Source organism: Telopea speciosissima, chromosome 3, assembly GCF_018873765.1.
Source record: "Telopea speciosissima isolate NSW1024214 ecotype Mountain lineage chromosome 3, Tspe_v1, whole genome shotgun sequence".
Classification (NCBI taxonomy): Eukaryota; Viridiplantae; Streptophyta; class Magnoliopsida; order Proteales; family Proteaceae; genus Telopea; species Telopea speciosissima.
Window position 1 is genome coordinate 29,630,893 of NC_057918.1, and position 116,656 is coordinate 29,747,548.

Sequence of the window (116,656 nt, forward strand, 5' to 3'; positions counted from 1 at the left end):
ATAGGTCCTTAATCAATCAGTTAACCATTTTTTATCTATATTGCGACGCAGGATAGGTAAATTGGTTATCTCAATCGTTCAGGTATCAAGTAGGTTTGTACATTAATCTTAATCGGTCGGTCTTCTCAGTTAACTGGGTTGGACCAGATTTATTAATCATGTTATATATCCTCAGACCAAAACCGACCCACTTATTAAATGACCGGTCTGTATCGGTCTTTAATTGATTGGTCCCAGTCAAGTTAACTGGTTCTGTGTAAGAGGTGGCACCCCTAACTGCGGGCCAACAGACCTTAAACAACAGAAGCTTTTACAGAATGGAAAGAAATAGTTTGGTTCAATTGTAGACCAGAGCACCCCAAGAAACAAATTTGACTCATACACAAGAAGTAATAGTTAGCGAACCAAAGGTAAACATTATACTAGAAACAATTGTATAATGCTAAATGGTAACAAGGTTTCAGAAAAGTCTGCAATCAAATTCATTTAGACTCGTACACAAGAAGTAATAGTTAGCAAAGGAAACACGAGTCTTCAAACAAGCCATTTTACCAGAAAAAAAGGTTATCACCTGGAATTGTGCAAAATCATGAAGGACAAACAGAAAGATTTGTACAACAAAAGGTTCAGGAAGTATTTTCTGTAAGCCAACCTTATTCCAGTTCCAACAACAGCTGCAAAGGCACTTTAACATTCCATGATAGTTTCAAGCATCTCAGATTACAAATGCCTCAAAACAAAGTTACATGCAGAGAAAAATCTCGTTCCAGGTTGCTAAGTAAGGTAACAAAGAAAAGTGAGCTAAAACAACCAATGAGGATTCAATAAACAAATACCAAAAATAATTTGGCTAGTCCAAATCGTAAAATAAAGGCTCATTTGACTCCAAACTACAAGAGGACTAGCCCAAGCTCTAATGGTTTTAATGCATTTCTTATCCGATAGTTGTACAGATAGTAGTGGAGCTGCCCATCACCTGGCCCAAATTTCAGTTCCTTGAGGAAAGACTCATTGTGCATGATATCTAATGCATTGAAGACATCGTAATCCTTGTGTTTTGCCACAATAAGTGCATCATTCATCAGTTGAAGCAATGGAGTGTGCGTGGACACATTGTAGTACGAATAAGCAGCCTTCAGAGTCGAGTAATTCTGGTTGCCAAGTATTGATGAAGGAAGTGCATAGAAGCTGCAGAAGTCAGTAATCTCGTGAGTAGGACTCTCAACCAAGTAGCTATCCACAACATTTTCTTTATGAAGAAGCCAGTGTTCGACATCATCCTCGTCAAAATCCGGTGCAACAATAAACTGACTCAAGTAGTTCCTAAGCAGTCGGGTAACAGCAGGTACATCACGTAGCTCCATTTTTCTGAACCCCGGAGTAACTGTTGACTCAGGCAACTTATAAAGCTTTATCGTCCGGCTCATTGTCATCCTTGCACCAAGTCTAGAGAAACCAACATCAATAAGTTTTTTTGGGTTCAACGACCTATGCCAATATTGGCAAGTTGAGATTGGTGTTGGAAGAACAACTCCAGCAGTATATGCTGCTTGCCAAATATTTTCCAGGTGCACCCTCCTCGTAACCTCCTTAATCATAACAGGTGCAAGCCTCTTTGATCTAAGCTTCTTATGAACACACAAGAAATTAATTTCGGCCATGATAACAACATCATCTCAGACCCTGATCCTTGCAGGGATACCTGTAATGAAAGCAACCAGCTTCTTTGAAACCTTAACACGGACGCCAATGTGCCAACTCTTGAAATAACCAGGAGGGCGAAGAGCCCATCGAAGAAATTCCTTCGAATAATTGAATCTAAACATGTTCTCATCATCTTCAACATAATTGTTTGTAAGGAGGTTGTAAATCTCCATGCTGGTCTCTTCATTGTCAATGTCACAAGTGGTCCATTCATATGGAATTGGAAGATTATAAGGTTCTTGTTTAACTTCAGATAAGGGCGTTGGCTGTTCAATTGGACCTTCAGGTAAACTAGTATCTCCAAGATCTTTGAATTGACCAACTGGTTGGGTTTCCCAGAACTTATGTTTCTTCCCCAGAGAAAGTGAATCTTGAACTCTCCGGGTTATGGCATCAATTGAGCTATCATTCTCGGGAGGTGGATTCACATCAGAGTTAGGCTGTGGACTCTCACCAGGAGAACCAGGTGGCGAATTGCTACCAACCATCTCAATAATCAATCCTGAAAAAGTGTTCTGTAGAAAAATGAGAATTTTATGTTCCAACAATAAGTTAGCTCAAATCCGATCAAAGACTACTGGAAAACTCAACAAATAATTTAAAAAAAAAAGAAGTGCCTTTTCAACACACTATACAAAATCAACCAGTATATTAAGTACTCTTTATGTCAACAAAGAAGATTGACTAGCAGGAATACAAACAAAAGTCCTTTTAAACTTTTCTTTGAGTCTCCAGATCCCAACCGATAATGCCACCTATTTGAACGGAGGATGAACATGCTTTCAGCTGTAAGGCAAGGAATCACCTGCTGGTGGAGCCTACCATATGAAATATCTTTATACTAGGCTTTCACTAGCATTATAGAAGCCTATGATAGTCCTCCACTACTACTTAGAACGTGTTCAATAATACACATGGATGCTTAAAAGAAAAGATCAACTCAAAGACACATGAGTGCATGTGTTACAGCCAAGTTATACTAGCAATTGGCAAGCATAATTATTTCAATTTTTTTTTCATATCTTCCAAAGAAAAAAGAATGGGATGACACATGAGACAGTGGACACCCGAATACAACCCTCATAAAACAAGTCAAAAATAAAATAAAAACACCTAACAGTTCCAACTATGCTCTACAGTTATGTCAAAGCATTAAATGAAAGCCACTAGGGCACCCGTTCTAAAATTCCATCTTTTGTTATTGTTAAATTATCTACCCAAAAAAATTTAATGTTACAGTAAAGTATGAACTGAAAATGTAAAGGATAAACATGAAAGAATCTTGACATTTGACAAACACCATGTCTAGAGGTTCATGCAATTAAAAAAACAATGGGAAAGAGAATGCTACCTGGGCACGTGCAGTGCGCTGCCTGGCACACAAAATGACAGCCGTGCCCCTGGGAAATTCCGTCTTTCCATGGGGGCGTGGTGGTCATTTCGCATACCCCTGTGTCTGGGCACAAGAGCACCGCACCGCACCGCACGCACCCAGTTAGCGTTTTTTCTCCCAATAAACAACATACTTAGATTACAGAGAGACAATTTTAACATAACAGACAAGGCGCTTGGACACCCTAAACATTTCAATTTTTAAGACAGTTATTAAACAGGTGCATTAAGAAAAATAGAATTGAAGCTTTTCCTCCATCTGTAACAGAATATTGGCTAGCCCCTTCACCTAGAACAGATCCAAGTGCATATAGCTAGATGGTACCCAAACATCAAGTCAAGTCAAACAGTAAATGGGCAAAATAACATCTGTAATAGGGGGTGCAACAGGCCGGACTGGGCTGGGTTTTTCAAAACCCTAACCCAACCCTAGGTCCCATTAACTAGGCCAAGGCCAGGCCCAAGCACAGCCAAGTCCTGGTTGCCCCTGATTGGACTGGCTTGCCCTGATTGACCCTAACAGCCCCTATTATTGCCATTTCAGGGCTAGGCAGGGTTGGGCTGGCTGCCCCCAGGTTTTTTTTTTATATATATACACTTAAAAAAGAACAAAATTGAAACATCACGAACATCAACATTCTAACAAGTATTGTTGACTTGTAACAATAAATCAAGAAATCATAGACATAAATATACCAATAACATGTAAATATAGACATGATTTGATGGATGGATAGATCAATGAGAAAGAAATACTTTCTTTTGAGCATAAAGGAACAGCATATGTTGAACAATGTATCACTCAAGATCAATTGGATGCCTATAGCCACTCCCCAAGAGTTGAATGAGGTTACACTACCTTAGCATATGTTGAACAAGTAATGTAGTCCTAGATAGGTAGGAGACCTACTAGGAGCCAGCTCAACCAGGATCTGATTGGTTTGAAGAACTCAAAGGCAGCAGCTTGAAAATTGAAGAAACCTCTCGATCTTCTCGATGCAAGGAGTCGCAGGAGTCCACTCACCCTATCCACCTTGAGATCCACAAGGATATAGACTCACAAAGAGCAACAGCAATGGTAGTAAGCATAAAGCTAATTTTTATTAATCAAATTCGTATTCAATGCTGGCCTCCCTCACAAACTTATATAGAAGACTAAAAAATAGACTTAGACACTAAAAAGGAAAGGTCTAACCCTATCCCTAACCTATTAGGTAACTTAAACTGACTAGGAAACTGAAATAGCCTCAAAATAGAGTCCTAATCTAGCCCAACTTAAATACTTAAAAGAAAACTACTAAAATCACTTAAATTGAACCATTGGTTGAATTGGTTCAATTTAAAACATCAAATAAAAAACTAAGTATGGGAGCTAATCCCGTATGCAACCTATTTACCCATATTTTAGGCCCATAAAAGTGGTCTATTACATTAGAAACCAATGGGATCAAAGGCCCAACATGTATGTAACCCAACCCTAGACTTATTCCTAATAAAACAAACCTATTTTGCTGATGAATCTACATCAACAAGACTAGGAAACAGAGGCCACCATCTCACTACTCTTCAAGGACGAGTTTAAGGTTAACAGACAAAACATGCCAAACCCACGCTAAAGTAGAATACATAACATACTAAAGCCAGCATAACCTTAATTCGCATCCAGATGCAACAAGCTCTCTAGTCCTTAGAAAGCCTGTACTGAAAAACCCTCACCCACATTTTCTTGATTATCATAAACAATCTAGTCTACCTTAGTAGCTCCACCAGCTCTTACATCATCCATGGTTTTTGGTTCCTAGTCCTATTTTATTAGCAGCCATGACTGGGGATTTGGGGCTATAGTACTTACAATGCATAGGATTACACAAGTGAAAAGACAGGATTTATTCCGATGAAATGCTATTGATTCTAGGATAACTATAATGAGGATGTCAGGCCCACGATATGCTCTCTTTTTTCCACCAAGTGGACCAAGCAAGAAAATGGATGCACATTAGCGCCCATGCAAGAAAGCAATGGACAAAGCACGCTAGTTGATTGTAGACCCACCCCGCCGTAGACATAGAAGAAACTCCCTCAGCAAACAAGCAAATTCTAAACCCCTATTTGAGTATACTTCTAGTATGTCCCCCCTTATTCCTGACATGATATGGTGCCCCAGTGTGGGCAGGAGCGGATCGAGTCCATATCGTCGCGGAGCAACAGCAGTGTCTGGATCTGATCTATCTACTCGGCGATTCATCTGGTGACTTCACGGTTGCCAAAGAAGCCCCAATCGCATTTTGAAAAATTAACAGTGTTTCCTCAGTAAAATTTAAATAATAAATTTCACACTACAACTTGTTGCTAGTAGAAAAGGGAAGAGGTTTTATCATTCTAATTGATGCTTATGCCTCATGAAATCACATTCCTTGGTCATCTAAAGACAATAATGAAATTCAACCAGCATTCCCATCGACAAAAGACTTAGCGAACAATACTATACTTGATGCAAATTTCCACATAAAAGTAGCACCACGAGTGCCCAGTACAAAACCTCTTCAATACTTGTTTGATTGTTTGATAGCAATTACAGAACTTCTTTCCACCAGAATGACCATCGATTGCGCACAAATTACAAAACTATAAAGTCAACCATTTGCTGTTCACAGTCTGAACTCGGAAACGTAACTTAGTGAGTTTATTAATTTATTCCCACTGAATCAAGCAAGAATCTATATCAATTCAATAGAAACTTCAATGGCCACAGTAACTCCTCTTCACAGAATAAGTAACCAAAAAATAAGATCAAACCCCCATGGAACCCGAACTTAAAAAGAACCCTCTTTCTTTGAGAAATCCAATAGCGATCAAAACAACCACCACAAAAGCAGCGAAAAAGATAGCAGAATCCAGAAATTCCAATCCGGATCTCACAAAATTCACCCAACTTAAACTTGAAACCAACCAAATTGAACAATAAAACTCAGATCCGTCGACCCAAATGACACACATATTAAATTCAATTGGACGAAAAACCAAGATGAATTAAAAAGAAGGGTTTACCTTGGTGAAAAATCGGAGCTTCGCCTTCAAAGAGAGGTGAAATAAGAGCCTCCGGTGGCAGTAATGGCGTTGGTCGAAGGGCAAACAGGAAGTTTAAGTACATCTTCATCTTAAACCTGAACAGACACAGCGCAAAAACGCTGGTAGAACAAATTAAGATAAGGATGATATCTCTGGATATGAAACCCTGGAAGAACAAAATACCATAAAGAAGAGAAGCAACTGCTCACCCCTGCCACCAAGAAGAGCTTCTTCAAGCTCATCCTCGTCCACGTCAAGATCCCTGGCCTCCCTGTCCACCGCTTTGCCGGCCCCGGCGGATGTGACGCCCTTCCCCTCGTTGAGGCCGATCTCAAGAATACGGCCAAAAAGTTTTGCAAGGAGAGATCGGTATGGAAATGAAACCCGAGCCCGCTTTGTGGGCTGAAAAGCCCAGCCCAGGGCTTGCTCGAAAAATTAACTTTTTTTCTGTGCGTGTGTTTTATCCGTCTACATCACCTCTCTTGTGAAATGACATATCTGCCTCATATTTATGGGAGGAAAAATAGACACAAAGAGATACACAGCCTAACCGTTCCTTCCGGATTGAGTATCATGTCCGGTTACATAGCGTATGCTAGTGCTTCCTTTGTCTGTCTCCATCATCTCAGAAAATTATTCTCTCCAATTCCTTAAAGTGTGGTAGTGCAGCAGTGCTAGGTGGAGATGTCAACACCTGATAGCTGCCGCATCCAACCAGCCATATCAATGAGCTCGAACCATTGGATGCGGCAACTGCCAAGTGTCAACATCTCCACCTAACATTGCCCCACTACCACACTTTAGGAATTGGAGAGGATAATAGTCCCATCATCTCTCTTGTGAAATGATATATTTGTCCCATATTATAGGAGGAAAGATAGACACAGAGGAAGGCACTAGCGTTCCCTATACAGTCTAACCGTTCTTTCTCCTCAAAACAAGGGGGGCAGAGGTGTTTTTTCAAATGGGGAGGAGAGAGGAAGACTCATGGGAGTGCGGGTATAGGCCACTCCCGGACAGAGAACTTTCTCCCTCTAATTAAATATGGGGCTCATGTTCTCTATGTCGCAGCGCAGGTTACACCCAGACACATAGGCCTGCCACTCAAGGGGGCAAGGTGATCATTGCGCCCACCCCCATGTGTCTGGATGCATCCTGCGCCCCCGACACAGAGAACATTCTCCCTTAAATATGTGTGTAGTGTTTTTTTTTTTTTATGTATTTCTTTTTGTTTCTTTTTTATATATCCCTTTTTCTTCTGTTTTTTTTTGGAAAATTTTAGTCTCATTAGTTTGTATATGATGTCTTATAAACAACAACAACAAACATAGTCTTATCCCAACTTAATGGGGTCGACTACATGGATCCAAACAAAATAATTGCTAAATTATTGACCTATAGACTTCGACCATTTTTGCATAGATTTGTATCCCCTTAATTTCGAGGCTGCTTTTAATAGAGAGAAGCGGATTACCCATAGTATGGTTATTACACATGAAATTTTTCATTTTTTGAAAAAACATAGAGGGAAACTAGGATTGGCTGCTTTTAAGCTTGACATGTAGAAAGCCTATTATAGGATTGACTGGGGGTAGTTGAGGGCAATTTTTTATTTTCTAGGATTTAACTTGGGTTTGTGTGAAATGAGTAGTTGTTTATTGTCATCTGCAATACTCATGGTTTGAGGTATCAGATCGGATTGGTTAAAAATCGCCAAATCAGATCGGTATCAGTCCAGACCGATCCCGATTATTGACTGATCCGACAAGGTATTAGTGGATCGCCCCCTAGATCGATCTATTCGGTTAGATCGATCGGTCCGATTTGATACTTTTTTTTTTACTGATTTTTTTAATTCTCTAATATTTTTTGCCGATCCTTACTAATTTTTTATATTTTATACATTTTTTTTTTACCGATACCAAAATCGATCCATCAAAACATGGATTTTGATCATTTTTGGCCGATCCAGGACGATTTTGCCCAATCTTGATACCGATCCTTGGATTACGAATGAGGGACTTACTCAATACAAATGGAGGGAACTCATGGGGCATTTGTCAAGGGTGTCCACTAAGTCCCAACCTTTTTATTATAGATAGCCATGGAAGATTTGTCACGAATTTTAAAGGTATGTAGAAATATAAATTTATTAAAAGAGATTAAAATACGTTGAAATTCTCTTAAAATCTCTCATTTTCTCTTTGTATGCACGATATTTTTATATTTTGTAGAGCAAATCAAAAGAATATTCATCTTTGCATGCAATTTTAAATCTGGTTCAAGACTTATCTAGGCAACAAATCAACTTTAAGAAAAGTGGTTTTATGTATAACCGCTAGATGGGAGAGAGGATTAAGAACATGGTGACGTGTAATTTAGGGATAAATACTCAACTTTAAGAGAAGTGGTGTTAAGATTCTTATGTGTCAAAGTCTTGTACATAGAATAGAAAAGAAGTTAAGATGTTGGAAAATCCCTTACTATCTTTTTTTTTTTTGGTAAAGAAAATCCCTTACTATCACAGGCAGGGAGTAGATCAGTCTTAATAAATTCTAGGGCTCATGTTCTCTATGCCGCAGCGCAGGCTGTGCCGAGACACATGGGCCTCATTGTGTACACCCCATGTGTCTAGGCGCAGCCTGCCCCCTCCCCCCCCCCCCCTCGGCACAGAGAACATTCTCCTTAAATTCTATTCTAGGTTCCATACCTACCTATTGGATGGCCTTTTTTGATATTTCCTAAGAAAATCTGTTTTAAATGGACTCTATAACTCCAACATTTTGAAGGGGGTGAATCAAAGCGCCAGTGATGTCCAGTAGGGTGGAAGGCTTTATGTAAATCAAAATCACTAGGAGGGTTGGGTTATAGAGTTCTGGCGGTCCATAATAATAGGCTTTGATGTTTAAGTTAGCATGGCGAATTCACATATTTTCACACTTTGAAATGAATAGCATTTGTGTTGAAATTTTGAAAGGAAGTTATTTCCCGGATCCAAATCCTCTACTGCCGAGTTGCCCGGCAGGACCGTGCTGCCGAGACACATCAAGGCGGGGAATGACCGCCTTAACCCTGCTTGGGGTCCTGCCAGGCAGCTCGGCAGTAGAGGATCCAAATTGGTATTTTCCTCGCAATGGCTTGCTTCATCAATCCAATTTATCAAAAAGGATCTGTGATCTAGAATAGTGTTTGCCAAAATTCTTCCTCTCTTTCAAAAATTGGTGTGTGACAAAGTAGGTAGAGGTAATCCATTTGGCAAGATCCAAGGATTTCATCTATTAACAGTTTTAAAATTCCGTTTGTACTCTTGGTTAATCCAGGTTTTAGGGTAATGCTATTGTACAAATTCCCTTAAGTTCAACCTCATCGGAGGATTTTTTTTTTATTTTCGTTTTGCCCTTTTAGTAACACTGAGACCTTTAATACAACAAGTGTTGTTAGAATGTTAGATGGTTACTTCAAAACTGGTGTAATTATTGTATGAGGATTTATAATAGCTATGGGTTTCAGTCTCACTTTGTTGTAGTCTAATAAATAATGGTTTTCAGGCTAATGAAGAGACAAACTGTTTTTTTTTTTAAGTGAAAATATAGAAACTGAAATAGTTTGTTACACCATCGTCGAGCATCAAAACATGATATGCCTCAACAGAAACAGGCAACAATCTCTTAAAACCAAACATTAAGCCTAGCTTCATGTAAACCCAATAAATTACTGTAAATCTTCTTCACAACACCAGAAAATTACAACAAAAACTAAAACACTAAGGGGCTCACTAATACTTGAATTAGCAGGTTCAGAATCAACATGTCCTACGGCAAATGGCTTCAATCCAGCTGCTATAAATTTCTAATGGTCTCCAACCACCAAACACCGACCTCTTCCAAATCAACACCAAAACAAGACAATTAATTTATGGCTCAGTGAACTGACAACTGGTGCAAAAACTAGTTTCATTCTCTGTTTCTACATCAATGTGATCCCCAACATTCGAGGCCACTGACTCAACAAATTATACTTAGCAACCAAGTTTCACCTAAATAAACCATAGAACAATACACAAAAGAGTCTAAATAAGGGTAGCCTTATCATCATCCAAAATCAAAGAAAGGTAAAATGTAAGCAAAGACACCACCATAGAAGACCAAGTCAAGAAGAGTAGAGTTTCCAACATAATTTAAAACCACTTGATTCTACATAGTATCACCATAGTATATATGTAAAAAATAAAGCCAACAAAAAGAAAAGTGAACCAATATCCAAGCGAAAGGTGACTTCCAAGCTAATTCCTTTAGGTGACTCGTAAGATGCGAAACCCTGCCTGCAACAAAATTTGGAACAAACGCCACCCAAACACACGAGATGGGCAATGATGGATTCCACCATTGCAAATATGCAACAAACGCCACCCAAACCCTCAAGATGGGCAATGATGGATTCCACCATTGCAAATATGCAAGAACCATATCACTCGGACATATTAAATAGTTCTCATTAAATAGAAGGCAGCTTACCCTGCAAAAAAGGAAACAAAGAAAAAGTTATTTTAGAGAAGATCTGCAACATTTGAAGGCAGTTCCTCAATGACCACATTGTAAAACTTCTGGATGTCGAACAGCATCCTCTCATCATCCCGTGTCACAAAGTTGATAGCAACACCTTTCCTACCAAACCGTCCACTACGTCCAATACGGTGGAGGTAGTTCTCAGGCTGTGTGGGAAGGTCATAGTTTATGACAAGAGAGACCTGCTGGACATCAATACCTCGCGCCAGGAGATCTGTGGTAATGAGCACCCGGGAGGAACCAGATCGGAATTCACGCATGATGATGTCTCTGGTGTTCTGGTCCATATCTCCATGAGTGGCAGATACTGTATGGTCGCGACTCCGCATCTTGTCTGTCAACCAGTCAACCTTACGCCGAGTGTTGACAAAGATGACACTCTGCGTGATAGCCAAGGTCTCATAAAGATCACACAGAGTCTCAAGCTTCCAATCCTCCTTTTCTACATTGACATGGAACTGCTTGATACCCTCGAGGGTAAGCTCATCACGCTTAACCAAGATCCGCACAGGCTTGTTCATGAACTTTCTCGTGATCTCAAGGGCTTCAGGTGGCATTGTGGCAGAAAATACTCCTACTTGAACCTTCGATGGCAATAGCTGGAAGATATCATATATCTGACAATGTGAAAAAGCGATGATTAGAAAAACATTTGTGGCCAGAAAGTACCAGTATAAAAAGAAAAAAGAGTGTCCCGCTGCACGAGGCTCCCGCTACTGCAGGGTCTGGGAGGGAAAAAGGTAAGCAGCCTTAAACTCCGTTTTGCAGAGAGACTTGTTCAATGTTTTGAACCTGCAACCTAATGGTTGCAATAGCACAACTTAACCATTGCGCCAAGGCTCACCCGCTCCAAAAAGTGCCATTATAAAATAGACAAATATGAATACTTTAAACACATTAGTAGTCATAAATATGACAGATAACCAATAACTGAATAACTGTCTTGCAATAAAAAAAATAAAAGAGCATCACCAACAAAATAATACTGAAAAGCAGTGATCAAATATTTTCACTAACGTTGAATGTGTACGAGGGGGGGAAGATAAAGGTGAAGATGAAAACCACACAGAGATGACCAATAACAACAACCACTTTGTTACCGATTGTATAAGAATAAGACAAAACATTAGAACTCAAATATCACAATCATTCCACAGTTCATGTCATAATTGCTCAGAAAGAGTTCATACTTTCTCAACAGTCCTTTCAGATCATACTGAGGAATTAAGCAGCACGGGCCAGCCGGACAGATTATCTCATTGGTAAACACCACTTCCAAAGAGTTCGGTTCCTCTGCATGTACCAACAGGTGAACGTACATGTGAGAGCCAATCAGATTTTAATTTTGTTTCCATAAAAACCCCTCCTCCCCTTGTAAATGGCAAAAATAGGACAGGTGGTTGGCTCTGACATGTACGTTCACCTGTTGGTACATGCAGATGATCCATTCTCACTTTGAAACCAGGGAACCATCCATCATATCATGTTGATTGACTTTTAGATGAAGTGCAAAGGAAGAAATAAAAATTGGTAAAAAAACATACAAAATTCCGTTGCCATCTTCTCTGATCTCCTCACAATCAAAATCCAAATCTTCCTGACAACCCAAACCAATCAAAACCAACACTTCTAGGGTAGCCCAGATCTCCACTAACAGCCCGATAAATAAGATCTTTTAATGCCTTCAAATGATCATCATGGCCTCTCCCCAGTCGCAGAAGATGTAGGAAAGGGCTGAACCAGACCCTCCTCTTCTCCCTCTTCCTCTACACCTTTTAGCTGAATGAAACAAGTATTGACCTGAGAACCCATCAGTTACACTTCAAACTGTGAAGAATCATCTTTCCAGTTGATGATCAATTAGTTCCAACAACTACCGCCGCAACTGCCATTCACGATTTCTAATTCCAAAACAGAATTCAGACATTAAATCAAACTCAACTCCAACAATAGTGTTGTTCAATTTTTTATTTACTAAGCCTCACCATAATAATAATCTTCACCAATAGAAAACTACCCTGGCCCATATAACCATTTTGGCACTCAAATTAATCCTAACTTAAACCAAACTTGAACCATAGGTTCAGTTGGGCCCAATCTTCTCTTCTTGCTGGAATTTTGCATCAACTCTTCCCGACTTTAAAAAAAAAGGCCATCCCCAAACAGAACTCTAGTTGAGGAGTAAAGTCCTCAACCTTAGCAAATTTCTCATCGAAGAATTGAGGTGGTAACATGAACTCTACTTGATGCTATCCAGGGATAAAAAAAAATTCTGTCTTAGGATCACTATGGGGCCATGGGCTCACTTAAATGGTTGAATGGTAATTCTGTAATTATATGAACAGCATATGACCCTTTCGAGAAGAGAAATCAGAGACAGGCCACAAAGGGAATTAAGGAGGATGAAAGGGAATGTATCTGGGATCCAAACAGTATTAAGGGGATTTTAACAATTCCTGAAAGACAGGGACTTTCTTGTAAATAACAAAAGTAGGTTTCTTCTTCCTTTCGAAGAGCAGAAACAAACGGTACACCTGGTTTTAATTCAAGTGAAGCATCTCAGTCGGTATATCACCAATCAACTCAAAAATTCAGGTTAAGGTTGTTAGCCTGAGGGACTCATGAATCCAACCCACAAACATCTGGTTCAATAAGCTAAAATAAATTGAAATCACAGGAGGCGGTACTGTAGCAACCAGGTTTGATTTCGAGTCAAGATTTCGCAGCAACTTATGGGGAACAAGACTCGAGGGTTTAGGTTGTTCATGGAAGAGCTTCCTTTCCCCCAAAATCTTATGGTAAACTGATTGCTCACCAAGGTGCTCGATCTTCTTATGTTGGGACTGTTAGATCGCCCAGAAACAGGGAACAACCAGTAAATATAGGAGTAAGTCACACGATAAAAAGAAGAAACACAAGAGGAAGAAGAATTATGGGGGAATAAGAGAACATAAAAGAAACAAAAAGAAAGATGAACCTGGAGATCTGGATTGAACAGGGAAGAAGAAAGAAGACTCAACCGCATAGCCACAGCAAGATCCAAATAAATTTCATTCATTCCAATCCAACTGATAATCGTTGGCATACATGCTGTTATATAGAATCAAACAAAGAATTCCTAATCCTATCCTAAGACTGAAAACAAAGTTAAATCAAATCCCAACTCCTACAGTAACTAAAGTACCTAATTGCACTTACAAATAACCAATCCATAGTTGTCATTGTGACTAGGCAACCCAAGGCATCGCCTACAGCACCCTAGGTGTGCAGCATATGACTATGTAATATAGCAATAATAATTTTATATAATTATGCTTTACATGTGACATGGAAGCAATATCAATGCAATATGATATAGTTATGCTAGTAATGACCTAATATGATTACATGACAAAAACAACACATAATAAACAAAGCAAAGGACATAATATAAGCAAATCCATCAAAAAACAAAACAATAAACATAAATCAATGTAAACTAGTGAAGTGTCAACAAGGCGTGTTTCGGCTTGGACCCAAGAAAGAGACTGGACGCCTAGAAGGCGGCTTGACAAGTATGAACTGATCTATCTTGTGCCTGATTTACATCTTTATGTGGGACATCACTCAGATGATGGTGACTCTGAACATATGCTGAGGCTGCCCCAACTCAAACCACCCACTGAAGACATTATTGAAGAAGTTTTGGGATGACATGCACAAGACCACTCGACGTGGCAGCGGTTACCATGCTTTCCTTGTCAAGTGGAAAGGTCTCCCACGCCAGAACAGCACATGGATTCATGTGGACGACTTCAAAAAAACTCGATCCTAAGCTATATGACTGTTACATGTCCTTCATCCATTCGTCAGAGACGAATGCTTTCAAGCCGGGGAGAGCTGAAGCACTACATTCGCAAGAAGATGAGGAACAAGAGGTTGCTGTCCAAGAAGTAGTAGTAGTAGGGATGCCTATGTATAGTAGACTCCCATACTTAGTTTCTTTTCCATACTTCGTTTTTATTTTATATTTTAAATTCAATCTGTTGAACCATTGGTCCAATTTCAGTGATTTTGGAATATTCTTTTAGAATAGGATCTTTTCTTTATTTAAGTTGCCATGTGATTAATTAATAAGTCACATGACCTTCTGCCCATGTAATAGAGCACGGCTAGGGGGGGATCTATTCCTTCTCCTAGGCTGGTTAGGAGTAAGGCCATTGGCCACCTATAAATACAAATGAAATCGTGGGAGGTGCACATTACATCCGAAATTTTAAAAACTCTGCTCGTGCAAGCTGTTGCAACTTCTCTTCTCTTTAAAGATTGTCTTGTGTCTGATCGAGGCTGGTGGTATTGGTGTTTGATCCAATCGACACCTTGCGGTGTGAAGCCCGGTGGTTCTCTTCAAGTTCTACTTTCTAGTTTCAGTCAAAGATTAAATTTCTTTTCAAGTTCCTCCATCAATGCTGCTGCCAATAACCTTCTGCCATTACAAGTAAGTCTGAAACATTCCCCATCCTCCAATTCTACTTCTAATCCTCTACAACCCCAAACCCTAGCATTCCCCCTTTATTTTTTTAGTTTTCCCAAAACCCTAAACCTGCACAGATCAATCCACCCATCAAAAACCTACCAAACCAGAGCCAAATTACCCTCTCTGCCCCCCTCTTGCACTCGATCCTAACCCCAGTCTCATCCACCCACTCAAAACCCTAGATTCCCCTATTTTACCCTTTTCCAAAACCCAAAACCCTAACCCTATATTGCATTTAATCTAGTCCAATCATTGGATCTCCCTGGGATTTAGGGGTTGTGTTCCACAGGTTACAACTTACAAGCACCTTGTGCCCAGATTTGATCATCGAAGCTAATGATTCTCAATTATTTGAAATATGCATATTCTGGTCTTTGTCTACTTCACTGTGATTCTGTCCTGTGGGTTTGGATTTATAAATCTGATTGCCAGATTTTAGAAACGCATCACAGGGGATGCTGCACCTGATCCTGTGTTGCACCTCTCCAGTGCCCTAGTATCATTAGAATTAACAAATCAAGAGAATTAATTTACAATCATCTTAAATCAAGTCCTGTCTCTCAACACAATCTGAAATGGTAAGTTACAAGGTATTAACAAGTTGACTTCCTAATCCAAAACTCGACAGGCCTATTGTTCTTCCATTTGTCCCATTTACAATGTTTTATCCATTTCTCCTAAATGCCATTGCAAGTAATTTCTCACCTTCAGCACAATTAAACTTCTCTATCTACTATTATTACCCTCACTTCATTATATTGATCTGTGTCAGTAACAAACCCTAGACTAACATTAGGTACAAAAAGGAGGAGCTAAATCAAGCAGATAGCTCTAAGCATTACAAGACAATGTAAAATCAGGGGAGCATACCAACTTTGAAGATGTCAAGGATGACAATTTACTAAGCAAATAGGACTTCAGCAATAAGCGCTTAGAGTTCTTCTCAAACATTGTAATGTTGAAACCAACTTCCATCATTAAGTTAATTCATATGAATTAAAATTGATGTGACAACGATGGATATTTCACATATAAGCCATAACAACAGCATCACTAACAACAGATTGAGCGAATTGGTGACCATTGGAAAATAAAATAAGCACAACAAACTGTCAAATTGAGATAAAAAAATAAAAGAACTAACCTGATCCTTGAAACCTCGTGAAAGCATTTCATCAGCCTCATCCAGAACAAACATCTTAATATAATCAGGGCGAAGAGACTGCCTCCGCAACATGTCAAACACCCGACCTGGAGTGCCAACCACCACATGCACTCCGCTCGATAGAATGCGCTGATCCTCACGGACACTGGTTCCACCCACACAAGCGTGAACCTTCACGCCAAGATAGTCCCCAAGTGCACGCATGACCTTCTCAATTTGTTGGGCAAGTTCCCTGGTGGGTGCAAGGACCAAAGCCTGGCATTCCACTAAACCATAATCAAGCTGCTGCAGAATTCCAGAGCAGAAAGTTGCTGTTTTTCCTGTTCCGGACTGTGCTTGCTGAATAACGTCAAGACCTTTGCAGAATGGCACAATCCCCCTTTGCTGAATAGCAGATGGCTTCTCAAACCCTAGAAAAATAATCAAGAACCAAATCAGCATTTTGTCTATCACTGCAATTGGGGTTCATGGGTCCATGAAATTACAGCAAAAAATACACGAAAAGGAAGGGTAAGAGCAAGCCAAGTTAGAATATTTATCACCAAAAAAAAGGGAGGTAAAAAAAGACCAACTCGAATAGATGCACCAAACAAACCCACCCAACCACCCTCCCCCCCCCCCCCCCAAAGAGAACAAAATAAATAATAGACTAATCAGGCATGCCCACGAGAGATTAAAAACTGTAAATAGTATGTGTCAGCATCTGACATGGATGCCTGCTGTGTAAATTATGGATTCCAATGGAATTGTTGCAGAGTCTGAAACGGTGAAGGCCCCCCAAAAAAATCAGTGAGAGGTCCAATAGTACCCAGAATAGTACATAACAAAATGATAGTATTGACTAAAAAATAAATCAAAAGGTTACAAGTAATGTGCAATTAATTATATATGAATAGAATCATAAAAACAATGAGAGCAATGTTCGATCTACCATATGCATAGATGCCCCTCAGAAGATTCTCTTGCAAGCCCATTGCATCAAAACTGTCATACACCTCATCATATGAAGTAAAGAAATCCTGCCCATCAGATCCAAGCCTGTCCCCACATTAACAAACAAACACCAATAAGCCACTAATACAAAGTCAGCATATGGTAAAAAATATATGCAATATCACACACTTCAATAAGCAAATAGAACAACATACATGACAATCAGCGCAAACTAAAAACAACCTAGACAACATGAACTAAAATGGTGGAACTTACAATTCATTCATTTTAGTATCATATTGACGAGTATCAAATTGTGATCCTTCCGGTGCCACTCCCGCCATGACTGTAAAATAAGATTAAAAAATTTAGTGTATAGACAAAAATATAAGGAAGGGATGTCTGATTACAATTCATTGACAAGACCTCTAAGGTTTTAAATAAGGATCTTACCTCCAGACAATTTTGAAAAGGCACAAGGAAAGGAAATTTAAATAAAATTAAAAATAATACAAAATTTTAATGACATGGATAGCATGGTACATACAGGGACTGGGTTCATTAACCTATCTTGGACAGCATGGTAGAGAAAGAGATAAGGAGAAATTGTAAGTGATAATTGACTTAACGGAGGAAGTCTTGCTTCTATTCTCACAATATAAATTATAGGAAATTCCAAGATAGATCTCTTCATTCCTCCACACGAATTAATTGGCCTGCTCAAGGAGGCAGCCATTACAAAACTACAATATCTCTTGGCTGTAACTACTAACACTACTCCTTCAATGCATCGTATAACTAACCCACGATGACTCACAATTACTCCGTCCACTACTCTCTTACTAACCCACAATGACAATAACTTAATCTTACTCTTAAATAAACTAACCAAATGACACCACATATAACCACGATAATATCCACGTAGCTGACCATGCATGGTGATTTGTGTTAACTCACACATAACATCCTTCCCCCCCTCCCCGCCCTTTAAGACTGGACTTGTCCTCAAGGCCCAAATCCGAGAATTGCTTCATGATAACTTCGGAATTATCAACATCCTCTTCATCTTTGTAATCACCTTCAATCAAAAAGAACTTCTTACAACAGTGACCTGGCACAAACTGTTCATTGCAATTGTAACACAACCCACTCATAAGCCTCTCTTGCAATTCCATTGACGTGAGTCGACAAACAGGAAGAGTTGAACCTTGAATAATTGGTGGAATGCTCATTCCCTCAAGTGAGTGGTTGCGACCTTCATATAGACGTGCTAAATCAATTGCCACTGAGAGGGATGATGATCGGCCTGTAATCACATCCACCGTCAGATTATCTTTCAACCAACCAGCTAACAAAGCAACCAATTTGTCGTTCAGATGAAATAGCCCACTCTGGCTAGGAGTTTTACGAATTGCAACTGATAATCTCGGAAACCACACATTTGGCAAGTTCGCCAAAGAAATATTGAAATTGATTAGGCCCAAATCTAGCATGCACTCCTTCACAGAACAATGGCAAATTCAAATCTACTCTTCCTAACTTGAACAGTTGGAACTATAGTTGGGCATCTCCTTTGAAATGGAAAGAAGCAAGAGCGACTAGTTCCTATTTTGAAGTTTGGTGGAATTGAAAGAACTGTTCCACTCTGCAAATCCAACTAGTTGTGTCTTCATCCCCATTAAAGCGTGGGAAATCCACCTTGACAAATCTTGAGGTGAAGGTATTTGGAGCACCAGTCGGACGGCTGCCGGTGGTCTGACCCGATCGTTCTTCATGGACCTGAGGTGGAACCATGGAAGTCTTTCCTTTAAGATCAGAGTAGGCGGCACATGAACCAAGCCTCTCAAGCACATCATTCAGCTTGTTCATGATCAGTTGCTGCCCTTTAGAGAGAGATTCCACCTTGCGTTCTAGCTTCTCCACTCTCCATGCCTTGGCTCTGATACCAAGCTAGTATGTACAGGGACTGGGTAGTGGGTTCATTTACCTATCTTGGATAGCACAGTAGAGCAAGAGATGAGGAGAAATTGTAGGGGATAATTGGCTTAATGGAGGAAGCCTTGCCTCTATTCTCACAAGAGAAATTATAGGAAATTCCAAGATAGGTCTCTTCATTCCTTCACATGAATTAATAGGGCCACTCAAGGAGGCAGCCGTTACACAACAACATTATCTCTTAGTTATAACTCCTAAAGCTACTCCTTCCACACATCCCATAACTAACCCACAATGGCAAAAACTTGCTCTTAAATAAACTAACCCAATGACACTACATATAACCATGATAATAGCCACGTAGCTGACCATGCATGGTGATTTGTGTTAACTAACACATAACAGTGCACAATGAGGAGATTGCAATGGTAAACAATGAAGATCGACTAGCAAGAACCGACACACAAATAAACGTCCCTCTTTTAATTTGCATATCTTTTCTGCAAGTCTACAGATCCTTCTCTAACCAATGGGTGGATCCTGCTATACGAAATATCTTTATGCTAGGCTTTTACTGGCATTATAAAATCCTATGTTAATCCTGCTGAATGCATTAAGAATAAACATGGATACTTCAAAGAAAAGAGCAACTTAAAGAAATGTGAGCGCATGTGCTACAGCCATGTTATACTAGCAATTGGCAGAGCACAATTTTCTTTTCTTTTTTCCCTAAATCATACAAAGAAAGAAAAAAAATAGTGACACCTGAGATGTGAAAAATTGAGATACTGGACCCGAGCACACAATCCTCATAAACCAACTCAAAAATGCAAGAAAAACACCTAAAAGTTCAAACTATTCTCTACAGTTATGCCAAAGCATTAACTGAAAGTCACCAGGGTAACATGTACAATCCTAATAGTTTCATCTTTTGTTACTGTTACATCAAAGAATGAATTGAAAATCTCAAGGACAAACATGCAACCGTCTTGAAAAACACCAAGGTTCATGCAATTAAAAAATGTTATACTCAGATTACAGAGAGACAATTCCGACATAACAAACAAGGTGCCTGAACATCCTAATCCATTCAATTATTAAGACAACTATGAAACAGGTACATAAGCAAAATGAAATTGAAGCTTCCTCCATCTATACCAGTAAATTTTGTAGCCTCTATCTATACCATTTGGAAAAAGGCCTTATCCTCCATCTGGCCGTGTAGCAGAAGGATCAGAAGCTTTGATCGCGAATGGCAATGGTTGCTCAATTCCTTTTCTAGGAACTCCATTTGTGACACCATCGGGAAGCTAGTCTTTAGCGCCGCTATTCATCATATCTAGATGGAAAGGAACCTCAGGAGATGGACTTCCAACTCTAGATCGTTTGATGTGATTTGGAAAGCCATCTCCTTCGATGTGTCCACCAAGCTCAGTAGTATCCGCCAGAGGCCCTGCTCGAACAGCCATAGAAATAGGCACATTTTGACTTTTTGGGGCCTTGATTCTGCCCTTTTGCAGTCCTCCTCCTCTGCGTAGGCTGGTCGACCGCCCCCCCCCCCCCAATTTGTTTCTCTCCTTTTTCCTCTCTCCCCCCCCCCCTTTTTCCTTTTCCTTCTTCTCCTTCTTGTATATTGATTCTTTGGTTCTCTCTTCCCTGTCCCCTCTTGGGGTTCGGTAATATATTTATTTACCAAAAAAAAAATTTTTGTAGCCTCTTCACCTAGAACAAATCCAAATGCATATAGCTAGATGGTTCCAAAACATCAAGTCCAATCAAACAATAAATGGGCAAAAATAGCATATGTAATAGGGGTGCAACAGGGCCAGCATGGGCCGGATTTTTCAAAAACCTAGCTAGGTCACAATAACTAGGTCAGGCTGAGATTTTTAGCCCAGGCTCAGCCCAGCAGAGCACAGCCCTGATTGACCGTGATTGGCAAACTGGCCCAGATAGACCCTGACAGACCTATTTTTGCCATTTGGCTAAGCAGGGTCAAGCTGGCCCTGGCTGACACTGTTATTTTTACCCATTTTTTGTCCCTACATACATTGAAAAAAAGGGGGGGAAATTTAGACATCACCAACACTAATCATTCTAAAAATATTCTTAACCTGTTAAAATAAATCAAGAGAACATAGACCCATAATATATTAATATTCTTAACCTGTTACAATAAATCAAGAAAATATACACCCATAATTTATCAACAACAACAATCTCAGCCTTATCCCAACTTACTGGGGTCGGCTACTTGGATCCAAAAAAAAACCAAGAAGGGGGAACTGAGGTCTACACAAATAAAGGATAAAGAAGAGATGGAGAAAAGAAGGATCGAAAATACGATGAGAAATGAAAAATGATAAATGACAGACAAAAGTAAGAGGAAAGAGGCACAGCCCAGCAAGTCAGGAGAATCTCAGCTAAATAGGGTCTTCTACATGGATCCTTGCCCTCCAATAGGCTCTATCCGAGGTCATACCTGGGTTGATGGATGGATAACATGTAAATATAGGTATGGGTTGATGGTTGGATGCATGAGAAAGAATTCCTTGGGGTACAAAGGAAAAGCATATGTTGAACAACGTATCACTTAGGATCAATTGGATGACTTGTAGCCACAAGCCATGGATTGAACAAGGTTACACTACTTTAGCATACTTTGGATAAAACCATGAAACTGAAGTTACCATATCACTGCTCTTCAAGGACAAACTCAGTTTGTAGCTGCGTATAAGGTTAATGGACAAAACAAGTCAGAACCAGGCTAAATTGGAACACAAGATACTAAAGCCAGCCTAACCTTAATTAGCATCCAGACGCAACAAGCTCCTCTCCAGTTCTTAGAAAGCCTGTACTGAAAAACTCTCACCCGCATTTTCTTGATTATAATATACAATCTAGTCCAACTTAGTAGCTCCACAAGCTTTTACAACATCCATGCCTTATGCATTTTGAAAAACCATGTAGTAAACCTAGGACCTGTAACCAGTAACTCTAGAGAGAAGAAAAGAGAGAAGAGAAGATGGAAATTGTAAATACTTGAATTAATTAATTGATAGGTAAGCCCCTCTATTTATAATAGAGGGGAAATTACAAATAGACTAAACTAGGCGATGTGGGACTAAAACCCACATAGCCGACTGTACCTAATAATATAATAAATAAACAAACCCCAAAAGGACCAGAATACCCCCACGGTATTCTGGATTACGTATTCCAACACTCCCCCTCAAGCTGGATTATACAAATAAGAGAAGAAGAAAAATCCAGCTTGAACTAAAACAAATAAAAAAAGAACTCCATAATAATGCTAACACTCTCCCTCAAGTTGGCGCATACAAGGTACTAATGCCCAACTTGAACAAAATCGGAAAAAACTAAGGTGCAACAGAATCCAGCTTGACATATGAATGCAGCTCCCAAATAAACCTTCAAGAACTTGAAAAAATAGATCTTCAAAACTTGGACAGCCTTGATCAGCAAACCGGGACTGAAATGTCTTCCAAAAAAGGCAGCTTTAAACGATCTTCAATAGCTATCCAATGATGAATCTCAGATTGTCATAGTGACATAGAATCTGGAAGTGAAATAATTAAAGCATAGAGCAGCAAGCAGCGAAAACAAACTGAATCAGGCAGTGAAAAAAAACTGTACCAACCCAATCGAAAGTCTTCAAATAGGCAACAACCAAAAATCTTCAATACTTCAATACTTCAATCTCCCCCTTACGGCAAACTCAACCCAATAACAAAGTAGATACCCATTGGCAATGGTGAAAACTCTGATCTTCTATGCTTTGCACCAAGTGTTCCTGTAAGTTCTGCTTCTACAATGTCTGCAGGTGTACTGTACATAATCCCCCCCTCACGTGTAGTACACGTGGACATAACAGAGATAATGTAAAAGATAGGGCAAAAACATAATATTCCAGAATTTTCTAAAAGTGCTATGGGTAATTAAAAAGGAAGGAATGGTAAAATTGTAATTTACCAGAAGTTTCCAAAGGTGTTATGGGTAAATACCAAAGGTATGGGATATGAAGGGAATTAGAATTATTGAAAACGAACGGTGTTGGTAAAAAGGATGGCATGGCTGTAATTTGGTGGAAATCCACTTTTAAATACAATCCAAGCCAAAGGGCAAACTGGTAATAAATCAGAATTTTCAAGGGTCAATTGGGCAGTCAAATAGGGGAATGTATGAAAAAGTAATGGCAGTTTGGTAAATAACCAGAATTTTGCAAGGGACCCTTGGTAAAAAAGAAAGTAATGGGTCATGTAGGGAATTAGATTTATAGATGAGGGACATACTTGGAAGGAGCAAACTTTTAATGGCAAGATGTAAATAATCATAAGAAGGATGGGTACTAATAAAGGTAGGGTAGTAGGCTAGTAGCATTAAATACCTAATAAGTTAAAACTTAAAAGGAAAAGGAAACGGAAACGTGAGGAAGGGGGAGTCAACAAGAGGTAACGTGATATGGGTAGTGACATAAGATGAGGGTAATATGGGAAAATTAGGTTAAAATAAAATAAAAGGAATCATAAAGAAGGATGTTAATTTCTTCCTTACAACTCAACAGAACCAGCAAATCCAGCAGAAACCCAACATGATTCAGTTAATAGATCTCTCTCTTGCAAGCTTGGTTCAACCTAAAATTTAAGATGTTGTAACGTAATACCAGGGCCTATTGATTCCCACAATATTGAGTCCAGAGAGTAACGATAGAGTTGAAGTGGTGATTCTGAAATCAGCCGTGGCGGTAGTTGTAGCTCATATCGAAACCAGGGAGAAACCATAAACCAACAAGTGATCGATGCAGCCAGTCAAAGAAGAACCAGAAAAAAATAGTTCGATATTTGGAGAAATCGATTCAAGAGAGTAAAAACCTTTGATAGATGTTGTCCATGTAATGTAGCCTAGGTGAAATAAATCTCACTTAGGACCAGGTTCTGTTTTAGGGTTGGCCGAATGGGCAGTTTAGGGTAACTAGGGCAAAATTAGGGTTAGGAATGGGAGATTGAGTTAGGGTTTTATTGGGTAATGGTCTGCAGAATTTTAGGAGTCTATTAGAATAGGTTTTAATGAGATTTGAATAAGAAATAGAAATTCAGAAATATTAGGGTTAGGGTTTTGGGTTTTCAGATTTAGGATCTAAGCTGAAACTAGGGTTTAGGAGCAGATTTAGGGGCTGGGCTTTAGGTCGAGTTTTCCTAGCAGGGAGGGGGTGGTTCGGCTGGACTTTGGTGGGGTTTTGATGGCTGGTTAGGTCTAGGCAGATCTTAGGGTTTCTGGGTTTTTATGTTGAGGGAGGGATTTAAGGTTTGTAGTGGATAGGTGAGGCTGCAACTGAGACCGAGTGGGAGGGTTACTGTGATGGACCTGTGGTTAGGTTTTGAGTGTAATCTGATGAGGGAATAGGGCTGTGATGAATGTAGATGAAGCTAGGGTTTGGGGAAGTCGATTAGGTTAGATGGAAGTAAGAAGAAGAGATGATAAAGTTGCAGGAAATTGCAACTCTTACTGGAATTGCAGAATTTCAGCAAAGCAACCTTGAAGAACTTGAAGGAAGAAGAAGACGAACCTCCCGATCCGCAAGATGCAAGGAGTCGCCGGATTACTCCAGCCCTAGCCCTTGATATTACTCACAAGGGTCTTGATATGACACACAAGACAGAGAAGAAGCAGAGAATCATGGCAGAAGCAAGAAGAAACAAAATTTCAAACATAATAGGTGGGGAGCCTCCCACGATTCTACTATTTATAATAATAAAGGGGCCTAAAGGCCTTACAAATAATCAATCTAAAGCAATCCTAATCAGATTAGGAGTTGGGATTCCTAATCTGAATCCTAATTATAAAACACAGAATAGACTTATACTCTAAATAGGAGTATAAGTGTAAACAACTAAAACAAATAAAATAAAATACTAATCCCTCTAAAATCGTGGAGGGAAACTAAGAAGATAAACCATGAAAAAGACTGTTTTAACCCTAGGCTAAAAGAACAAACAAATAAAAAGGCTCCAACGAAAAATCAAAGAACAGCCAAATTAATCATGGTTTCGGCTTCTGCATCACCATGGCTGCTGGAATGAATCTCCAATAAGAACAACCAATCTCCAAGGCAAAAAAAGAGACTTGGTCTTCAAGGGAATAGAGACTCCAAAAAACGCAGGTGAAGAGGGGCAGCAGCTACCGCAGAAAAAAGAACTTCTTCAAACCATTAATTGATGAAGTTGAGTGTCTCTCTTGATGGTAGAAACTCCTCCAAAAAATTACTGCAGCAGCAAGCAAAGCAGAAAATCGATTCTCGGAGGTAGGCCAGCAACATCAGCATCGATAGGAGCATTACAAGTGCAAATAGATTCAGCAAATCAATACCCAGATAAGCAAACAAAGCAGCAATCGACTCCAGGAGACAGCATATACTCCATCGACCAAACCTTCAAACCAACAAATATCAGAAACCATAACAGGGACCGCAATAATCGAAGAACCAATGAACCCCTCAACATCAAACAGAAGGGGTTTCAAGAATATCAAAACGCCATCAACAATCAACTACCATATTCAGCGATTTCAGAACCCCAAAATCGATAGCAGAAACCAGACAATCCATGTGGCAGAATAAACACCACGACCAGCAAACCTTCGAATCAAATATGTATGATTCATCATACGAAACCCTAGTTCTTCTTCTTTTATGAACTAGGGTTTCCTTCTTCAAACCAAAAACTTAAAACGACTCTCAAAACAGCTATTATGGAGAAAATTAGTACTAGTTACAATAGCTCTGATACCATGTAGTAAACCTAGGACCTGTAACCAGTAACTCTAGAGAGAAGAAAAGAGAGAAGAGAAGATGGAAATTGTAAATACTTGAATTAATTAATTGATAGGTAAGCCCCTCTATTTATAATAGAGGGGAAATTACAAATAAACTAAACTAGGCGATGTGGGACTAAAACCCACATAGCCGACTGTACCTAATAACATAATAAATAAACTAACCCCAAAAGGACCAGAATACCCCCAAGGTATTCTAGATTACATATTCCAACAAATCACAAGGTGTTTCCTTAGTAAAAAGTATTACTTAATTTTAACACTTCTTGTTGCTAGTAGGAAAAGGAAGAAAAATGATCATTCTAATTGATGCTTTTGCCTCATGAAAGCCCATTCCTTAATCGTCTAAAGACAAAAAATGAAATTCAACCAGCATTTTCATCTTCAAAACCCTCAGCAAACACAAATATATTTGATGTAAATTTCCATATAAAAAGAGCACCACAAAGAAAAATAGCAGGTACAGAAATAACCACCGGTTGTGCACAAATTACAAAACTGCAAAATCAACCATTCGAAGCTCAGTCTTTAGGCCCAGAAACATAAACTTAATTTTAGTTCATTATATTTATGGGAGTGTCTGAATGATACCTCTATAGGTGTGTTTAGAACTTGACACCATCATTTAAATGCCCCCTTGTTTTAATCACATAAGTTGTTTAAGATAGGGGTATAAAAGAATTTTTTTTTAAAATAATTTGAAAGTGACATATCACTATGTCATTGCCATGGATATTTTTCTAAGTGGAATGACACTATTGTACAGGTAAAAAAAGTGAGTTTACAAATTATTTGACTCCTTGAGGGGCGTCAATAAGAAAATCCCTCCTATTGAATCAAGAATCAAGCATCAAGCAAGATTCTATATCAATTCAATAGAAATTTCAATGGCAACAGTAACTGTTCACAGCATAAGTAACCCAAAAATAATATCAAACCGACAAATGACTACCCAAAAAAAAAAAAAATTTTAAAAAAATCTTTGACAAATCCAATAGTAATCAAGACAACCACCACAAAGTAGCTAACTTGCAAGCAGAATCCAAAAATTTCAGTCCAAATCCCAATAAATCCACCCAACTTAAACTCGCAACCAACCAAATTGAACAAGACACTCAGATCCATCGACCCAAATGACCAACATATTAAACCCAGATGAAATAAAAAGAAGAATTGTTTACCTTGGTGGAAAATCGGGGCTTATCCTTCGAAGAAAGGTGAAATAAGACCCTCGAGTGGCAGCAATGCCGTTGATCAAATGGCAAACAGGAAAATGATGTCCATCTTCATCTTAAACCTGAACAGACAAAGCGCAAAAAAACTTATCAGATTGCAGATCAGGAAAAACCACCGCTAACGATTTAAGGTAAACTTAATATTTTAAAAAAGGGAACAAATAACTTAATTAAGGACGATATCTATGGATATGAAACCTTTCAAGAACAAATCTAATCACACAATTATGTAAAAGTATTTATTCCTTTAAAAAAAAAAGGGGAAATTTCAAGGACACCCCTTAAAAGTATCCAATATCTCATAAACTTATCAAACTTGATCAAAATGTCACAGACACCACCTATTTGTATGAATTTATTTCAACTTAGTCCACTCCGTTAGTCTCTGCAGTTAAGTGTCTGTTAACTCTTTTTAAATGGTGAAATTACCCTTACCTGTGAAATCTCCATAATAATACCCTTAACGGTAAAATCCCAAATACAAACCATTCTCTTCATGGGACCCACCATTTCTTGACCCACCATTTCTTCTTCTTCTTCGTTTCTTTCTGTTCCACCGCTGCAACCTTCGACCACCACCGATTCAAGAACATCTGCATTACTGCGGATCATGGTGGGCAGTGGACACCAAGTTTTTCCATCCATCCCACTTGCATGGTGTGAGGGCCATGGTGTACTCCTCTAATTAGATGGGTAAGAGTGTAAGATGAAGCAATGGCTATCTGAATTCCAAAACCATAGGCAAAAACGCCCACGGGTTAAACTCAGTTTCAGTGATCCTGTCCTATTTATAGTTTCTGTGGCTACTTACCCTTTCAATTTCATTTTAATCTGCTTTCTCACAGGTTCATAATCCATCTCTTCTACTTGATTCTTGAGATTCAAAGAGAAGCAATAACAGTAGCGAGTGGCGAAGAACAGAAAATGAGTTCGACAAGCAGAGCTTGGATCGTGGCTGCTAGCGTTGGGGCTGTAGAAGCAATGAAGGATCAAGGGTTCTGTAGATGGAATTACACCTTCAGATCCCTCCATCAACACGCTAGGAACAATTGCGGATCTCTTTCCCAGGCCAACAGATTTCTCTCTTCTTCCTCTTCTACAATAACGATGTCTAAGAAGATGGTTCCGAGCGATGAAAAAATGAAGCAATCGGAAGAATCTCTCAGAAAAGTTTCATCTAAGACTCAGAGCTTGCGTTTCATACAAGGTTGAAGGAGCAGGGTGGGGTGGAGTTGCAGGAAAGAGACTGCAAGAGGAGAAAGAAGAAGAAGAAGAAGTCCCATGGCCCCCCTTCCCTGTTCTTGCTTCTTCCGCTATCAATCAAAGAGAAAATGAAAAGGGTTTCAGATGTTGGATTTGGATTTGGTTGAGTGGGAGATATAAAGAAATAAAAGAGGTTTAAATGGGGTGTTAGAGAAGAAAATGGGACCGATGATGGTATTTTGGATTTCAGGAAACAGAAAAACAAATAGAAAAAATGGAAGAGAAAGTGGGTCAGTGGGTTCAGTGGTGTGAAGAAGAAATAAAAGGGGTAAGAAAAGATGAAGAAGATGCAGCGACAGCGGCAATGACAGCGGCAGTGGTCAGCGGTCAGCGGCAACAGCAAGAGAATGATTTGTATATGAGGTTTTAACCTTAAGGGTATTATAGGAAGTTCACTATGTGGTAAGAGTAAATAACTAAGAGGGTAAAATTGACATTTTATCTTGGGGGTAACCTTGCTTAACGTCAGGGGTGTCTATGACATTTTGATCAAGTTTGATAAATTTATGAGATATTGGATACTTTTAGGGGGTGTCTGTGAAACTTTCCCTTAAAAAAATTGTTTATTCCTATTCTCTCTCACCTCTTAGAAGAATCTTCTACATTTTTATAACATAATTTATTCCTATTCTCCCTGTCTCTCTCTCTCTCATGTATCTCCATCTCTCTCTGTACCTCCAGTTTCCCTCATATTAATTCCTTATTTTAAATGAGGGAGAATATTCTCTTTGCGAGGGCAAGCAAACGCATGGGAGTGGGCGCAATGACCACCCTGCCTCCCTAGGTGGCAGGTCCATGTGTATGGACGCAACCAACATTGTGGCACAGAGAACTTGAGCCCTTTAAATAAATTGGAATCCGTGCTATTAACTGGAATCTATCATTCTCTCTGTTTTTACCAAAAATAGGAAGAAAAAAAAAAACTGAATCTCTCTGTTTATCATCATTCATAATATACTAATACTTTTTACCAAAAAAAATAATATACTTCTACTTTATTGAAGAATTTTTTTTTATTTTTTGGGTATAACTTTTCCTCCTCTCATACTCCACTTTCTCACGATTTTCTCCATAATCTAATCCCCTATAGTATTTTTGTTTGTTATGAAAAATCACCTATGGCCCCAAGGATGCCGATTCAATATCGGAACCGTTTACTAAGGGTGTCAATCGGTTCGGTTTCGGGTATTTGGTTCGGTTCCATGCCTTGTGGGTGTGACCCGAAACCAAATCGAAACCCGAGTCGGTTCTGGGCCTAACAACAGAATCCGAAACACCTCGGTTCGGTTCGATTCGGTTCTAATTCGATTTAAAAAAACGATGCTAATTCGGTTTTTAACACATTATAATATGGTTCCATTTTGTATAGGCTGCTAATTCAACCATTGTTAATGCTTTGCTGTGTTCTCAAGGAACTCCATTTGTATAAATAAATGCTCACAAAACCTTAAAGGATCACATCAAAATTATAATTCAAAAAAAAAACACATCAATAAAATCATAGAGAAACAAATCAAAACTAACTGTTCCAAAAGATATTTTCATTTTGATTTTGGTGCATACCGTTTTGATTACTTTACTTACTTTATTAATTATTATTTATCCAAAAGATATTAAAAGATATAGGGTTTGGGAATAAATGGGTATTCGGTTCGATTTCGGTTTAAATCGACGGGTCTAGACATGAAACCGACAATCGAACCGAATTGAATTAAATTATCATACATCCAAACCGAATTACTTCGTTTCGGCTCAGTTCGTTTAATTCGGCTCGATTTCAGGTTCGGTTTTCGGTTTTCGGTTTGGTTTTGACACCCTTACCGTTTACCGAACTTGTACCATATCGAATTACATGTACCGTGCGGTACCATACCGAATTACACGTATCGTACCGTACCATACCGAATTACACTTATCGTACCCAATACGATAATGATATAGGAAAATGGTATCGTACTCAGTACTCAGTATGGTACAATATCAGTGTGGAGGTTGATACCGATGATATATACAAATACCATATCGAATTATCGAATACTGGTACCGTACCGTATTATCATAATATATATTTATATATGTACTAATTTATATCTAATAATATATATATATATATATAGTATATGTGTATTAAATTATATAATTATTTTTTAACCAAAAAAATTATAGAATACTTTATATATATAAGAATATAACATACTAAATATAATATATTGGGTAAATTACACGGCACCCCCTGATTTTCAAATGAAACTCAGATCACCCCCTGGTTTAAAAAAAAAACTCAAATCACCCCCTGGTTTAGACCCCAATATAACAAATTAGTCCCTACCATTAGTTTTATGTTGTTAAGTGATGATGTCAACCAGTTAAATAAATTTAAATCCCTAAACTACCCTTGACCAATGTTGAAGATGAAGGAAGGGTAGTATTATAAATTTAATTCTAATGTTTTAGTACAAGGGTAAAATAGTCATTTCACACCAATAACTAATAGCAGACTAACACAGTTACTATAGAGGGGCTGATTTGAGTTTTTTTAAAAAACCAGGGGATGATTTGAGTTTTCGTTTGAAAACCAAGGGGTGATGTGTAATTTATCCTAATATATTTCATTCTCTCTCTCTCTCTCTCTCTCTCTCTCTCTCTCTCTATATATATATATATATATATATATATATATATATATATATATATATGAAATCGTATAACAAATACCACATATCATACCATATATAGTATCGAATACGTATGGTACGATATCGGTGTGCAAAAATGGTACCATACTCAGTACGATACGATACGGTATCGGTATGGGGTGTTTGGCTTTGGTACCATACCAATTGACCCCCCTTAGTTTTACTTCTGTATTTTACTGAAATAGAAATCCCCACTACTTAACTTAGGCCTTATTTGGTATGATTTTTATTTCAATTTCAGGGCTATTTTATTAATTGTTTGGTTTGATTTTTGCACCTTATTTCAGTGAAATAGAAATAAAGTGGAATAGAAATTATGAAATAGCTAAGGTGCAGTTTCTGAATTTTTTTTTCATTTGATTTCATTCTTGCTCTTTAATGAAAACATGGTTAATTTGATAGGCAAAATAGTAATTTCATGTTACAAATACAACACCACCCTTTTTCTTCTCCTAAATGGTCTCACACCACTCCATCACCACCCTTTCCAAAGAAACATAGAAAATCTATTATCAGAAATTGAACTATCAAATGGATTTTTTTTATTCTTAAAATATTTATATTAATACAATTAAAACAATTTAAATTTTTTGACCAAAAATCTATTTGTTGATTATTTCATGAAATCAATCCAAAATTGAAATAGAAAGCATACCAAATCAAGTATCATCAGCCGGGCTGAATTGGTTTCGATCTATTACTAAAACCAAAATGTTAAGAAAGTTTTGGTTTTAGTCGGTTAAGTCTGATTTGGTCCACTCACTTATTGGTTTTTATTAGCGTCTTGTAATCGGATTACTATCGGGTCGGTCTAGTCCAGTTTCGTCTTTACATGTGTACAGTGTACACGTAAGGAAACGAATGGAAAATTTCTTTTTTGTATTTTTCTCTCTTTTGGGCTTTCGCTTTCCTATCGAGTTACTCTAGTTACCATTGGTCCAGTACTCTGATATTGGATTTTTAGTGGATTCGATTCTATTTGATTGGTCTAATTTGGTTTCGATTTCTATCGGTTTCATAAAACCCCAACAAAACCAAACTGATAATTATTCAAATTGGTTCAATATTGGCTGAACCGGTGGAATCGATTTGATATTAACTTCGACACCCTTAAATTTTTTTTTTTTGGTGAGAGACACCCTTAAATGGAATCCAAAAGGAGGAGATGCCTTGGGTCCTTTTGGAAAGTGGCTGTAGTCTGACGGTGGCCGTGGGGTGGTGGTAAGACCATTAGGAGAGGGGTGATATTTTATCTTTTAACAAGAAATCATTACTTTATCATAACAAAACAAAACAGTGTTTCAGAATTTCAATTTCATTTGATTTTTATAACACTAAAATACGGTGCAAAAATCAAACCAAACAATTTCCCAAATAAAATTCATACTAATCAAGCCTTTAGACTTGTGTTAATGAATTTAAATCACGACATCGGGATTGGTATCGATCTTGATTCTGATATCAATACAGAAGGTTGGTTTCGGACCTGTACTGAATTACTGATATCGATACAGAAGGTTGATGCGGGACGAATTGGCGCACAGACGAAGGTGGTGGAAAATCTGTAATTAATATTTCGGGCTAACTCCACAGACTGAAACTTAGTCCTATTTTTAATGAAAATAAAGAACTAAAATAGTTATTTTAATTCCAACTTTAGCACAAACACATGTCACAGGTACTCCTGTAATCTACTGGTCTGGCTGCGTTGTTTGGGTGTCCACTTTTGTCTTTTGTCCTTATTTTTTCCCTGTTTTATTGGGTAGTACTCATCCCACCTGGTCCTCTCCTTTTATCTCTCTTTTTCTTTCTACTTCTATCTTCGGGTTATCCACTCCTTGTCATACTCAATTTGGACAGACAGTTTCTTTACTTTTGTTCGATGACATCAAAGGGGAAAAAGTCTGTTGGTGGGGCAACCCCACCTCCTCGCTCTTCACCTCCATACCGTTCGAGGTCGAAGTCATCTCGAGTAGAGAAGAAGTCGAAGACAAAACCCAGAGTCCGGAATCCTCTACGTCGTTCAAGAATTCGTCCAAGCTACTATTTCAGTCCTCTGAGCCTAACCAGAGAAAACCTCCATCTGACCTTCGTGCTCCCATCTATGGCTGTGTGTTAGGGAACTTTACCCTTGTGGAAGACAATCTGGGAAATTTCCTTGTGTCCAAATGGGGAAAATTAGACGCCAAGGCTGTTTGGACTGAAGAGCTAGGGCATTTCACTGTAGAGTTTTGCTCTACAAAAGAGAGGGATATTGTGTTGAAGGCATCTCCTTGGTGGTTTGAAGGATTTATTCTACATCTTCTATCGGTCAAGCCAAAATCGCCTCTCTTTTCTTTACAGTTCGAGCACTTTCAGATTTGAGTTTATTCAACATTCCTTCTGCTTGTTTTGTCAAGGAATTAATTTTCGATGCCATTAAATCGGTAGGGACACCTCTGGATATTGACCTAAATTGGGAAACAAATCTTCTCCCTCCCCACACTGCGAGAGTCAAACTCTCCTTTCCCAAGCGCCACCCTGTTGTTTCGAAGATAACATTGTTTGATTCAGATGGTTCCAATTTTCAAGTGAATCTTAGCTTTGAAGTTAATTTTCTTTGTTCATGGTGTGGCGATTAACCCATAAGGATAATGATTGTTATGGTTGGAAGGCCTCCAAAAATGCCCCCCAAACTAAGGAAGACAAACGGATTCTGGACCTTTTTCCATCCAATGATGCCACCTCTATCTGCAATATCATCTCAAAGCCTCTCCGGTCAAATTTGGTGTCTTCAACTATACCCCGAGGATTCTGGACCTTTTTCCATCCAATGATGCCACCTCTATGTGCAATATCATCTCAAAACCTCTCCGGTCAAATTTGGTGTCTTCAACTATACCCCGATGTAAACGGATCGAAGTGGGTAGGATAGTGGTATTATCATATTCGTATCCGATTATATTCAGACTGATTCGGATAATATCTTTTCGATTTTCGGACGAATTCGGATAATTTTCGGATAGTGATTTTTTGAATACAGGTTCTCCTAAATGGATATGAATACGGATCGAATATGATTTTTCGACTATCCGTTGATATATTTACCCTTTTTATGATGAGGATTAGGGTTGAGACTGAGAGTTCAGAACTACCATTTCTTCTACTCTTCTTAGTCTTTTATTCTCTTATGATTTTTACTTTTGATTTTTTAATAGATATGTAATTCCATGTATCACATTGCATAAAATAATATATATAAACCAATAGCAAATCTAGAAAAAGAATCACATTATCTTAACTTATAAATTAAAAAAAATAAGGTAACAAAATCCAATAAGGTAACTTAAAAGGATAGATAAACATAGAGTTATATTTCAGATATTTTATTAATGTCAGACTGCTAAACGAATCGGATAATAATCGGTCAGATAGGGGGATTATCATATTCGTATCCAATTAGTTTCGGACGGATTTGGATACTCCTAAACAGATATGAATGCGGATCGAATACGGATTTACGAATATCCATTTACATCCCTACCTGTGAAGGTAACACCTTCTGATGTTGGACCTTCTACCTCTACTGGTGATAGATCTCAGGTATTGTCTTCTCCTATCTCTGCTGATGCTGGCCCTATATTTTCGTGTCCTCCTTCTACTGCTACTTCCGCTGCACCAACTCAAACCCCCGATATTTTCTTGGACCTTCCCACCATTGCCTGCGCACTTCCTTCCATCTCATCCAGTCTAACACACCCTTTGTGCGTGGCCTCCACAGATCCTATTTGGCAATCCGTTTCTGGCCAGCTAGATTGGTCAGAACCATCCCCGTTGCAGCCGGATTTTACTCTTCTCCATTTCTCAATCTATTATTTCTTGTAATGTCCTCCTTGAAAATGTGACACGTGGCATAATCAAATGTAACAGTCTGTATTTATAGTCCAACTTTTAAATCTAACTAACCCTGGTTACACCAACTCCTAGACTAACCCGAGTTGGTGTAACCAAACCTATTCCTAACCCATGGTTATCGTTTAGATTCAAACTCACAACCCTACCTCGTTTGCCCCCATCTCTCTCTCCTATTTGCTCAAAACCTCTCAACCCTCTAGGTCGCCCCCATCTCGTCGGAGACATCGAGGGTAAGCGGAACTCGGTCAGCCCATCTTGTTATAGAAGCTGCTACTCCCTTTCTCTGTGGAGCACTTTTATGCCAGCGCAAGAGCACGCGACGGAGCACCCTCACGCAGCCTCTGGATTTTCAGGCGACGGCTCTTTGCCTCTGCAACTTCAGGCAACATCTTCCTCACTCCGCTGGAGCAACCTCAACTACTGCGAAGAAGCCGGAGAAAAATCCTTAGGTAGTGAGTGCAAATCTGAATCCTTTCCCCTGTTTTTTTTCTCCTTTTCTTTTTTTGCTTGTCATCTTTGACGTCGACTTGGATTTTTATCCTCTCCTTTACTTTACTGTAGACATATACCCATTGTATTCAAGGGTTTTCAGTCTTCCTTATTAATCCCATCCCATCTTTTTGATCAAAAGTTTTGATCGTAATTCTTTCTCTCAAATTCCTTTATCCCTTTGTCATTCCTTCATCCTGGAGCCATGGCACCGAAAGCTAAGAAAAGACTACCTAAAGCTGCATCCTCTTCCAGGAGAGGAGTAAAATCCCATTGTACTTATGCTATATATGGAGCTTTTCGTTTTTTCGTTTCTGGGTATCTGAATTTCAGTTTTAAAAATAGTATTTTTTATGTCACAATTTAGGGCTTGAAGATGCTTTGATGGGCTATATTTCTGGCAAGAAAGAGGCAACTGAGGTTGCTCACTCGTGGGTACTTTAACTTAAATCACCGACTTCTTGAATTACCTATATGCAGAATGCAGTAAACATGTGGAATGTTCTCCCTCCAACCCACCCCCACCCCTACCCCTACCCCTACCCCTACCCCTACCCCTTTCTCATGAAGTGGATATGATGAATGGTAAAGTTAGAGAAGAGTTTCTGTGTGATTTGATTTACTTCATTAATCTTCATTCAATACGTGATTCAATTGTTTTTACTTTTTCTTGCCTCGAATTGCATGAATCTTCTGCTTTGGATGAGACTGGAAATGAAAAGCATTAATGTCTATAGTTGGAGGTTTGATTTGTATAGCATTTGACTCTCATTTGAAGCGTCTACTGAAACTATAAGGAAAATAGAAAGCAAATAAATAGAAACAAGGATGGAATCCTTCTAGAGGATCCATTACTATTACATGCAAAATGGAAAGTAATAAAAATTAGAAACTTCTACTTCATATCTATCTTAACCACTAAGTAACTCATTACATGGAATTAGGGCTGTCATAATGGACTTTGAGAGATTTTTTAGGTAGAGGATAACATGATCGCCATATGTCATGGGGTCCAAAGCCAAACTACCACTTTGGGTTTTTATTTTCTTTCCCGTTTGATGATTTAAACATATGCAAACATGCTTAAATATGCACTTCGTGAAGTTTCAGAACAAAATTCCAAGTTTTGGCCATCGAAATGGACCAAATTTTGATACCGAAATTACTGAAATGCTGAAATACTTTGGTTTTGGTAGGGGTCAAAATCCCACCTTAATCCTAAAATTTTAATCTTGGATCTGATTATCCAAAAGAATTCAATGGATGCTTGACTATGGTTATCTCATTGAGTTAGTTTTTAGCAAATTCTTCAAGTGGGCTCTGTTAGAAGTTAAATTCTCCCCCTGCCATCTTCCTCCTCTTGTCAGGTTGAAGTGTAACATGGACATTATGATATTGGCAAATTGCCTCTGTTGTTACTAGTGTGGCACTGATAAGCTGCATCCGAAAGTAGCAACATTCTTTCATCATCCTTACATTGTAATCATAAGATTATATCCCTTCAAAGGGAAAAGAAAAGCGAGTTTAACCTTTCTATGGTGTAAAGTGCAAACAGCTCTATTCTTTTTCAAATATGCCGCTCAACCATTTATATATATTTCCAATTTTTCTTGCTCAAGATGTGGAGATATCCAATTGTTCCCATCTAATACTCTTTGCTTTTGCTATTTTAAAAGCTTTTGTTTGTTTACTTGTTTATTTTCTGTTTCTTTTGGTTCATTAGGATGTGGAGACATATTGTCCGAAAAGGGGACACAGTAGTTGATGCTACTTGTGGCAATGGTCATGATACCTTGGCAATGGTCAAATTGGTAGTTGATGAGTCAGGCAGGGGCTGTGTTTATGGAATGGATATCCAGAACATAGCTCTAGAAAATAAAAACAAATGGGTATGGCTTCTACTTTGAAGTTTCCAGGTCCCTGAAATAATACAATGGTTAGTCTAGATGGTTGATTATATTCTTTGACTTCTAATACAATGGTTAGTCTAGATGGTTGATTGTATTCTTTGACTTCTAATACCCACTTGGTGAATGATCTTTATTTGATAGAAAAACTGAATATTCATTTCCGTACCAATGCTTACACCATGGAACACAAAATTGCACAAACCACACAATATCCTTCTCCTTCACCTAAATGAAGGTATGTGAGTCTTTAGCTCAAAACGGAAGAGCAACTGGGGTTATACCTAGTAGATGGTGGTTCGACTCCCCCAAGACTCTTAATTTCTTTACGAGGGGATACAATATGTCCTTTCTTCATGTCAAATACTCTACATATCCTTGCTGATTAATTCATGTAATGTTTGGTTTGAGAGTCGATCAAGGAAGTCAATCCTGTTGGCGGCTTTGAAGTTGACAAAAATCAAATCAAAGGAGATATTGGCCAGAACAGCATTACTGCCAGCTCTGGAACCATTTCTTTTTTTTCTCTCTGATCTAGTAGAAGTTGGAGATGAAATCAGGGCCATTTGTTGCAAGAACTTCTGCCCATAGCTGGCACTACTTCTATGTTCTTTGCAGCTCCAAACTCTGTAAGCTTCTGCCAGCAGACCTGAAGATAGACTACTGTTTTCATGAGTAGGTTACCCTGGTTAGTAGATGATTCTATTGATTGAGCTATGATATTTGAACATTGAAGGTTGTAGTAGCTTTGTGTTTCTACCTGGAAATGGTTGTCTAGTTCGAAAGTCTGTATGTTTATGGTATTTTCTTTGTTAACTGAAAGTAAGTATTCTGTTGTTGGGAACAAAATTGGGCAGAGTGCAAACTCCCCACCTGGTTAGGGTATCTGACCAGCTTCCCTTGCGTACCTGTGGACAATGACTGAGGTCAATGGACCAATGGATTCTTCAACTAGTGGTACAAGTAATGTTAACCCAGCATGTCTGCTCTTGAGAGCACAAACAAACATATTTCAATTGTTAAGTGGGATGACACCAACTATCTAGACTAGGCTCATTCTGTGAAGTTATCTTTGAGAAGTCGTGGGAAATTAGGATACATAACTGGAGAATGCCCCCCCCCCCCCTTCCCCATTATTTATAATAATCAACTAACAACTGCAAAAATTATAACCCTACCATGCATGGGGGTTACTTTGTTGCCAGGCTACTTAGGATCTTCTTCTATGCTATCTCAAAGAAATAGAAACTTAATAAAATAAAAGGGACTCTTAGTTACTATTACTATAACTAAGAGTCTACTACAAAAATTAGAAACTGAATCACAATAGAAATAAAATAGTAATTAGGATAGCTGGCACAATCGTGTTAAATGTATGAATCCTGATGGATTCGAACCATCATAACCTGGGTAATTCCCAGGTGCTCTCCCATTTTGAGCTAAGGATTCACCTTAAAAAAAAACGTCAGAACAAACAAAAGGATTTTGATTTGGTTTGAAGATGGAAAAGAACAAGAGATTCTTTCATTTGAGCTAGATGTGTGGGCTCTTTTTCCCCCTATTTTTAAATCAGATTCTTTCATTTAAATTAACCAAAAAAAAATTTAAAGGGAAAGAAGTACACGCCACCGATCCAAGATTCCAACACAACTCTGTGGATTAATCCGACACCCTACAAGGAAATGTGCGCTTAAGCTTCAGAATTCAGAACTCAGAAGGGTATGGGATATCTCCAAGACTCAAGGGGTTCTCAAGCTTCAAAGAAATCAGCCTGTTTTGCCTTTAATTTTGATTAAAAAAAATTAATTTTAACAAGTATGCCAATACCAATACATCCAATTGACCAGCAAAATGACCATTCCACTACAAATCTTGTTTTAGGGAAAATTACAAGTCTCAGATTCTCATTTTGCATCCCCTAATCTACTCATCAGCCAATCCTCATAAAATATATGAACTATTTCACCATTACGTCCAGTTCTGAAAGAACAGATCCAAATTAATCCATAGAAAATAAAAAAGATAAAGTCTAACCTACCATCTTGTACACAGTAAAGATCATTAGTCAAACAAAGGAACCAAAATCAAAGTCTAAGCTACCATCTTGGGAGCAAACAATTGACATAACCATCAAATAAAGTGCATTCTTTCAACACTTGATGGAAAAATTGCATTTTCAAAAATGGAACACTTGCAGTTTCAAAAATATATTTTATAGTCTTTATTTAACTTACCATTGATAGAGTCCCAAACCAACCCTAACAAATCAACCAATCCTCCAAGATATTAACAGAAGCAAAATCCCATTCAACAAACAGGTGATCAAATAAAGTATTGTGCCTATTTAACACCATAAAATTAGAGAAGCCCTCATGCATCTGGTATAGTGACTAGTTTCAAGAAATCGGTGATTTAAGTTAAAGTACCCACAAGTGAGCAACCTAGTTGCCTTTTTCTTGCCAGAAATATAGCCCATCAAAGCATCTTCAAGCCCTAAATTGTGACATCAAAAATACTATTTTTAAAACTGAAATTCAGATACCCAGAAATGAAAAAACAAAAAGCTCCATATATAGCATAACTACAATGGGATTTTACTCCTCTCCAGGAAGAGATGCAGTTTTAGGTAGTCTTTTCTTAGCTTTCGGTGCCATGGCTCCAGGATGAAAGAATGACAAAGGGATAAAGGAATTTAAGAGAAAGAATGACGATCAAAACTTTTGATCAAAAAGATGAGATGGGATTAATAAGGAAGACTGGAAACCCTAGAATACAATGGGTATGTCTACAGTAAAGTAAAGGAGAGGAGAAAAATCCAAGTCGACGCCGAGATGACAAGCAAAAAAAGAAAAGGAGAAAAAAAACAGGGGAAAGGATTCAGATTTGCACTCACCACCTAAGGATTTTTCTCCGGCTTCTTCGTAGTAGTTGAGGTTGCTCCGGCGGAGTAAGGAAGATGTTGCTTGAAGTTGCAGAGGCAAAGAGCCGTCGCCTGAAAATCCAGAGGCTGCGTGAGGGTGCTCCGTCGCGTGCTCTTGCGCTGGCGTAAAAGTGCTCCACAGAGAAAGGGAGCAGCACCTTCTATAACGACATGGGCTGACTGAGTTCCGCTTACCCTCGACATCTCCAGCGAGATGGGGGCGACCTAGAGGGTTGAAAGGTTTTGAGCAAATAGGTGAGAGAGAGAAGGGGCAAACGAGGTAAGATTGTGAGTTTGAATCTAACTCGGGTTAGACTAGGAGTTGGTGTAATCAAGGTTAGTTAGTATTTAAAAGTTGGACTTTAAATACAGACCGTTAGATTTGATTATGCCACATGTCACATTTTCAGGGGGGAAATTACAAGAAATAATAGATTGAGAAATGGAGAGGAGTAAAATCCGTTGGAGCCTGAATTGGATACTTTTGTAACCACACCCATTTCCTCAATTTTAGCTGACCTATCACCACCATCCATATCTGATCTATTTATATCAAGCCCAGGCCTGTCCCCAACTTGTGAACCTATTCCCAATCCTGATCCCAGCCCCTCCCCGGTCGATCCTACTCCTTCATCTTGGTCTTATCCTTTCCTCTACCCAAACACCTCCATTGTAAATCCCATTGCCCCACACAACCCTACTCTCCACTCTAACCCTTTTTCTTTCACTGATCTACTCTTTCACACCCATGACCATCTTCGCACATTACAAAACGCCCCCTTGACCTCATCTTCACCTGCTTCCTGCTACATACCATCACCTTCTAACACTCACCCTTTTGCATCTCAAATACCAACCCCATCTCACCCCAGGCCGATTGTGGTAAAAATCTTTAAGTGCTGCACCAACTGTTGCAAACGGTACAGGTCCCCGAAGATTAAAATTCCTAAGATATCTGTTGCTATACCTGCTTCGTCTCCACTGGGAGAGGGAATCCCTCACGCTAGGGGTGATACTAATAAGGGCTACAGGCAGTCTACATCAGGACCTTCTACCTCATCCTCTATGCCAGGATCAAGCTCTTCTACTTCCTCTGGTTCTGTTTCCAGCCGTAGGAGGAAATCAAAGGCAAAAGGAAAGCAACATGTCAGCTTTAGCAGTGCCCGTAGTAAAAGGAAGCGGCAGGATTCGGGTTTTGATTACATTGGATCTGAGGACCAAGCTGAACTAGATATTATAAAAAAAATTTCATCTGATATTATTAAGATGGTGGATTCGCCTGAAGCTCTATCCAAGAAATTGAAAGGGTGGCTTTGTGAGCTCAAGTCGGACTAGGACTTTCATGCTTCAGCACAATAAAAGCGATCAATTCTTATCTCTGAAGCTCCTAATGTTGGACACCAGACAATGCATCGCCAGGCTCGTGAGCAATCTGATATCCCCTCTACATCGGTAATCACTTACAACCCTTACAAAGTTCTTTCTTCTGTTATTACAGTGTTTACTACTATCTTGCTGTCTTGTTGTGTTTGCTAATTTTCTCTAAGTTCTAAAGCTGTCCACCATGAAGATTTGTAGCTGGAATGTTAGGGGTTTGAAATCCAAATCTAAATCTATATTTCTTAAACACTTTTTTCTTAAAAACAAACCAGAGATTTTGTTCTTGTGTGAAACTAAACTACTGCATCCTGATTTTTCTGTTCTACCCGGATGCTTACACCACCTTACCACTCTGGGCTTTCAAAGTGGCTCGGGTACCCGAGGTTTAGGGGGGTTGTGGGTACTCGGCAGGTCTGATATTATTGTCTCTGGAACCCAGTCTTTTGATCTTTTTTTGGCTCTGTTTTTATCAGACTCAACCTTTGGCTGCTCCTGGTGCTTAATTTGCCTTTATGCTCCACCCCAACCAAACTATCGACTTAATTTCTGGGGTTCTTTACGATGTTTTCTTAACACTCTGTCCTGCCCTTGTTTTATTTTGGGGGATTTTAATGAAATTCTTACCCAAGATGACAAATTTGGGGGATCTGTTTTCATCACTCCTTCACCATCTTCTGAAGCCCTCTCAAACCTTATCACTGAATTCTGCCTGGATGAGATAAAGCCTTTATCCAACTGGTTCACGTGGCGAAATAGACGAAAACCTCCAAATTGCATTATGGAACACCTAGATAGATGCCTTGCAAATAAGCTTTGGCTATCTGTTAGGCCCCTTGCTTCGCTCCAGCTCTTGCCTGCTTTGGGATCTGACCATAACCCTTTATTTTGGGATACAAATCCACACTTTTGGTCTTTCAAAAAACTATTTCAATTCCACGCTGCGTGGCTGGTTCACCCTAATTTTTCATCTTTTGCCTCTTTAGCCTTGGCTAAAGCTCCATCCACCGATATTATGGTAAAAATTAATGGTTTAAAAAATGGAATTTAGAGGTGTTTGGTAGAATTGATTCCATAAAGTCTGAGGTTTTACAGACTATCTCTTCCCTTGAGACTGGTCCTCCATCTGAGGAACAGACCAAATTGCTTGGTGATGCATATGCCCAATTAACTAGGATTCCCAATGCTGAAGAAGTTTTTTGGTTTCAAAAATCTAGAGAAAAATTCATTTCACAGGGTGACCGGAATACCAAGTTTTTTCATGCCATGGCTAATTATAATTCCAGATCCAATCGGGTTATTGCTCTAAGAGACCCCACAGGCAAGGTCATCTCTAACCCCCCAGAAATGGCACAGCTCTTTGCTTCTCATTTTCAATCCATTATGACCTCCTCTAATCCACTTGATCCCTCTTTTGTGGAATGTCTTTTCACGCCCCTACCTCAAACCACTACACTCACCTCTCTGGGCATGGTTCCAACTATTGAGGAAATTAAGTCTGTAGTGTTTAATATTGGAGCTTTTAAGGCTCCAGGGTTTGATGGCTTGTTGGTTGGTTTCTACCATCACTGCTGGGATTTTATTGGATCAGACATTTACTGTTTTGTTCAGGATTTCTTTTCCCATTACCACCTACCAGTGGGGGTTAACCATACCCTTCTTGCTTTGATACCCAAGACCAACTCATCTCTGAAGGTTGAAGACTATCGACCAATTAGTCTATGTAATGTCTCATATAAAATTCTCACTAAGCTCCTTGCCACCCGCCTAAGGCCTATCCTCCCCTTGTTTATTTCCCCCAACCAATCTGCTTTTGTTAAGGGCCGACAGATCACTGACAATATTATTATTGCCCACGAGATCTTTCATTTTATGCGAAACAAAAGAAAGGGTCCTGGCTTTCTGGCACTCAAACTTGACATGTCTAAGGCTTATGATAGAGTTGAATGGAGTTTTCTACTTCAACTGTTTCAATTCTTGGGATTTGACACTCATTGGACCCGTATTCTTTCCACCTTACTCCAATGTTCTTTTTCCATCAAACTTAATGGCAGTTCCTTTGACTATTTGCAACCGACAAGGGGTATTAGACAGGAATGCCCACTTAGTCCTTACCCTTTTCTTCTTACTATGGAATGCCTATCTCGGCTGTTGCACACTTATAGACAACTAAACTTGTTTAAAGGTATAAAAATCTCAAGACATGGACCCGAAATTACCCATCTCTTTTTTGCTGATGATACCCTTCTTTTTTGTCGGGCCAGCCTAGAGGATGTCCACACTCTTAAAGCCATCATTAATCTTTTTGAATCTCTGTCAGGCCAACAACTTAACTTGCAAAAAAGTAGCATTTTTTTCAGCAAAAATACTTCCCCACAGGTCCGAAAGGAGATCTGCAAGGCATTGGACATGAAAGTGATGGGGGAGGAATCCAAATGCCTGGGCACTACCTTATTCCCTACAAGGTCCAAAACTAAATGTTTGGCATCCATTTTAAACCAGATACAATCAAAATTGGCTGACTGGAAAACCAAGTTTCTGTCCCAAGCTGGTCGCCTCACTCTCATCAAATCAGTTCTCCATTCCATACCCACTTTCCATGTCTTACCTTTTTTTTCCAAAAACTGTTTGCTCAAAGCTTGATTCTGTAAGTTCTACCTTTTGGAAGGGTAAATCAGTACCAGGCAGAGGTCTATCACTTATATCTTGGGACTCTACTTGCCACCATAAAAGTAAAGGTGGGCTGGGGCTTCACTCTCATTGGGACCATAATCGTGCTCTTCTTTTAAAGTTATCTTGGCTGCTACTGAATGAACCTCACTCCCTTTGGGCCCAAATTCTTAAAGGTAAATATTTCCCCAATCATTCTCTTCTCAATCCTAGGACACCTTCTCGACCAGGACTTGGACTTGGAACAGTATACTTACTGTTCTCCCAACCCTCAGGAAAATGGTCCGATGGCAAATTGGTACTAGATCCTCAATCAATATCTGGGATGACCCATGGATCCCTTCACCCTCTTTTACTACCTTAAACCAAGTTGTTCCAAGGACTCCTCTCTTTAGTACTGTTAATGAACTTTTGAACAATAGATCATGGAATGTACCTTTGCTAAATTTGATTTTCCCTTCATCCATTGTGCAAATTATTACATCCATCCCAATCTCTGTTCACCCCTTCATTGATCACATTTTTTCACCCATTACTAAAACAGGGAAGCTTACAACTAAACACATTGCCTCTGCTCTCAAGTATACTTTCTCACCTACTGTGGTTCCACCCACCTGTTGCCTGTGGACTCAGATTTGGAAATTGAAAATACCTCCCAGGTTCCCACTCAATGAGGGGGTACCCACCAAATCCAAATTGTTTTTGAAAAATGATGGGGATAAGCTATGCCCACTGTGCCGAATTGCACCAGAGACCCCCTAGCATCTGTTTTTCTCCTGTGAGGTTTCTAAGAGAATTTGGTCTGCCATTCCACTTGGCCTTAGGACCGAAAATCTTATGGGCAATAATTTTATTGAGGCTTTGACTAAACTTGTACAGGCAGGGGGTACTTCCAACCCCCATATTACTCTCATTCTAAGTATGGTGGCCATCACTTTATATTTCATTTGGACCCATCGAAACCAGGTGCTTTTTCAGGGGAACCAAGTCAATCCGTCGTTGGTCTTATAGAATATTTTGAGATGGTTTCGTGATCTAAACCTTTGTAATTATGGGGTTTTGACACATCCTAACCCTGCCTCTAATGACCACACTATTGATTATTCCTCGCCACTTACTCAATCTTCGTATTTGAGTTTGGCTAAACCTGAGGCATGTCTTATCGTTTCGGATGGAAGCTATTGCCTGTTGACTAAGCATGGCCATGGGGGTGCCTCATTTTGAATAACCAAAACTTTGTTGCTTGCTCTATGAACTATGGTTATGTAGGATCAGCACAAGAAGCAGAATTGCGAGGAATCCAAGATGGGCTCCAAAAGGCACTTCCATTGGCAGGACAAGAAGTGATTGTGTGGACGGATTCGAAGGAGATTGCAGAATGGCTTACATGTCCAGAGCAGCATCCTTGGCCTTATCAGTTTTATACTTGGTTATTTGACATTTCTCAGCTCATTACAAAACTTGGGTCTGTAATAATTCTTAAACAACCTAGATATTATCTTGAACCTGTAGATAGGCTTGCCAAATATGCTAGGCTTAATTCGGTTTCATCAGATTGATTGGAGGACAATGTAATTATTATGTTTAATCAAATAGTAAGTCTGTTTTTTTTCACCAAAAAAAAAAAAAGAACTGAAATAGTTTTACTTGACCAAAAAAATTAAATAGTTTGTTACACCATCCTCGAGCAATGAACCATGATATGGCTCCAATGCAACAATCTCTTAAAACCAACTGTAAACCACCTTCACATTACCAACAAATTAACCCAAAAACTAAAAACACTTTGGCTCATCAAGACCTGAATCAGCCAGTACTGAATCCTACGCAAATGCCTTCAATCCAACTGTTTTAAAGGTCGTCTCTTCCACAAAGAAGAAAAAAATGTCTAATAGTCTCAGACGACCAAACCCCGATCTCTTACAAAATCACCCCACCAAAACAAAGATAATTATTAATCAATGGTCATGTAAAACTGACAATTTAAGACCAAACTGGTGCAAAAAAACTAGTTTCGTTCTCCATTCTACACCAAAGTGATACCAAACATTCGAGGCCACTGACTCAACGAAATATAATCAGCAACCTGAGCTTCACCCAAATTATTACTCAACACCCCAAATAACTAACTGGGGCGCTGTTCTCTGTGCCGCAGCGCAGCCTGCGCCCAGGCACATGGGGGTGGGTGCAATGACCACCCTGCCCCCCTGCACAGGTTGCCCATGTGCCTGGGCGCAGGCTGCGCTGCGGCACAGAGAACATTCTCCCTAACTATATATAGAACAACAATACACAGATTCCATCAGTCTCAGACAAACCTCATCATCATCATCAACCAAGATCAAAGACTGGAAAGAAGAAAGAATGAGCAAAAGATACAACCATTGAATACCCATTCGAGTCGAGTTTCCAACTTAATTGAAAAACACTTGATTCTACATAGTATATTCATATGTAAATTATAAAGCCAAGCAAAAGAAAAGTGAATCAATCCAAGCTAATCTTCTTTAGGTGATGCAACAAATGCCACCTAAAAACCCAAGATGGGCAACGATGGATTCCACAAGTGCAAATATGCAGGATCCATATCACTCGGTCAGACAAGGATTGATGAAACTAAAATAATGCACTAGACCCTACTACAAACATATTAAATTGTTTCTCATAATAAAATAGCAGCTTACCATGCAAAAAAGAAACAAAGAAAAAGTAAATTCACAGCAGATCTGCAACATTTGAAGGCAGTTCCTCAACCACCACATTGTAGAACCTCTGGATGTCGACCAGCATCCTCTCATCTTCCCGCGTCACAAAGTTTATAGCAACACCTTTCCTACCAAACCGTCCACTACGTCCAATACGGTGGAGGTAGTTCTCTGGCTGCGTGGGAAGGTCATAGTTTATGACAAGAGAGACCTGCTGGACATCAATACCACGGGCTAGGAGATCTGTGGTAATGAGCACCCGAGAGGAACCAGATCGGAATTCACGCATGATGATGTCTCTGGTGTTCTGGTCCATATCTCCATGAGTGGCAGATACTGTATGGTCACGACTCCGCATCTTGTCTGTCAACCAGTCAACCTTACGCCGAGTGTTGACAAAGATGACACTTTGCGTGATAGCCAGGGTCTCATAAAGATCACACAGAGTCTCAAGCTTCCAATCCTCCTTTTCTACGTTGACATGGAACTGCTTGATACCCTCAAGGGTAAGCTCATCACGCTTAACCAAGATCCGCACAGGCTTGTTCATGAACTTCCTCGTGATCTCAAGGGCTTCAGGTGGCATTGTGGCAGAAAACACTCCTACCTGAACCTCCGATGGCAATAGCTGGAAGATATCATATATCTGAAAATGTGAAAAGGCGACGATTAGAAAAAACATTTGTGGCCCAGAAAGTACCAGTATAAAGTAAACAAATATGAATACTTCAAAAACATTAGTTGTCATAAATATGATAGATAACCAACAATAGAATAACTGTCTTACAATAAATAATAAATAAAAAAAACATTAATAAAAGATCATCATCAACAAACATAAACAACTAAATAATACAGAAAAGCAGTGATCAAATATTTTCACTAATGCTGATTGAGTACAAGGAGGGGGAGGAAGATAAAGGGAAAATGAAAACCACATGGAGATGACCAATAACAAAATATTGTAACTTAAATATCACAATCATTCCACAGTCCATGTCATAATTGCTCAGAAAGAGTTCATACTTTCTCAACAGACCTTACAGATCATACTGAGGTATCAAGCAATAAGGCCATACTATCTCATTGGTAAACACCACTCCCTGACCGGGGAACCATCCATACAAAAGAGGCAGTTCCACCCCCTTTTACAAAATCCTGAGGAATTGAGAATCAAACCATTTGGGGGGTGGGGGTGAAGCTGCGATAATTGTCGCAGGAGGAAAAAAAAGGTGGGGGGGAGAGCAATCCAGAATTTGTACAAGAATTGCTTTCCCACATCAAACATGAAACTATAAAAAACAGAAAGACAAGACATTTAGAAATACAGGAGGAAAAAACAAAGTGGATATTAAATTGTGAAGAAGCTAAGAAGAGCAAACCCATTACTAGGAAAACAAGAAGAATGGGGAAGGTCGAGGAAGAGGGAAGCATCATACCATACTTCCGTTTCCATCTTCTCTGATCTCCTCACAAGCAAAATCCTAATCTTCCTGACAACCCAAACCAATCAAAACCAACACTAGTAGGGTAGCCCAGATCTCCACTAACAGCCCGAGAAATCAGATCTTTTAATGCTCTCAAAGGATCACCATGTGGCCTCTCCCCAGTGGCAGAGAATGTAGGAAAGGACCAAATCAGACATCTACACCCTCCTCTTCACCCTCTGTTGGTTGAATGAAACAGGGCTTGATACAAAACCCATCTCAATACATATAAAAGATAAGGTTTTATACACGCACAAGGGAAATGTTAGGTGTATCATGCAAACAGACATGACCTGGAGATCCATCAGTTACACTACAAACACCTTTCCAGTTGATGATCAATTAGTACCAACAACTACTGCCACAACTTCAATTCACTACAACTAACTCCAAGACAGAATTCAGTCATTAAATCAAAGTCAACTCCAACATTAGACTTGTTCAATTATTGATTCACTAAGCCTTACCATAATACTTCACCAAGTTTGGACATAGTCAGAAGACCAGTGATAACCAAACTCTCTCAAATGGGAACATGTCCAACAAGAATTTTTATCCTCTCAAGTGCACCACACTTGAACATCCGACGGTGGCCATGAGACTGGGAGGATGAACTTTAAAGATGCATTGCCAAGCGCGCCGTTGGATGCACGAGTGAGGTGCACTGGGCAGTACTAGACTACCTAATCCAAAACTCAATAGGCCTACTGTTCTTCCATTTGTCCAAATACAACGTTTTCCCTTTCTCCTAAATATCATTGCAAGTTATTTCTCACCTTCAGAATAATTAAACTTCTCCATCTAGTATTACTACCCTCACTTCATTTATATTGATCTGTGTCAGCAACCAACCTTAGACTAACACTGGGTGCAAAGAGAAGGAGCTAATTCAAGCAGATAATTTCTTAGCATTCCAAGACAATGTTAAATCAGGGAAGCATACCAACATTGACGCTGTCAAGGAAGACAAATTTAATAAGAAAATCAGATTTTAGCACTTAGAATTTTTCTAAAACAATGTAATGAACAATGATGAATTATTACGTATTAAAATTGATGTGACAACTATGGATATTACACATATAAGCCATAACAACAGCAACGCTAACAACAGTTTGAACAAATTGGTGACCATTGGAAAATAAAATAAGCACAACAAACTATCAAATTGAGATCACAAATAAAAAAACTAACCTGATCCTTGAAACCTCGTGAAAGCATTTCATCAGCCTCATCCAGAACAAACATCTTAATATAATCAGGGCGAAGAGACTGCCTCCGCAACATGTCAAACACCCGACCTGGAGTGCCTACCACCACATGCACTCCGCTCGATAGAATACGCTGATCCTCACGGACACTGGTTCCACCCACACAAGCGTGAACCTTCACACCAAGATAGTCCCCAAGTGCACGCATGACCTTCTCAATTTGTTGGGCAAGTTCCCTGGTGGGTGCAAGGACCAAAGCCTGGCATTCCACTAAACCATAATCAAGCTGCTGCAGAACTCCAGAGCAGAAAGTTGCTGTTTTTCCTGTGCCGGACTGTGCTTGCTGAATAACGTCAAGACCTTTGCAGAATGGTACAATCCCTCTTTGCTGAATAGCAGATGGCTTCTCAAACCCTAGAAAAATAATCAAGAAGCAAATCAGCATTTCGCCTATTACTGCAATTGGGGTTCAAGGGACCATGAAATTACAGCCACAAATCCATGAAAAGGAAGTGAGAGCAAGCCAAGTTAGAATATTTACCAGCACCAAAAGGGGGAGGGAGAGAGGAAAAAAAAGACCAACTCAAATAGAAAACACTAAAACCCCAGAAAAACAAATAAATAAATAAGAGGCTGATCAGGCACATATGAGAGAGAGTCCATCCCATGGATGGACTGGATTTAGTAAAAATGGACAATAGTATGTGTCAGCATCTGACATTGACACCTGCTGTGTAAAATATGGATGCTGATGGAATTGTTTAAGTGTCAGAAACGTGAAGCCTCCCAAAAAATTCAGTGAGAGGTCCAATACTACCCAGAGTAGCAAATAACAAAATGATCACATTGATTCTAAAGAAATCACAAGGTTACATGTAATGTGCAATTAATAATATATGAACTGAAGCATAAAAAACAATGAAAGCATTGTTTAATCTACCGTATGCATAGATGCCCCTCAGAAGATTCTCTTGCAAGCCCATAGCATCAAAACTGTCATATACCTCATCATATGAAGTAAAGAAATCCTGCCCATCAGATTCAAGCCTGGCCCCACATTAGCAAACCAAACATCAATAAGACACCTATCAGTCCAATGTCAGCATATGGTAAAAAAATATAAACAATATCACACTTCAATAAGCACAGAGAGCATACATGACAATCAGCACAAATTAAAAACAGGCTAGACAACACGAACAAAAATGGTGGAACTTACAATTCATTCATTCTGTTATCATATTGACGTGTATCAAACTGTGATCCTTCTGGTGCCTCTCCTGCCATGACTGTAAACTAAGGTTCAAAATTTTAGTCTATAGACAAACATATTTGAAATATGTCTGGATTAGAATTCATTGACAAGACCTTCGGAGTTTTTAAGTAAGAAGGATCTAACCTCCATATTAAAATGAACAAAAAAGAAAACACTAAATATAGTATTAGAACACCAGGGCCAATTTTGAAAAGGGACAAAGAACAGAAATTTAAATAAAAACTTCATCCATATCTTTAATACAAATAATACAAAATTTTAATGGCATGGATAGCACAATGAAGAGCTTGCAATGGTAAACAAAGAAGATTGACTAGCATGAACCAATACACAAACAAACGTCCTCCATTTAGTTTGCAAATCTTTTTATGAGTCTCTAGATCCTAACCGATAATGCCACCCATTAAAAGGTAGGATGACTGGATGAGAATGCTTTCTGCTTTATGTCAAGGAATTACCTGTGGGTGGATTGTACTATATGAAATATCTTTATGCTAGGCTTTCACTAACATTATCTAACCTTATGTTAATCCTCCACTACTACTAAGAATATATCAATAATACACATGGATACTTTAAAAAAAGAGCAACTCAAAGACACGTGAGTGCATGTGCTACAGCTATGTTATACTAGCAATTGCAAGCGCAATTATTTCATTTCTTTCTTCAATCGTCCAAAGAAAGAAGAATAGAATGACACATGAGAATTGAGATAGTGACCCGAGCACACAATCCTCATAAACCAAGTCAAAAATGCAAGAAAAACACCTAAGAGTTCCAAGCATGCTCTACAGTTATGTCAAAACATTGACTGAAAGCCACAAGGGCAAACATGTACTGTCCTAAGAATTCCATCTTTTACTGTTACATCAAAGCATGAACTGAAAACCTCAAGGACAAACATGTAACAGCCCTGACAAACACTAGGTCTAGGAGGTTCATTCAATTAAAAAATGATATACTTAGATTACAGAGACCATAGTTGTTGAGGCGTCACATAGGCGACCACCTTGCCGTCCAGGCGCATTGACAACTACAGTCGCCTTGGTCATCAAGGTGGGAGCCTTGGTCGCCTAGATGCCTTGACAACTATGACAGAATTCCAGCATAACAGACAAGGCACCTGGACATCCTAATCAATTCAGTTACTACGACAACTATGAAACAGGTACACAAATAGAATTGAAGCTTCCTCCATCTATGCTAGTAAATTGGGTAGACCCTTCACCTTAGAGGCTTAGAACAGGCCCAAATGCATATAGCTACATGGTGCCCAAACATCAAGTCAAGTCAAACAGTAAATGGGCAAAGAGATTGAGAAAGAATAAAAGAAGGGGTGAAAACTTAGAGCCCAAGGATACATGAAATCCTATAGACATAGTAGATAAAAATTTGATTCTTCTATTATGTAAAGTAAAATATAAAAAGAGAAAAAGAGTGGTATCTTACGAATATCAAACTATTCCTATTTCTTTTTTAATCCCAAATTACACGTTTGAGGTCATCACCTGTGCAATGGCAGGCCCATCTCTCTAGTGGCTAAGGTGTTTGCAATGTTGCTCACAAGCCCAAAAAAGCCAAAGTATTATTTGAAGTTTTGAACATCTAGATAATCTATAATGAGAAGTGTTACACCTAGTGAGGTCCCAGCAATCCGAGTTTCTTAGTGTTGCTTTAGTTTCGTTCTAGCTGTAGTTCATCTGTTGCTAACCCAATCAATTATGTTAACGCTTGGTTGTTAAAGCATGGTGTTCAGCATGAGAACTTGTAAAATCAGGGTACAGAGACACAACCATCAACAACAACATCATAAATACATAAATACAAAAACAATTAAAACCCAATCAGCACAGAACTTCACGAGGAGGAAAGAATAATAAATACAAATTTTCTGCTTTGTAATTCTGTGTTGCTATCATTGAAATCATCTCCAAAGCCTGGAGATCATCTATGGGTCAAGTTAAGGCTCAAAAAATCCTAAAAACAAAACGAAAAAAGACCTCACTATCAGGGTATTAAGCATCAGTCGCGCACAGTGGAAACCTAAAACCAGTATAAGAAACTACGAAGAAATAAACAAGCAGTTGAAACCTGGAAAGATACTTCGGGATTAGCAAGTAGACAGTGTCGAATACTCGGATCTAAGAGTTCGAATCAGAGAAGCTGAGAAGCAGCAGCAAACCTTCACTGTCAGGAAATTAAGCATCAGTCAGTCACGCACAGTGGAAACCTAAAACCAGTATAAGAAACTACGAAGAAATAAACAAGCAGCTGATACCTAGAAAGATGCTTCAGGATTAGCAAGTCGACGATGTCGAATCCTAAGAATTCGAATCAGAGAAGCAACAGCTACCAACCACTACGCTTGTTACAGTTTCAAGGGTTGGGACTTGAAACTTATAGAGTTATAGAGAGTGGACAACAGCAGACGTGCGAGTTTCTTTCGGATGAGTAAATTCACTATTGAGTCTATATCAAAATTAGAAACTATGAAAGTCCGGAACCTCTCCAATTGCCTTCTTCATGGAGAGTTCACTCCGTTTCCTTTTTTGTTTTTGTTTTTCTTATTTTCCTGTTTCCTCTGGCTCTCCTTCTTTTATAGAAATCCATTAAACGTGATTGAATTCAAATAGGTAATTAGGATAGGAATCTTTAAATCATATCCCAATGAGGTATTATCCCATCCTCTATATCGGGCGAGACGTATTGATATCGCCACGGTTTGAGGTATCGGTATCCTATATAACAATTTTGGTTGTGGGCGATCCTGATATTGTGTTGATATCGTATCAGTGACACGGTATAGAGAAGGGGTAAAACAGTCAAAAATCCTTTTGTAAAGGGAAATCGATGGTAATTTTGTCCGATACGGCCAATCCTTGTCGATATTGTAGCGGTATCATATCGATTTTGCAAGTGAGCGATATCTTATCCAATACCATGCACTAAAACCATGGGTATATCGCAGGTCACCGATCCCGATCGGGGTTTAGTAATCAATATCAATCTCCGATCCGACTTGGTAGGTTTACCCATGTTTCCTTTTAAAAAAAAATTAGCTTTTTTTTAAAAAAATTTACCCTTGTTTGTACTCTGTACTGGTCCACTGAGTCGGGATCAGCTAGGAATCGATACTGGTCTCCACCGATATTGATATGAATCATCCGATTTGATACCGATCTTCAAACCATGATTCTAATATTGTGTTGATACCGTATTGGTGAAATGGTACAGATGAAGGGTAAAATAATAAAATAAAATAAAAACAATTTTTTTAAATAAAATCATGGGTAAACTTGTCCAATATGACTAATCAGTGTTGATGTCATATTGATGTCGTATGGGTTTTGCAGGTGATCGATACCCGATCCGATTCAAGTGACCAATACCCAATCCGATACCATGCACTGACTCTCAGCATTAGTAAGCATTTCGACAATAATTTCCTCACCATCATTCTACAATACCAAATCGGTGGACTCCCTTCTTTAAGTTTCTGGGATTTGGTTCACAATGGTGTAACTTTGTTTTGCATCTATTATCCACTACTAGTTTTTCTATCAAGCTCAATGGGAGCCCTTTTGGACATTTCTCTGGGTCCCGTGGGATCCGTCAGGGGTGTCCTCTTAGCCCCTATCTCTTTATAACAGGTATGAAGGTTCTCTCCCGACTTCTTTCAACTTATAAGGACCTAAACTTGTTTAAAGGTGTCAAAATTGCTCGTGCGGCCCCTGAATTAACATATCTTCTGTTTGCAGATGATATTTTCATATTCTATAGAGCTACTTATGATGATTTGCATACTATTAAGGCTATTCTTGACCTTTTTTTCTGACCTTTCTGGGCAAGAGATAAATTTTGCCAAGAGTGGCCTCTTTTTCAATGCTAATGTGCCTGCTACTGAAAGGAGGCGTTTCCTCCATTGGTATTTCGGAAATGAAATCTGACTCTCTTTATCTTGGTACTATGTTATTTCATTTTAAATCCAAGGCTAGGCAATTGGCTCCTTTAATTTCTAGAGTGTCAAATAGGCTTTCTTCTTGGAAGGCTAACCTTCTTTCTTTTGCAGGACGCAGTGTTCTCATTAAATCTGTTCTATGCTCCATACCTTCTTATTTTATGAGCTGTTTTATGTTTCCTTTAACTCTCTGTAAGCAATTGGATTCCATTTGTTATAATTTCTGGTGTGGTGGTACTAACCTGATTAAGAAACATTCTTCTATCTCTTGGAACCGGCTTTGTCTCCCTTTTAAGGCTGGTGGGTTAGGTTTCCGACAATCCTCTACCCATAATAGGGCTTTGCTCCTCAAACTTAGTTGGCGCTTTCTCTCTGAACCAATTTCCCTCTGGGCTCGGGTTCTTAAGGCTAAATATTTCCCTCACTCCTCCCTTCTCGACCCTAAGATCTCCTCTAAACGGGGATCTTAGGTCTGGAATAGTATTGGCAAATCCCTTCCTTCCCTAAGGAGCTTTAGCTTTAGGAAAATTGGGAATGGGTTGGATACTTTTTTTTGGACGGACCCTTGGATCCCATCTCTACCCTCTTTCTCCCTCAGACCTGGTGCTCCCTCTAGTAGTTTTCTTGAGCAGGTTAACTTGTTCATTTCAAACCACAATTGGAATCTGGACCTTCTTCGTGTCTCTGCACCCAGGTTTATGGAACACATTTGCTCTGTTCCCTGCTCTGTGAACCCTGATTCCTGGTGGTGCACCCTTTCAAGGGATGGCCGTTTTACTTTACCACTAAAAGAGCTTTTTTGTTTCTTTCTAACTTTGCAAACCCTAACTTGTCTTTTTCCTCTTGGTGGAAGTATTTTTGGCATCTTAATATACATCCGAAATTTAAATTTTTTTTTCTGGCATGTATTAAATGCAGGGATACCAGTTAAGGATTCTATTTCGAATTGGACTCAACTCGTCCCAACTTGTGCTTTCTGTGGCTCTGGTATTGAGACCCTCTGGCACTTATTGCTATCTTGTGATTGGGTCAAGCATATCTGGGCAGCAGGTCCTTTGGGTCTTAGGACTGAATTCATCTCCTCCCCTTCTCTGAGACATTTCTGCATTATCACATTTCTCCACCGCAAGCTTGATAAGCGATCTCTTATTTGGTTTTTTTCTGCTTTTATTATTACTTGTTATTTTATTTGGCACTCTAGGAACAATCTTATTTTTCGTGATGAGAAACCTAACCCCCTCTCTGTTATTAAGAGAATTGAACTCTGGTTGGGTGATCTCTCAATTTCCCCCCCCCCTTATTACCCCCTCTATTGTATTATTAAATAATAACCAAGACTTGTTGCTACAATCCTCACCTACTTGACCTTCTCTGGATTTTTCTATTTTGGTTTGCGCAGGGCTTGATCCAAAGGACATAGGCTGTTCTGGATGGACCCTTGGAATCTTGTTTAAAGGAAATTTCATTTTGTTAAACGCTTGCAGAACTAAGAGTCACCATGAGTTGGAACCAGAATTGCAAGCCATTCTCACTAGTTTTGATTTAGCTAATACTAGGGGTTTGAAGCTGAAAGAAGTTTGGTGCCTTAGCCAGAAGCTACCTAGACTTCTTCCAACTCCATCCCTCTCTCCCTGGCCCTTAGAAGTCTTGGAGTATTTTTTGAAGATCTTGGATCTTTCTTCTGATCTAGTTATTAAGGCTTGCCCGTACCCTTCAATCCCTGTTTGGCTTAAATCTTTAGCTCACAAAACTCTCACTACTAAAGCTGTATGGTTAGAAGAATTTTGTACATCTCTTTAACTTGCAATATAAGTTTTTCTCTTTCATAAAAAAATAAAATAAAATCAGTGGACTCCCAGTTTTTTCATTTAAACCAATGGGTTGAAGTTTTGCCCACACCTGGAGCTCTCATCATCAACATTGAGGATCTTCTGCAAGCAAGTCAAGCCTTTAATTTCTTCCTCTTTTTCTTCGTAAACTTCTTGACTTCTTGAATTGTCAAATTATAAACTTGGTTTGATGCCATCTATAATTGAATGGTATCTGTATAATTCACAACTGATATTGATCTGTGTCGATGCCAGACCGGTATCGTTCGGTGGTGAATTGTAAAATGTACATCCCAAAGGCAAGGCTTGATATTTTAAGGGGTTTACTTTCCAACTCCAAACTAGCTGTGATATTTGAGAAAGAGAGATTCAAATGGCCCGGATTCATTGTTGAGTATAAAATATAAAGATTGTTTATAAGCTATCTAATGTTCTTCATCATGCATGGAGACTGATTCTTACATAATATACTCCAGGGAGTAATTAAAACCAATCATATAGAAAAAATGATGTCATCCATATTTAATTCTCTTGGATCATCACCTATAGTTTTCAGACCATCAAAGAAAATGTGGGAGCTTAAACAAGAACAGTTAATCCATTAGTTGATGACAAATCAAATTAAAAGAAAAGCTCTGAGTCATACATAATACTTATCCCATGGAAGGAAAAAAGGTGCAATCTAAGGAAACACTTACATGGCAACCTTGAAAATTTGTTCTATTACCTAATGATAGCAATTGTAAATCACTCGGAAGAAGATTTGATGGTTCCTACCAAAAAATATTCAAAATTAGATATTACCTTAATAGTATTAAATGACAAACTAGAAAATGTGATTTATCCATAATAAAGAAATAGTGGATACGTAGTAACTCTTAAGGTGAGGAGTTAATGGCAACAATAATTCCTTATTCATTACTTATATAGTATAAATCAATAAACTATATCTGGTTTTACCTCAACAGGTTCAAAATAAGTGTTATGAGGGAACCAAAAGGTGAGAAGGAACGCCCAAATTGTATTAATCCACTAAAAGACAATTGGCTTGACATCAAATTTGATTGACTTGTTACTTTATTATGAATAAATGTCTTGCTATCTTCTAGATTTTGGCTATTTTTTCCAGTGACCAAATAGTAATAAGACTAAAAAAATAAAAACATAATCTTTAAAATAACTGAAATGGAATTTTTAAAATTCTAAATATCTATATCTACCTTGCTTAGCTTTTTTAGCTTGAGTGTTATGCAACCTCTAGGTCTTCATTTTCCTTTTCTTCTCCACAATACGCACCATTTTGCCACCTGGTCCACCATCATTTTTTGATGATTCCACTTACTCGTTGAAACATTGGATTACCATGAACTAAGAAGCTTGTTTTAGGTTTTAGACTTGCTTCTTCTTTTAAAATTTCTTCAACCTTTTCATGTAAATCTTTCAAAGTTTTTGTCACGACTAAGGTAACCTTCTCACTATTGGTGGCCTTGCTGTAAGTCTAACACTTTGGTGGCACATATTACTATAACAAGAACCTGTGAGTGTCTTACCATTATTATGAATAACACTTCCATCATTATGATTTTCAATCTCAAACTTAGCGTTCTTTGTTCATCTCTTCAATATGTATTGAGGTGGAAGTATACAAAATTTTCTTTTATTAAGTACTTTTATCACATGTCTCCATTGAATACCCGTGAACTCAATTTTTGAGCAACTACATACAACTGTATAATTGACGGAGTCAAATGAGACCAATCTTTCACCCTTTTTTTTTTTTTTTTTTTTTTTTTTTTTTCATTTATTCACTAACTTTATATGCACAAGTTAATCCCACTGATAGAAAAATTCATGCGGAACATTCATGGAGATCAATGAACATACAATAAATCCAAGGATGTGATTGGTGTACCTGGATCCATGTTGTGGAAGTTGAACTCCTGACAATCACTATCGCACACGAACTGCGTTGGTCTGGTCTACCCTCTTCCACTCAACTTTAGGTTTTCTCAGAGAGGTCACTTAATGGGCCAATGACAACTACTTATAGTGGTGAGGGTAGGGACCAACCCTGCATAGAAACTAGGGTTTCCTTCCCATTAAGGAAACAATACTTTAGGTCCACACATAGTAACTTGACTCATACCATTAAGGTAGCTCCCATCAACAGAACTAAATCGATTTTATTAAAATAAAGTGGGACTATGCCAGCCCACTTTATGAAAATCTTATAATCTCCCACTTGGGTTGCATATGTCACAAGTTTTGATTTTGAAAATATTTTAAAATGACTCTTCAGTTTAGACAAACTGACTGTGGCCACAAAAGATAGTGTTGAATGGAGTAAACCTTAAACCTGATGTCTTGGTCCGAATGAAACTACAAACACCCAATAGTGCAGATCATCACATCTAAAGAGACATGGGACCTAACACGTCAAAGTGCTTATGGCCTCACCGACTTGGGTTGTACAGTATGAAAATGTGGTATGAAAAATGCATGATACAATGATCAACATGCCAATTTCCAAATTGATCCAGGCTAAAAAATCGAACGAGCCGCATGAGACAAATACTGGATGTCTCATTTACCATAAGCGTCGCCCAAATGTAAATACTTCACATAAAGAAGCTAGTTGGGATTGGATCCGAATGTCCCAACATACTAGTACACGTCCTCAAAATCAAATGAGGCTCTTCTAGTGAAAAAATGTGTGTGTATTTACTGAAGACCTCAGATACCATAGGAGACAAATACACCACATAGCCTCAAATATCTGAAGGAGGCAAAAATCAAGTGTACATAATAGAATCTGCATGCATTTACTTAATAACTGGATGTGCGTGCATTGACTAGAACCTCGTATACTGAATGAGGTAAATACACCACATATGACTTCAATTGATTCTCTATGAGGCAGTTAATCAAGTGTATATACATAAACAAATGGTCATAATAAAGATGCACGTATATTCTCAAGAATAAAATATCACAAAAAAAAAAAAAGAAAGTGAAATCATTTGCAACTATACACATAAGCAAAACTCCCGCTAATAAAATGTATCAAAAGAACTAACAAGTTCCATATTACTGACATACTCCTGAAAATTTTTGGAGTCAAGTTCTTAGTGAGAGGATCAACATTCATACTATCTGTAGTAATGTACCCTACTGAGTTTGGTGACTCACATACTTTCTCTCTAACAAGGAAGCATAAATATCAAATGCCCTAAAAAAAAAATCCTCAACCATAAAGTCTAAACAGTGACATCATAATAAGCCATGAATCCCTACTAGTATGTGAAAAAGCAGCCACTGTCCATTAGACATTTTTCTAACATATAGCACCATCTGTCATCACAAACAGATATCCACATATGGTCTCTTAGGTCATGTTGGCAGTTACCTAATGTGTTATTCCAAGATTATTCAAATATAAAATAAATAATATCAATCCATATGTATTCTTGTAATTACATTAAACTACCAACATTAGATGCACAAAGAGTATTATTCACCTGAGTTCACTGAGCGTTGGTAAATCTGTTTTCTTTCATAAGAGGTCTCTTAAGACAAACCAAGAATATATAAAGTTCCATTACGGTGAATCTTAATGCCTAAACATAAGAGGCTTCACCAAGATTTTCTTATCAAAATAGTTACTACTGTTTTGTTTCAAGTAAAAGGGTAACATTATTAATTGTAGTAAGAATATCATCACTATAAAATTCAAGAAAGATTATCTAACTCCCATTGATCTTCAGATAAATATTGTCAAACTAAGACAATAATAACTGAATAATATCCCATACAAGAAAACGTATCAAGTATTTTATCTCCATTTAACTCAACTTGTATGACATAATTAGTAATTTATAATATATATTCACAAACACACTCACACTATTATAAGAATTGGGTGTAAACAACACAAAATCCATGTAAGTGTTCTTTAAAGCTCATCATGAACAATGAATTTTCTGTTTATGGGTGTAATGAGTTTCTGTTCCTTAGCACTCTTAATCAAAATGATACTTTTTTTATGGTCATGTCCATAATGTATATTATGACTATCAGACATAACCGATTTGACTCCTCCCACTTTTTATAAAGATCTTTATCTTCAATGGAGCTGTCAGCCAGTGGCTTGGAAGGTTTGTCAACCCTAAAATGGCAAAATCTATTCTCATTATAGCCATAGAAAACATTAAAGAATTCGTTTCATTCCCTAAATTGGAACCATTCAAGATTTTGATGGAAGATATTGGGAAGTTAAAGTTGGTAAACATGATCACACAAAAATTTATCAAAATATACAATATGCAATAACTGAAGACATATCAATATCCCAATAATATGACTAAAGCTGATTAATTTGGGCTTATTAATCAGATTTATCCCAATTTTATTTTCAGTAACTGTATGAAAATAACAACTGGGGAAATATCCGACGTCATCGGGATCACACCTGTGGTGGCAATATCGTCTAACATGCAATGGACTATTTCACATGCAAGGCAAAATGCCTGAAACAACACCACTCTGAAGATTCCGTCACTTGTGGTGGCAAGATAAGAACCTCCAAAGTTATGAAGCCAAAAACATCACCCTCACACCATCAAGCGAAATCGACCAAATGATGACTCACCTGTGGTGGCAATAGCACATCGTTCACCATATAGTTTCCATGATTGCAATCCATCCAAATAGTTAATGATGATCTCACAATCCAAGTAACTAGCCCACTGAGTGGAAGCATAATCACTTAAATCATAAATCCCATAGACTTAGATTGCTACTGAAAGCCTATTTTATTTCAATAATCTCCATTAAGATTGCTTTTATCATAAAACACATATAGTCAATATATTTACAGAAATGTCACCTAAATTAATCTTTTCGTGACATTCAGAATAATTATCACAGGATGCCAACATCATGAATAGGCTACATGCAATTCCATGTGACGAAATCGAATGTCACAAATTGTATAACACCGATGAGCAAGTCAAAATGCATCAAATTAGCTAAAGATTAATGAAGAGGTAAGTGTTTTGCATATAAAACCAATGTGTAATACATTCATCACCCATAATAGGATAGAATTATATCTTCCCATGGTGACACCATAAGAAAACTTCATATAAGATCTAAAATTTGTTCACTTTTGAACTAAACAACCTTATTCAAATCTGTCATAAACCAAAAGACCAAAATTGGTCAAAATCAAAAGGCCATACTGGCAACGGATCTACTAGCCCAAAAAATAAGTCAACGGGCCGAATTATTGAGTCGACTCAACCTAGTGGAATACGATGATAGAAAAACCAGTGCACAATAGTAGGATTAACAAGTCAATAGATTCAGAATTACGACATCGTAGAGGTTCCAAAATAATAACTATAAGCATAGAAAGTAATCTATAAATGTTTATTGATAAATAATTTTCAAGACCTGAAATGATATATAGAACCAATCTGTAGGAGCGATTTCTATAAATGAAGCCAAACATAATAATCATAAGGTCATATCTAGAATTCAGAGATTATTTCTATAAATCAAACTTAAACCGTATGATTTCTGATTCACTTCCATAAACAATTTATGGTCAATCAATTTATAAGACTTTTCAAGTAGGTTTTATTAAAACTATGATGGAAGTATTTAATCCGTAACTTTATAAGCCCAAGCTTACTACTTTAATTATCCAAAACCTCAATTATACATGGACATCATCATGTTTATCTTGTACAGAAGTTAAAATAAAATTTCATTACCTTCACATATTTATAAGATTGCCTAAAATAACTTTATGGGATATAAAATGATGGAATATGTGGTAACAATATCCCCTTAATGGCAAACTTGTAAATACCAGACATGAAAGATTGTGTTTTCCTAAATGTCACAAATAACCAAAAGCGTACATCACTGATTATAATACCTCATGATAATACAAAATGTCACAAATTTTTTATAGTATTATAATGTATATGTGATCTTATTTACCGCCTTGTGACATAGTTAGATGTCACAACCTTAATGGCACTGAATCCACACTTAGAATAATCTAAAATATGATGTTGCATATTGTACATGTATGTGACATAGCATGAGGAAAAACAAGTATAATAATTATATTAAATGATTAAACAATTAAACAACTAATATGCACCAAAATTTATTTTGTGAATCCAAACAACACCTTAAAAGGCCAAAATGATACATAATGCAGACAAGTAGACCCTTATGTGGGAGTTTAATTTAATGTCTCTCAAATTGAGAGTATACTTTAACACGTTCCTGACACTGTATGGAACATTAAATTATCCTTGACTTAAATTTTATACTCCCACCGGTCCAAGGTATTCTTTAAATTCAGGATCAAAACGATTCAAAAAATTGGCTTTTAAATAGCCTTCAATTAATTTAGAAATCAATTTTACTAAAACTATTTCTACAATAGAAATAATTAAAACAATGAAAACTTTTCTGAAATGTTTTCATGAATTATATCGACGAAAAAAATACTTTTGTAAATAGAATGAATCAAAAACAATTTCTACGAATATTCCATAACTTGAATTGAACCAAAACAGATAAAATTGAGCCAAAATTTGAACAAGATTTATAAGTACATTATCCCACTGGTCGAACCATATAACTAACTCAGAGTACATAATTCCATCCTCCCACCGGTTCGACCAATCAAAATAATAATATGATAAACATGACATGCAACGATGATAAGTCTTTAACAAAAAAAATTAATACAGGCTTATATCCATATTACATATTTTCAAATTTAATGGACTTTATAATAATCATAAGCTACCAAAAACCGAATGAGCTTATTTTATTTCTATATAAAGTCTTCTTTAAGCATGTAACAAAATTTTTAAGTGTTACCATACATAAGAGTTTCCTATCGTGTCGACCCGACCCGGGCACACGTTAGCAAACCCCAATGGCGCATGATAGCGTAACCATAAAATATCTTTATGCCTTTTGACTTTTTGACTATTTTTTTTATTTTAAATTCTAAGTGGGGGGAATCAGATAGGGAATATTCCCTATCTTGTTCCCCAAATCGCAAACAGAGAACGCAACAGGCTTTTAGGGTGTTGAAAACCACTCTCCACCGCCCTTAGCGGCAGCCAAACTAGGGAGCCGACGGTCATGACAATACCGACGAAGGACCACCGTCCTCCAGCGACCACAACTCCAGCCTCAAATGGCCAGAAAAACCAACAGCGGGAGAGATTGATCAAAAATAAAATAAAATCAGGGTTTTAATGGAAGAAAAAAAAATCTCTTTCGCCTCTTGCGGTGGGCTGATCATGGGTCGACGGCTAGCGAAAACATCGGCGAATGTTCGCCAACCATCAGCGACCAAAACCCCAGCTTCATTGGCCGGTAAAACCCAACGCCGAAAACTTTTCGGTAAAAACCCAACTCCCAAAATCTTTTTAGGGTTTCAAAACATTATCACCTCTTTTGATAGCCAAACCAGAGGCCGACAACCCTGAAAAACATGGCGAAGATTTGCCAGCCTTCGGCGATTACTATTCTGATATTGGATGGCGGTGAAGTTCAATGGCCACCATGAAAACAAGCTTAAACCCATTTAGGGTTTCGAAACACTACCACCTCAACCCCCCCTTTTTTTTGTTTCTGGTTGCCAAAAATGATTGGAAAAATAGAAATAGAGTCGGCCATGGTTCAGCAATGGTCTTGGCCATGGCCGATGCCAAATTTATTTATTTATTGTTTATTAATTCATCGGCTGGATCGATTTACACATAATAACAAACCAATTAAAATTGCAGCACCATTGATCAACCATGATCAAGTTCTGATACCATTGATAGAAAAATTTATGTAGAACATTCATGGTGATCAATGAACATACAATAAATTCAGGGATGTGATTGGTATACCTGGATCCATGGTTGTGGAAGCCAAACTTTTTATAATCCCTGTCCCACACGAACTGCGTTGGTCTGATCTACCCTTTTCCACTCAACTCTAGGTTTTCTCAAAGATGTCACTTAATGGGCCAGTGACAACTACTTATAGTGATGAGGGTAGGGACCAACCCTGCATAGAAACTAGGGTTTCATTCCTATTAAGGAAATAATACTTTAGGTCCACACATAGTAACTGGACTCATACCATTAAGGCAGTTCCCATCAACACAACTAAATCGATTTTGTTAAAATAAAGTGGGACTATGCCAGCCCACTTTATGAAAATCTTACACCCACCTCCTAAAAAATATTACAATTATAAGCAAACCACCTTTTATATTCGTCTTCAAATATAGCATATATGATCTTCGTGTATTATTTGGCTGCGTCCTTTAACATTTCCACATCAATCCATAATACAGGAAAAAATTGATTAAAGTTAAAATCTTTAGTTAATTCGTCTAATCATTGCTATTCCAATGCTTTCTCATATCGCTGAAGGAATTGACAATGATTATATTTTCTTTTTAAGTATCTCTTAAGAATACTATTGATACTCTTTTCGTTGGATTGTTGTCATGTCTGCACTAAAATATTCTCTTTCATACACTAAAGCCTATTTCTCTCGAATATCAAATAAATCTGCTAACCATTTGTTTCCTTCAAGATTAAACTCCTTTAACATTTTTTCTAGAGATATCCATTTTCCTAGAGAAACGGATAAGATATTTCGGCACAGTGGTATCTTGATACCCCAGATAGCCCATTCCAATATGAAACAAATTCCTCTTCACTTTCAGGACCATATATGACATTTGTTTAACCTTTTCTTGAACTAACTTGTATAAACAGTGGAAGTTTTTTTGCGGCATTAAGGTATATGTGACACAAATAAAGACGATAGCATGTATTTGACATTGCAACATCAATATCTTTCCCTATAGCAACATGTTGATCTGTAAAAATTATCTTTTGTGTTCGCCTAAACATAGCTTTTAAAAATGTGCGAAACAACCAAATATAAGATTTTGGTGTTTCATCCAAAAGCAAAACAGCATAACAAAAAGATAGTTTGTCTGTGATGGTTCACACCAACAAATGGTGCAAATGGTCGACCATACTTTGTTGTTTTATATGTTGCATCAAAACAAACAATGTCACCAAATGAGAACTAGTCTTGGACTGACCTTCCATCCACCAAAAAAAAATTGTCATTTTTTCTTCTTGGTCAACTTATACACTATAAAAGAACACTGGATCTTCTACACACTTACTTTTCAGATACTTTAATACCACATGAATATCTCCATCTTCAAGCTCCTTTGTACCCTTGATACGCAAATAATTTTTATACTCTAGCTTTGTGAAACCGAGATTTTCATGTTCTCCAGCTTCCTCACGTAAACAATCATATCAATCTGTATGCGATATCCTTGGATTATCCAATGTTGCAATTCTAATAGCTTGTACATGTCCCACAACCCTTTGTGACTTAAGCAAAAATGAATTTGATCCTGTTGCAAGAGGATGATTGTGTTCACATTCAAATTCAATAATCAACCATATCTCATCCTTTGTGAGTATTACCACCATTCTTGCTTGACAACCAATTCTTGTATGTGGATGATTCTTTCTAATATTAAGAGTTTGACGATCAACTTTTTTGGTGATCTTCTCTTAAGCATTCAAAAGTTTTTTTGTCGTAAAATATGTTTTCTTGCTTTTTGTGAACGGCCTTTCCGAATGCTAAAATAAATATATCGTGCATATGATTACAATTTAAAAGCTTTTATTCTGAATGGTTGGGTTTGTTTCGTTCTTTGTTTTTCCCCCTGTTTGAAACAATTAACAAATTTTTACAATCATTCATGGCTACATATGTTTTCAAAAGTTTTTCATTCTTAATTCATTTCCTTTGAGTTCATGTATAATTCAATGGTTTGCTAAAATTCATTCTTCTCTCATTCATTGGGTTTTGGCCCAAGTGCTCTGTTTCAATTGCAGCACCAAGTCCAGCCAACTTCTATTCTTCGGTAGATCGACATCAGCTGATAAATCAAAGGTTGTCCACAACTTTATCTGAAAGCTGCTTGACATGTTGGGGTAAGGAAATGCTATTTATTATGGCCTATACGGATAAGCTATGGTGGTATAGGAGCGTGTCGTATGGTGTCAATATGGCTAGAGAGAGTGGATAAAGTGTTAGATTGCTACAGGGTGAGGTGGGGTTGCAGGGAAGGGAAGTGCGGGAAGGCATGGGGAGGTGTAAGATGTCAAACAATGTAGGTAAGGGAGGGAGAGGCACTGTAGTGGGTAGTTTTCTAAATCTAAACTCAATGTTGTATAATCTTGTAAAGTGAAACGTATAGTGACTAATTTTGTAAAAGAAAACCCAAAAGGGAGTAATCTTGTAATCTTCCTTCTTTTTTTACTAGAGTGTCCTTGCGCACGAGGCTCCTGCTATTGCAGGGTTTGGGAGGGGCAAATGTACACAGCCTTACCCGTTGCTAAATTTATTACATTATTAACTATATGTATATTATATTATCTTGTATAATTGTATATTACATGTCTATATGTATGACATCGGGTCGGGCGCAGTCTTATGCCTCAACCCAACCCTACCTCGGGCATTAAAATCTCAACACTGGTTCAGCTCGAGTGCTTAAAAGCTTAGTCATGCTTTGTCAGGCTCACCAGGCCAAACTTGTACCCCCTATATTTGTGTATTGGATAAGATAATAATAGACAGAGAGGTAGAGAGGCGGTATTGGACAAGAAAATAAGAGAATTTTTATTTGTAGGTGAGTATGGGGTGGGATTGTTATCATATAGGTTCCACATGTTGGTGGGGTGGGGGATAAGGAAGGTAAAGTTGAACTTTCTCACTCTAACGTTGTTTGATTCGTCATGGGAGAAAAGAAGAGAGGGAGGGGGGAGACCAAGGCTGGCCAGAGAGATGATGGAGAGGAGAGACAGAAGTGATATGAGGGGGAGAGAAGAAAGATAATCAATTATTTCGCTACCAGAGGATATGAATAATGGCACTTGTCCTTTTCTCTCCAAGGTTAGGGCTACAACTTCTCAACTTTTCTAAAAACCTTTTGGAATTTTGATATGATCTTTGCATTTACGCCCTTGCTCTTCGGTTAATGGAATTGTGGAATCTTAGCCACTAATCATGCTTGGGCCTTTGCTAAATTGGAGGAATCTCTTGTTTGTAAAGTCATAGGAGCCTCTTTCCGAGAAAATACAATTAACCGAGAGGAAACCCTAACTTGCAGAGGTTTCCTGACTCCCATCCCATAGAACTAAATACATGGATTTTACCTTGTTTTTTCGGCATATAGTACAACTCTCCCACCCCCTACCAAAACCCTATAGACATATGTGCTCCTGATAAATAGAGATGGTATTGGACGAGAGTATTTTTTTTTTTTTTTTTTTTTGGTAAGAGACAAGAGAGTATTAGATAAGAGAGTATAGAGAGTACTTTGATCCAATTAAGAAGTATACAAAATCGTACAACTTTCCCACCTTACAAAACCCTGCAAACAAATGAGCAATAATAGATAGAGAGAGTATTGGACAAGAGAGTATTAGTAAGATAATATTGAGTGTATTTTGATCCAATGGAAAAGTATAAGAAACAGTAAGTACATACTTTTATACAAGGGTTCATATGTTTGTAACAAAAAATGTTACAAACAGAAATTGTAACCGCACTTCCCCCTCCCATACAATGACATGGCATTGTAAATGGAGGGTACAATGATGTGATTTCACAACATTGTTCAATCTTCATTCTTCTTTCTGTTCTGACCACTTCTCTTCCTTTTGATTCCATCGCAAACACGGTGGCTTGGTTGACAATGATAATGGTAGTGAGGGTGACGTAGAACATATACATCACAATCTAATGTCTGCAAGCTATTCTTCTTTGAAAACTCGAAGTTAGGTTGGACAACCTACTACCAACGTCCATAGTGGTGGCGACCTCCTCTTCTCACCAGGGGCAGTTGAAGGGAACCTCTCCCTATATCATATTAGGATACTATCATAAATTTTTTTTCTGGACAAAGTTTTCCGCCACCTATAGTAAGGGTGTCAATTGGGTACGGAACTGGGTATTTGGTTCAGATCCAGTTCGGTTCCAAACAGTGGCAATGGGATCCAGTTCTGGACCAAGTCCTGGAACGGTTCTAGAATTGAATACTCTATCAGTTCCTAGACCGTTCCAGTTCGGATCTGGTTACAATCCGATTCTTGTATTCGGTTCTTATCTGGTTATGACATCCGATTACTATATCTAATTTAAGTTCGGTTATGCCATTCGGTTCTCATTCGGTCCTGTTATTCACGAGACAAATCAATGTTTGCTTCTCCATAAAAAACTTGTAAGAAATCACTCAATTGACACCCTTAGTCTGCGACAGATCATTTGTTAGTAGTTTGCTTACCCCAAGGAAGATGAAGCGGTAAAGACTAAAGAGAAAGAAGTGAGAATTGAAGGGTTAAGTTAACCATGTAACTGTCAATTAAAGTCTTTTAAACCTAATAAAATATTAGGGTTTTATATTAATTTTGAAGGTGGGTATTCGGTCTAGATCCAGATAGATCCGCAGGATAGGTGGGTAGATCCAGATATAATCCAAACCGAATTATAAAGACATTTTCAGATCCAGGACTTAACCATATTAAATTCGGTCTGGATCCGGATTTGGTATTTGGTTACTGGTTACTCATTGACACCCTTAACCTATAGCGAATGGGTCACCCACCATCCTAGGGGGTTTTTTTTATTTAAGTGTAATCACACAAACCACACATCAATCCCAAAAGGTTAACCACCCCTCCTAGGATTTTAGTATGTTCCAAAATACCCTTTCGTATCCATTCCCACTAAATCCCACCTTCTCATGCCCCTCGATGAATGGGATACCATAGGGGCATGAGAAGAGGGAAACTCCTGTCCCTTTTTTTTGGCTAAATATAAAGGGGCAGGCTCCCATTCTCGTTCGTGAACGTATAAGAATGGGTTCCAACCATCCACTATGCGTAGGTCCCACCATGTAGATGCCATCTAGATGGTTAGAACCCATTCTCGTACGCGAATGTGAACACCCAACTCATATATAAAAGGGATTGAGTCCCACCATGTCCAGCTACATAGCATTAGGGCTGCAACAGGGTCCGGTTGGGCCGGGCCTTTTAAAACCCTAGCCCAACCCTAAATCCCCTTAGTTGGGCCCAGGCCCGATCCAGCTCTGACTCAGGGCCAGAATAATCCAACCCTGATCCGCCCTCAGGCTGACCCTAATTGGCCCTAGCCATGGGGGGGGGGAATAGAGATGAATGGGCTGGCCAAGCTGGGAAAGGGAGATGTATGGGCTGGCCAAACTGGGAAAGGGAGATGAATGGGCTGGTTAGGTTGGAAAAGGAAGATGCATGGGCTTGCACAAGAACAAAAAAAAAAAATAGAAGACAGGGTTGGGTTGGGCTGGGCTTAGCCCGAGGTCTCAACCTTGACCCGACTCGTCCTTGACTCAAGGCTTGAAATTCCTGACCTTGACCCGCACTCAGGGCCAAGGCATCTCAACCTAGGCCCTGTTCGAGCTCAGGGTGGGCCCGAGTGGGTTGGGGTCAAACAAGGCCAAACTTGCACCCCTATAACATGCACCAGCGCCTCCCATGTCCCAATCTCCTCCCACAATAGGGGTAGATATGTCTTTTTAGTGGAGGCAGGAGAGAGATATGTACATAGGGAGGTGCTACCGCAGCAGCCTGGCAACGTTATTTTCCCTACTTAATCGGACCAGAGATTGAAGAAGTGGTAACTGGTGTAGACTCCAGGCCACGAAAATGGTATAAAACTCTTCGTAAGTGTCGGAACTACCCCTCAAAATGTGATTTCGATCCCTCGAATTGCTCTTCGTTTCTCAGCCCTCTGCCCTCACTATAAGAATTGAAACTAGGGTTTTTTCAAACCCTCTACAAAGTTTGCGAATTGTTGCAGCAGCTGCTATCTTTTTCTCGCGCCAGAGCTCAGGTACGTTGCAGATCTCCTCTTTACGCGTCTTCTCTGCCGCTCTCGTTCCTCCTTTTCTACGATGCTCATTAACTTGAATCAAGTCAAAAGTGGAAATTGTAGATCGATTTTCATATCATCATTCCTTGCAAAACTCTTTGGCCTTGTCGGTAACGACGGAGATTGTCTTGTTAAGATCGGCCTCAACGAGGGGAAGGACGTCACCGACGCCGGCCCGGGAAAGCGGAGGACAGAGGCCAGGGATCTTGACGTGGACGAGGATGAGCTTGAAGGGGGCTCTCCTCGCTGGCTGGGGTGAGCAGATGGCCCACTGTTCATTCCAGCGATTAAAAGCTCTCATTGCTATCGTTCATGGTCCACCTCGAATCGCTTGGGCATGCCCTCGACCTCGACTCAGCCATCCCCTCTATCGCTCTCAAACTCGCTATTTCTGTCTTTAATTCTCTGTACTGGGCCGTTCCCTCTGTTCTCTATGTTAATTTGTTCTTCTAGGGTTTCATTTTCGGAGATCTCTTCCTTATTCACTTACTTTTTATTAATTATTACCTTAAATTGTTAGTGGTGGTTTTTACTGATCTGCAATCTGATCGGATTTAATTGGCGCTTTGTCACTTCGGGTTTAAGATGAAGATGGATTTCAACTCCCTGTGTGCTTGACAAACGCCATTGCTGCCACTTGAGTGTCTTATTTCACCTCTTTTCTTAGACAAAACTTTAATATTTCACCTAGGTAAACACCTTTTTAATTCATCAGGGTTATTGTCCAATGGGGTTCAACACGTGGGTCATTTGGGGGACAGATCTGAGTTTCTTGTTCAATTTGGTTGGTTTTGAGTTTAAGTTGGGTGAATTTAGTGAGAGATCCGGACTGGAATTTTGGATACTTCTTCCAAGTTAGCCACTTTATGGTTGTTGTTTTGGTCACCATTGGATTTATCAATGAAAGGGTGTTCTTTTAAAGTTTTTGGGTAGGCCACTTATGGGTTTGACCTTATTTTTGGGCTATTTATTCTATAAACAGTTACTGCGGCCATTGAAATGTCTATTGAATGATATAGAGCCACGCTTGATTCAAATTACTTATTCTGTGAACAGTGACTGTTGCCGTTAAAATTTCTATTGAATTGATATAGAAGCTTGCTCAATTCAATGGGTAATAAATTAATGAACTTTTAAGTTTTTATGTTTCTGGGCCTGAAGACTAAGCTTCAAATGGTGGATTTGGTAGTTGTGTGATTTGTGCACAACATATGGTTATTTCTGGTGCAAAGTAGTTCTGTAACTGATTTTTTAAAATTTTTTGTATGTGGGTTCTATAACTGTGCTCTCTCTCAAACAAGTGTTCAAGAGGTTCAGTTCAGGCATTTGGGGTGCTCTTTTCTATGTGGAAATTTGCATCAAATATATTGTTGTTCACCGAGTCTTCTGAAGATGGGAATGTTGCTTGAATTTTATGTCTTTTGATGACTAAGGAATGGGTTTAAAGAGGCAAAAGCATCAATTAGAACGATCAATCCTCTTCCTGTCCTCGCTAGCAACAAGAAATGTTAAAGTTAAGCAATGATTTTGTACTGAGGAATCACCTTGTTATTTTTCCAAAACGTGGAAGGCATGGGTGATGTAAGACTTGTGGAGCTACTAAGTTGGATGAGCTTGTATATGATAATCAAGAAATTGTGGATGAGAGTTTTTCAATACAGGGTTTCTAAGGACTGGAGAGCTTGTTGCATCTGGTAGCTAATTAAAGTTTGGTTGGCATTGGTATCTTATGTGTTCCACTTTAGCGTGTGTTTGACTTGTTTTGTCTGTTAACCTTAACCTCAGCTACAATATGAATTTGTCCTTGAAGAGCAGTGAGACGGTGATCTCTGTTTCATTGTTTTAGCCGAAGTATGCTAAGGTAGTGCAACCATGTTCAACATATGCTATGGTAGTGTAACCTTGTTCAACCCATGGCAAGGGCTACATGCATCCAATCATATGCTGTCTCTTTGTAATCAATGAAAAATATTTATTCCTCATGCATAGTTTGAGTGGTGTCAATACCAGGCCTGAACTGACAGGCCCGGGCAAATCTGACCGGGAAAGCCCGAAACTGACCCACTTGTTAAACGTACCGAGCTCAAGCTCATACTGAATACTGTTCGCTCGTTCTTGGTGTGGAGGTCCAGCCCGATGGTCGCCCTACTGGGACCGACCGATTGAGCTCCCGACTCAGTCCGACATGTTTAAGATCGTTTAGAGTCCGTGCTTGATTAGGTCCGATTGAGCCCAACCAATGAAACCCAGTGATACATCCATAACCCATGCCTATATTTTCATGGTATTGATATATTATGGGTCTTTATTTTATTGATTTATTATACCAGGTTAACAATATTTTTTAGAATAATTACGGTTGGTGGTCTCAATTTTTTTCCCCCTTTATTAGTGTCTATAGGCAGCTGGGGTCAGCTAGAGCCAGCCCTCTCTGTCTGGCCATGAAATGTCAAAAATAGGGGCTGCTAGTGTCTACCAGGGCCAACCCAGCACTTCCCTGCCCCAATCAGGGTCAATTAGGTTTGGGCTGGGCCTGTACTGAGATATCTCAGCCCAATCTTGAGCTGGGCCGGGCCTGGGCTGAGTTAAGGGTACCTATGTTTCACCAGGGTTTTAAAATCCCTGCGCACCGGGGGCCCTGTTGCAACCCTATTGCAGATGCTGTTTTGTTCATTTACTGTTTGACTTGACTTAATGTTTGAGCACCATTTAGCTATATGTGTTTGGTTCTGTTCTAGGTGGAGGGGCTAACCGTTTTCTATGCATAGATGGAAGAAATCTTGATAATTTAACTGATTAGGATATCCAGCCACCTTGTCTTTTATGTTGGAATTTTGTCTTTGTAATCTATGTATATCATTTTTTAATTGCGTGAGCCTCCTAGACATGGTGTTTGTTTAAGATCGTTACATGTTTGTCGTTGAGATTTTCAGTTCATGCTTTGATGTAACAGTAACAAAAGATGAAATTATTAGGATGGTACATGTTTGCCCTAGTGACTCCTAGTTAATACTTCGACATAACTGTAGAGCATAGTTGGAACTCTTGAGGTTTTTTTTCTTGCATTTTTTACTCGATTTAGGAGGAGTGTGTGCTTGGGGTTCAGTATCTCAATTCTCATCTGTCATCCTATTCATCTTTCTTTGTGCATTGCCAATTGCTAGTGTAACAAGGCTGTAGCACATGCACCCATGTGTCTTTGAATTGATCTTTTCTTTTAATTATCCACGTGTTTTATTGAATGTATTCCAATTAGTAGTGGACTAGTGGGGAACTATAACATAGGCTTATATAATGCTAGTGAAAGCCTAGTATAAAAGATATTTCATATAGTAGGCTACACCAACAGTTGATTCCTTACCCTACAGCAGAAATCATGCTGATCCTCTCTTCTAATGGGTTGCTTTATTGGTTAGGATCTGGAGACTCATAGAAGATATTTGCAAATTAAAAGAGGGACGTTTGTTTGTGTGTCAGTTCTTGCTAGTCAATCTTCTTTGTTTATCATTGTAACCTTCTCATTACACTAACCATATCATTAGAATTTGTATTATTTGTGTTAAATATATAGATAAAGTTGTTAAATTTCCATTCCTTGCCTCTTTTGAAAGTTGTCCCTGGTGTTCTAATACTATATTTTAGTGTTTTCTATTTTTTTTTGGGTTTGTTTTAATATGGAGGTGAGGTCCTTAATATTTAAAAACTCCAGACCTCTAGTCAATGAATTTTAATCCAGAAATCCCTTTCAAATATGTTGGTCTATAGACTAATTTTTTGAACCTTATTTTACAGTCATGGCGGGAGTGGCACCAGAAGGATCGCAATTTGATGCTCGTCAATATGATACGAAGATGAATGAATTGTATGTTCTGCAATTTTTGTACATATTGTCTAGCTTGTTTTTAGTTTGTGCTGATTGTGTCATTTATGATATTCTCTGTGCTTGTTGAAGTGTGATATTTTTTATATTTTTTTCACCATAGACTGACTTTGTAGTGTATTATTGATGTTTGGTTTTTGAATTTGGTCCCAGGCTTGGATCTGATGGGCAGGAATTCTTTACTTCATATGATGAGGTATATGACAGTTTTGATGCTATGGGCTTGCAAGAGAATCTTCTCAGGGGCATCTATGCATACGGTATATCTAACAATGCTCCCATTTTCTATGCTTCTATTCATATATTATTTATCACTCATAACATTTAACCTTGTATTATCTTTAAAGTCAATACCATCATTTGTTATGCACCATTCTGGGTACTATTGTAGCTTTTACTGAAAATTCATTTTTGGGGGCTTCTCTATTTCAGACACTGCAACTATTCCACTAGCATCCATAATTTACACAGCAGGTGTCCATGTCAGATGCTGAAGCATACCATTGTCCGTTTTTCCTAGTTCTAGTCCAGCCAATGGTTGGACTCTCTCTCGCCTGTGCTTGATCAGGCTTTTATTTATTTCTTGGTTTTCTGGGGTTTTGGTGCATTTATTTCAGCAGTTTTTTTCCTCCGTTTTTTGGTCTCCTTTTTTGGGTGGTCCTAACATTCTAATTTGGTGTGATCTTACTTCCTTTTTGTGGCTGTAATTTGCAATGAACCTCAATTGTGGTGGTAGATGAATTTTTGATTTGCTTCTTGATACTTTTTTTAGGTTTTGAGAAGCCATCTGCTATTCAGCAAAGGGGGATTGTGCCATTCTGCAAAGGTCTTGATGTTATTCAACAGGCACAGTCCGGAACAGGGAAAACAGCGACTTTCTGCTCTGGAATTCTGCAGCAGCTTGACTATGGTTTAGTGGAGTGCCAGGCTTTGGTACTGGCTCCCACCAGGGAACTTGCTCAACAAATTGAGAAGGTCATGCGTGCACTTGGGGACTATCTTGGTGTGAAAGTTCACGCTTGTGTGGGTGGAACCAGTGTCCGTGAGGATCAGCGCATTCTATCAAGTGGAGTACATGTTGTGGTTGGCACTCCGGGTCGGGTCTTTGACATGTTGCGTAGGCAGTCTCTTCGCCCTGATTATATTAAGATGTTTGTTTTGGATGAGGCTGATGAAATGCTTTCAAGAGGTTTCAAGGATCAGGTTAGTTCTGTTATCTGTGAACTCGATTTGATGGTTAAATTCGCCCTTTTTTTTAAAAAAAAAATTCTAATGTGTTCAATCTGTTGTTAGCACTTCTATTGTTATGGCTTATATATTTATTATCCATAGTTGTTACATCAATTTTAATATGTATTGATTAGCTTATGAGGGAAGTTGGTTTCATCATTGCAATGTTTTGGAAGAACTTTTAGTGCTGTAGCCCATTTGCTTAGTAAATTTGTCTTTCGAAGTTGGTATGCTCCCCTGATTTACATTATCTTGGAATGCTTAGAACTTATCTGCTTCAGTTAGCTCCTGTTAGCACCCAGTGTTAGTCTTGGGATCGTTGCTGACACAGATCAATATAATGAAGTGAGGGTAATGATAATAGATGCCAAGTTCAAATATGCTGAAGGCGATTAATATTTTGCAATGATATTTATGGTAAAAGAAAAAACTTGTTGTAGTTTGGACAAATGGAAGTAGAGTAGACATGTCGAGTTTTGGATTAGGAAGTCTTCTTGTCAATAGATGGTGACTTCCATTTCGGATTGTGTTGAGGGACAGAAGTTCAATTAAGATGATTGTAAACTAATCCTCTTGATTTGTTATTTCTAATGATACTCGGACACTGGAGAGCTGCAACACAGGATCAGGTGCAGCATCCCCTTGTTAAAATTGTTGTCGGATTATGTTGAGAGACAGGAGTTCAATTTAAGGACTGAATTCTGTCTTGGAGTTAGTTGTAGTGAATTGTAGTTGCGGTGTTAATTGTTGGAACTAATTGATCATCAACTGGAAAAGGTGGTTCTTCACAGTATGTAGTGTAACTATGGGTTTCCGGTCATATCAGTGTGCATGATATACACAATCTTTCCCTTGTGTATATTCAACCTTGTCCCTTTTTTTGTATATAAAGAAGGTTTTGTATCAATCCCTCTTTCATGCAACCAAAATTTGTGGAGGCAAAGGATATGGCTTTCCGGTTCAGCCCTTTCCTATGTCGTCCATCACTGGGGAGAGGCCATGGTGATCCTCTGTGGCCATTAAAAGATCTTGTGGTATCAGTGTATAAGTTCTTTGCTACCCTACAAGGTGTTGGTTTTGATCTGTTTGGGTGTCAGGCAGATTAGCATTTTAATTCTGAGGTTGTGTGTGAGTGGAATGTGAGGTTGAGTGTGATTCGATTGTGAGGAGATCATAGAAGATGGCACAGGAAGTGTGGTATTTCCCCCTGTTCCCATTCTTCTCGTTTTCCTAGTAATTGGTTTGCTCTTCTTATCTTCTTCACAATTCGACTCTTCTACAGTCCACTTTGTTTTTTCCCCCCTTCTGTAATAGATCGCTGAATGCCTTTTCAGGTTTTTGTAGTTTATGTTTGATGTGGAAAAGCAGTTCTTTTTGAAATTTTGGATTGCTCTCTTTGCCCCTTTGTTTCCTTTCTTTGCAACAATTATCACAGCTGCACCCCCAAAATAATTTTATTTTCAATGCCACCAGATTTTGTGAGGGAGTTTGGGGGGGGGGGTTGCAACTGCCTCTTTTGTATGGTTTTGGCTGGCTTTTATTTCTTCCTTTTCACTTCATCTAAAAGTTAATCTACTTAGCTTTATTGATTGTTCCGTTTCAGGAAGTGTTGTTTACCAATTAGATAATCTGGCACATTTCTTGATTCCTAGTATGATCTGTAAGTTCTGTTGAGAAAGTATGAACTCTTTCTGAGCAATTATGATATGGGCTGTGGAATGATTGCAACATTATAAGTTCTTATATTTTGTATTATTCTTTTACTATATTAGTAAAATAATGGTTATCATTGGTCATCTCCCTGTGGTTTTTCATTTTGCCCTTCTATCTCCCCCCCCCCACTTCGTACGCAATTAACAGTAGTGAGTATATTATTTTTACTGCTATTAGTATCATTTGTCGTTTATGTTTGTTGATGATGATGATGATCTTTTATGAATGTTCTCTAATTTTTTATTGCAAGACATTCAGTTCGTTCGTTAGCTGCCATATTCATATTTGTCTACTTTATACTGGTACTCTCTGGGTTACAGATGGTTTTCTAATTATCGCTTTTTCATGTTGTCAGATATATGATATTTTCCAGCTATTGCCATCAAAGGTTCAGGTCGGAGTTTTTTCTGCCACAATGCCTCCTGAAGCCCTTGAGATCACAAGGAAGTTCATGAACAAGCCTGTGAGGATCTTGGTTAAGCGTGATGAGCTTACCCTTGAGGGTATCAAGCAGTTCCATGTCAACGTAGAAAAGGAGGACTGGAAGCTTGAGACTCTGTGTGATCTTTATGAGACATTGGCCATCACGCAGAGTGTCATCTTTGTCAACACTCGACGTAAGGTCGACTGGTTGACAGACAAGATGCGGAGTCGTGACCATACAGTATCTGCCACTCATGGAGATATGGACCAGAACACCAGAGACATCATCATGCGTGAATTCCGATCTGGTTCATCTCGGGTGCTCATTACCACAGATCTCCTTGCTCGTGGTATTGATGTCCAGCAGGTCTCTCTTGTCATAAACTATGACCTTCCCACACAGCCAGAAAACTACCTTCACCGTATTGGACGTAGTGGACGGTTTGGTAGGAAAGGTGTTGCTATCAACTTTGTGACGCGGGATGATGAGAGGATGCTGTTCGACATCCAGAAGTTCTACAATGTGGTCATTGAGGAACTGCCTTCAAATGTTGCAGATCTTCTGTGATTTTACTTTTTCTTTGTTTCTCTTTTCCTTCGAAAGTTTCTTTCTATTTCTTGAGAACTATTTAATATGTTTGTAGTGGGTCTAGATCCTTGATTAGTGTAATTGAACTTTGTCTGACTGAGTGATATGGTTCCTTCATATTTGCACTGGTGGAATCCATCATTGTGCATCTTGGGTGTTTGGGTCGCATTTATTTCAGATTTTGTCTCAGGCTGGGTTTTTGTAATTTACGAGTCATCCGAAGGGGATTAGCTCCGATTTGGTTCACTTTTTGTTTTGTTTTCTTTATTTTTCACAGATTTTGATGAGAGGGGATACTATGTAAAATCAAGTGATTTTAATTATTTTGCAAACTCGACGCAACTTAAATGTGTCTTGTAGGATTTTATCTATGCTCGTTATTTTAAATTTGATCATTCTTTTAATTTGGTTGATGATGAGGTTTGAGGCTTCCCTATAATTTTTTCAGCCTTAAGGTTTATGGAGGTAGTGTTTTTTTTCTTCCCCTAGTTATTTTAAGTGTTGAGCAACTTGGTATCACTTTGTTCTAGAAATCGGAGAATGAAACTAACCGGTTTGTTTCTTGAAATTTCAGTTTATCGATACCATAGATTAACCATCTTGATTTTTGTGTGATATGGAAGAGACTTTGTTTTGTGATACCATTGCACAGTTTTTTTATTTTTATTTTTATTTTTATAAGAGATCTTAAAAATAGTTTTTTTGAAAATAACACAACACCATCATGATTTATTAAATCGAAAAATTCCAGCAATGTGTTCGGAGTACAACAAGGATAGAAGTTGGGGGAGGACTAACCATCAAACATTTGAAAGAAACAAATTTGAAGCTCGCTCAACAGAATAATGAGCTTCAGTATTGAGCTTTCGGGGAATGTAACGGAAAAGAACTGAAGAAAACTGATTGACGAATGATATCTTTAAAATATTTGGATTGAGCTCAGATGCTTCTTTTGTTAAAAACAGCAGGAAGGTTGTGGTCCAGAACTTGTAACCCCGACTGTAAGGATGTTAAAGTTTAGTGTAAGGATTTTTAGGTGAAATCGAAATTGAATTGTTTAATAAATGGTTTCACATGTTAAAATGGAAATCATTTTTAAACGGTTTTATAAGGTTTTTATTTTTTTGTACTCAAATGGTTATTTTCCATTACATCTTTTATTTTTTTATTTTTTTGTTAATTTTTTTTTGGATCAAATGAAAGTATAAATTGAATTCTTATAATTTCTCTTTAAATAACTATTTATTTATATAATTATATATTTATTAATTATTTATTATTACCATTAATGCTTAATTATTATTATTACTGAGTATAAATATTTGTTTCGATTTAAATAATTCAATTAGATTTAAACTTATTAACAACATGATATTATTTTTTTTACAACAAAATCGAACCATTTATTAAATAATTCAACGGTTTTGATGTAATCGATTTCCATTTGATTTTGACACCCTTAAGCCAAATCATTATCTTTTTGGTTTTTTAAGAAGGGAATCATTATCCAAGAGCATTGAAGGGTCAATCATGGGCATCTAAGCCCTAAAATATTTTTCGAGGGAATAAAAGCAGCGGTTAGAAGGGGGTGATAGGTCACTTTCTACATTTTATCATTCGATGCTCGAATCCTTTGTGACAACAGTCATTTGGGAGTTGCACCTGCGGAATGGAAGAAATTCAAAATTGCAATATTTCCAATTGTTTTGAAGAAATATAAAACTGTGATGTTAAATTTATTTTTCAATTAGATTTTTTGGGGGACGCAACATGGGTCATCCTCTCTTCTCCTCTTTCTGAAAAGACTTTTTTGTTCTCCTGTGTTCAGTTCTATGATTGGGGCATGTCCCTAGCTTACCAAAAGCTGACAGTAAAGGTGTCAATCGGGCGGTTCGCTTTTTTTTCTCTTCGATTTCAGTGTTATTTTATGGAAACCGAGCATAAACCGTGAAGGATTTTTTAGTTTCAGCTCGGTTTTGGGTTGGGTGGGGCCGGTTCAGTTTGAAAATTGAGTATGCTTTGGTTTTTGGTACGGAATAGGTAGAATTACTAAGGTTTGAGGGTCAGGTTCAGATTTCATTCGATTTGGGTTTGAGCCTATCAGTCGGGTTAATCGGTGGCCTGTTGCTTTAACCTAAACTGAGTCAGAACCAAATGGTACCCTTAATCATAAACTAAGCCCATCCCAATAAAGGCTCGATCTGGTTTGGATCGGGCTTAGTTGGGATAGGTCGGTTTGACCGGTTCATTTAATGGTTTGACACCCTAGCTGGCGGTATATCCACACCTCTCCCTTAACACATAGTTGGGTATTCCAAATATAATTTTTTTATGGTTCTTCTGACGTTTTTTGTAATTTTAGCTACTGCCTCCACGAACTTTAAGTTGAATTGTTCTAATGAGATGTTTTTCTGATCTTCTATCACATGGAATAATTCATGTACTAGCAAGTGGCAAATAGTGAAGTGTTATAACTCAATGGGCATAATTACAGGAACGAAAATCCATTTTTTTTAAGTATCCTAGTATCGTTAGGTTTCTTAGGTGTAATTACCTCAAAAAATTGTATGTTGTGTTCCTAAATGCATTTAATCATTTGATTTTCTCTCATTTTTTTTTGTAAGAGATCGTTGTTTGGTCATGTAGCCTTTGCAACAGCGTGGAACCAAAGAGTTGGTGCACATGGGTATCAACACGGATGAAAATTTCGATTTCAAGAGGGGTTAAGCGGTAAATTTGCGTGTTCTTGTGTATGGGCACAAGAGCCACGAGATAGAAAAGAAAAATAAGACAACAATAAGAAAAGGGAAAAAGAACGCTAACTAGTCGCGCAACGCAGCGTGTACCTACACCCATATACAACCGCAAGTGAAATGATCTGCGCACCCCTGATCCTTTCCGCCTTACCAGGGGGTGCACCGGTCATTTCACACGCAATTGTCTGGACTGAAGTACACACCGTGCTGCGTGATTAGCGTTCTTTATCCCATAAGAAAAATATATCCAAGTCTACCTTTCCTTTCACCTGAGAATTTCATTCCATAATAGCTAGTTTGAATATTTACAGATTTAAACATGACTAAAGTTTTAAAAATTTTTTTTTTTTTTTGAAAAGAAACAAAACATACTATTACATGATGCTAGTGGTGAATTGTCCCAATGCCTAGACAGAAGGTACGGTCAGTTACATGGATCCTTGCCCAATGTCTAGGCCTGCCCTTAACACATCTTATGTGTATTAACATTGAACCCCAACTCGACCAAGATCGATAAGAGGAAAAGTTAGATCGAAATCGAACTTTAACTTAATGGTTTGATTTTTATTTTACCTAAAATTAGATCGAATTAGGTTCATACGATAAAAACTGGTCCGAACCGTTAGCTGGCTGGCACAAGTCTAAGCCACTCCCCTTTCCAAAAGGACACAAAAGCATCTTCCCTTGTTATTGGCTTCAGTGCTCCTTTAAAATAGGGAAATTTACACATACCATTCCTGAGGTTTGACGAAAGGATATTTTTACCCCCCAGGTTTGGAAAATTCTGCGTACCCCATGAGATTTGTAAATGATAACAAATAAGTCCATTCCGTTAATTCATGATTAACGGTGTTAAAAATATGAGATGAAATGACAAAATTGCCCATGCAAAGAAAAAAAAAAACCTGCAACTCATCTTCCCCAAATCGATTGGGGAAGATGAAGATGAGTTGCAGGTATCCTAAAAATCTTTCAAAATCCTTTCACGATCCTTGCTATTTTTTTTTTTTTTGGAACTTTTATATTAAAGAGGTTGCAACAACAGAACAAGAAATTCTGCCTCCATCAACCAATCCTCTTCTTCCTGGTGGAAGCGAAGGTGCTTCCCTTCCGGAGTGGGCAAACCCTTCAAACGCAGGACTCCAGGTGAAATAGAGGAAACACAGACCTCCTCTGCTCCTTCAATCTCGTCATCCTCGTTGTACACGAACCGGGTATGCTTACCCTTGAACTCAGGCAGCATTCTCTTCTCCTGAACGGTCATCTTGCTCAGTCCTGCAACTCATCTTTCCCAAAATCGACTGGGGAAGATGAGTTCCAGGTATGGGAAATCAATTTACACCTAACCAGCCCTAAATCAAAGGGAATATTCACACCCCACCGGAATCTAACTACAGTCCATTTGGTCACCGGCAAAACCGTCTTCGCCATCACTGCAACCCCAGACAAAAACCCATCTGGGCGGCCATGAAATTCACTCAAGTCTCTCCAAGCAAATCCAATGATATGAGTTCCACCATTCTCCTTAGAATTATCGTTGGCGTTGATAGATGTAGAACTAGATGCAGAGAGGGTTTTTTTCTTGAGAGAAAAATCGCCGACTTGAGGCTTGATTTGGAGGGGGAAAGTAGGGTTAGGAATCAACTTATTCATCGAATCTGCTGCTCCAAATTCCAAAGTAAGGCCAAAGAGGAAGACTTTGCGACATCAGGGAATAACTACTCTCACCTCCACCTCTGAAAGCCCTCAACAATGGCGCACAAGGTCAGCCTGTTCTCTCTCTCTGTTTTCTTTCTTTCTTTTTATTTCATCTTCTTCTTTCTTTGGAAGCTAGCGTTTTAGGCCCCCACCGCAACCTACTTGGGCAGTAGACCTGCAGTGCCTTCTAATTCACAATTTCTTTCAAATCAAATCCTGCGGATCTCTTTCTATCTCCGGCTCTGTTCATTTATTTATTTAAGTTTTTTCAATCAGATCCATTTACTCTCTCTGATTTTTTTATCTTGTCATTGAACAGAATTTGGGAAACAGGCTCTTCATGAATTGGAGATAAGATTGCGTATATTATGATCCAGGTTGTCGTTCGGTGATGGGGTAATCGATTTGGATCAATCCAGCAGTCCTAGGCGACAACAAATCTGGAACTTATGATGTTCCCTACCTGCATGCAGATAGTTGCAGGTTTTATTTTTTGGTTTCTTACAAGGGCAATTCCGTCAGTTTATTTTAAATTTTTAACAGTATTAGTCATGAACTGACGGAATAAACTTATTTGTTACCGTCTACAAACCTTAGGGGGTACATTGAATTTTTCAAAACTGGGGGATGAAAGTATCATTTCGTCAAACCTTATGTATAAATTTCCCTTTAAAATATTATTATACGCAATCATTTAGTAAAATCCCCAACACTTCCAATCACGCTTGACGCTTCCCACTAATAAGGATTAGTATACATAATTAAGAGGTGAAAATAAAAAAATTAAAGAGATCTCTGTTTCCATCCGTTGCCTTACATCTTTTTTTTTTTCTCTCCGTGTGTCTTTTTGCATGGCCAGGCGAAGTAGCGAACTGCTCTTTTTTTACTTTCTCTGCAACTCATCCGCGTTCTTTAATGGCGATCTCGAACTTGCCAGAAAATCTCGATCACAAACCAAACATTCATCGTGAATCGGATCTTAGCTTTTTTTTGCGAAGGAGACCAAACTGTAATGTAGCTAACGCCTCACCTGATTCGTCGTCCAATGTTTTCACACCCGAGAACGAAACCAAGCATTCTGCTATCGATTCCGCGGCTGATATATGCTCAGATGAAGATAGAAATCGGATTGGTGACAACGGTGATGATCGGAAGGAGGTGGTAAATTCCTTGCGTAATGGAGAGGTTTGCAGTGAGCGTATTGGAAATGGCGAAGGTCGAGGTCCACAGGTCGATGTTCCATGGAGATTTACTTATCGCTCTTCCGCTCCAGCTCACCGGAGAGTAAAGGAGAGTCCTCTTAGTTCGGACGCTATTTTCAGACAGGTTGGTGCCGTTTCTGGAACTTATTTTCAGCTCAACTTCCGTACTCAATCTATCATGTATTGATCACACAATCTTTGTTTTCCTGGATGAAAGTGTGATTTTGGTTGCCATTTCATATTTCTATATCGCTCATGAGTACGAAGTGTACGCTGCAATCGTAATGTTTTCGTTTATATTTTATTAATTTCATTTACTAGAGGTATGTGAAACGATTGGTTTTGATCTTCTTCTCTCTTTCACAATTTCCCCTATTCTTTTCTTATTTATGAATTTATTATATTTCATACATCCGATAAGAGAATTTTAGATTATATGCTATCAGGGTTAGCCTCTTGTACTCAAGGTTATTATCTCTCCTGATGCAACACGCTCTGCTAGTATCATGTGCATAACGATGCTACACTAGTCCGTGAATTTTTTCATCTAGCAGTTAAGTTGTGTTAGGATATACCTGCAACATTATAGTCGCACTGCATCAAGTTGTCCAATTGAGCTACTTACTAGCCCAATAATAGTTTTGCTTATTGTAATCAGTTCTATCCATTTTACGTTTTAGGCTTAAAGTGAGAGGTCAAGGGTTCAAATGAAGTGACTGCTCTTCATGTTATAGCAATGAGTTTGCCACCACAAGAGTGAGTTGTTCTTCAGGAGTTTCAATGCAGGCATTTTCAGTATTGAACTGGTTGTTTTGCTATTAAGTGGTTTGGTATATAAAGTGTACTTGTCCTGGTTCAATTGCTTAATAGCATTGAGGTTGACACCTACAAGCTAGGAGTGAGTTGTCCTTCAAATATCTCAGTGCAGACGTTTCTTTGTAATGGGCCGGTATGTTGTAATGAATAGGGATTTAAAGAGTAACTTTTATTAAACTTGTTTTGAATTTGCCTAAGCATTCATACGGATGGTTCATGACCTTATTGAAGTACTTATTGTGAGCTGTTTGTGTGGCCATGTGACTGATGAACTTTTGGGAGTTAACTTTGCTTTACTATCATTTGGTACTTAAACCATGCGATGTTCTGACCCTTAATTCACATTTTATGGCAGAGTGGTACTTGTTGCTCTCAACAGCAGGCTAATCATTGAGAACTTAATGAAGGTTTGCGTCTAACTTACCATCTTAATCTTGGAAGACAGCAATTTACAATCTATCTGTTGATTGTGGTTCTTTTTCATTCCACCCATTTTTCTGAAGGATTGTTTCTTCTAGGAGTTACATCTTCTATTACTCATGCTTGTTTATCATTTGCAGTATGGCTTATTAATCAGAGCTGGTTTTTGGTTTAGTTCAAAATCACTGAGAGATTGGCCACTTCTTATGTGTTGGTACTGATTATCAACATTTCCTCTTTCTGTTTCCTCCTTTTCCCAGAAAAGAAAAATTGTCTGAAATGCATCACATGTGAGTCTTATTGATGTGTAGCCTGCTCAAAGTTATTGTTTCTCTGACATGGAATATTTTCTTTATCTTATGATCTCTATATGCAGTCTTTCACTACCAATTTTCCCCCTTGGTGCTTTCATGGTTGAAAAGTTGACACAGCATGAGTTTATTCCTGAACCTGTAAGTTATTTAATGGCATTGCTATTTTTTCGTCCTCTTTGTGATTCATAACTACTACTTTCTGATCGTGATATTGCTGAAAGATTACCTGTTCTTTGTTGACTGGTACTTTTATACCTTTTTTCATTGTTGAACTGTTTACTTGTTCTGAACTATGGACAGTTATTAATTATACTTGCATGTTGATATTGTTGGATTGAATCAAACAGTGTTTACTGCTCGCTTGGGGATCCCTAACACATTTTAATGTCTTCATCAATTAGGATCATATCAATGTTGCACCTGCCCTAGGGTTGGGTGCAAACTAATCAGAAGTTCTCTGTTTCACAACCCCTAACTGTTTGACTGAGAGCCTTTGTAGAAAATATGATAAAAAAAAACAGTAGGCTATGTTTCAATGTTAACCTTGCTCTTGGAGGAAAAGAAGCTGCATCATTGGTAATAAGTGTGGACGGTCAAAGTGATAAGCCACTTGAATAGACCAAACTTTGCTTAGCATCAGTTATTTGGGTTGGTCTACAGGGTAAGCCTGGCCTAATACTGCAAATCGAATGGTTCACTTGTAACAACCAAAGCTGTAATCAGCTGAAGGTGCTCAAATGAGCTCAATGTTAGTCTAATTTACTTCTACCACTGAAATGTTCTCTCAGCAATTTTTTTTAAGGTTAATATGTAGTACTGTAGTAGTATTCATCGGTCAGTGCTGTGGCTGTTAGGTGGTTTAGATTGTTGAGTTACGTTGTTGGCTTCTCTGTAAAGTTGGGATTCATGACCATTAGTACTTCATGGTAGGAATGCCTACATGAGCAGTGAAATTTAGCAAAGCATATTTTATAGAGCTGTCAATCTAGAATTCCTTTTCCCAACTGTAAACAGTATTGATTCCATGCTGGCTTATAGTGCACTGTTTTATGTACGTAGTGTAGTTTTGATTCTGCATGGTGTAGTCGAACTCTCTCTGTTTTCCATATGACTTTTAGCTGTAAAATTCTTCTCAGGAGACTTCTTGGGGTTATTAATAGTACAAGAAAATGATATTATTTGACACTTCAAGGTGTTGATGATAGCCCTAGAGTCGGACATTATTTGGTCTTCTTGTGGCTGGCCTTTAATTGTTCCTTTGCTTGCAGGTTGTTGTGTCACTTCATGTATTAATATGTATTGCTTCAATCCTCTATCCAGTTTTTGTGATTCTCAGGTTAGTTTTATGCAATGTTTTTCTTCTTTTCCTCTCATATTATATTCTAAGGTTTCCACTTGTCATTCTTGTATTACGTATATTACAGCATTTGAGTAAGTATGGTGGGAGCAGGGGTGGGGAAGAGGTGCAATATTAATTTTCTGTCAAGGTATCATAAAGTGTTCTGGTATTTTTTGTGATAAAGAGATGCTAATCTTTGTATTAATTCTTTGTCATGGTATCATCAAGTGGTCTGGTATTTTTGTGATATAGAGATGCAAAGATTTGTATATAACCCAAATTTGTCATTGCAATGTTAATTGCACACACAAATTGAGTGGTGTTAGAAGTGGAACTCCCTAGCCCTCTGCCTGGCCTTTAAAAATGTATCCATATTTCATGATCAGCCCTGAGCTAATTGAATTTTCTGTACCTGTCATTGCATACTTTTGGGGGGTTCGGATGTTAAATTCCTTAGTTTAGGCCTTGGTCACTATTTTTTTTTGACTACTGATTATGTAGGTAGTGCTTGACACAAGAGTTGCATTACAAAATGCTTCTAACCAATACTTTTTCTGTGTATGCCTACTTTCCCTTCATTATAAAATCTTTTTTTATCTTCATCTCAACAGAGAGAGAATAGAATTGGGAATTGGTTGCTTTCATGGTTTATCCTATTTTGTGGCTTTAAAGAAGGAATTTCATTGAAAAAATATTCACAGAATGAAATACATTTGCTAAGAATGTACCTGCCCGTTTTTGGAGTGAGGCTGTTCTCACTGCTGCCTACCTTATTAGTAGGATGTCTACCCATGTTTTGCATTTTTCACTGTCCTCTTAATGTGCTTTTAGGCTCCTCTTCTTTCATTGTTCCTCCAAGAACCTTTGTCTATGTTTGCTTTGCCTGTAATCATCACCTTCATGGCAAACTTGATCCTTGGGGTGCAAGTGGGTATTTTCAGTTAAACAGAAAGTGGATGGAACAATGGACAGATACAAAGCTAAGCTGGTTGCCAAAGGCTTTACCTAGACGTATGGGATAGATTAGTAGGAGACTGTTGCTCCAGTTACAAAGATGGATACTATCAGAGTTATCCTCTTCTGTGTCGTAAACTTTTTGATGCAAACTGCAACAATTGGATGTGAAGAATGCGTTCCTTCATGGCGAGCTTGAGGAGGAAGTCTATATGGAGATTCCTCCTGGTTTTTCTTCTGAGGAAATACAAGGAAAAGTTTACAAATTGAAGCAGGCATTATATGGACTGAATCAGTCTCCCAAGGCTTGGTTTGGTCATTTCCACAAGGCTATGATTTTAGTTGGATACAAGCAAAGCAATGTTGATCATACTCTGTCCATAAAAAAATCAGGCGATCACATTACTATTCTCATTGTATATGTTGATGAAATTGTTGTCACTGGAAGTCATCCTATTGAAATATATCATCTGAAGGCCTATTTGGGAAAGGGGTTTGAGATTAAAGATCTGGGAAAGCTTCGGTATTTCCTTGGTACTTCCTTGGTATTGAGGTTGCTCGCTCTACTCACGGTATCTTCTTGTCTCAAAGGAATAATACCCTTGATCTCTTATCAGAGACCGGGATGTAAGGTTGCAAACCTATAGATACACCTCTTGAGGCTAATGCTCATCTCAAGAGTAAGGATCGTGAGCCGGTTGATAAAGGCCAATATCAGAGATTGGTTGGGAGATTAATCTATCTTTCACATACTTGGGCAGACATTGCTTATCCTATAAGTTTGGTCAGTCAATATCTGCATGATTCCTATTCTACACATTTAGAAGTTGTGTTTTGGATCCTTCGTTATCTGAAGTTAGCTCCAGGGAAAGGTGTGCTTTTTTCTTCCCATGGTCAAATGCATGTAGAAGCTTTTATTGATGTTGATTGGGTTGGTTCTCCTGATGACCGACGGTCTACATCTAGTTACTGTATTTTTTTGGTGGTAACCTTGTTACCTGGCGTAGCAAGAAGCAAGCTGTGGTTGCTCGATCAAGTGTTGAAGCAAAGTTTTGTGCTATGGTCCACAGTATTGTGAGTTGTTGTGGCTTCAGAGTCTTATCCAGGATCTTGGTGTTGCAGTTTACCTCCCTATGATTCTATATTGTGATAGTTAATCAGCCATCAGTATTGCTCATAACCCTGTTCAACATGATCGGACGAAGCATATAGAATTGATCGTCATTTCATTAACGAAAAGTTAGAGCAGGGTGTTATTTGTGTTCCTTTTGTTAAGTTTGGTGATTAGTAAACTGATGTTTTTACTAAGGGTCTTTGCAGTAGGGTTTTTCATCCAATTGTATGCCAATTGAGCATGTTCGATATCTATGCACCAACTTGAGGGGGAGTATTGTAATATGTGTATAAGGGTAGAATTATCCTAGGGGAAGTATTCTATTCTATTATAATTTATAAATAAAGACTAGGCCTCTGTCAATTGATATGCCATCATTCCCAAATCACAACAAAATAAAATACAAAGCAAATACCCAACAAAAGCCATGACCACCAAAGACAAAATATGAGGGAAAAGAAAGACAGCCAACTCCTATCCCAAATGCACAACTAACTCTTTATGTACGTGTCATATGTAAAATTGTTGGGGGGGGGGTTAGTATAGCTTGGTATTTATGATGATGACAACCATGGGAGGTGAAGAGCTCGATCTTGGTTTCTGGCCATTACCCAAACCTTTGAGAGGCCAACCTATGACGGGGCTTTTGTTGAGTCAAATACAAGTGAAATGAAGGTATAAATGGTAAAAAGAAACTAAAATAGCATACTCTTTGATAACTGGAGAAAAGAGATGGGAGAAGAAAAGGAGCACATGTAGACTGTGGCCTTCTGAATGCTTATTCTCTATTTGTACAAGAGAAGCACCCGAAGAAGAATACCTTTTTGTCAGAAAGAGAAAAAATCCTTTACATAAAAAACCTAATCCCTTTTATAAAGAGTGCTATTGCAACAGCCCCGTAAGCTCCTCTTGACAGAAATGCCATCCCTTATGTAAGATTCTTCACAACACTGGAAAATTGCATGAGAGCAATTCTCTCACCTTGTCACATACAGATCTTGAAATGTTACCAATATCTCCTTATCAACCCCAAAAATGGAAATAAAAAGGTAAACTTAAAAGATGTTGGCAAACATCAAGTTTGACGTGCAAACTGAGGCAGTCCAATTCTTTTTTACAAAATCCAACATATAAAGTGAGATGCTTTAATTTTTCCCTTGTGCATTTGGATCTTAAATTCCTAAGCTTAGGACTTAATTTGTGTCATCTTTGATTTCTGAGTTTATAGGTAATTTTTGTACCCAAAAATTGCATTGTGAAACAATTTGTAGTGAATCAATTCTATGGAAGCTCCAATATTATTTACCCGGTTACTCACTAATTATTTGAAATTCTTGCAGGTGCAATTCTTCTGTTCTGTTTGGCATTGCATTAATGCTCTTCGCATGCATTGTGTGGTTAAAATTAGTATCCTATGCACATACGAATAATGATATGAGGTCACTTACCAAGTCAACTGATAAGGTTACCATGATATTCACTCTGTTCATTTTTTTTAATTGAGTGCTATGCCTGTTGGTAATGAAGAACTATGTGAAGTGATCTAGACCGTATGGCATTTCAAGTAGCTCTTTACATCAATTTCTTATGCAGTCAATATTCATTCTCCAGTTTTAATTATTTCATTAGTGAGTGATATATTTTCTTCTTTCTACTAGCATCAGAATGTCTTCTCTGCACACATAAAATAAGAAAAGAAAAAAATCATTCTTATCCCCCCACTCCCTGGCAGACAATCGGATATTATTTAACTTTGCTGATGCAATGTGAAGCAATAATTGTTTACCTCATTCCAAAATAGTTATCTTCTGTTAGGGGGCTTCCAAGTCTTCAAATGTGGATTACGTATATGATGTTAGCTTCAAGGATTTGGCATACTTTATGGTGGCTCCCACTTTATGTTACCAGGTAACCTCACTTCCTCACACTTCCCCTGACCGAAAAATAAAAATAAAAAAGGAAAATAGGCATGCTTACCTCTAATGCATTCCATATAACTACATCTATTCTAAAGCATAATTACCTTTATAGGCAATGGTTTTGTGCACGTAGTCTATAAAACGAATATTTGGAGGTCCAGCTAATTCTTCCGCATGGCAGAGTGATGTGGCAATTTCTCGATTGGATATCTTGGGAATATCTGAGAATTTACCATGTGTCAAATTTCAGACTCAAAACCAATCATATGTCCCCCAATGTATTGGCATCTTCTCTTGTATTTTCCATCCGTTCATGTATTGGTTTTGCATCCTCCCATAGTCATGGATTTTCAAAGCTTTATTTTGCACTTGGCCTACTCCATTTGGGATAAAACTTGACATGTGAACGGGGGTCCTAGGGTGTACCTGTTTACAAAACTTCAGCCCCATCTAACCTGCTAAGTGGCAGAACTGGGTGCCGTTTGAAAGATCTTTGGACTGCCATCCATGAAAACCGTTCTCTTATTGTGAATGAAAATAGACAAGTTATTGTGTCCTTGTTTACTTTGTGCTTTATCATGTCATTGACTTATTGGTAGGTTAAGGTCCTCCATATTTTGTTTTGGGCTTACTATTTCCCACTCCATAGATAATTCTCATTTAGGTAATATACAGAAAGGTATTTTTGAGCTTGCACCTACAGTAACTCTTGCTTTTCTCACAATGTTTTCTCATCCATACGGTCTTTATTACTTTAACCATTTGCAGCCAAGATATCCTCGTACTGCATGTATTCGGAAGGGTTGGGTGATCCGTCAACTTGTTAAATTGATAATATTTACAGGAGTGATGGGTTTTATTATAGAACAAGTAAGTTGCTTCTTTGTATGATTAAAATGTTTCTCCGGTTACTGGCTTTTGGATTTCAAAATTGATAAAGCAACAAAATTTCTAAGCTAGTTTTGGTGGAAGAATTTTGCAGTATATTAATCCAATTGTCCAGAATTCTGAACACCCTTGGAAAGGCAACCTTTTATATGCTATAGAGAGGGTCTTGAAGCTATCGGTTCCAACCTTATATGTCTGGCTCTGCATGTTCTATTGCTTTTTCCACCTTTGGTATGTGAACCTCTATTGATTTAGTAAAGCACTTTCTTGAAGAAAATAGGAAGAACATATCTATGTATTCTTTTCTTTCTTCTTTCGTGTAGTGTCATATAGATTTTAAAAAAAAAATCAATTTTTAGATTTTTCATCTGAACCCTTGTAGTTGGGACTTGTGATATTTTTTCCTTTTAATAAATAAGTTGCCATCTTTATTGAATACATTTTTTAAAAAAATCTTTATGCCATCTCCGTTCAATGTGTAACCTTTAGGAATTTCTATACGTTGGAGTACAAGCCTACTCATCCTATTATTGTTTATCATTGTAGATGCACACTTTTAACACTCTTAGGCAGTGCTTTCTGGAAGAAATGCTTGTAGCCCCCGTTGTAGCGTTGCTTTGAAAATTGTTACTTTCTCTTTCTTGAATGAGATCCTTGCCCACTTTCTCCTGAGTTCTTATCTCCCTCTTATTCTTTTTCCTTTGTCCCTATTTGTTTTTAGTATTCCTTTTTGTATCTATTAAGTTGGAAACAGCCTCTCCTGCGAAGCACCGTAAGGCTGCATACATTTGCCCCTCCCAGACCCTGCAGTAGTGGGAGCCTTGGGCACTGTGATGCTTTTTTTTTGTATATATTAATCATGTAGGACTGTATAGGAGAAACATCTGCACACATATCTCCCCGAGATCACAATCTCCTTATAAAGGTGGGAGCGACACCTATACACACTCTCCTTGAAGAGTAGGAGAAACATTCAACCAAAAGTTTAGGGACTCAATACCCTTCACCACACAATCACTAAACAGTGATTCACAATGGCTTAAAGGCCAAAACACAGGTTACCTCTTTACAGGTGATCCCTTTTGCTCAGTGGCTCATGCTCAATGGCTGTTAAGATTTGCAAGTTCAGGCCCTTTGCTTCTCAGCCTTTGTACTCAATAGTTTGTTAGATTTGCAAGTTGAAGCACATAGGTGGTGGAATTTTTCAATATATTAGCCTGATAGAGTTTTCATGTATTTTCCCGAAAGTCTCTTGTTGAAACGCAGGCCATTCATTATTTTAGTCGTTATGATTTCAAACGGATCTATTTTTTGAACTCCTGTCCACCGCTATACAGAGCCGGTCGACTGTTGCCATGTAGACTACGAAGAACACTTCTTGAACATCCTTTGGACGATTTGCCGATCGACCGACCTTGCATCCATTTGCATAAGGGGCTCTCAGTAACTAGTGGATAAGGTACCAGTCGTCCACTCTGAAGCACACCGGTCGCTTGCTCTATTTCAGATCTTGTTTGGCCACTAGTGCAATAAATGACCTTTTCACATTTTAAAGTACATCACTTGGACATATTTCCCAGTGGGCTCACATACCTTGCCAAGTAAACCAAAATAAGTTCCATTCAGATTACCATAGGGCTAAGTCCATGATCATGATAGATGTTAACCATTTAGGTCTAGTTTGACTTAGTTAGTCTACACTAAGAACCACCCATCTTAGGTTTTCCAGATTAAGTCCATAGGTGATTAGCTAACAGATTAAGTCCATAGGTGATTAGCTGAGCTTGAGCACTTGGGATCATTACATCCTAGGATCATCTAGATATTACAAGATGAAATTACAACACCTAGCATTCAAGCAAACTAAAATAAATCTTCCATTTTTTGACTCGAGTTGCTTGAATCCTCATAGATGGCTTGACTTGATCTTCCAATTTGAGCTCCACCAATCCATTACACAGTTTCTTAAGCAGCTTGAAATCTTCTAGTTTAATGTTTGGGCTCAAGGACACGCTTCTCAATGCTTGAAACTTGTATACTCATTAAAGCACTAGGAAGAACATTATAGTTTTTTCATACACAAATAGGATGTAATCACCAAAACTTGAAAACCATTAATCAATGATTTAAGTATCGGTATCGGGTATCGTATCGGTCGGGCGATTTTAAGAGACGTATCGTATCGTATTGTATCGGAGATACGTATCGACCGGTGTAGAAACACATGAAAATGATCAAAATACACATGAAAATACACTTTTGGATAATAAAAACAATATAAACAAGCAATTTGTGTTATATATCATGCATATATAGTAAGAATTGTGAATAATCAATAACTAGACAAGTGTGACACATTGAAATTGTTATAAGATTAAAGATATAAAAGATTAAAAGATGAAATTTCATGTCTGGCTTACTAGGGCGACTGATGATGTTGTTGACCGAACATATACATTAGCATTTGTTTTAAATTTTAGAAGAAAATAAAAAAAAATCTTTTTAAAGAAGCAATTTTCGGTTTTGGGTAAAAAATGCAAAGAAACATGGATTTTGAACTCAAATCTTTGTAAATGTATACAAAGAATGCAATACTAAGTTAGTTTAACATATTCCCTTTGAATCATAGCTAAAAAAATACCAAAAATCAAAGATTTAAACAAAAGAATCAAGTTTTTTTCAAAAAACCTACCTTTCCCTTCAAGAACACCTTTTGATTTCGAATGTGGGCTGTTAGATGCAGCAAATGATGAGATTTCGTTTTTGGCAAAGGAATCAAAGCCCTCAACAAATCTTTGGCAAAAACCAAGTTTAAAGATGTTTTTTGATGGGTTTCTCAAAGCTGGAACTGTTTTTTTTCCGCCAGCCTGCTCCTGCTCGAGTTTTCTGTTCTGAGAAGACTTGGGCCCATGTGGTTTTTAAGTTGCCGATACGTATCGTTATTTCAAAAATAATAAAATAATGGTATAAATCATGTCTCGTCTGTATCGATACGTATCGACCGTATCGTATCGTATCGATATGTATCGGTCGATACATATCGATACATTCGAGACATTTACATTTAAAAAAAAAGAACATACGTCTCGACCTGTCTCATCTTGGTCACGACCGATACCGAGACGTATCGGCCGAGACGATACGATACGCTCCGATACTTAAATCCTTGCCATTAATATCCATAGATTATACTCATGGCATCCCGTCCTAGTAAGGAGGAGTGATATGATTCCGATTGAAGGAGTTAAAAGAGCTAGGGGCAGGGCTAAAATGACCATAGGAGAAGTTGTAAAGAAGGACATGCATAGTCTAGGTCTTGTTCCAAGTTTGACCTCAGATAGAGCCTAATGCAAGGCAAGGATACATGTAGCAGATCCCATTTAGCTGAGATTCTCCTGACTTGATGGGCTGCGCCTTTTCCTCTTGCTTTCATCTTTCCTTTCTTTCCCATCTTTCACTTGTCATTTTTCATTTTTCTTCTCTTACCTCTTTTCCCATCTCTTCATTCTTTTTTCCCTAACTTGTTTTGTTTGGATCCATGTAGCCGAACCCATTGAGTTGGGATAAGGCTGAGTTTGTTGTTGTATTGTACTCATGGCATCCTTTGCCTCGACAAATCATTCTTGTGTAACATATTTATAAAAACTAAACTTTCTTCTAAGAGCAGTCACATTAGCTTTCATTTATTCTGAACTTTCTGCTTGGAGTTTAAGAGTTGGCTGGCATATTATTTGCATTTTAGGTTAAATATACTTGCTGAGCTCCTTTGCTTTGGTGATCGTGAGTTCTATAAAGATTGGTGGAATGCAAAAACAATTGAGGAGGTAACTTTTCTAATTTGATAACTTGTGATTTAGTAGGTTGACTTTTCCACCTTTTGATCCCTGAATTTAGTTTTCTGGATTTAATTTGTCTTTGCTGCAAACATTTCTCGGTTTTGGAGCTGTCTTCAGTATTGGAGAATGTGGAACATGGTACATCTCATTACTCTCTCTTTCGAGTCGCTGTGTTATGTATCAATTTAGTGTCACGAAAAGGTTTTCCTTTGTTTGCTAGTAGATTATGAGACATTGATTAAGGGGGAAAAGAAGATTTTTAAAGAAACAAGATAAATTAGAAGGAACCAGTCAAACAGAGGATTATCCCCCCAAAACAAAGCAAGATATACAATTCACTGGGCTTTCCTCATACAGAGGACTTTATTAACTGCTCTCGGATGATTGTGTACCATTTCATTACCTGCCTACTGACATCGTTGGAAGTAGGTACTTAGCATGGAAGGTTAGGGCCTTATTCTCCACACAGCCTATAACCAAATTATAGCTGCCTAGAGTCTTGATATTCTGTCGTGCTCATTGTTTGAGAGCTAAGTTCTAAATCAGCTCTAGTCTCCGCCAGCAGGATCAAAGCAAGGAAAACTATGTTACTTTCCTGGTCTATAAACACACTTCCGAACCTAGCAGGACCAAAGCAGGAAAACTATGTTAGTTTCCTGGTCTTGACAAATCCTTGCTCTAACTACTTTGGATCAGTTATTCGAATCCTGCTCTAAATTCCACTTTATATATTGCCGTATTGTATCTTGCATTAAATCTTAAAGCCCTCTTGTTTTCTCTCATTACCTTTGCCTTCCACTTTTTTGTTCTGAGTCTTCAATTTGCATCATTGTAATTCTTATACTGGTGCAATCATTGTTCTTTCAGGGCAAACAGCCCAATAAAGAACTTAGCTGACAAATAGGATACTAATTTTTTCTTAACAGTTTGTTATTTTCCTTAATAATTACAACAGTAAAATAAAATTATATCTTTCTTTTCTTACTCTATTTCTTGTCAATTTGCTTCATAAATGGCATGGTTATTGGAATTTCGGATTTTTTTTTTAATGTTCTTGTGGGATGTACACTCAGGACTAATTCATGGCGCATAGAACTTTATGATTAAGTCTTCCTGCAAAAGTTTTCAAATTTTCATTTTTGTTTGAGGGATAAAAGAGTAGATTCACCATCACTCCAATCCAGGTCTTGTGAGTAGAATCCAGTGTCGTTTGGTATAAAAAGGGACAGTTGACCAGATACCTTATGGCTAAAAAAATTTCAGTCCCCAAGCGTTTTGAACTCACTTGAGGATTTCTTATAAAATTTCGAACATGTGTGTGTACAAATTCCCAAGGTGCAGAGAGACTTCCGGAAATTGTCATTTGTCACCATAGTGGAATTGAATAAGGGAAGTCTGTAGTTTGTTCTTTGACATTTAATTATGAAATAACATAGTGAAAAAATTGGCTACTAAGTTATTGTCTTTAACTCTTACCCTCCAACATTGCTGAGTGTTAGTAAAGGGAAACTTCTGCTCTTGGTTTTAATTATTGTAACCTTTCTGTCATACATAGTGCTTTCTTGTCAACTGAAGTGATTATGGAGATATCCAATTTTACCATTGGTATGAAACTACTATCAGCTGTATTTTGTGACCGCATGGAGTTGTTTGTACCTGTGCTTTTTCTTCATGAGAATCTTGACACTATGTTCCCCACAGAAGTATCAATTATAACGAAATGGGAGCATCTTGGGTCTAAGCTTCCATAACTTGGAGCATGTCTCATTTTTAGAGGATTAGGACGCAAGACCTATTTGCTGGGTGTATAAATGATTTTCTATGCAACATAAGTTGATTTGATATTTGCAGTTCTTTAAAGCTCTAATATAATTCTTTTGACCATTGAAATAACCAGAGGAAAAAAGATTGTCTGGGGATATTCTGTTCAACCTGATTCTTGCTCTAGTTAATTTGTTAGGCAGTTCTTATCCCATGGTTGGTCTAGCCCCCCTGAACATGAGGTAGTGGTACTTATGCCTCAAAACCATTCTTAGGGCTGTGGGCTCCAACCTGAGATTTACTGAATGAAATTGGAATTGGATTTTGTTGACTTGAATTTTTTGGTAGAGTGTTCACAAATGGATGGTTCGCCATATCTATTTTCCATGCCTACGGAACGGGATCCCCAAGGTAACTGCTTCTCTTTGTTTAAATTTCAAACACTGCTTAACTAAATATGATTTTGTTGCCAAGGAGAAGTTTCTTTATTTAAATGTTTGCTCATGCTGTTCTGGTAATTTCTCCCTTTTTTTTTTCTTGTATTCCTGAACAACTTTTTTGTTTGCTTAATGACAAATTTGACATTCTTTTGTTGATTTTCTTCAATTTATCTTGCATAAAAGAATATGTACTTGGTTTAGAACTTCTAGGAGTTGGAAAGCCTGCTTATTTTTTATATAACAATCAACAATGTTTTCTTCAAAGCAGAGTGTCCCAAGGGTTTGGAAAGACAAGAAATTTGTTTACAAAATAATATGATAAGGTGACTTTGTTGGCCCTAAAGGGTAGCTTCTCCTTGTGACTTTGGGACTAACTTGCTACCTTGGCTCTAATACCAATTTTTGAACACAGATGGCCACTGAGGGGGGAGGGGGTGAATGAATGGTGTCCAAAAATCAAACCCAAATCGTTCCCTCAGACCTCACGGCCGCATCAGAGGTTAGTTGGCCAATTGATCTACCTCTCACATACTCGGCCGGATATCACATTTGCTGTAAGCCTTGTCAATCAATACATGCATGATCCTCACTCTTCTCACTTGGAAACAACGTATAGAATTCTCCGTTATCTTAAGTCATCTCCTGGAAAAGGAATCTTGTTCTCTCCTCATAGCCACCTTCGGATAGAAGCATACACTGATGCAGATTGGGCTGGCAGTCCTGATGATAGGAAATCCACATCTGGGTATTGCACATTTGTTGGAGGAAACCTAACTACTTGGAGGAGCAAAAAGCAAGCTGTTGTAGCTCGAACTAGTGCTGAAGCTGAGTTCCGAGCTATGGCCCAGGGTATATGTGAACTTCTTTGGCTCAAGGGGTTTCTTCAAGATTTGGGGATGGTTACTGATCTTCCCACGCGACTCTACTGTGATAGCAAGTCCGCAATCAGCATCGCACATAATCCGGTTCAACATGATCTTACCAAACATGTTGAGATTGACTGGCATTTTATCAAAGAAAAGTTGGAACAAGGGCTAATCTGTATCCCATTTATTCAGTCTAGTGATCAGCTGGCTGATATCCTCATCAAATGAATCAGTTCTAAGTTATTTTTTCCTATAATTAGCAAGTTGGGCATGTTTGATATGTATGCACCAACTTGAGGGGGAGTGTTGTAATATGGGTTTTAGTCCCACATTGCTTAGTTGTATTCTTGTCATATGATTTCAATATTATAATAAAGGCTGGGCTATGATCACTTTGATCAAGCCAGTATTCACGGAATTCCACAATGACCTTCAACTTAGGTGCAATGTACAGATCCCAAAACTGGTCATGAACCTGGCGGATGTGCAGACATCTTTAGCTTGCATGCCATGCCCGAAGATCATGCCATAACTTCCCACTCAATTCTTGATTGATCTGATTCAAATTTTCTTGAAAATCTAACTCAAAGATCTTCATTTCTCCTTATTTAAGATCCTACAAATTCCAACTAGAAGCCCGCTCAAAAAATCCCTAAAGCTGATGTATGGTGTATAAAACGAAATCTGGGCACCATGTGCGACATCTTCATTTGAGATCATAGATCCCTCATCCGAACTCAGATTGGCCAGATTCTTGAGGCATTGTGAAGCCTACTCATAAGACTAGAGTCTTCTAGTTTTGAGCTTCAACAAACTCCTAATGAAGAATATCTCAAAACACCCATGAAGTTGCTACTCCAACACAACTTGCAGTTTTCCTCACATAACTGGATCCTTCACCTTCGGCAACACCGCTTCACCTTTGGACACACTTCTCATGTACACAAAGGCTTGCAATTGCCAAATCACCATGCCAAACACAACAAACCTCTCATCATCTCATGATGATGCCAACTGTACCAGCCCTGCTGCCGACTGTTAGCCAACGCTCCTGCTATGCCAACTGAGCCATCTCACTGACACTGCCACATGCCATAACATAGCAAGTCTTTTCAATTGCTTTGACACTCGACCAACTGCCCTTTCGTCTACTCAACAGCTGCTACACTATGATTGAGCAGCACATCTCCACAGCTTCTGCCTACTGCATTGACACCAGGTTGATGACTCCCAAGAGCTCTTATCGACGGAGTCGTTTGGCACCTCAATGTTGACTCATCACATCTTGGGGTTGAAGAAGGTCCTAAGGGTTTGGGTGTTCGCCAATTCAAGTGGTACGTGAGTTGGGTTTAGAACGTCGTGAGACAGTTCAGACTACTTGCTCAGTCAAACTTATGAGCCTATATTGGTACTACCCCGGACAAACCTCACTCTCTCTTTCTGTGTGCATGCTTTGCCCTTGACTGAGTGTGTTGACAACAATGACAAGACTAGCACAATGCATCATGTGCTCAACAATCTCCCCCTTTGGAATTTTTGTCGACACACGATGAGCAATAGATCAACTGTTAAACTCCAATTTCTCATATATTTGTCCCCCTTGACCATAATTACAAAGGGCTATAGTGAACTCCACCTGAGTTCATATGGAAGTTAGGATGTGACATCTCCAAAACTCATCTTCTCTGAGCATTTCTCCTCTTGCATCCAAACACCAAACACACCATCACTTCCTCTATCGAGAATGCCAAAATGATAAAGTCCTTCTAATTAAGATATTCCTCCTTTCTACACCATAGGGTAGTATTCTGACATCTGAACTGGAGATTGACAATTTCTTATACCATAAACCACCCTGGAGCAAAATTATATAACTGGTTACAACACACCACTGCCAAATAAGCTCTCAAAACTTGGGAGCATTCCAAGGGTTGAATTAGGAGTTCTGAGACTGACCATAAAATAGTAACTTTCTTAAAACAGATTTAGAAACCTGTGAAATTAACAATAGATCTCAGAAATTTCAAAGAATAGAAACTGAAATTGGAAGTTCTGCAGTAAAGATCAACAATTTAGTAAAACAATGAATCGGAATTAGTAACTCAGGATTTAGGGGTTGATTCAAGGGATTGATAGCAGCTGTGAAGCTTGTCTGCAGTCCCTTTCGAACAGCATATGCAGGTCACTTGGAGAAGAAGATCCATAACCAGAAATTTAAAACAGATCATATGTGAAGTCTGCTACAGAACTGGACACGAGATTCAAATCGATGGAAGAAACCAGGGTATAGTCTACCAACAGTGTAGTGATCCGATAGACAGAACAAGTGAGGAAAACCATACCACTGAAGAACCTGGAATCAAGAAACCGACCATGATAGTAGAAGAGGATGATGGAAGTTAGAAAGGCATGCAGGTATCTCACCTGCAGCAGAGAAGGCATCCCACCTGTCTCCAACCTGGAATCCCATCAGGGAAAACTGTTTCTCACACTCCAGGAGTTGCACATGCAAGGTTGTTTTTTTTTTTTTTTGTAGGAGTCAAAATCGTGGAGTGATGCCATATCAATCAAATCGGAAACTCTTCTAAATAGAAAGAAATCATTTTACAATTCCCCAAAACTAGAAAGTCTTAAAAAGGAAATAACTAAGTAGCACTACTAGCTTAGGATAGAAGTAATAGTTAGAACTTGAAGATGGATCGATTCTATTCAGAGAGAAGAGATTTACAGCAAACCAGAAGGAGAAGAAGGGGAGAAGAGAAGAGAGGAAGAAGAAGAAGAAGAAAGGTTGGGAGAATAATCGATTATGTGTGTTGAGATGTTCTCAGCGCACATATTATTTCATTAATAAACTCTTCCAAATAACACAGATCTCCCTAGGGAGGTAAAGAGAAATAAAATAAGAAAAGGAAAAATACAACTTGGTCATGTCTTATAACAGGACAATGGTAGAACTACCCTTATAAAAGATATTCTAACAACTCTAACACTCCCCCTCAAGCTGAAGAATAAATGTCATACATTCCCAGCTTGCACAATAAGGGACCCTTGTTGAAGATATCTGCTACTTGATCACCTGTCTTTACAAAGGGAGTACAAATGCACCCAGAATCCAGTTTCTCTTTGATAAAGTGATGATCAACCTCAATATGCTTGGTTCGATCATGCTGAATCGGATTATGGGCAATGCTTATAGTAGCTTTGTTATAACAATAAAGTCTCATTGGCCCTTCAGTTTCAAAACTCAAGTCTTGAAGAAGTCTCTTTAGCCATATAAGCTCACACACTCCATGAGCCATGGCCCTAAACTCAGCCTCTGCACTGGATCTAGCTACAATTGGTTGTTTCTTGCTCCTCCAGGTAACTTGGTATCAGAGCTGAGTTCTTTGTTTTGAGAGTCGGCAAAGCTCAGTTTTTGTCTTTCTCCACCCTTTGGAATCCTAAAAGGATAGAGGGTTCCACTAGGGGCTATATAATGTAAAGTATTACATCCCTTGGAGTTCCATTCTTTGAACCAACATAAAATGGAGGAACTGTAGATGCTGCCGAAGAAGTTTGAAGCTCTAGAAGCTGCTCCTCAAGTTACCGCCAGCCTCTACACCTTTGTTCTTGTTTCTTCTTCATCTCTCACTCTTTTGGAATGAGATTTTCTACCTTTGGATCGCCTAGGGGTATCCTTTCAGACCCCACAGCACTCGATTGACGAGGGGCACAGTTTGAGGAGCATAGCTCAATTTTTTGCTGCTCCAAAGGTACCGCCAGCTCTAATACCAAGTTAGAACTTGAAGATGGATCGATTCTATTAATAGAGAAGAGATTTACAGCAAACCAGAAGGAGAAGAAGGGGAGAAGAGAAGAGAGGAAGAAGAAGAAAGGTTGGGAGAATAATCGATTATGTGTGTTGAGATGTTCTCAACACACATATTACTTCATTAATAAACTCTTCCAAATTACACAGACCTCCCTAGGGAGGTAAAGAGAAATAAAATAAGAAAAGGAAAAATACAACTTGGTCATGTCTTATACAAGATATTCTAACAACTCTAACAGTAACTACTAATACAATCAGAAACTTGCTAAAAAAAGATGAAATATGAGATTTCAGCAGCTATAAGGTATCTTCCAACAGCACTACCCACCCAAGTAGAGTCCACACATGCTGAAAAATAAGGCTGGTTGATACCCAGCCCATTTGTCAACCCTAAACAAAACCATGTGGCTGATTGAGTTGGTTGGGCTGCTGGTTTGATGGCTGGCTGAACTGGCCTGGCCTTTCTTCTCTTTTTCCTCCTTCGATCTAATCTTAAAAAGAATTTTTGGTAATGCCTTCCTGCTGGGAGCTTTCCCCAACCCAAAGCCTTATTTCCCATAGTTTTTAGGTGATATTCTTTTACATAAATGAATTACATTGCCTCTCATTCTTTTATTCATTTCCATTGCTTTGAACAAGGTAGTCTTCGCACATATGTTCAACTTTGATAATTTGGTCCAAGTTTGACTGTGTCATTGATTTTTTTTTTTTTTTTGGGGGATATCAGGAAGTTGCCATTGTGATTGTATTCTTTGTCTCTGCCTTATTCCATGAGGTATGTTGCTGTTGTATAACTATTCTCATTATCAGTTTGTTTTTTGGGATTTACACTGATCTTATAATGTGGCATATCTGTTTCTGTTACCTTGTATCTCATCATTTTATACCTTGTAATTGTTGGACGAAGGGTAAGGGCCCTTTCTTCTTCTCCTTTTCACAAGGATAGATGGTGAATGTGGTTTCTGTTTGGTATCTGACTGCTTGAATCAGATTACACTGAAAAACCGGCTTTTATAGTTCCAAGTTCACACTCCCCTCACTCAATGGCGAACTGTGCTAGCTATCTTCTCTTCTCACCCCCCCCCCCCAGAGAAATTCATTCCCCTCCCCCACCCTTTTTTTAAGAGACGATATGCATATAAAAACCTTCAAAACCTTTTTCTTTCCCTTTTTTTAACAATCCTATCTACTTTAAAACCCTTTTTTCACCCAAGAAAGTTAAAATGAACAAAAGGGTAAAGAAGAGGAGAGAAAGCACGGAAGATCCAAGAAGAATTGTTAAGAAGGGGCTGCAATTTCTCTTTTCCCTATTATTGTTATTAATATGTTGATATTCAAAAAGGGTTTCAAAGTGCTCACTTGCTGAACGCTTGGTCACGGGTTTAAGTCCTGGAAACAGGGGTAAGGCTGCGTACATTTTACCCTCCCCAGACCCTGCTAAACGCGGGAGCCTTGTGCACTGGGTACGGCCTTTATTTTTTTAAATATTTTGAAATTGATATTTTTGTTTTCTATGTATACGGTTATGTATTGGGGTCCCCTGCCAAATATCCAAGTTTTGGGCTTTCATAGGAATTATGTTTCAGGTATTTTTTTCTTTACAGTATTTTCTTCTCTCTTTTTCTTTTTATTTATGCAACATTTTTTTTTCTAAGTCAGGAGATCTGGATCCAAAACTTCATCTTAAAATTGTTTTAACAGGAAGCTCCTACCTGTCATTAAATTTTATGAATATTACTTGCATCCTCTTGCATGAGACCTGGACTGTTTGAGGCCAATAGATTTTTGAACTGGTTAAACTCAATAACAACTATAATAGATTTAGAAAGGAGAGATGGGAAGTGAAAATAGACTTGCTTCCGACATCTGTCTCTCTTTCTCTCTCCCTCTTGTTCATTATGTCATCTTCTCCTCCCCTTTCTGTCTCTTCTTCAACCCAGAGTGGGTATCAAATTTTCTGAAACCAACTGTTGAGAACTCAGTCCATCATGGATCTTTTGCACACACTACATGCTTTTTGTTCCTCCAACCTCATCCTTTGCTTGGCCGAAGATGCGATCTCTCTAAAGCAATCAGTGTCACAGTTTTTAGGATGACAGGAGTGCTGATTGTGTTTTCTCTTTGACACCTCCTTGATAGGAAAAGAAGGATCCCAAACACCTGGAAGAAAAAATATTCTGAAACCCTACACAATGTACAATGCCCTGACACTTCAAAAATTGCAATATCGACAGTACAATAGCAAAGATTCTCATTTTCCATCCTCTTTCACTCAATCAGTTTTTCAAGGACTAAAATACCCGGGGTGGTGGAGGGAGCGAAAAATACATCAAACTTTCCATGAATTATCTACATGTAGAGATAAATTCTGTATCTCATTTTCTTGAGGGTGTCATAGGGCATGTTTTTCATCTTAGGTGTGATTCACCAATGGGTGAACCTGACGAGAAACATGTGCCCTGAATTTTCAATGATGTCCATAACAAAGAGAACGAGATCAAGATTGAGAAATAAAAGTCACTGGTAATCAGTACTCTTTCTGTACTACCTGAGAAAGAGATTGCAGGTACTTTTCATTTTTTTTTTTTGGGAAAATTACAGTGCGATCCCCTGAGGTTTTCCCTAAATTCAGTGCAACCCCATGTTTTCAAAATATACACCCCAACCCCCTGAGTTTAGGGTACTTGTTACACTCAGCCCCACTCTGTTAGAGCATTCCCGTTAGTTGCTGAGGTGTTGGTCATTGATGCCTTAAAATGACAAATATACCCTTAATGGGGTGTGAGCTTACCATTTTGCCCATAGGGCAGCCCAAACTTCACACCCCCTTCCCCTGCTACTTGAATCTGACGTGGGTTTAGGGTTCTGGCGATCTGCCGCGATCTTCAAGCCCATCACCAACGACTTGCCTCAGGTTCTTGCTGTGGCGATCTGCTGAGGCCATCACCGACGACCTGCGACGAACTCAGACGAAGGCATATGGACAATGGCTTGGTACTCTGCTTCGGAAATTCCAAGATGCTCACTGTCTATGTCCATTAGCTTCATCTCAAAATCTGCAATCTTATTTTGATTTGGGCTTTCGAACATGTAAGTAACAGTGTCACTGCCGTCATCGGCCTTAAGAGTTCGTTTCCGGCACACTTGACGATATCTTCGTTTCATCTCTCATCTTAGCCCCTGTGAGAATAATTTTTCCAGACACAAATATGAGCAAGACAATCTTTGGTTGCCTCATCTGATAGATTGGGCCAGGGAAGAGTTCTGGTTCATAACTAGAAAAGGTGCCATGAGAATATGCAAGACCTTCAAGTCTAATGGGAAATTTCATGTCACAGGACCCAACAATGTTCTGAATCTTAAAGTCCTTAAACTTAGCAGGAAAACCAAGTTTCTGAATTATTCAAGCATACTTTCTTGCTGCCAGTTTTGACTGTTGATCACTTTTGGCTCCAATGCAGACAATCTTTCCAGACGCAAATATCAATGCTGTAGTTTTTGGTTCTCTAATCCTCATAATAACGGCAGCAAAATGCTTAGGGTTATATTCCGCATTACGAGCTTGCAGTGCAATAGCCTTAAGATCCAACTTGCAGTCGAAATTGACTGTAGATACTATATTCTGAAGCGTAGGAACAATGCCAGATGGATGCTTGGAAAGATCTACCGGTTGGCTACCTTCCAAGATGTGATCTACCATGTTCCCTTTTCAGACTTGGACCTTTCCTATTTCCTCCAGCTCTTACAATATCTTGCTCTCTTTGGGAAACCAAATCGGACTTCGCCCTGGAGCAGAAGCTGCCGAGCAACAGAAAACCTAAGAAAACCTTTTCAACTCCTCGTTCTCACATTGGTCTCTACACTGGCGAATTTTTTATCCATTGAGTTACAGTGAACTGATAGGGGCAAGGAATCGCAGATCGAAACAGAGATCAAAGAATGAAACGCAGAGGATGAACTTGATTTTTTGGTCAGATTCCGATCAAACTAGATATTTTGATCAACTAAACTCATGGAAGCTTCGATCAATTTGGAGATGGTCGATGGTAACTTTGGATCGATTTGACAATTCCGCTGTTTACCAAAAAAAGAGAGATCGTAGTTAGTGTTCCTTCTAATACTAAACTCATGGAAGCTTCGATCGATTTGGAGCAGGTCGATGGTAACTTTGGATCGATTTGACAATTCCTCTGTTTACCAAAAAAAAAAGAGATCGTAGTTAGTGTTCCTTCTAATACTTCCTCACCTTCTAATCGATCTTCGTTTCTTCCTCTGTACAAGCCTTCATCCTCTGTTTTCTTAAAAGCTTCGTCTTCTCGATCGCGATGTACGGTCGTCAGAAATGCACTAGAAACCCTAGAATCTATGGGAATCTCCGAGTCCAAAGGTGGAAGCTTGAAAGAGCCGTCCTTGGAAAAGAAACCGACTATTCTTGTCTCCCGAGGAGCTATGCTCCAAGATCTCGCTTTGTGATGGGGCGAAGGTTGCAGCGGTGGTGGGGGCGGTGGTTGAAGAGGAAGAAGAAAGAAGAAGAGGAAGAAATAGTGGTGGGTCCCACTTTTTTATTTTAGAAAACTAAAAAAATTAGAATGGGGTTATTTTAATTGAAGGGCAGAATTGCCATTTAAATTTTATACTTAACACTGTCCACTTAAAGGTGCCAGGTGTATATTTTGAAAACACATGGAGTCGCACTGTATTTAGGGTTAAACCTCATGGAGTCGCAGTGTAATTTTTCCTCTCCTTTTTTGACTGATGCACTCTTGGGGATCTCCTCTTTTCTTTTTCCTTATAATGTTTCAAGTTGTTACTCCTAGTGCACAGATTCAACAAGTAACAAGTACCTCTTAGTCTAGGTATCAGATGACTAATGGTATGCGATCTCTTCCTGCAATGGGTAGGCTAGCATTCATCACGCTAGAAGTCCATACAATTGCAGGATCTAAATAATTCATTCCTGTTAACATTTGTGTCAAGTTTTTGTATTAAATAAGAGACTTACTGGTGCTTTTGTTGTTATTTTGTTTTCAGATTCCTTTGGTTCTCTTCACAAATTACCTACAAAATAAATTCAGAAATACCATGGTATAGACTTTCTTCTCAACTATTTTATCTGAGCTTGTTCAACTTCTGCAAACTAAAGATGCTTAGTCTCCGTTACTTGAGGTGGGCCTGTAAGTGCAGAGCACTGGCTACAGTTGTAGTTGAGATTCTGTAAAGAGAACATTTTGGTCTCACTGTGTGGCTACTATTTGGAAACCCTAAATAAGTAGCAGGTGGCCACCTCTTGTCTGGTTGCATAACAGCTAAACCACTCTAATTAGATCATTCTAGTGATTTTTATGCACCTGCGGTATTAGTTTGGTAAACTCGTAGGCATATGCATGAACAAACAATTGTTATTTGAAATATTCCCCTAATGAATTCCCTGGGAACGTTTATAACAAATGGAAAATACAGAATTGTGATCTCATATAATCGTGAGTATATATGTTTTTTTTTAAATCTAACAATTTTCATTAGTGGCATAATGGGATTAGCCGTGTGTCCTAATTAATTTACCTTTCATGTACCACTGCCTTTGTTCCAATGCCTGTCTGAATCAACTCTCAAAATTCTCTGATTGGTATAATTTCAAGACTTGATTTACATGAAGAGAATGGATGGGTTATAGCTTACATGGAACACATCGATAACTTACATGGTTCTGGACTTTATGTTAGTTCTATGTATGGAGAGCAACAATCAGGTCAAACTATTGCCTGCATAGGGCTTCCCTTCTTGGTAGGGTTTCATCTAAACCCTAAAACATTAGTGACAGGTTTGGCATGCAAAAATCCTGATGAGCCAGCTCAATCTGCATCAACCTGTGGACTTCCGTATTATTCACATCGTAAATTCAGTTGTTGTCAGGAGCTCATGGTCCAGGTGGATCCAATTTTTGTGTACCAGCAATCATCTGGGAAAGAGGAAAGGAGGTTTGGGGGGGGGGGGTTGTCTGGTCCTGAACACAGCTTGGCCTCACATTTTAGTTTTAAAAGACATTCTAAGTTGCCTGTTTACAAATTTTGTGTGTAGCTAAATTTGGTTCTATCACTGACCAATGCCAGGTTGGCAATATGATCTTCTGGTTCTTCTTCAGCATTCTTGGTCAACCAATGTGTGTTCTTCTTTATTACCATGACGTGATGAATCGGAAAGAGAATGAAGTAAGAAAGTGACCTATCTGATATACATCTCATTGTGTGGCTAGAAAAAAACAGCTGAATTGAGGGTGTGGATAATCTCTTAGCACTTCCATTGTATGATGCGGAGCAGTACTGTTTATATTCATTCATCTTCTGATTCTGTGCTGTCTCGATCTTCATTTCATAAGATCATGCCTCTCATTTCTGAACGATTCTTTGATGGAAGGCATTGTTAATTCATTTAATGTAAGCCAACTTCAGTGAAGGATGGTACATTGGCAACACTGTTATACAAAGCTGGGAATTTTAATTTGTTTGATCATTGTTGAATCACTTGTAAATATATGGCGTATATTGTATAGATGTTTTGATTATTTGTCATTGTCCATGTGTGATATCACTATATTTGGTGTTCTAGAAGAGCATCCACCAAAAGATGGATTACTTGTATGACTGCTAACATGAGAGTTGAGAGATGAATATTTGACTCAACTTGATAAACCACTGCAGGTTCTGAAGCCTCCTCTATAGCTCCGCAGTGGAGTATTCGTCTTGTAAACTATCTGAAGATAATGCAGTGTGTTTACATTAGGTGAAATCACACTGGTGGCTCCGTTTAGCCAATATGGTTAACTCATGTCTGGGCAAACCCTAGGTTAACCTGTGATTTTGCTACATGCATGCATGATGGTGAATATTTCAAACTGTTCTTTATGAAATTTATTATTGATGCAGACGTCAAATTTCTGGTGAGAAAGGTCTCAGCTGACTAAAGATTTAAGAGCACACCCGCTATGTGGAAGAGGAGAAACAAAATGGAAGCATTAAAATCGTTGGATTGCGATGGTAACACCTTTTTGTAAGATCCGTCCAACCTCGAATTCTGTTTCAATTTTCATCCTTGCTGTTACGATTAATTCAGCCATTTTCTCCAGGGTTTTAAAACTCAGGATTGGTTGGCCGATTTGGATTGGAATCGGCCGAGGCCTATCCCGATTCCTACCCATTCGGAGTTACTGCATTGTATCAGATCAGGTATCGTTCACCTTCAAAACCAATACGATACCAATACGGTATCGACATTGATTAGTTGTATCAGACAAGTTTACCTTTGGTTTTCCTTAACAATAGTTTTTCCCTTTCTCCGTACAGTTTCACTGACATGGTATCAGTATTGGTTACCTTCAAAACCGTGCAGTCGGCGATCCGATACCACTACTTCAAACCATGATCAAGAGTGGCTGATGTATACTGCATTTCTTGGATTAAGACAGAATCTGGCTGATTCCTGACTGATTCTTGTAGATCAGGATCAGAATTGACCAGGACCGGATCCCAATTCCACTCTTTAGAACCCTGTTTCTCTCAGAGACAGAGAGAGAGCGAGAGTGTGTTTTGGCTTTACGAGCGACCATTGTTCTTACCTCAGTCCGGTGTTTGACTGAATGATTCAGGCTAATTAGACATATTAGCTTTCTTGTTTGCAGCGTGGAAAGGTCATCACTGGGTCGTCTTGAAGTTTGAAAAAGTCTTAACATCCTTAAAACTGAAGGAATTTTCAATGGTCACCCCTAAAACTTCGAAGGAATTCTCAATGGTCACGGGGTAATGAGATGTTGAACACGTGGATCTGTTGCGTCAGAATTTAATAAGACAACATTAAAATCATGAAAAAAAAAAAAAAAAACTACATAAAAATTGCTGACCTAAGACGTCCGAATCGAATTTCTCCAGAACCACAGATACGACTAAGTCGAGCAATGGCCAAGTTTGGCAAGAGCGACGTCTCTGTCTCCGTATCTGTTTCTTTGCTATTGGGTCATAATGGATGGTTTCAGACCATTTCCGCAGCATCATTATAAAATGATGGAGAATAGGTCCACAAGGGCAAACACCCTTTGTTTAAAACCAAGGTTTAAAAATGCGGAATCGTATATGACAATTCTGATTAGGATTGGAATCTGGAATCGGTTGAAATTGGTCTTTAAGAACCTTAGAATTGGTCCAAATCCAAAATCAGGGAAAAATTTTAAGGTTTTGGGTGTGAATTGGCCACGTTGGATTGGTTGAAATTGGGTTCGATCACGACCAATTCTCTTATTGATACCTCTTACATTTTGAAGTAGTATTTAATGTGAAGATAAAAAAATGATTTTCCAACGTTAAGGTGTCAAGCAAGACACTCTCTATATGAAATGAATCCAATGTAGTGAGAAGAATAGATTGAATTAGAGCTGGTAAATTCCAACCATTTCTTAGATATTCAATGGTAAAATTGCCATCTTCACGTGGCACAAATTAGGTGCAGAGTCCCAGAGATACCCCTCTAGACTCTCCAGACTGCACAAACGAAAAAACATTTCTTGCCAAAATTAACTATAATTCCAAGCTTATGACATAAAATAACACAAAAACTATAGTATAAAAAATATATATAATAAGTTTTGGAGCTTAATTATTTTCTATCGATGCCCATTTGATAAATCATTATTCTAAATGTCTTCTTGCTTCCGTAGCTTCTAGAAATGCTAGGATAACATATCTACGGCTGCGCTAAAAGGGGAATGGTTTATGTTTTTAGAACATAAAGGTATCATAATCAAGTGATCAACCACGAATGGTACTGATACATCCAAGATTCACCGAACCAGTTAGCGGTTGTCATGTGTCACAAAGCGATCCGCTCCAGAACCAAGGAGAACCAATCAGGGGTCCCACCCGGGCGCAGCCTGCACCTAGGAGTGGCTTCACCCAAGCGTGGCCTGCACCCAGGCGTGGGCCTCACCCAGGCGCCGGCCTCACCCAGACGTGGCCTCACACCCAGGCGCGGCCTCACCCAAGCGTGACCTCTCACCCAGGCGCGGCCTGCACCTAGGCGCGGCCTCACACCCAGGTGCGGCCTCACCCAGGCGTGGCTTCACACCCACGAGCGGCCTCTCACCTAGGCGCGGCATCGTGGACGTAGAGGTGATGTACATGGACATCGAGGCCGCTCATCTATGACCCAATCGTGTCACTACACACTTATGCCACCACCAGGACTCTGGGCCACCGCTTAGAAGTCACGTCATCCAGACGAATTCAAGCACTCATGACGTTATCACCACAAGCGAGTATCTATCCGCCAAGGATTTGGATACCACCAGGACACTCCCTCCCGCGGGGAGATGGCCAATCAGGATAAAGCCCTGCTACCCAGGGCCTCTATCCACTCAACGGCACACTCGCCATCAAACTGGGACTCTCCATATCATCATACTCCACTATAAAAGGAAAGGTACACCACCTTTAGAGGGGACATCTAAACTCATATTGAATAATCACTATTCATCTGTTTGTTCAGGAGATCTAACTTTGGCATCGGAGAGCCCTAGGTCGGAACCACACCGGTTCTCTCTGCTAACCCCTTGGTCCACTTGCAGGTGACGGCACTCGCAGGACCGTTCGACAATTTCTTAACGCAACAGATACTAGTTAGTAATTCGTGGGAGCCAAAGGGCCTCATATAATCTATATTGAAATGAATGTTCTTGACATCAATAGCTGAGAGGTTTGGCAATTAAACATATATATCTACCGCATACAACGTTGATCATTTTGACCGTTGGATAGAATGAATAAATTCTTTGGATATGTTATGTTTCGAAATTAGTGGCTTGTCTCCATTATTTTCAGATTTTGTTTCGAATTTAGTGGTTTATGTCAATTATTTTCAGATTTGTGGGGCTTTTCTTCTTGTCTCTCAACTGGTTTTGTTGTTTAAACATCATCATAACAAGTGGTAACATTAGATTGCACTGAAGATTGCCAATTATCCAAAAAACAAAATGTTTGAATTTTCAAATCTTTCTATAATTGATGATGCCGATGGCGTAGACAAACAAGATATTCGCATAATTTTCATCTCAGTAACACTACAATCCCAACAGGTGATGAGTCTAGATCCTTTACTTCCGTCTACCCTTACTTCCGTGTGCATCCTACACATAATGGGACGCGCAAAGACCGCCTTACCTTGTCGATTCACAAGTGATTCACTGAATGGTGTTAATAGAAAAAAGAAAAAAGAGTATATAATGCAAGCGGAAGAGTTCTCTGTCCGGGAATATGACTTTTTGTGTGCACAAGGGCATCAAATGGTCGGGTGTCAATTTGCATAATTCTGCGATCTATTGGGTATATGATACGATTGGAGGAACTCACCCTAATAAATCAGTCTATAACGGGAGGGAACCCAATATTATATGAATCTGGATCAGCTACTCACATGGGGATGGGTGGGGACTGATCTGACCCCTCCATGGGGTATGTGTCTCACATCCTAGAGGCAGGTCCCGCACCCCATGGAGGATTCAGATCTGTCCCCACCCGTCCCCATATGGATAGCAGATCTAAACTCATATTATATATGCCTACATCCAATCCCTTATGGAACCGACGTAGGACTATCATACATAATAATATTATATGATCTCGTCATCTCTCATCAATATTTCTATCCAAAAAAATATATATATATATCTCCCATCAATATTACTGTGGGTCCATTGTATATGCTCTGATTCCCTTCCTACTTAGACAATGCCATCCTTCTCTCTGATCCATATCCACCAAATGAATTCAATTCATGTAAATATCCTTGGATGCCTCTCCCCACTATTGATGTGACAGAGTGAGCTAAGTCACCCGTGGGTAATCGGTAATCCAACCACTATCAAAGAAACTATCATGCTTGGAACATGCCTTCTAAAATTATACAAATTAATTGTTTCTAACACGAAATTACAACAACTTTTCTACCAAATATCACTGAAACCTGACAATAACGTATGCAATAAATGATCACCTAAATATATCAACTTCAAAGGGTCAATCTGGAAGTTGAGTAATATCGGAATGAATCATGTGACATCTCACAATAAAAGAAGGGGAGCATTCTCTGTGGGGTAGCGCAGGGCCACACATGCATGGCAGCTAATGACCACCCCACCCCCGAGATGCTAGCGTGCTTTATACAAACTAGGAAGAAAACTTCCATTATAAAGCTGACTATATGTGAAATCAAGAAAAAATAAAATTACTTTTAGAGAAAAGGAAGCATGCCATGCCTTTGTGCATATTATAATATTTCCATCTCACATAATAAACAGTGAGATCCACACTGACATACTCTTTTATTCTAACAATGTGGTTCTCATATGAATGATACTATTCTATTGATATAGTGTGTAGATTTCTTCTTACATTGACGTTATGGGAAACCCTCTCCTTTATTTTTAAAATATATAAAAGTTTTCTATACAACCCATTTAAGAAGTTTTACCTAAATAACCCTAAAAAATTTTCATGTGACAAATCATATCAAGCCCAATTTTTATGGACAAGTAGACCCATGGTCTGTTGCTCGCATACCAAGTTTCAGTCCAATTAGAGTTTTTTATGTGACAAATTGAATTTTGAAAATCAAATAGTTTGCAGTGCATAATCTTAATTGGAATAACGTAGTTGTGTATAGATAGATATATATGAGGATGTATACCAATACATGAAGGGTATTTAGTTGAATTATGCTCTGAAATTCGACACTTGAACCATGTCATGTTTATATCCAATTATCAAAATTGCCATGTCATTTGTTTACATGGCTCAAAATCATGAACCCCTTCCTAAAGTGGACCATGTATGGGGGATTTTTCCTTCTAAAAGTATCAATTAACTTACTAAAATAACAATACCATATGGCAAAAGGTTTCGTACATGGCCGTGTATGATGCACGACCATGTCAGCAACCATTGGATGGAGATTAGAAACCGTGTGCTCTACACGGTCATGCCCATTCAATAGTTGAAAGCACAACCGTGTACCATACATAGCCGTGTACAAAAACCTCCCCCATAGCATAATTTTGTGTTTGTGTGTACGAAAAAATATTGCTTCTATGAACTACTAGATGCATTGATCTAAATTATTAAGTATATGGAGGCTTGTTTTGACAGAACCATCAGACTATGGAGTCTTGAGTTCCAATTTGTCTTAGAGCCATGCTATGTTAAATCTACTGTAATGGATATCCAAACAAGATTATGCTGGGGAAGCATAGACAAGAGTTAATCAGAACAGAGAACAACTTGTTGCCACCAAAGTGGTAAACTAAGAAATAGGATGTTGTAAGTTGTAATCTTCTTTTAACTTCCTCTTGTCTTATTTTTTAAAGTTATTTAATGTAAATATTTAAAAATTATTTTTAAAAAATTAAAAATTATTTAATGCAGTTTTTATGTGAAATGATAGGATTTACTCTCATTGAAAAAAATAAGTGTATTATATTTAAAAAATATAAAAATACGATTAGAATCTTATTGAAATTAACTTTTTTTTTTTTTTTTTTTTGGGTAGACGTTGTAACAACCGGTACAGCAAGATTTTCCCTTCAAAATATATTTTCAAACTAGTTAAAAAGCCATGAATTGAGGAAAATATAGTAAGTTATTAGATGGACAACATGTTGACTGAGTCAAAATAACAATTAAATTGTTACCCATAAAATAAAATAAAAAAATGTGCTAATATTAAATACCATCTCAAAAAGGTTATCATAAACGAAACAATAATTTATACGAATTTGATGACTTTAAATAAATGACTGTAAAAGTGTTTCCGTGCACTACAAAACATGCAATATTGGGTTCTTAACGCCCGAAACCTTATAAAGAACTGAATAGAAAATAAAAATAAAATTTTTGATTTTATAATTAATAAATTTGGAAAAAAAAACTTTGTCTGAGTGTGTGGGCTACACTAGCATTTCCATGAGTGTATCTCTTTTTTCCCATATAAAAAGACACATATATCATCTTGTTTTGAGGAGAAGAGAGATAGACACATGGGAGTGTTGGCAAAGGCCTCTCCTGCACAAAAAACTACTTCTCCTTCAGGTTTTTTTCTTATAAATTTATATGCTAACGTGTGCAAATTCCATTAAGAGAGAAAAATAAAAACTATTTTTGTAACAAGTAATTGGCCAATGTGATACTTCGGTTGTAAATTTTTTGTAAAATTATCACTTTTGAAAAAACTGTTTTTTATTGGTGGAGATTTTTGCCTCCGCCGTAGATGTACACATCGTAGACATGCCACAAATTACACAACCACTTTAGGAGTATGGCATGGGTTACTTCAATGCCATAACGCCTGGTACTCAGACATTGGCTCAAGGCATTTTCTCTACCCCTTCTTACTTTGAAAAAGCAAGGTCACCTCGTGTTCTTGAACCAATGGGACAAAAAAGACATGTTATTTCTTTGTAAGGAGAAGAAGACAATTTATAGTATAATAATAAAACCAATAAATAGAGAAATATTACTCATCTCAATGACTTTAACACTTGAA

The 116,656-nt window shown here is 38.4% G+C and overlaps 4 protein-coding genes, 1 long non-coding RNA gene and 2 pseudogenes across 7 annotated transcripts; 3 read left to right on the plus strand and 4 right to left on the minus strand.

The window, feature by feature from the left end:
- Positions 1 to 613: 613 nt before the first annotated feature.
- LOC122656821 lies at positions 614 to 6,284 on the minus strand (annotated as a pseudogene).
- A 4,305-nt stretch (positions 6,285 to 10,589) lies between these two features.
- Positions 10,590 to 32,845, minus strand: LOC122654602 (eukaryotic initiation factor 4A-15-like). Of its 2 annotated transcripts, none has more exons than XM_043848766.1 (5): positions 32,827 to 32,845; positions 17,621 to 17,689; positions 17,343 to 17,449; positions 16,391 to 16,821; positions 10,590 to 11,347 (listed from the first exon to the last, which is right to left on the minus strand). In XM_043848766.1, exons 2-5 carry the CDS (start codon positions 17,686 to 17,688, stop codon positions 10,712 to 10,714), a joined length of 1,242 nt encoding a protein of 413 aa, XP_043704701.1. In that variant the 5' UTR covers position 17,689; positions 32,827 to 32,845; the 3' UTR covers positions 10,590 to 10,711. The 2 variants fall into 2 exon arrangements, with proteins under 2 accessions (XP_043704701.1, XP_043704700.1); XM_043848765.1 differs by lacking the exon at positions 32,827 to 32,845 and adding an exon at positions 27,316 to 27,422 and having other exon boundaries at positions 17,621 to 17,690.
- Positions 20,565 to 28,535, plus strand: LOC122654603. The gene is made up of 3 exons (XR_006331937.1): positions 20,565 to 20,575; positions 24,595 to 24,607; positions 28,286 to 28,535. It is a non-coding gene; the product is annotated as an uncharacterized LOC122654603 (long non-coding RNA).
- Positions 32,846 to 47,152: 14,307 nt separating the features above from the next.
- LOC122654600 (eukaryotic initiation factor 4A-15-like) lies at positions 47,153 to 53,603 on the minus strand. Of its 2 annotated transcripts, none has more exons than XM_043848763.1 (5): positions 53,543 to 53,603; positions 51,208 to 51,277; positions 50,929 to 51,035; positions 49,972 to 50,402; positions 47,153 to 47,936 (listed from the first exon to the last, which is right to left on the minus strand). In XM_043848763.1, exons 2-5 carry the CDS (start codon positions 51,273 to 51,275, stop codon positions 47,301 to 47,303), a joined length of 1,242 nt encoding a protein of 413 aa, XP_043704698.1. In that variant the 5' UTR covers positions 51,276 to 51,277; positions 53,543 to 53,603; the 3' UTR covers positions 47,153 to 47,300. The 2 variants fall into 2 exon arrangements, with proteins under 2 accessions (XP_043704698.1, XP_043704699.1); XM_043848764.1 differs by lacking the exon at positions 53,543 to 53,603 and adding an exon at positions 53,356 to 53,446.
- A 17,343-nt stretch (positions 53,604 to 70,946) lies between these two features.
- On the plus strand, positions 70,947 to 79,190 carry LOC122656092 (eukaryotic initiation factor 4A-14). The gene is made up of 5 exons (XM_043850529.1): positions 70,947 to 71,070; positions 74,902 to 74,971; positions 75,143 to 75,249; positions 75,762 to 76,192; positions 78,288 to 79,190. The coding sequence occupies exons 2-5, from the start codon at positions 74,904 to 74,906 to the stop codon at positions 78,921 to 78,923; spliced, it is 1,242 nt and encodes a 413-aa protein (XP_043706464.1). The 5' UTR covers positions 70,947 to 71,070; positions 74,902 to 74,903; the 3' UTR covers positions 78,924 to 79,190.
- A 5,087-nt stretch (positions 79,191 to 84,277) lies between these two features.
- LOC122653651 (diacylglycerol O-acyltransferase 1A-like) lies at positions 84,278 to 109,714 on the plus strand. The gene is made up of 16 exons (XM_043847558.1): positions 84,278 to 84,764; positions 85,774 to 85,823; positions 85,977 to 86,050; positions 86,213 to 86,288; positions 87,419 to 87,486; positions 90,898 to 91,021; positions 91,373 to 91,465; positions 92,245 to 92,346; positions 92,459 to 92,595; positions 96,107 to 96,188; positions 96,318 to 96,338; positions 98,310 to 98,372; positions 103,806 to 103,853; positions 104,602 to 104,664; positions 108,110 to 108,163; positions 109,189 to 109,714. The coding sequence occupies exons 1-16, from the start codon at positions 84,314 to 84,316 to the stop codon at positions 109,297 to 109,299; spliced, it is 1,617 nt and encodes a 538-aa protein (XP_043703493.1). The 5' UTR covers positions 84,278 to 84,313; the 3' UTR covers positions 109,300 to 109,714.
- On the minus strand, positions 106,022 to 106,849 carry LOC122653782 (annotated as a pseudogene).
- Positions 109,715 to 116,656: the final 6,942 nt, after the last annotated feature.

What these genes read in the sequence shown, in the direction of transcription:
- LOC122654600 (XM_043848763.1), bottom strand. Translation starts at nt 51,275, where the DNA reads ATGGCAGGAGAGGCACCAGAAGGATCACAGTTTGATACACGTCAATAT. An exon ending in GATAACAGAATGAATGAATT is followed by an intron (nt 51,036 to 51,207) that starts GTAAGTTCCACC and finishes ATGTGGGGCCAG; the next exon opens with GCTTGAATCTGATGGGCAGG. An exon ending in CACGAGGTTTCAAGGATCAG is followed by an intron (nt 47,937 to 49,971) that starts GTTAGTTTTTTT and finishes TCACATTTTCAG; the next exon opens with ATATATGATATCTTCCAGCT.
- LOC122656092 (XM_043850529.1), top strand. Translation starts at nt 74,904, where the DNA reads ATGGCGGGAGTGGCACCAGAAGGATCGCAATTTGATGCTCGTCAATAT. An exon ending in CAGGGGCATCTATGCATACG is followed by an intron (nt 75,250 to 75,761) that starts GTATATCTAACA and finishes TACTTTTTTTAG; the next exon opens with GTTTTGAGAAGCCATCTGCT. An exon ending in CAAGAGGTTTCAAGGATCAG is followed by an intron (nt 76,193 to 78,287) that starts GTTAGTTCTGTT and finishes TCATGTTGTCAG; the next exon opens with ATATATGATATTTTCCAGCT.
- LOC122654602 (XM_043848766.1), bottom strand. Translation starts at nt 17,688, where the DNA reads ATGGCGGGAGTGGCACCGGAAGGATCACAATTTGATACTCGTCAATAT. An exon ending in GATACTAAAATGAATGAATT is followed by an intron (nt 17,450 to 17,620) that starts GTAAGTTCCACC and finishes ATGTGGGGACAG; the next exon opens with GCTTGGATCTGATGGGCAGG. An exon ending in CACGAGGTTTCAAGGATCAG is followed by an intron (nt 11,348 to 16,390) that starts GTTAGTTCTTTT and finishes TCACATTGTCAG; the next exon opens with ATATATGATATCTTCCAGCT.
- LOC122653651 (XM_043847558.1), top strand. Translation starts at nt 84,314, where the DNA reads ATGGCGATCTCGAACTTGCCAGAAAATCTCGATCACAAACCAAACATT. An exon ending in CCAGTTTTTGTGATTCTCAG is followed by an intron (nt 87,487 to 90,897) that starts GTTAGTTTTATG and finishes AAATTCTTGCAG; the next exon opens with GTGCAATTCTTCTGTTCTGT. An exon ending in TCATAGGAATTATGTTTCAG is followed by an intron (nt 104,665 to 108,109) that starts GTATTTTTTTCT and finishes TTTTGTTTTCAG; the next exon opens with ATTCCTTTGGTTCTCTTCAC.